We start from the raw sequence: 144,179 nt of genomic DNA on the forward strand, positions 1-144,179 counted from the left end.
GTAAGGTTTCAAGCATGGAAAATCTGGCAGTGGTACCCAACTGACACGAATTCCAGTGCACGCTTATGATACAGAAAACATGTCCAAGTTATGTGCTCTCACTTCTGTAGGCACAAGTGCTCTGTTAGATTTTTTTCATCCCAGGTTTATTCAGAAGATGCAAAAAGAACATGTGTAGTGAAGCACCATTAAAGTTCTGGGGAAAAGAGCCTGTAATTTTAGCAATGATTCTGTGATGTAAAGAATACAACACAGCATTTCTATCTCTGGTAAAAGAACACAGCTCTGGGGTTTGGGATTTCAGTGCACTGTCGTAACTGGAAGATGATGTTACAAAGATCTAATGGAAGAAAAAAAAAATCATACAGGCATTATCATTATGTAGGGGCGAGGCAGGAGTCACTGAGCAGCATCACCGTGGCATTTACTCTGTGCTAGTAGGACACTAAAAATATTGCCTCTGTAAAAGGGGACAGAACGTCCTTTAAGTGAGTGTGTTCGTGGGCGATTTGATGTAGCTTCCCTGACAAGTGAAATTAGAAGATTCAGCTGTTGGAAGAAATTAAAGGATGTTTCTTGATTCAGAAAAGAAAATTTTCTCGAAATCACTTGCCAGCTCATTAACAGGAGCTTGGTGTGACTGTCTGTAAATATGACCTTAACCTCTACATTTGTAGGTGCATCTTTCAGAAAGAATTTATTCCTGTTCACTATTATCAGCTGTGACAAGGAAATTAAAAAAATCAGTTGGCTCCAAATTGGGGAAGAAAACCCAACAGCTTTCTTTAAGGATCCTTTCATCCCCAACTATTTTTTACAAACTGCGTAATGCCCAATAGCTGTGGCCAGTATTCCACAGCATGGATTATGATGCAGGAATCCTTCTGCTTGATTCTTGATATGTGAGTGGATCACTTTTACTTCAGAACAGACCCAGTGTGTGCACCTGACCTCCCACGCCCTGACGGACTGGAGCTCGGTTAACAGACTCCAGCAAGGTACAGCTACCAGGGCTGGCTCAGCAAACAGCCAGTGCTTGCGAACCAGATGAAGCTGCTTTGTGAGTTAGCACCTGGTCCTAGTGGGGCAGCTTGGCGCTGGACCAGAAGGCATCTCAATGTTGAGAGGATACATTTCAATTTAGTTTGTGGATCTTTAACCTCACCTCGAGTTAACTCTTTGTCAGATCAAAGCAGGTACCACACTAGCAAAGGCCGATGCTGACATTTTAGCAAACACTTATTGCTTCATCCATTTATTTCCAAACAATCTCCTGGGGACACGAGAAGTGTTGATACTGACTGGAGCGGCACCTGCATGAGTGGAGGACAACAGCATGGTAGACTGTCAGGCTCTGCTTCCTGCTGTAACACATTCCCTGTTTGTTCTTGAGGAAGCCTGAGCCCAAACAACATCAGCCTTGATGTCACTGCCCTCTTCTCAGCGTGATTCAGCCTGGGGCACTACCTACCCAGATACCTATGGGGTGAGGACTTATTGCCACGGATCTCAGGTACCCATCACAGCCACACTTGAGTGACTTAAAAAGGGGATCATAACATCTGGGGCTCAAGAAAAATAGCCAGTGAGACTTCCTATATGTGGTATTCCCTGAAAGCGCAGGGCAGGAGGGAGGCAAGCCCAAATGAAAACTGGAACCAGCTAAACCAGGCAATGGCTTTCCGGTACTGCAGGCTGCTGGGAGGATTCTCTTTCACAGCATCTGAAATAACCAAACCTAGCAGATTAGGACAACCATCAATGGCTACACTAAGGGGAAAAAATGCAAACAAGACCTGTTTTAAGCCCACTGTATACAAACAAAACAAATATAAGACTTTGGAAATGAAAACCAACGACTACTACAAAGAGCAGAGTACTGCTGAAGGGCTCCTGTGACGGCAGGAAATGCAGAGGCCCAAACAGGGAGATGTTTAGAGGGAACTTTCCCTGCAGACTTTTGGGGGGGAGACCTGACAGCACCATGTTATCTGATTCAGATGGTATCTCAAAGATCAGAATTTAACAAACTCATAATTTAAGGGCTTCTATGATGCCCAAGAGGAAGTGGCAAGTCTGACTTTAAAATCTTTAAAAGAAAAAAAGCTAACAAAAGAGGGGTGGTTTTAATAATTTTGTGACTCATGGTGGTAATTTAACCACCACCAAGGACTGATTTATAATGCAAGAGGCCAATCCAACCTAATGTATGGCTGTATTTTTCCATCTCCCTACCTCAAAATTTAAAATCTGTACGAAAATTACTGTACAAATGGGTTTCTGCCTCATCTTCCACAGCCTTGAGTGAAATAGACAATATTTATGAGAGTAGAGTAGGTGGGTGCAGAATTATATTCAAAGCACTACAGTATTCAGCTGTGAGATGACTGTGAGTCAAAAGTTTCAGGGCATTTAAGAACTGTAGACTATTAAGGACATTTTTCCTACATTTAAAATTTTTTCTTTATTTGATAAAAAATTAGCCTGAAGGGGTTAACAGCAACTGTGCAAAAACCACCAAGGTCAGATATCAGGAAGAGCGCCCATGACTAGAAAAGCATTAATCAGCAGATGCTGCAAAAGAAAAACAGTGCAGGTCTGGAAATGAGAGCAGGTTCTGCAGTGCAGCAGTGCCCAGGAGATACTACAAGCAGCATTTCTGCTGGATGTGTGACTGGTGAAATCAGCGCAGAAGGATGCAGCTGAGATGCAAGCCTGAACGTCAGCAAACTACATCATCAGAGAACAAGAACCTTCTAGTCACAAACCTACTCTGCCATTTTATTCTTTCAGTTCTTCAGAGGTTGGCAGTGCTTTAAATGGGAGGCCAAGCTACTGTAAGCAGTGTATTTACAGCATACTGCAAGGCATAACGTGAGTGATAAATATACTCTGCAAAGAGGATCATTAACACTCAGCCTACTAGGAGCTGCAACTATTCAGGATCTTGAGCTTAAGTAGGAGAGGAAACATTGATTTGATAAGGTTTTGTTAAGGATGAGAACTCTCACTTACTGTCTCAGCTGAACACTCTATAAAGAATATTGTGGCTTTAAAGAGGTGGCTAGCTGATGTATTGAATTCACTTTGTTCTGATTTCATTCGAAGTACCTTTAGACTTTAGGGAATAAATTACTACTATCTGGCAGTACAGCTGTAATATTTGCATGACACATCACAATGAACCCCACAATGGCTCAAACGTGACCCTGTCCAGATGTGAGAGAGGGGGCGTGGAGGGAGAAGAGTGGAACGACTCATTTTCTCCAGAGATGCTTTATCACTATACTAACCCTTGGAACAGTGTTGAACAGCAGTATGTGCACAGACTGTTCTTACTGCAGAAGAGTTTGAAAACAAAATAAAGGAACACTAAAAAATTATCTGCCTGAGGTAGGGAGAGGGAAAGTTGCAGATACCCTTCTGTCATATTTTAGATATTACAACAGTAAAATAGAAAACCACCACAACAAAACTACCCACATGATTTGGAATAAACCAGAAACGAGTGTAAGTTTGTAGCTATGACTACTGCAAACAATTATATTCTGTACAAAAATCAGCTTTTGTTTATATGCAAAATAGCAAAATCGAAATAAAACATGTCCCCACCTCAGTCAGGTACTAGGAAACCCAAAAGATGAGCCTTAGACCAATACCAGATCTCAGAAAAAACTGCAGCAAGGATCAGCAACTTCACGTTTTTACTGGTACTGGTACAAGGCAGATGTAACCTTGTAGCATTGCACAGAAAAGTACAGCCAGATGGTATGGCCAGTTTGGGACTGTAATACCTTTCCTAGGATTTCAAATGCTGGAGCGAGGCAAGGATTCAAAACTTGGAACTGTTCAAGCAGCTCTGCTTAGTATTCCAAACATGCACCACTTAAATAATTCAAATTGGACTGCGCAATGCAGCGCCTTCTAAGCTGGGAAGTCAGCTGAGTGTTGTGCTCACTAGATTAGATAATTTGAGCATGGGAAGGGCATCGTACAGTGCTCTGAAAATTACTTTCTTCCCAGGACACACTGGAAAGCAGCTACAAATTGAGCTGTAACTCCTGCATGTATAGAGTGCTAAAAAGTCTCCTGTTATTTATTTGCTTTTTAAAGAAAGCATGTGTTACACAGGTATCAGAAAGCTGTCTAGAAGATTCTCATCAGTAGTGGAGGTAGCCTAACAGCTGAATCCGTCCTGACTGAGCAAGGTAACACACATCCAGTGACCTTTAAGAACAAGCTTAAATCCTGTGAATTCAAGAAGACCTAGCAATTCACTTAAGGTTAGGCCTGTATTTTAACAAGGAACTGGGCTTTGGCACATCATCAAGTTTTACTAAACTCATGCCCCAGCATGGGCACAGTTCAGCACTCCATGCTCTCATCATTAGAAAAGTCACTTTTATAGATGGAAGCGATCTGGCACAAGTCATTTCAGATCCACACTAGTGTAACATTAATTAGGGGAAAACTTATTTCAGGGTAACACCATGATTTATTCACTGGAGCTTATTTTTCAACAGGGAGAAGATATATAATGAACTGATGAAATCCATCAAATATCTCTGCAGTTCTGACTGTCACAATCCCAGAACCACTACCATAAGCTACAAAAGCCTTTATGTTCCACTCCCACTACAGCCAAGGGCAAACATGTCCTTAGCAACAAACAGTAGAGAGGTAAGGCAGAAGCTGGTAAAGGTATTTAAGTATAACCACCTTTTCTTTAACATTACTGCTGGGGTGCTCTGTTAATAGGTGCAAATCTGTAATGATTGATGTAAAGTGCATCCGATCACCTTTTATACAAACACCTTTCTACTGAATTGCCAAAGAAATTTGCTTTCAGCATTTATTGTTACTGCTGCTTCACACGCCTCAGATCTAGCAAAATGCACTTGACAAAGGTTCAAAGGGTTTTTTTCTAAACTGCCCATGCTAATTGTAGCAGCTAGCACAAGCCTGTAAGAAAAAGTTTGTTCTTTTCCTTTCAAATTCCCCACTGTAAATTGAAAACGTTTTTTGAAGGTGTTTCAGCCTGAGAAATGCCTAGAGACTTTGACATTTGAGAACAGTGATCACACAACGGAAGCAAGCAGGTCTAGCATATGGCTCAAAGGCAGAGATGTGTGCATGCTTCCTGAACAGAGAGAGGTAAGTGCAGTTACCTTCAGCTTTCAACGCTGACTTCGCATGCCCTATGGCTTCCCACGGAGAAGGAATGTCTAGGAACACAGCATCTGCAATATTTGAGACACCAAACCCATTTTTGCAGACATCCTGGTTGGTCACGGTGACCAGATGCTCCACACCATGCTCACGAAACTCCTCCCTGGCCTTCTCAGCTCTCTGTTGGTGGAATTCCACCGTGTACAGATGTCCCGTGGGAGCCACTGTCCTGATGAGAGCGTGGGAGAGGGATCCACTACCTGTACCTGGAAAAGAGAAACAGCTCATGAAATGCCTTTTGACAGGGCTAAACATCAGAATGAAGGTCTTCTCCTTTAGTCCTCCTGCTTGAGCGCTTACTCAAAACCAAAATGAACAGAAACCACTGGTTAAACAGTCCTTCCTTCACAAGGAGAGGGGGACTAAATTACCCAGGAAACAGTCTTCAGGGTCCTCAATCATTAATTAAAAATCTGGCAAACTCAGGACCTGTCCTGGGTCAAAATAATGCCAAAGGTCAGCTGTAGCTCTAACAAGTGCCAGAAGAGAAAGCTAGGAAGTAAACACAACAGGAAATCTTCAAGGAAATTAATCAGAGTTTTTCTCCAAGTACCAGACTCTTCTAGATTGAAAAGAGATGATGTAAAATTTTAACATATTTTCAAATGCTTGTACTTCATTAAAACAAAGAAAAGACGGTGGCAAATGTCCAAGCTTGAAAAATCCTATTGATACCCGTGTAACCAAATGGCCTTTGGGATTATGGAGTCTGTTTGCCTGGGCCTCTCAGGAGAAATCCAATTCCATCCTCAGCTCCCACTGGAATTGTCCAGAACTAAGGCCTCTTGGCTTCCTGCAGTCACACTGACCAAACAACCTGATTTCACAGGTGACTTACATACATACAAGCTTACACAACCCTAACAGTCTCATGAGATCCATCACAGACCTGAAACTGTATGTAAGTAGAATTGCCACGTACAACCACAGACTATTTTTTCCTTTTTTTTTAGTTTGATAATTTAGGAGACTTATTTTTAATGATCCACTGTCGTATTAAACACATGAATGACTAATAACTGATGTTTCCACTGAAGAGAAGATACACATACCAATTCACACTGCAAATTACTCACTCGAGTGGCATTTAACAGAATAACTCCCCAAACTCAAAACCCCACAGCAACCCAAATCTGTGTTTATTGATTTATAATTTGGTACTTGGAACACATTTCTCCTGTAGAAAGAAAATCTATTTCTAGCTATCTTCAACGACTGTTGAGGCTAAATTCCAGCCTGAAGCAAGTTCTTTCAACTAACATAAATCTTTAAAAAAAAGCTTATAAAGGACAGAACCTAAAGTACAGCAGTGGTAGAGAAAGCTCAGAAATGAGCAGAAAGGAAATTAATTAGGGGACACAGAGGCTGCTACAGCTGCTTAATTGGAGCAATACTTTCTGTAACTGTACAGGAAGTCAGAGTTTACTTACGGATCCAAGGTTCTTGCCCTCTAGTCACACAAGGGGAGAAACACTGTCGTGGCGCTGTATTTAATCTGACAGCTCTGAAAGGGGAGCCATTCAGACTACAAACAGAGCTCAGAGCCCAAGTCTGCCACCAGATCAACCAACTGCACTGTGCCATCAGCACTGCTCCTCTGACTCCCTCTGGGAGGGCTCTGACCCCAAGGGGCAGGCTAGCACACCCCCCACCCCCCTCATGGCAGATTAGATGAGGGAGGACCTACAGATTTTAGCATGGGCTCCAAAGAGATCCAAGGGAAGAGAGGTACCGTGACACACACATTTAAAGTGAAAATCCATGCATTCATGTCAGTATTCAAACAAAAGGCAAAAGACATATACATGTGCACAGTATATGGTCACGGGACTTGTAGGTTCTAAATGTCACTATAAACTTCTCCCTGGTCAAGAGGAGTAATGGCAGCACAGCAGCCATGTGGCTGTAAAAACTCAGTGATATATGTGCATAGCAAAGAAATAGCATTTCATTGATTTTTTAAGTGGGTTTTTTTTTTTAATGGTAAAAGCAGGGAAATACTGTTCACAGGATGCTAAAATGACTGAAATTCTGCCTTTACATTTCATGCCAGAAGGCAGGATTGCACAACTGAGAACTTTTGCAAACGGACGGAATTTAATTATTTTCCTCTCAAAGGGGCAATGCTGCACACTTTCTGCAGCTTTCTGTGCTCAGCTAGAGGAGTGAACAGAAGGCCTGTCAGCACAGCTGGGCTATAAGCAGGAGAGAGAGAGGCAGCTTGTGCATGTATCCAGTTTCCTTGTTCATATTCTTTTACATTTTTAATCGCTTTCCTTTTAAATCTGCTCTTAAAACCACCACTAAGATACTGTTTGTCTCCCTCCTAGGAAAACCCAGCAGGATTTTTCTTTTTTGATTATTTTCTGGTGCTCTTTTTTTTATTCACGAACACTCCAAGCCAAACCCTGAACTAAACCCAGGATGTGGAAAGTCACCACTTGCAGGCATATTACAGCCTGAGCCTTTGTTAAACAAGGTTGCCAGGAATTATTTATTGTTGACTGGCTGCCATAAGCATGAGAATAATACACACGTATCACATTTTAACATATCAAATTCTATGACACTAACATCATTAATGAGAGTATTTCTGAAGATGGTGCCTGCCTTCTCCGTGACAACACTCTCAAAACTGGAGGAAACAAAGAACAAGATGGTTATGAATCACCCACCATTGCAAAACCTCTCCCTGAAGAGATGCCAGACCCTGAACCCAGTCCTGTGAAATCATGAAGACCCTCAACTCTTACCTGCCTGACAGTTCAGGATGCTTGATATGATTCATTAAGAATATGATGGTCTGGCAGTTCAGCATGAGTCCGTACGCACCACAACCCCTAAAGCCCAATCAGCACTATCTACAGAAGGCAGAGGTTCAACCCTAGGTTTCTGTGATGTTGTGGAAGGGGAAGTGAGCATTTATGTTCACCTTCTCCCCCAAAAATCTGCAGCATCCAATAGTCGGGTCCTCCTGCCACCTTAATTCCCTTTCAATTTCTCAATTCCCTTCTCAATTTCAAAATCACAACAGAAAAAAAAAAAAAAGTAGCATCCAACAAAATATGACTCAGAGTCCCAGGCATGAGTTTGGAATAAGTTTTAGTCAGATTCAGGTCTCCTTGGGAAATGAAAGATACCCTTAGCATGATACAGAATCATTCAGGGAAGCAGCAAAACGCAAGGAGTACTACTGAAGAGATGAAGCAGAATGCTACCAAACCTGAAATATCATGGCTGAATTAGCTGTACACAAAACCCTGAATGCTCAAAAATAAGTATTTTGTATCAGAAGAGGCAAGTTAAGAACTGGATGGCCTTCAGTAGATGTTCATTCTCATATAAGTGCAGTGAAATCTCATATAAGTGTGATTTGAGATTGGAAGCAGAAGGTAAGACACTTCTAGAACAAGTAACAGCTTATAGTTTTTATACCATGATGCCTGCCCTTCTGACAGCTTGCACTATAAATAGCCTTGGAAACTGATTGCTCTCTGCCACGGGACAATGCCCATTTAACTACAGCGTATTAATCATGAATGGGCTCTACAGAAGAGAGGTAAACCAACTGTAATTCAAACTGTACTGGAGACACTCTTAACACCACAGTGGCTGTTTTAGAGTTCACTTAGGAGAGCGCTTAGGTCATCGTGTGGTCCCCAATATGTCATATTCAAAGCTCAAATTCTGAGGAGGAGGCACCATGTAGGGGATCAGCACATAAAAACCCCTGGAGTTAGGTGGCTACTGACCTTGAAGATGCAGTAGCCTTCCCATCTTGGGCTCAAGCACCCTCTGTTCTGATACATCTAAGCTCAGGGGAGCTTGTTCTGCCCTTTCCCCAGGCAATGAAAATACCGCCATTTTAGAAGGAGTTCAATCTTAACAAGTGGGCACCTAGATGAAACACTCTTAACTACTGATACTTCCCTCTGATTTGCAGCCAAGAAAGTATTGATCAGATTAACTCCCTGATCACTCCCCTGGATCTGCTCCTCTCACTCCCTGCTTATTCAAGTGGCAGGTTTTCCACAGAGAAGCCTCCACACGTGTCAGCCATCTTGAGACAACGTCCACCTTAAGATGGCTTCTCACCTTTTCCAAGCTGCAGTGGACAACATCTGAGCTGTTCAATAATAACACAAGCTATTTCAACACAGTGCAGATACACATCAGAACACTGTTAAAAGAAACATGAGTGTTACCACAGCATCTAGCATAGCACTTGACTGATAACCAAGTAACACCACTGTTTTCTGTTTAGTCTGGTTTTCTTATTGCAAAGGGTATTTGTCTAACTTCCTGGAATCTCACCCATGCTATAAACCTAAGTGACCTGATTCTGTGTTCCACTACATTTCCTCATTGCAGGCTATCGCTTCGCTAGTCTTCCTTAAAAATTTCTCACCATGGCTGCTTAAAAATTTCTCACCATGGCTGCTTCTTTTTAAACAAGGAACTGCAAACTGGGATTAAGGACCTATAGATGCTTATAGCAGCACTCTTAAGTGCATATATAGGTTCATATTGCTTGAAAGAAGGAAAACTGGAAAGTATGCAAAGTATAATTTAGTACTGGGTCTCTACAATATCTAGTAGCATTTTAATAGAACTGAAGCTTCAAAATTTGGCTGAGATTCTAAAATGAGTAAATACAACAAAACAATGACAGTGTTGCTGTATGTGTCTCCTAGCGACACCACTCAGATCTAGCAAATAAGGCAGGTCATGAGTTAGACATGAGAATGGAAGGAGCCCCAAAAGCAAAGGAAAACGCGTCTTTAGATAGTGCTAACAACTCCACAGCTAGTATCTGTCAAGAAACACTGAACAGAGACTGCTCACTCTACATGACAAGTTTATGTAACAGGAGAATTGCTATTAATTTTCAGCAAACATATGAAGATATATTAAGCATCTGATGGAAACTAACCCAAAGACCTTACTGTGAAGATAGGCAAGGGCTCAAATCATGGTGGCAGAGATGTGACACAGCAAGAACAGGAAGAGAGAGGAGAAAGAGTTTCAAGGACATGAGCTGGCAGCTGAATGGGGAAACAGCAGATCAAGAAATTCCCTTTACAGAAGATCAGCATTCTGCCCATCTGTTGTGGGCACCATACTGAAACAGGCGTTTTAGGCAGCAGGGAGGGCCACTGCTCATTGACCAGATCAAGGAGTTGGGGAAAGACGAGTAGGGAAGTTTTCAAGGTTGACACTGCCTACAAAAGGAATGGGAATGGGAAGACTGAAAAGAATTTTTCCTTGTAGATTAAAGAGTTGGAATTCTTTAGAGAGGGATCTTCTGCAAATGGACGTAATACTGTCAAGTTCAGAGCTGCATGAGAAACACACATGGTGGTCAGGTGAAATGATAAGATGAAAGTGAGAACAGAAAGTCTGGAAACAAATGCCTTAGGGTATGAACAGCATTTCTCATCAGCTGCAGGTCAGCCACAAGTCTGAATACATTAAAGTGATGCCTCATGAGGCCACAGTTTTGGTTCAGTTCTTTGGTCTGTCAAGAGAATACTACGCTCTTCAACGTTTGTACTGAGGCCTTTCTAGTGCTTCAGAAGGTGCTATACAATGATCAGGTCTTCACATTCTTCTCTCTAACCTTAACAGCTGCTAACACATAGATAAGGAAGACATTATAAAACATAGATGTAATTAGTATGAGCATGTTCCAAAATCAAATTAATACTTAGGAACTTTAGTCTGTACTTTACATACCCATAGTTTACATATACTTATGCCACAAACATTGTAAAGACATGAGCAGTTATTAATCAAAAAGGCTATAAGCTTCTGAAGAAAAATAAGCATACAGCTGACTTGCTGGGACTCACTCCACAAAAAACTATTAAACATTTATAGAGTAGCCATTAATCATTAAGTCACAATTAATTTTTTACGAGTGTACTCTTAACAAAATCTATACCCAGGCTGTGAGTTTGAAATTTTCATAATTGTTTTTGAGAAGCTCTAGTGTAAGGCTGGTGAACAGCTCTCATTACTCCTCCACAGAGAAACCATGAGAACCCAGAATACTATTCTCAGTCTCCAGAAATCCAGTCCGTGGGCTCAGAAACCCATTGCTGTGCTGTGTGGCAATGAACAGGATTTAGCAATTTTTAATTTAGGTTTTTGCTGAAGGGAAATGAAAAATCCAATTAACATTTTTGCTCATGTGAGGCTGATTTTGTTGAATGCTGAAGGATCACTGGGATGGTGGTTAGAATAATACTAAATTACATTTTGTCTAAGTATAATGCTCTATCAAAGCCAAAATACTTTTGAGATTTATTAGATTAAATGAGGTTTCACAGTGCTGTACTGCATTTCCTGAGTAATTTAGAGGTTAGGACAGACACTTGCACAGGTCTCACCAGGGAGAGAGGACAGTTAAAAAAGCTTGGGTATGTGGGGACTGGAAAGAAACAAAAAAGGATTCCACACACTTTTGTTTGGAAAAAATACCTGTAAGTTTTCATATTGGTTACAATATGGCATAAAAAGAAATGTAAAAACCTCAACGTTCATTGTCAAATGGAGTTTTACACTACAGGCAGCTGTAATCACTGGACTGAACATAGCCTTCCCAGGAAAGATGACATCAGGATTAGTCTTGGAGAGTGTGGCAACACAAAAAAAACCCCAACTTTCAGCTTATTCCTTTAACTAGACAGTGGCTGCACATGCAATGAATGCAAATGGCATCAAGAGTTACCTGATGAAAATTCCTACTACTAGGCCACCCACAGCAGGTATTTTAGAAGCTATCTCAAGGTTCCTTTGATTCTGAAAAGATCAGGCTGTTAAAGTCTGTATCAGAGTGGGGGATCCCCAGACCAGGGACCAATGCTTTCAAGAGGTCTTAGCTCCAGCAACAGTCCTAACAGTTTTTAAATCTCAACAAGGATTTTTAAATTAGAAATTACCAGAAGACAGAAAAAAGGATCCTACTCCTTCACCTCCATCATAAAGCATCAGATTCTGAGTTTCCTTATAGCCTCAACAGAGTATGCATGGATCCTTTTAATTATACATGCACTGCTGACAAGTATGCTTTTTATGTATTTAAGATTATTAAAAAATGGTAAAAAACTATATTAATATGTTTATAACATTTATGACAAATCATGACTAATAAATTTAAACTGCATAATTAACGAGATATAAAATTAAGCCTCCTGGCTACTTGACTGAATTTTTCTCATTGCATGCAAAAGATCCTTTGCACTGATATTGGCAGCATTACACCGTAACACAGAGGGCATTTCATCTTTCTTTACCAATCCTTTCTTCATACAGGTGTGGAGACTAACCCACAATTCTGCTTGCTAACACTGGGTAAATGCAGGGCAGGCACTCTTCCATAGTCTAATTAGTAAGACGAGGGAAAGAGCCTGGCCTATTTACCATGCCTGCTTTGCCAGTCTGTACAGCAGCTATGAATATCAGCTCAGTTCCAAATAATAAAAAAGACAGACCTCCATGCTAATTAATAATCAAAATACAGCTAAAACCAGCACCAGCAGGAAGCAGACTCAAATGTCATTTACTAGACCAGATTTCCTGCCTTGTTGCTATTAATTGCCATTGGGCTGGTTCTGTCTAGGCTGCACAAGGTTAATCTAGAACTAATGATTTTGGATCACTGAATACTGTCTAATTTAGGATGGCACCAAAGTAGGTTACATCATCACACTAGAGGCTCCAGTTGTCAATACCTGTACAATTTTTAATTCAAATCACTACTTCTGGTCAGCTGCCAGGAAATTTGCAATAAGATCCCTGCTTCAAGGTTAACTGGATGAATTTGATGCAATACTCTTTCTTTCATTCTTTCACAGAATCACAGAACTGTAGGGGTTGGAAGGGACCTTCAGAGATCATTGAGTCCAGCCTCCCTGCCAAAGCAGGTTCCCTTTCTTCATGCACACCGAATATTTCAAGCAACACAGGCAAAACTATAGTAGTAAAACTGTTCACTTTTCCTGGAAAGCTGCATGAAAATAAACCAGGTGACAGTTTCCCATTAACAAAAAGGATTGTTTGTGGCTATGACTTTTGACTCATAACATTTTTGGGAATCTGGATAGGTTACCTCATCAACTGTTTCCATTTCTTAGCTGTTTAGATAAATGAGCTTTTAAACATTTTCACCCTCTCTAGGTGGCTTTGATGCTACTGAAAACATTTTATGTGCAGCTCTGCACTTTAACATTCACCTATTCCCAGTGAGGCAGAACACAGAGAAATTCACATTCTCTGCCACCCTGAATAATTTGCTGTGTTTATTTTTCCCATCCTGTCTAAACACAGTGGGGAGGGGAAGAGGGGAAGAGCTGCCCAGTGAACAATACTGCTGCTTCCCATGACAACCCTAGAAGTGCCTGATCGTCCTGAAAACCAAATTATAAACTCATAGGACCCAATCATTTTAGCAGTACCAGAGGCTTCTGCATGTGGCTTTGCTTGTTTCAAGTGCTGCTCTGCAGGAACCAGTTCCATATACCACCTGTTTCTTAGTGGGTGCAACTGGATGCAGAGGTAAATGGCACTCAGATGTGCTGGAGAGCGGTGATTATGCTTGAAAAGCTGCCCAAAATTATGCTTGGGTGGGAAGAGGAAATGTTAAATGCAATTAAATGCAGTGCAGCACAATCCTGTCACACTGATCCTTTGCCATATCTACGCTTGAGAGGGAAGTGTATTAAAGTGCTTTGTAAAAACGCTCAAAGGAAACAGACAGAAAAAAACAAGGATAAACTCCTTCAGTTCCACGTTTTTCCAGACTACAGAGATGCACTCAAATCATGCAAGCCTCATACTGCCTGCAGTAATAATGTATGAGGGATTATAAACTGTATTTAACCAGGAAATTATCTAGTAATATAGAATTTAACTTCTTACTTCCAAACTAAGCAAGATCACGGAAGCTGTAAGAAAATAAACCAAATTTAGAAGCAAAACACAGCCTTGTGGTGAACACAGCATCCATTGTATTATACAGCTACAGTGATTTTGCACGCAGTTGCAGTTATACAAGTGGATCATACTTTGGAAGAGAAAGATGAAACATACATATTTAGATGGTATCACATAATATAAATACTGCTGATTTATTTCTCTTACTAGTTCAACACCCTAACATCAGAGTCTCTTTCACTGGGTTATCTCAACTATGTTCTCTGAAACTGCAAATTCAAAGCCTGTATTTTTATTCAAATAATGTATTTAAAAATATTTTCAACTAAGTTTTAGAACAAGGGAAGAAAAATGTTTAAACGTATATTCTGTGAAGATAAGATGAATTAATCAAACACTTACTCAAAGGTGTACCCATACATGAGACCAGCATACTGAGGTAATGTTACTTGTTGAAGAAACAGAAGCTGGTATTGCATGCACAACGGAATAGAATTACTCAATGTGTAGGCTGGGAAATTATATCACAATGGAGGAAAAAACCCTTTTTGCAAAATGTAAAGATAAGTCTGTTTTTTCATCAAAGTGCTGGTGTTAGTTCTTAATAAAGGATTTCAACATATTATTACCTGATTCGCAGACTACGGAGCCTGGCTTCAGTTCTAGCATCATGGTGATTATAGAGATGTCAGTGGAATACAGAATCTGTGTCCTGTGTGGAAGATTCATGGTCCACAGTTCTGGGGTTGGGTGAAGAATAAACACCCACCCTCCTTTACTACAGGTCACTCTGGAGCCATACTTCTTGCCTATGAGGTCCACGGAATGCCTGATGACCCCGTACTTAGTCTGAGTTACAGTGCCATGCTGGACTTTCACGGGAAACATGGATTCGTGGCCCAGGAACACAATAGCTGTGTCACCATCCTTTATCGTATCTCCATACTCAACAAAACTCATTGTGGCAGTCTTGTAGTTGGCTGATGGCTGTCAACTAGAGAAGAACAAATATGTCAGGAATCTTCTGCAGAGTCACGACGGAGCTGAAACTACTACAGACATAGACCCAAGTCATTTTATTTCCCTGATACAGAACAAAACCACACTGTGCAAATAAGACGTTAGCAAGGGAACTCCATGAAGTTCAGGGACCTCCCCCCTGCTGTACTCTTGATCCAATTAAAAGCAATGGAAAGATCCCACAGAGTTGAATGCAACCAGTATTTTTCCCATTTTATGGTACATTTTAAAGAAAATTTAGGAAATACATTATAATTTACTCAGCCTGCTCCACAATACTACTGAGAAACTTGCAAGGTAGTACCAATTTCAACACTTTGTTCAATTCCAGTTCACAGGTTCTCAGACTATGCTGTTAAGCAGTAGCTTTCATTTCCAAATGCTGGCTTATCCCTTGGTGATTTACAACATAAGACAGCTGTTACTTGCCTGGATAATATTCACTAGTTATTAGGGCCACTAACAAACGTTTTAGAGATAGAATAGAGGTAGTATCTGCTTTAATTCATGCATAAGTTTGACCAACTATATGGGGAAAAAAAAAAAAAGAACATTGTGGCCCTTAATTTGTCATTGGGTTGCAAAGTAATTGTCTGGGAAGTGATCTGTGCTGCAGCTGAATGCAAACAGTCATTTGCAAGCTCATGCAAACAGGTCTATCACTTTAGCCTCGTGGTCTGAGAGCTGTTTAGAGAATTACAATTAAATTTTGCTGTCTTTGAGAAGACAAGCTGAAAAAATGATAAAGCAGCTTACAATAAAACCTGGCATTGCCTTTCAGATTAGGCAGCTAACTAAGCTGCAGGTTGATCAGTCATAGAAAGAATTGTTTAATGAAGTAATGGCGATCCCAAAGTTAAAAATTGAAGCCTGTGACAGAAGGCTTCAGAAGTCAGATTTCTGGTTCCACAAGAGAATTAAAAGCAGCATTACTTTTAGTGTCAGAATGATTTGATTACAGCACTTCTGTATTGAATGTGTAACAGCTTCATCCTACTTCACTGTTCTCATTACAAATGTTTAGTTCTCAAATTCCAGTCCACTTTTGTTGACCAAAACTCACTGTAGTTCAATTTGTTGTTAAGCAGCTAGATTTATATTTTTTCCACTGCAGTCACCAAGAGTGATAAAACAGATGTGCCTGTGGCCAAACCTTCCAAACCTTATGACATGCTTATTATTGCATAAGGTATTCAGATGCCAAAGCAGAACAGGCCTGTCTGGAGATATGGTGAAACAGTAAGGAAGGCATCCCATGACTTTAGAAATGTATACTTATACTGGACAGTGCAAATGTTTAACTGTGTTTTGCAGCTTGCACCTTCTGAATATGTTCATGTGTTAATCTTTCATAAATTACATTTGTAGTTGATATATTAGTCTCCTTTGCTCTCTACATAGTGTGCAGGCGTCTTGGTACAATATTACTTGTGCCACGTGGAGCTGTGGACTGGGAGCAGAAGAGCTGGTGAGGCTGAGGCATGTGGCAAGGGGTTTAGGACTATTCTGTGGGCATGCCTTGGCTGCAGGGACCCGAACTCAATGACCCAGGCGATCTCTTGCAGCCTCACAAACTAACCTGCTGAAATGATTCTGGGTTCCCTTCGACCAAAACCCAGACACACCTCTCCCTCTCCCGACCGGCTTCCACACAGACCTGGCCTCTTCCCCCTCCGAGAACGCCGGCTGCTCCACATGGCAGCTGGGGGGAACCCCAGAGGGGGGGGTGTCAGGAACAGCAGCCTCACCTCCCGTGCAGTGCATCCCCCCCGGGCAACACGGAGGCTGGTGAAACCCTACTTGGGCACCAGACCCAGAAAGGCTGTTCCCGGCCCAGGGTCCCCCGCTGTCCCCGAGGGCCGTTTCTCCCCGCGCCCCCTCGGCCGCAGCCCCGCTGCCGTGCCGTGAGGCGGCAAGGCCATCTCCGCGCCTCGAGAACGCATGAGCCCGTCGCGGCGGACCCGGGAACTTAATGGCTGCTCCGGGGTCGTTGTCCAGGGTTGGCTGATTTAATTCGGTACTCGCTGAGGCGGAGTTAAAGCACAGACCAGGCGGGAAGGGGAGAGAGCCCGCCGGTGGGGCCAGAGGAGGGATGTGCCTGCAAGAGGAGTATTAACCCGTGACGGGCCCCAACAGCAGCTCCGCAGGGAGCCCTCGCCCCAGGGCCCCGCCACTCCTCAGCATCCCGCGTCCCCCCAGCTGCCACCATCTCTCCCCATCCCCAGAGCCGTTACCTTCCGGGGCTGCGCCCCGCCAGCAGGCCCGGCCCGGCTCTCCTCACACGCGGTGCCCGCCCAGCGCCGCCTTCCGCCCCGGTCGCAGGCTGCTGACGCTCCCGCCGCCCCCGCCCCCGCCAGGCCCTGCCTGGAGCCGCGGAGTCGCCGCCGCTGCCACCCGTACTCGGCGCGGCCAGCCGCGGCTCCCTGCGCCCGGCCCCTCAGGCAACGACGCCCGCAGCTCGATCAAGGCACCGGCTCCTCAGCCTTCCGCTGCCCGACCCAGCCTCCCAGCGCTCCTTGCCGGGTCCCTGAGGGCGGGGGGGCGACAACGACGATCACCGATCGCCTCCAGCAGCCCTCCGAGCCGGTCGCGGTGGGCCTGCCTGGGCGAGGGGTAGCAACCCCGGCCGGCTGCGGGGCCGCGAGGGTGCGGAGGGGCTGCCGGCCTTCACCGCGCCGCTTGGTGAAACTTGAGGGGTCCCCGTGGGCGGGGGGGTTGTTGCCAGGTGCCATGAGGGTTATCGGCGAACCTGATGGGAACTCGTGTTTGTCACCCATCAAGCGCACGTTCAGGGAGTCTTGAGGGCTGATGCCAGCAAGGGTGAAGCCCCGTCCCCGGGGCATGGCGCTGCCTTTGCCACCAACAGACCCAGACTCGCCCCCGACGCCTGGGACGGTGGGTGCCAGAAAGCTCTGCCTGCCTTTCGCAGGGGAGCCTGCTTGGGGGAGAGGCATCTCAGGGGCAACCAGCCTCTTCATATGGGTTTCATAAGGCTGTAGGAGAAACCAGGATGTGGGCTCAGAAGCAGTGTAATCATTCTCTAAACCCCAAATAGCATAGTACTGACTCCTACTTCTGTCTTGTGTTTAGGATTGAAGTGATGTGGAGAGCCCAGTGTGCCCTGATGATATGGGGGATGTAGTCAGGAGGCAAGGAGGAGCAAAGGAAAAGAGTATCCCCTCATCCATCTTCTGCTTTCATGAAGCCCAGGCCACCTGGCATGGGAGGATAATAGGCAGAGCAGAGACCATGTGAATCACCCTGGACGTGCAGGTAACAGTCCTGGCTATATCTTAACACTCTTGTGTTCACTGTGTTCACCAGTAACCTGTAATAAATACTGGAGAAAAAGTCGTCTTTCCACAACCAAGAACACAAGAACAGAAGGCTGTTTAGATGAGAACTTGTGATTTCTTTAATGAATGTGATTAATCAAGCATAAAGGAATTTTTGACCATTACCTTCAGTGGGAACATAGTTTTTGTTATGCTATTGACCTGCCCATATCATAATTGCAGTAGTCTTTGTTATTTAGTTATGAAACTCTCCTCCATCTAATCTATACATAATGTATGCAGTTTCAGAGGTTTCTTAAACTGCGAACTCCTACTCATCTGTTTTTCTGACTGGCAATCATGGCTTTACTGTGCTTTTATATTTGCACCTACCCTGGGTTTTTTTTTTCTGTAATTTTTAGTGTCATTGGTTAGATTTGTCATTGTTTATGTTCTTATGTCCTTTCGTTCCCATGATGTATTGCTGTTCACTGTGAGCCTGACTGTATGCAGGATGAACACACTCAGGAACTCCTAGTTTCCACAGGCACTCAGCTCACTGGAAACAATCAGTAATTTTCAACAGACTGCCTAAGCAGTGTATAAAAATACACCAAGGATAATAACTACATAAATACATTTTACGTGATAAATGTAAATGAGAAAAGTTTTACTTGGGAAGTTAAGCAGATGCAGCTATAGACAATTCTTTTCATCTACTGAAACAGGAGTGTTACGTTTAATTTTCAAGTGCTGTTTAGTTGTCAATTAGGGATTGGAAACAATTCAGTTGTATGTAGCAAACCACTTTCTCTTGGGATATTTTTCTAGACTTTCAAGATATTTATCCCCTAATTCTTCAGGTTCATCTTATGTTCACACGAGTAATTTCAGAAGATGCATTCAGTAGCTAACACCCATCTCCTCTTGCAGTTTTACACTGCACAACATGTATAATTAAGCCTCTGAGGAAGTTAGCTGCATGGCCCATGATTAACTTCCCTTAATTCTTCATTGTTAAAGCTCAGTGCAGAGATCTCTGGAGTAGTCACCCCACCTTTCCATCCTGAATTGTGGAATGGCAACCTAGTGTATAAATCAGGATGCACCAGGATATCATCCCAGAATGGAAAGTACGTCTTGGTGCCTTTATCACAGTCTAACAGGCCATACAGGCTTATCCAAAGAAAGTATTCTCTCAGCAGATGAGCGAGATAAAACGGTTGATCAGAGGCTGTTGACACACTGCACAGTATCTATAATTAAGTCACTAGGGAAGCTGGGCTGGGATGCTGTAAGAGAGGTAGGATCCAATTTACACACAGCTTTCAGCAAATCTTAAAATGCTGTCTGAATAAAACCCAGTGAGGTAATAGCTACTTCTGACTTACTGCATGCTAGAAATTTGTCAATTAAAGGTGAGGAAAAGGGTATAGAGAGGGTGTGCTGTTTATTAAACATGCACATTGGGTATATTTTAGTTGTTTTCCATCCACAGCTCTCTTCCCATGTCGCCTTTTCAGACAGAATGGGTCTCTTCTTTTGTGAAGAAGAGGTGTCTGTTTGTGTCGGAAGTGTTATAATGAATGGCACATTGAGACCATTTATAATAACTATAATGACTGGTATTCCCTGTTCTGCGGGACGGGGAGGCAAAGAATGCATCCAGTGAATAGAAATGGATCCTCGGATTTTGGTTCTTGAGGTGACCTTGGCTCCACAAATCTACAGAACAATTATAGCACAGAACAGTTGATTGCTTCTCTGTTTGGGTGGCAATAGCTTATGGAATAAGACAGAAGGAGCCTTCAGTACATAACCTGATATGCTGCTCTGTTTTTTCTTTTTGGTGTAAGGTAAGAAAATGCCCCTAGTTTAACTTCTGTTGTTCTAAACTAAAAATATGAACTGAGTGTTTTATATTAAAAAAAACAACAAGTCACAATCAAAACTGGTTTTGCATCTGTAATATCCAGCGATATTACCTTTATTTTGAGAACTCTGGGTATGATTTTACACCTACATTCATTTAGTACTTGCTTAACGATGGCATTATTTACATCTTACACTGTTCCTAAGCGTGTCACGTGAAACTAGTGAAACATGGGAAGATTTTGTGAGGTTAAAAAGGCAGAGGAGACCTAGAGAGAGGATTTGTTCTTTGATCCGGGAGATAAGAGATCAGACTTGCACAGATGTCGAGCCCTTGACTTCTCCTGGAGAGCTGTGTACTCAGCATCTCTGTCTATCAGACCTGGAAGAACTTGGAAATCTGGATGGCAGCCAAACACAACATGTTTTTATTTGAAGCAATCTATGCTTTTTATTTTGTAATGATTTCCCCTATATCTTTAAAAAAATATATTTAAATCCTAAGCAATTCTGTAAAGCTCATACACTTCTTGTTGTTGGGGTGAGGGTACTGGTTGTGGTGCTGAAAGAATTGTGGTGGGGAAAGAGTTTCTGCCGATGTCTCCTGGCACTCACAGCTCATATCAAACAAAGCAGCTCTGCGACTCAGATCCGTGTTCGCATGGGTAAGTACACTCTGTTTGGACAGGAGGATAAACGTGGGTTCTGCTGTGAGAAATACACGTCAGAGAAAGATAAAGGAACCATTATGTGAAGGTGAAAGTCAGATCAAGATAGCCATTCACGTTGTTAATATATTCATTTTGGCACACACCAGGATTCTCAGCTGCATCTCGGCTTTGGGGCAAACCCCACTCGGTCCTGCCGAGGCCAGTGGAAGCCGCCATTTTATGAATTCCTGGTGAGCTTTAGGTGGGTCAAACCCCAGCCGTCCTGCTTCCACCTTCAGCAGGAAACCAGCCCCTCACCAACAAAACTTTTGACTTTTTTTAATTCTCCTCAGAAATCAGAGCAGGAGGCCAGCTGTGCTTCACACCACCACCCCACCTCCTGTCAGGGTAAACTGCACAGTGAGCCCATGGCCTTGCAGGCACTGGTGGGGGGGCACAGGGCAAGCGGCAGGGCGAGTGGCAGGTCTGTCCTCTGCCGCTCTGGGGTGCTAGGAGCTGAACGCTTCAGCCACAGTTGTGCCAGAGGCTGTGGCCATGCCAGCTCAGGGGCAGTTAATCAGTTGCACAGCTTGAGGCACACTGCTCTTCACGCCCAGCGCTGAGTCCTCCACCAAGGTGCGAAGCCTGAAGGGCAATGGGCTGCACAGGCGTGTGAAGGCACCGCCGCCTGCGGACGACCCTGGGCCAGTGGAACACGGACATGGATTCCCGCTCACGCTGATGTGTTTAACCGAGGCCGCCGTTGCCTCTCCGCTGCGAGGCGCAGCCCCGCCAGACCCCCACCCGCCGCCCCGAGACCAAGCAAAATGGCGGCAAGCCCGCGCCCGGCCGGCAGCTGGCCGCTCGCCCCGCCCCCCAACGATCGGGCCAATGGAATGAATGGGCTATAAATAGTGGCCAATGGAGTGGCGGGTCACGCTGTATATAAAAGGGGCGCGGCGGCAAGCCCGCAGCTTCACTCCGGCTAAGGCAGCGGTGGGTCACTGAGGGGCGCGGAGGTCCTTGCGTTAGCTGCGGAGCCCTCGGTAAGTCCCGGGGCAGCCGAGCCGTCCTGCAGCTTTAGAATGAGATTGTTTAGTGGTGGTTGTTGGTTTTTATAGTGTCTTTTTCTCCCCCGCTGTGCGAGGCGGAGCCGGTCCGGCTGGGGAGCGGGGCTGCGGGTGCGGCGGGGCACAGCGCGGGGCAGGGGCGCCTGGCGCGCAGCTGGAGCGGGGGACGTGGCGCAGCGCAGGTGGCTACCGGGCTTGCCCCCAGCTGGAGCGGGCCCCGCTCTAAAACCAGATTAACCCGGTATTTAGCAGGGTAGTTACATATGCTCGCCCCAGCCAGGTCTCCCGAGGGAGCCGTCTGTTGTATAATGGCTTATTGGATGCCTCCCTCCCCTCCGCTCCCAACTCGGAGAGCGGGGAGGATGCCGGGGTCTGTCCCTCCTTGGGCCGGAGCGCAGCGGATCTTTCCCCCTCACCCCCACACACCGCGCCCGGCAGCGGCGGGAGGAAGCGCGACCGTCCGCCGAGTGCATGGTGGTGCCGCCCCGCTCACCTGCCACCCGGGCCGGGGTCCTGGTAGGGCCGAGCACCCTCTCCTTAAGCACCGCGGTGGGCCTGGGTACCCTCCCCGCCCCACAGCCGCCGGCGGGGGATCTGCCCGGCGCTGCCACGGCCGCTCCGTGCGACCTTGGGTGCGTCGCCTCATCCGGGCGGAGCCCCGGAGGAGCGGGGAGAGCCCCTGTCCTTGCGGCTGGGATGCTTAAGGACGGGGCAAGGCTGCGGGAGGTGAAGAACTTTATTCTCCCCTCTCTCCTGCCCTTGTGGAAGGTGCCATAGCAGCAAAGGTGTGAAAGGCACGGGTGGGACAGCAGCCAAGGTGACCTTGCCTGGCTGCCTGGCTTCCCACCCTGAGTGGTTCGGTGGCCTGGCAAGCCCCCAGTGAAAGGCTTCCCCTCTTTCTCCCCTAGTGACTGCAGTAGGGTCAGACATGCCCTTCTCAAACAGCCACAACCTCCTGAAGATGAAGCACTCTGCTGACGATGAGTTCCCTGACCTGAGCGTTCACAACAATCACATGGCCAAGGTGCTGACCCTGGACCTGTACAAGAAGTTGAGGGATAAACAGACTTCCAGTGGATTTACGCTGGATGATGTCATCCAGACTGGGGTTGACAACCCAGGTAACGGCCGGGGACCGTTAGATCTATAAAACGATCTGTTCTCCCTCCTTACTGGAAGTGCTTCTTGACAGCGGCACCCAAGGCTCTTGAGCTGCCGGGAGGCGAATCTCCAAGCGATGAGAGATGGCTCTAAACGCATGGCTGTGTTAAAAGGGGCCTTGTTCTATCAAGCCACGCTCCTTGCTGTGATCTGACACATCAATTCCCAGACACTTCAATTATGTAACTGCTCTGCTAAATACTTCCAATCCGAATTAAAAAAAAAAAAACAAACCACAACCAAATGCGTTCTAATTATAACACAACCAGGGGGGGAAAAAACAACCCAACCCTGATGTAATGTGGGCTTACCTGGCTGTTTTAGTCTGTTCTTTCTCCAAACTGGTTATGTGATGTTCTCTAGCACTTCTATGAAAAAAGGGGGAGCAGATGTGTTTACATGTTAACATTACAGTATTTATTTTTACTCTAGCAATATCAAAATGGCCCAACTAAATAATCAGAGACTGCCTCCTGATGAGGAGTACCCGGACCTGAGCACCCACAACAACCACATGGCCAAAGTTCTAACCCTGGATTTATACAAGAAACTGAGAGACAGAGTCACGCCCAGTGGCTTCACCCTGGATGATGTCATTCAGACTGGGGTTGATAATCCTGGTAAAATGCGTTGAGAATATTCTGTGTGAGCCAGCTGAAGTAACTGGTGCTTTTGAATATGGTGACTTAAAATTAATCTTGTGGAGGTGGTATTTATGAGCAGGCTACAGAAATGCAGCTCTGTCTGTAGCAGAACAAATGAAAAATGAAGCATGCTTGCTTACAGCAAAGCATGATTGCTTAGACATAAAGCTCTATCCAGTGGTCTGAATTAGCTAGTGAAATTGGATTTGCTGTGCAAATTTGTCCTAAACCAAGCTTGACAAGTGAGCCTGGTTTAATGGCAACAGCTATGGATTTCCATAGCACTGCATTTGACTAACTGGATGAAGTGTAGAATGTAGGATATCTCCAAATGTTTTTATGTAAAAATGCATTTCTGAGTGACTAGACCTACCACTACAGAACTTGCCTGGTTAGTGCTGCGCTGGAGTACAGCCAAACATCACCCAAACTTAGCTCTTCTGACTTTATTACCACTCCAGGCCATCCCTTCATAATGACAGTAGGATGCGTAGCTGGTGATGAAGAATGCTATGATGTGTTTAAGGAACTCTTTGATCCAGTTATTGAAGACAGGCATGGTGGCTACAAACCAACTGATGAGCACAAGACCGACCTGAACCCTGATAACCTGCAGGTACAAACTTTTGATCAGTTACTGATGGCTGCTGGTCTGGGGACTGGGTAAAATTGTTGGCAGCTGTCTAAAGAGATTACTTGGGCTCTGTCCCCTCACTTTCACCCAGCACAGACCCACAGGCTGCATGTCTGGTGTGATCAGACTTAAGAACCTGCTGCTGTAGGATGTTAGTCCTGGCATGCAGCGGGAGCTTGCTTCATGTGCTGCTGCAGCATGGACCATGCCAAACATGTCCAATGTGTGATTCCATGGACTAGGAGCTGTAGTCAAGCTAAACAGTGCTCTCCTAGGAGTCAAGGACTGTCATAACTTCACACTTTCTGCTGTCTCATCTTGGATCTTAAAAATCACCTGGCCTCATACTATAGAACAGACATTATGCCTAGCAGTAAGGATTTCTGCCCATATTAGGGATTTCAAATGTTACTGTAGATTCTAGGCATTCCTAATGCCATGTTGATGGGCTAGCTGTAGTCAGCTTGAAAATAAGATACTTTGGGTGACAGTAGTGAAGAATTCTCATTCACAAGAGTAAACATGTACCTGAAAAACATGATGTGTCTGGATTGCAGATTTGAAGGGGTAACACAAGCCCAGACACACAACTGATGGTATCCCTAACTTCTAGCACTACTTAGTAGCTGGAGTGTTAGCCTCAAAGTAAGGGCTGTGCCAAACAGGTACTTGAGTTTATGTTGAAGAAAAGAATCCTGAAGTAAGACAGCAGCTTACAGGCAAAGTAGTCAATATCTCAGGTATAAGGTGCATGTGAGCTACGTGTATTTGGGGTGGGTAACTTGGAAACAGGTTTGTACTCACTGATTTCCTAATCTTGTAGGGGGGTGATGACCTGGATCCCAATTATGTGCTAAGCTCCCGTGTCAGAACTGGTAGAAGCATCCGTGGGTTCTGCCTTCCCCCACACTGCAGCCGAGGAGAGAGACGGGCCATCGAGAAACTCTCTGTGGAAGGTAAAGCAGGAACTGGGTGCACTGGGGAACCTACTTACCTCCTTTGGGCAAGAGGTGCTCTTTGTGGTTTGAAAATGGAGGCAGTTGGCAAAAGCAGCCTCCCTCAAGACTTGGCTTGAACGTGGAGCCTTCCCTGGAAAAGGCTCATTACATCACAGCTGCATCAGCATTACAGTGTGTAGCTGAGAGCAAGAGCACATGTCAGGGAAGTCACAATCCAGTAGGTTCACCTTTGCTGATCTTCAAAGCTTCTTTCTATCTGTGTGGGGAAAGAGGTTGGTTCATCATGGCTCAAACCTGAAATGTAACAGGTATGTGGAAACTTCAGGGCTTGAGTCATAGTTGCAGTATTTTGTGGCTGCTTTTAATTGACTTTCATTAACGTTCAGCTTGCTTAGAGGTCTAGTCTTGCTCCAAATATGTAGCTGACTACAGTAAGCCCTAGTTTTCAGTGGAAGGCCTCAGTTGCAGGGTTTTTGCTGTTGCCTCCCAGCTCCATTAAGTGAGAGGAAGGGTTACACTCCCATCTCCAGGACTGCACCTTGAGTGTAGCTGTTCCAGACACTCTCAAGGGCAGGGATCTCAGCTCTCAGCTGGGGTAAAACCATGACAGTCTAAATAGTGTTTGTTACATCCATGACCTTGATTCTCCATGGAAGAAAGCACTCCATGCACAGTTAAGGAGCAGCAATGATTCTATACTGCATGTTAGGGAACAAAGGCTACTTGTATGAGCCTGGAAGGTGCAGACAAATCATCTGATGCTGCCTTAGGTTCTCTAATGCTGTAAAGGCATTGCCGTGGCATATGAAAGTAAGGGAGGAACCAAACCCAGCAGATCAGACATTGGTGCACTTTGTGTGTGGTCTCTGAAGTGCTGGGAATGTCTAACACCTTTGGTCCCATCCTAAAAGTGACTCTCTATTTCAGCTCTAGGTAGTCTGGATGGTGATCTCAAGGGCAAGTACTACGCTCTGAGGAACATGACTGATGCAGAGCAGCAGCAGCTGATTGATGATCACTTCTTGTTTGACAAGCCAGTTTCTCCTCTTCTGCTGGCATCTGGGATGGCACGAGACTGGCCTGATGCCAGGGGTATCTGGTGAGTCTGACTAGAAAGGAGGAGTTGTGCAAAGTCCCTGCAAAAAATCTTGCAGCTTTGCTTGTGGCTCAAACTGTTGGGCAAAATGACAGCTTCTGCATTAATATTACTGAATTAGATGAGGAGCTTGTGTGGTGTCTTCTGGGGAAGTTGCATCTAATCCAGTAGAATTTGGACAAGTGCTACCATGCACCACACTGGGCTGGAAGGGAAGGAGTCATCTTGGCTATCCTGTAACCAGAGCCTACCCATCCAGCACAGGCTGCTGAAGCACCAGGCAAAAAGTAGCACAGTTTATGAAAGTAGGGCACTTCTAAAGGAGTAGATGTACTGCTACATTCAGCTCTTTTCCCAGGACATTAGAGTAACATGGCAACAAACCACAGCATTGGCTTGGCTCAGACTTGACACTGGATGGATGGCTGCTCTCTTGTAGTCTCATCACTTTACGTGCAGAAACTCCCTGATGCTGGACTAGTGATAAGATTTCCCCCACTGCCTCCAGAGACTTGGTGACAGGAGTTGACTGATGCAGAGGTGTGCAGTGGAAGGATTCTGCTTGTCAGATGTAGGTCACCTATGTAAACTCTGCATCTCAGGAGCTTCTGCAGCATAATTAACTTGCTGGTTTTTATCAGCTGGAATACTCCAATCTTATTACTGTACCTGCTTCAGTACAGCCCAGAGGAAGCATGCACTGTTTCTGTAGGTCACCTTTAAGATTGCATCATCTACCTGCAGTTTGCCAGTGCTAGATAGCGCTGTCATCTGAGCATGACTAATCTACAAGCTTCAAGTGTAAAGTCTGTTGTCTGCATAAATAACTTTCCTCAGGTACTAGTTAAATTTTGATCCTAATCAAGCTGAGAAATTAGCAGCATGATAAATATTGATGGTAATACTTGCTGCAAGCTAGGACAAGAGGAGCCTGCTGGTGTTCAGAGGTTTTTATAGCATCTCTGAAGAGCCCTGATCTGAAGTTGACAGTGAAAACTCAACTCAGTTGTCTGATGAGGTACAAAGTGCAGTTTAACAGAATCTGACAAAATTCTGATAAAAGGCTTTATTATACATTGTCAACACAGTGTCGTTATGAACATGGCTGCACAGGGCTGTCTCAGTCTGTACTGATCACCCTTACTCATCAGCAAACTGCCTGACAGATGGAATCTCCTAAATTTGTACACTCAGGCCATAGGTGAGCTAGGGAGATGGCTGGATTTTGGGGTTTGATACTGTAAGACTGGCTAATAGCATGTTACAACTTGTTCTCACCTGTGTACATGTAGGGCAATTCAAACTGCCTCTTGAAAAGAGCTGGGTAGAAGCTACTGGTTTAACCCTGTTAGGAAGGAGCAAGAAGCCACTGAGTGAGCACCCCAAAACAAAAACTGCAATGATGAGTAATTTGGTGCTATTGGTTCTCATCTGTCCCACCTGACACTTTCAAGTTCTCTGCCTTGTCTCCTAGGCACAATGACAACAAGACCTTCCTTGTCTGGATCAACGAGGAGGATCACCTTAGGGTTATTTCCATGCAGAAGGGCGGCAACATGAAGGAAGTGTTCACCCGCTTCTGCACTGGGCTGACACAGGTGAGTCAGGCTCAAGTGGTACGTGTTTCTCCAGTTAAGGCTGAGAAGTCAAACTCTTTCAGGTCCCCTCTTGAGTCCTGCATGGTGGTGCTTCCTAGCTTGGGTCTCTGGGAGCACCCTGATGAGTTCCAGAGCTGTGAGGGCTCACTGTAATGGCAAATCCCTGGGGTTATGATATTTTCAAGATCACCTCTGATGGTGGCACCCTTATCAGAGTGTCTAAACAGTACTTAAGACTTCTACATGGTTCTGTAAATCAAGCATTGAGGCACCCCAGGTGGGAGGGGAAGTTGGTTGAATGTGGATGGGCAAAGCTGGGCTGAAGCTTCTAGGCTGAATGCTGTTCTTTGCTTCTGGTCATGGTATGGACTTAAGTCTTACTAGTGCCTCATCAGAACAGATGTGCCAGCTTGACATGTGCTGAATCAAGCTTCCCACCAGATAAGACTTCAGATTTTGTGGTGTAGCTTAAATTTAGTCTGTCTCACTGCTAGAACCAAGATTAATGCCTTAAAAGCCCCTTGTTGGTTGCCCTTTTTTTTCCAAGTGGAAGGGGCTTATGTGACTGACTTAAATAGTTGTTCAAACTGTTGTGGCTGTTGCTATGTAACTGCAGCTGTAAATGAGCACTAATGGATGACCTACATCCTTCAGGCAGAGAACAATCTCTAAACATCCATTCTATTTATAGATAGAGAATCTCTTCAAGTCCAAAAACTACGAGTTCATGTGGAACCCACACTTGGGCTACATCCTGACCTGCCCATCCAACCTTGGAACAGGACTTCGTGCAGGTGTGCACATCAAGCTACCAAACCTGGGGAAACATGAGAAGTTTGGAGAAGTCCTTAAGAGACTCCGGCTGCAGAAACGAGGCACAGGTGAGAAGTGGTGATACAGTGATGCCCTAGTTGGGCTGCACAGCAAAAGCCTGGCTACAGCCAGAGCTGTGTCTTGGTTCACAGTGCCTGTCAGACCATCCAAAAGGGTCCTTTTTAAGCACATGGAGAGAACAAAGCCTTCAGATCTTAGCTTGAGGGGGTGGGGATGCCAGTGCTGTGCTCATACCTTAGCTGTATCTGGTGATCTATGTGTGTGCTATCTGGTGTTCTGAGTGTCAGATGAGGTGCACCTGGTGGCAGCTGTGGCTCTTGTGTGAAGGGATGGGAATCCTGATTTGACTTCTGGCTAAGAAATAGCTGCAGGAGGTACTTCTGACCACAGGCTTGATTGCTCATGGGTTACAAGACTCGAGATCTGGCCTCATGGTACACTCATCAGCTCACATTGGCAGTCACATGCACCTTTATCTTTCTGCATGTAGGAGAAGGCAGCAGTGGCAGCCTGTAGAGAGCTGTCTTGCTATGTTCCCACCTCAGGCTAGTGGGGGAAGAAAGGTAGACTTTCCTGTACTAGCAGTGGTCAGCATACTAATGACATCTCTTGCTCCAGGTGGTGTGGACACAGCTGCTGTCGGAGGGGTGTTCGATGTCTCCAATGCTGATCGTCTTGGCTTCTCTGAGGTGGAGCTGGTGCAGATGGTGGTGGATGGTGTCAAGCTGCTCATTGAGATGGAGAAGCGCCTTGAAAAAGGCCAGTCCATTGATGACCTCATGCCAGCTCAGAAATAAAGCACTTTATTCTCATGCTTCCTAACTTATTGGATGAATAATAAAATGTCACTCCAATTCAAACCCCTGGGGTCAGAGCCCACTTAGTTACACTGTAGAGAAGTCTTCCATCCATCTGTTGTTAGAGTTTATTTTTTTGATGGTTGAGATGTTGCTGAAAATTAAATAAACTATTGTTTTGGCCTGAGCTGTGGCAGATCTGTTAACTGAATGTCTGAGAAGTTGAGTGACTGTTTCTAGCTGCACTGGAGGGGCTGGGTTTGGGTGCTAGCTCATCTTTGTGGCTGGGCTGGTGTGGTCTGCTTGAGTTGAAATGGGACTGAAGTGGTGTCAAAAATGAAACTTTTAAGTTGATTGGAGCTGCTGTAAACTTGAGAGCTAGTGCTAAACATGAGTCACTCTGAACATGCCCAAGCTTTGACTTGTGTGTCTGCTCATGGCAACTGTAAACTGTCATTATGCTGGCTACAGCAAGCCAGGCTGCCTCCAGTAAGGGAGAGGAGACAGATCTGGGTACAAAGGGCTACTGTTCTTGGGTCCTCCTGGGGCTGGAGGGTGATGCTCTGAGGTCAGACTTCAGCCTGTAATAATATCAACACCAAGCTTGTTTGTGGGGAGGTCAAATCTTTCATCTCTGGAGATGGGGGAGGGGGAGTTGTGTGTGTTGGTGTAAACAAATAATTTGTCTTTTTGGGATGAGGAGTGAAAGGAAACTCAAACTAAACCCATGCTGCTCTAAGTGCTTTCAGCTCTGCCAGGGAAGAGAGGGGGCCTGGAAGCTGCCAGTTACAAGAAAATGTCACGTAATGGAGTGGTTTTTGGCTGCCTCATCTTGGCCTGTGTACCATTGTCTCATGAACTTACAACCAAGCAGTACAGTCAATTAAAACATGTGAAATAGTTGGGTTTTTTCCAAATTGGGTCTGGCTTGCCAGCTCAGGCTGTTCTCTGGGTGGGAGCTGATGGTGCTGTATTAAATGGGGCTGTTCCCCTGACTGTAGTCTGTACGTGTGTGCTTGCGGTGTGGAAGCCTCACGCTAACCTACACGAGCAACATTTTCTCCAAGTACTGAGAGCTGGTGTGTCAGATCCTCAGCACTGAGAGCTTTTGCAGCTCATGCAACCAGGGGAGCAGATAGCACCTGCTCAACAGCTCTGCCCACTTCTAAAACCTGGCTTTTCTAGAGGGAGCGTGATGAAAGGTTGCTGCATAGCTTCACAGCGTGCTGCTTTATATAGGCTGGTGGAGATAACTGAAGTTTTCTTTTGTAGAGGCTGTGATATTTCTAAGGCTGTGATTGCAGGCTGTCACTTAGCTGAAGTGATGACTCTGCTTGGGGTAAGCTAATTAAATTTTTGTGAGGGAAAGGCTGCGTGAACATCTCATCTGAGTTGTTTTTTGTGTGGTTCTTTTAATACAGCCTTTTATGTGATTCAAATTTAGCTGGGTGGGGGAGAGGAGATCGTGTGTGAGAGTTTTGTTCTGTGCTGGGAGATGCTCCTGTCAGTGAGTTAATCAGTGCAGGGGTTTTTCTGTACAGGGCTTGTGAGAGCAGGGAAGGGAAAACAGCACAAGAGACAAGGGGCTGGTTCTGTATGTTCCTTAGGTGCCCCTTGCTGTGCTGTGTGCCTCTGTTCACAGACACTTGGTAAATAGCTGGTGCTGTATCATGTAATCAGAGTGTTCATTTAGTGGTGCCTCTCCCCAACTCAGCATTGCTACTGAACTCTCAGCAATTATCTAAGGGAAGGAGGTGCCTGAAAACTTGTCTAGGTATGTTGTTTTTCCTAGCTCTGTCAGCTGGACTAATAAAAACATCTCTGTCCTTAAGCATCTTGTTTCTCCTATGTCTGTAGCCTGTCAGAGCTCTCTATCTCTATGTAGTTTTAGCCCCTGGGTCCCCTCAGTCTGAGGCAGGACCTGTAGCTTGCTGAAAAACTATGGTGCAAACAGTGAGCTAGTCTTCAATGCCTGCATCCAGCTAGAAAATGTTTTCTTTTAATTGGTTTTCTTTCCACCCACCCACCACTTTTGCTGGGTTGCCTCCTGTTGCTGCCATGAGGAATGACATGACCATGCTTTTGTTTCAGCTTGTACAAAGCAACTGAAAAGATGCCAGAGAGTGAACACGTCACAGAAAAGGACTGGACACAGTGGCCCACCCCAGCTGGGACTTGCTAAAATCCTGTGATCAAGAGGGAAATTAAACCTCCCACCCCCCTGCCTTAAAGCTTCGGTTTGGCTCTCAGCATTACTCACTGTTGTGCCCTGGGTACCTACTGTGGGTTGGTCAGATACTGCGGCTGTGTGAGGGTCCCACGGAGCAGCAGCTCACTTGTGCCTCAGGCATCTGGGGCTGTGCTGGGTGAGGGGAAGCTGCTGTAGGTCAGGGCTGCCTCAGCCTGACACTGAGGGGATGGAGGGAGGTCACCAGTCGCTGCTGTGCTTCACAGAGGGGAAAAGCTGGCAGAGCCACCCAAGTCACGTAGCTTTTGGGATGGATGTGGGAGCTGGTGTGGTCAGCAGAGCCCTCTGGATGGGTGAGCTTGTGCTCTGCATCACACCCAGCAGTGATGATGTCATTCTTCACCAAGCCTGGAGCAATGCACAGGCTCCTCTGGAGCTGAAAATCTGCTGACAGCGGGTGGGTGCTGTCTGGGAGAGGAGAGGGGGGCTGGGTAGCCCTTTGGGGTGTGCAGGTGTGTGGTGCATCTTTGGGCTTTCTCATAAAGTTTCAGCTGGACTTGCCTCAGAGACTGGAGAGCAGGGCTGGCTGCTGCTGTTGTGCTGCCATGGAGAGCAGCTGAGCTCAGCTGGCTGTTAGGTGGGCCTTGTGTTGTCCTCTTTCACTGCCTGTGTGCACCATGCTCCCACAGGCCAGCATGTCCCTCGGCTGCTGGCTGGCCTCTGGAAACATGCTCTTTTGTGTAACGTTTTCAAGGGGAATTTCTTTCTGTTCTTCTTCATCATCATCCTTTGAACATTTCTGCTCTCCTCTGGGGACTGGCTGCTGAGCCCTGGCCCATGTGTGATGCCCACGGGGCCGATGCCTGTGCTGGCAGCAGTCAGCCACCCCTGTTCCCTTCCCTCTCAGCACGCATGGCACAGGCAGCACGTTGCAGGGACCCCAGGGTCCTTATTCAAGAAATCAAGCTGCTTGGGAAACTGTTACCTCTCACATTACCCTCACTGGCAGCAGGCTGCCTGTAAATGCTCCTTATTCCATTTCTGTCCTATCTACTGGAAATTGTTCATGGTCTTTCACCCGCTTGTGGACAAAGCCACATGGGGAGTGGTGGTAAGCCCAGCATTACAGCATCCAGCCTGGGCACACTGCCATGCCGTGGGAAGCTCCCAGGCCTGAGTGAAGTGGTCAAGCTCCCCCCACAGTCCCTTGTGCCCCTGGCTGAACAAAGAGACAGGACAGTTGCTTCACAAGGAGGTCTGGGTGCTCCAGGGAGGCTCCTGCCTCCTGATGAGGTGACCAACCCGGGCAACTCCTCTCTCACAAAGCCAAAGCGTGGGACAAGACGGTTGTATCTGCCAGATGCCCAGTGAGAGCCCTGTCTGGAGTGTGGGGATCCTGCCCTTGCTCAGCTTGTCTCAGCTCAGCCCCAACCACAGCCAAGGCCAGGGCAACACTTTCCTCAGGCTTTCCGCTTCGCCCAGAGTAATTAATCCCTCACTAGGCCGAGAAGAAAAAGGAAGGTGCTATTGCCTAACGTCTCTGGCACCCCTCGGGGAGGGAGGAGGTTCAGGCTCCTGTCCTCAGATGCACGTTGCCGTGTTTTTACGCAATGTGGAATAGCTGGAGCAGGAGCATTTGAATGATTTTATTATTATTTCTTTTTTCTCCTCCCACCCACACACAAATTGCAGTAGCATGGTGGGCAGGGCAGTCTTCTGGGAATGGAGACGGCATCACAGCCTTTTCATCTCCTGTTTACTTCTCTTTTCTCCCCTGGGGAAGCAGCAGGCCAGCGAGCTCCTTTCACCGCTCCACGTTCCTGGGGCTAGCCTGCCTGCCCACCTCTCCTAAAGATCCGCAGCGACAGAGCTGGAAATAGCCATGTGCCCACTGGCTCCAGCCCTCCACCAGTGGGACAGGCACTTCTCCACCACCCTAGGGCTTTCCCGGGTTTCATTTGTCCCTACTGAAGGGTACCAAACCTAGCACCGGCAAACACCACCCCGTAACCTAAGAAGTCGAGGTGAGAGGCTAGTCAGAACCAAGTCTCTTGCACCACTTGATCCTCTTCTAACGTGTTAGGATTAATTTTCTTACACAAGCTCCTGGCCAGCCCCATTTTGAGGCACGGCCTGCTTGCCCTGGGTTCCCAGCCCCACAGCACCTCTGCCTCGCCGGCTGCAAGAAGACCCAATGGTGAGGGCTGTCCTTGGGCTGCAGAGGTGTTTGTACATGAAGATCCTGGGTTTCCTCTGCCTTTTGCAAGACCTTTATTTATTTTTTTGGAGGGGCTAAATGCTGCATAGAGCCACGCTGAGTGTGCCAGGTGAGAAGCTGCATCTACTACACCTGCAGTGTGGGGCTGGTAATTAAATTGGCTCCAGCTGGGATCGACAATTAACAGGGAAAATCTGCATTACCAGACAGGGTAAAAATAAACAGCAATTCATCCAAACCTACCAAAGAGCTTTGTTTTCCTCCCCCAGCCAGTGACTAAGCCTATGAGAAGCCATATATGTGTATGTGTATATTTTTATATCTCTCTGAGGGTCCATGAATATAAACTTTCAAAGGGCAAAATGTCTCACGCTCAACACCCAGGAAAACAGGCAGAAAGGTAACAGAAAAAGTGAGTATTGAGGGTTTTAATGAATGTCAAAAGCTTCAGCTAAAAAAGCAGAATGGGTGTTCCTAGGCTTTCTATGATACAGTTTCAGAATATGCCCAGAATTGAGGATTAATTTGCCTGATGCACGTGCAAGCCACAGACCTTGGCTTCTCCCTGTGCTCTGTTCAGTGCGGGCGGGTGTGAGGTTTGGCTGACAGCTGCAGCCCGATTGCTCTCTCTCCACATCCTTTATTGATGACTGGGGAGTAAAACAGAATAATTTGTGCTGAGAACACCTTGAAGTGTCACCTTATATTTTTGCAGTGACTTACTGTGGTGGTGTTTGATGGTAGATCTCAAGCACAGTGAAGCTTTCCTGGATTACTCGGGAATACACAAGACTGGAAGATAAATGAATTGCCTCAACTGAAGCCCCATGTCCTTTAGCCTGGACCGATGGAGTGACTAGCACATCCACCAAGGGCAGTTTTGGTGGGGTGTAGCCAGTGGCTGTTTGCAGTCTGGATGCTGCTGCGTGGCCAAAGTGAAGCTGGAGAGAAAACACACAGAAGGTCCGGCTCCAACCCTGCCCATGGGAGCTGATGGTGGCAGTGCTCCAGCTTCTGCACAGAGAGGACTTCTGCTTTGCTGGCCTGGGCTGAAGCTGGAGGCAACCACAGCAACGTGAGGCAAAGGAGATGGGTTTAGGGCACTGGGTGAAGTCATCTCGGGCAGGACAGTTGGTGTTTCAGTCGGCACGGGTCAGGCTGCGTCCTTGCAGTCTGCCTGCAGGAACTGGCCAGTCTCCTGCCACAGCTGTGGTGAAATGCCCTGAATCATCGGCTGACGACATTGCCAGGCTGCTGGGCAGAGCGCACCTGCGATTGCCGGGAAGCCGGCAGAGCCGCCCTGCGCTGGCAGCGCCGAGCCGGAGGGCTGCGCTGGCAGCGAGAGCTGGAGATGGCCAGGTGGGCATGAGGAGAGGTCTCCAGTGGACATGGATACCAGGAGGGCTGCAGGACCACGCTGCTCCATGAGTGGGTTTTCCTCAGCGAAGGGCATCGGAATACCATCGTGTCAGATCACTGCTGCAACAGCCTCCGAGTTGGGACTTGTCCAGGGAGAGATGGCTCCAGAGATACTCGTGGGAACGTGCGTGAGAAGAAGATTGCTATGGACGGGAGTGCTCGTGGCCCCAGAGCGTCAGCTCCTCACCACAGGAGACTGCTGGCTGGCTTGGTTTTTTTACCAGGCATTTTTTAAAGACAAAATGTCAATCATCTTGAGGAAGCTCTTTCGCCCAGAGCTGGAATAAGCGCCTTCCTTCCTTCCCCTTGCCTCTGGGACACCCTCCTGCCCGGGCCAAGGGACATGCTGGTGCCAGCACCACTTCCTTTCCTCCATCTGGTGGGTGGCACAGGGCATTTGCTGCTCCCATGGAGGGGTGCTTGGTGGAGCCCCAGGCATGCCCCAACCTTACATCTACCTATAGGGCGGAAGGGTCCACAAGGAATCCACAGGTCAGTGATTTCACACTGCTGAAAGCCTTGGGAGAGGCTTGAGGACATCTTACAGCTGTCCTGGAGGCCAGAGACAGGCATGCAAGGCCAGGCATGCATGGATGTATGTGCAATGGCCACAGTACACCCAGCCATCCCAGCTGCTTGGCCTCTGCCTCCAAGTGCTCAGGGCACCTCCCCAGTCTGCCTGTGGGTCTCTGGTGGCTGGTCCCCAGCCTGCACCACCTCTGACAGCATCCAAGAAGATCCATCCTCCCCCTCCACAGAACTCGTGAAGCTCCATCCCAGCAGCAGCAGGAGGTAAGTGCTGGGGAAGGCTGCACCTCCCCACCACAGTGCTGTCTCACAGGGCTGTATCCTGGCCAGTGTCTCAGGTCACCAGTGACCACACAGACCGTTTCTCACTGCAGGACACCTCCTGATTGCATCAGTGTGGAAGAGTCAGGCTGAGAGGCAGTAGGGGTTGCACTAGGCAGCTCGCTGGAGGGTTAAGAAGCCCACTAATGCAGCAGCTGCTGCGTATCGTATCTTGCATCTCAGCATCACTCATCCTTGTGCAATAGCTAAACTGCCCACTGGTTATCTCATCAAACTGCTTTGCTTTGACTCACTCTGCGGGGTGCTGTGAAGTGGGGCAGAGCTGAGGGTTCGTGTAGGCGAAAGGCTGAGCTAAACTCACAGCTAGCAAATAGGGGACATGACAGACCCAGAGCCATAAGCTACGTGTCTTCTGTTACTTGGTGGTTTGGCTTTTTTGGGGACTTTTTTTTTTTGGGTGGTGGTGGTTTTTATTTGCAGTGAACCCTGTGGTTTGCAAAGAGACTTGTCAGCAGGATGGAGACCTTGCAGCGTAGCATGGAGGGAGTTGCCTGCCTTGGACTGCAGGCAGCAGCCTGTGTCAATGCTTGCTGAGTTGGAACAAGGTGATGAGGATAACCTCAGCAGGGGATGGAGAAGGTCCATCCCTGCTGGACCTACTGCTTGCTGCTGTGGGGCAGCACTCCCCAGCACAGGGGCTGGTTTCTAAGTCAGAGAGGAGGAGTCCCACAAGCAGCAGCACCGCATCCTGCCTTGGTTCATGTGCCTCACTTGCTGGCAGCAAGCTTTGGACAAAGCCAGTCCCTAGCCCCAGTGGGGAATCGTCAGTCTGGCCCCAGCAGCTGCCCTTAGAGCATCCACCCAGCTTCTTTCCCTGCCAGCAGTCACGGATGCTCAGCAGTGTATCGTGGCAGTGGTTACTGCTGTCCTCACAGGCAGCAAAATTGCATGTTTTGGGATGCAGCCCTGGGCTGCTACCCACTGTCAGAAAGGTGCCACATCCCTCTCCTCTCCTGGAGGGGTCCAGGACATCTCCAGGAGCTGAGCACCCTTCCCTGCAGCCCTCTCCTGCTCCCCTGAAATGCTTTTGAACTGATTCAGGTGGTCCTGGTGCTGGGGCACAACATGCCTGAGCCTGTGGCTGGGATGACCCTTGCATGTAGTGTGAAACGCAGCTCTAAAAGCAGACAGAAGTTGTGTTTTGTTCTTCCTCACAAGAAATAAAGGATCAGCCCTCGAGCTGTATTTATGAGTAAAGACAGCAAGTGGTGGGTCAGCTGGAGCCCCTGGAGAGGCGCAGGACAGCAGGTGGCCAGTGTACCTTTCCCAATGCTTTTGTGTAACCCGTGTGAAAGGCAGCAATGACACCTCGCTGTGGTTCACCTGTGTGCCCTTTCAGCCTGTGCTTTCCCAGGGTGCCTCTACACCAGCCACCCTCTTCTGAGATCATTTCCATTTCACTTGCTGTTGATACTTTTCATACGCCTTTTAGTTCAAGAGTGAAGCCTCCACCAAGGACAACTCCTTTGGAGAGCCATCACCTTGTGTGGGAGCTGTCTGAATGCTGATGGGCCCTCCAGCTCAGTTTATTCACTCTCAGTTAAAGCCAGTGCTGAGCAGGGAGCACAGAAAGCATGGATTAGATTACCTAAAAGGGATGTGGAGCAAACACAGCCAAAAATACAGAGAAGCAGTGAAATGCATGTCTAAACTCAAGAGCTATTCGAGGCTGAATGGGCATGGGAACAGTTATTAAAAAGACTCATAAAACTGGGAAGTAAGGTGAAACAATTTTTAAGATACAATTTTTAAGAACCATCTTCCAGCATGGGGGGGACAGGCTGTGCTGTCTGCCACGCTCTTAGTCCCATGATGCTTTCAAACACAAACATCCACCACTAACCCTTGATTAATCCCCCCTTCTGATTTTCGTGCGGGTCATTCAGCATTACTTAATACTGAGCTTAGGGGAAAACCTAATAAGCCAACCACTAAGCTTTGAACTTGGCACATAAATCTCTGCCTGCTGTTTCTCAGCGTGTTCTTTCTTGTCCTTCCACCCCACTGAGAAAAACCCAGGAGTGCCAGCAGAGGGAATTGCAGGTGGCAACTGCAGCTCACACCGGCACAAGGGACACAGTGGCCATGGCCAAGTGGCTGCAGTTGCCCAACAAGCTGTTGTGGGGATGTTTTGGGACCTGGAAATGAGCCTCTCAAGAAAGGTAACCTGTGGTGAGGGACTCTTATCAATCAGTGCTGAGGCTGTGGGATCTTTGGAAAATAGGACAAGGAAGTTAAATACACATATATTTCTTTAAAGCAGCAGCACTTACACTCCATATGAAGCCTGCAGCTGAAGCATAGTTTAGAAGCAGCTGGAATCTTGGTGGTATTTTCTTTCCTTTCCAAGGTAGACAAGGACCCTTCTCTCTCAGGGAGGAGGATGCAATGCTAACCAGGAGAAGGAAACCTCCAGGACTGGCCTTTGGGGGCATCAACGGTGAACCCCCAAACTCTGGTTTGGAAAAGAAAACATGATTGCTCCTGCAGCTTACATCAGGTTTAGTGCTAACTGTACTTTGTGTCTGTGTGATGTTTCATTTAGCAAAGCATCATACAGGCTTTTAACCAGCTCTCAGAGAGTATTGTTAGCCCCGCTTCACAGCAGGGAGCACATGGCTTTGCTGAGCCTGGGAACAGGGTGGCAGAGGTGCCTCTTGGACACGGGCGTCTGCCTTCCCCCCACCCATGTCAGAGTCAAGGGTTAAGCTGGTCACTCTTCTTCAGATGGAATACAGAAAAAAAGAGGAAAAATTGGTTTGAGATAGAGAATCCTCTCTGAGCTGAGTGTCTCACACACAAACTCACAGCTCTGAGCAAGGATTTTGACTGGGTATTTTTGTCCCAACCAGTTTGATTTTATTTATGCCCCTTTCAGCCTGTTCCTTCCTCAAGATTTAAAAGAAAAAAGAACCAAACCCAAACAACAACAAAGTAAAAATAAAGTACAAAGGTCTCAAGAGACCTCAACCTTTCCTATCCCCACTGCGTCCCCTGCAGAAATAGAAAGTTCTTGCAGAACTTCTCTTGGGAATGGAAAAGGCTGTAAAAAACATGTTATCAGAGGTGAAGAGCCTCATGATCCACTTGCAAATGGAGACCCTAGTCCTCCCCACAGGTCAGTTCCCTCCAATGTGGGGAGGATACCAAAGGAACATCACCCTCCAGCCCAGCCCCTCACTCCAACCCAAGCACTGGCAGCAATATAACCCTGCACTAAGTGTAGCCAGCTCCTGGTCCGGAATCTCCCAGCTCCTTATTTCAGGTGCTGGACTTTGTCCTCCAAGTTTTGGCCACTGTGGGCTGTGGGGCCCCTCATTCCCTGCGCCCTGGTGCTGGCAGGATGGGGCTTTGGCAGTCCAGGAAGGCTTGGAGGGTTTGGGGGGCAGCAAGCGTAGCTACAGAGAACAGGGACCACAGCATGGGTCTGCCCAAAGGAGTCCCAGTAAGGAAATGGGGTAAAAGCAGGGAAGAGCTGGGAAGAAATCTTGCAGGGTGAAAGCAGGCTCCCGAAGCCAAGGGCAGAGCAGCAGGGCCCTGGCAGGCTGCATTCCCTCGTTCTCATGGAAACAGGAGCGATGCCCTCCAGCTTGGCTGTTTTCTCAGCTTATTTTTAAACTCAGCTTCTGTTTACACTGCCAAGTATTTCAGCAGCCCCCTTCCCAGGGGCTCTCACCGGCAGGACCCCGGGGTGGCCTTCGAGGAGCAAGGCAACGCTGCGAGGCCCGGGAGGGAGAACGGCCCCTGCGCCGGGCGAGGCCTATCTAATCAGGGCGACACTGGAGCCCCATAAATGGCAGCGCCAGTGAGCCCCGGCCCTGAGCGCCGAGGAGGCTCTGACAAGCTGGTGGTAACTCCCAGATCTGCTATAGGTCAAAGTCACATTCAGCAGCGACCAGGAGCGCGAGCTGGCGTCTTTCAACTTCCCCTCTGTGCTGCACAGGCGAGGAATTGTCTAAATAAAAAAATCCCCTTGGCTGGAGCGCAGGAAACAGATGCCTTTTGAGTAGTAGGGTAGGCAAGAGACTTCCAAATGAGGGCATCCCGGTCCCCCCACGGCCCTCCTGCTGCCTGCGTGCGAGCGCTGAATGGGGAATGCTCTCTGCTCCCCATGCTGGAAACGGCTGCCCGCCTGCTCCAGCTAAAGGCGGTTGTTTACTCTGGCTGGGCTGATGTTCGTGCAGGCTGGAAGGGGGCTGCAGCCCAGCAGAAATCCTTGGCAAGTCTTGTTAGGACTTCGAGTCTGTTTGGGGATGCTCATATTCTTGTGAAGGGTGCAGCTCCAAACCACAGCAGGGTGTTGCTGCTACAGCCGGGGGTGCGCACAGTAGAGCTGATGAGTCTCAAGAAGCAAGCCCCCCACCCCACCGTGTGGGTGGTGTTTACGTGGGGCAGCCTCTCACCAGTGCCCCATGAGGTCCTGCAGAACAAGCTCCACAGTAAGGGGTGGACAGGACAGGGCCGACTGGCACCCACCGGCTGTGTGGAGCTGGCAGCAGGCTGGCTCCACAGAAACTGGCTGCAGCTGGCTCTCCACTCACGTTTGGAGCTGTATTTCCAGACTGTCCATCTGCAGGCCACCAACCCAGGGCCACCATATGGCTTGCTGCAGTTTGGGGCTGACCTGTTTTAAACCACAGATAGTTCCTCCTGTCACCCCAAAGTCCACTAAACTGAACAGGGCCAAGCCTGACCCTGTGATGGTTCCTGCAAAGCATTCGGGTTTCTGCTGCCCCACTCACCCTGCTGAGGTTCAGCTTGGCCCATAGGTTCTCAAAAGTTATAGTTGCCGCTGCCCTGGAAGGGAGAACTTTTTCCTAGGAGGTCACCAAGGCATGGAGCCTTGCCCTTAGCTCAGCACAGCCAGGTCTGGAGGCCAGTGTGCTGAGCCACCTTCATCCCTCCTGTTTTCTCCTCCTCCCAGGTCCCTGACGGCAGGGAGGGGCACGGGCTCATCACAGCATCAGATGACTTTTTTCCACGGAAACAGATGCCTGCTTTGGCCGACGTGTTGTCTTTGTGTCGAGCTTGATCCCACCTATTCTGATCGTCACTGCTGTTGTTATTTCCAGAACCTTTTTTCCTCCAGACTTCTGGCGTGTTCCTGCTCTGGGAACACATTACTTCAGCCCTGCCCGCCCCGGGGGTTCAGAGGCTTCAAAAGGCATCTGAGAGACCATTCTTCCTGGTAACAAGTGCTCCTTCCTTAGATTCTCTGGAAACATTGTGGAGCGTCACACAGGGAGGAGCTGCCTAAGGGAGTAGGACCACGGCCACGGCAGAGGCACATCCCACCAGCAGCCAGCCTGGGAACTGCATGGGCTGGGGCAGGAGGGGAGCAGTGATGCTCTTAGCTGGCACCAAACCAGAGGGTGGCTTCGGTCCTTCTCTGCCAAGGCACAAAACCGCCTGAATTCAAGCAGATGACGGTCTAAGCAAGAGCCAACACTCGAGGTTTTTCTGGGTTGCTGCTGGCTAAGGAATTCACAAAACAGCTTGCTGCTTCCTTCAGTGGTGGTGGTGAGATGGTCACAGTTACCCATCCGGGGAGGCTTCAGCACCCATCCCCCAGCCCAGCTCTCTCCCCAGGATGCGCACAGGACACCCCCGGTCCAGCTGCTGCAGGCGCCCGTGCTTCAGTCATAGTCGGGGCTGTCAGGGAAATGAACAGCCTTTTCAGCACTGCTTCTAAGGGATACCAGCTCCTTACAGCGAGCAGCTGAGAGACTCTCTGGTTCCCTAGAGACACGACTGGCTGACCATCTGCCTGAGTTGACTGTGAGTATTTATGACCTCCATAAAGGGCAGCAGTGGCTTGTAGACAGGATCATGAGGTTGAAGTATTGTGCCTCCTCCTAGTGCTCTGCTGAGCTGTATGACTGTAATACAAGCCTGAAGGTCCTCCTGACAGTACCCTTAGATGCTGTGAATCCCTTTCTCTTCCTTTCTCCAGGACAGAAAATTACAACAAAGTTCTCAGAACACTGTGAAGAATTATGGCTTTACTTTGCCAAGAAGAAAATTTGGGACCTTCTCAAACTACTCTGCTTACATCTACCAACAGAGAGCCTTTGTTGTTGTACACGTCAGCCTACCCACACTCACTGCAGTGGCCAGAAAGAGATCTAACTTGAGACTTGGGAAAGTCTGCCTCCTACTTCTCCTGCCTTGTGAAAGACACTTGCACAAGCTGCACCACTCCCCACGTGTGAGGCCAGGACCTTCCCTTCCTCTTTTGCACAGGGGCTAGCCTGGCCCATGTGGAAGGTTCTTCTGAGGAGCAGCCAGCAGAAGAGCATCCAGCCAGCCAAAAGAGAAGTTGGTCCTGCAACTAGATGAGAAACCAGGGCTAGGAAGTGTCCTGGCCCCAACCCAGCCTGGATTTAGGCCAGAAAAGAGAAATGAAACCAGCTGAGATAGGAAGAAGCTTTTTGCTATGATTATGCAGTGGTTTGTCCTTCATCTGCTCCAGCTTGCCTGTGTCCTGGAGCAGCACCCACCCCTGCCAGCCATGGCTGCTGCCACGTAGGGTAAGATGGCAGCAGACTGGGGTGCTCTTTCATGGTCTGAGCAGGATATGTCCATGGGTGATCTTATTTCTCAGGGGCACTCTTCCCCCCCACCAGGTGGGGCATAGTGGTGGTTACTGCTGGTAACCATGCATGGGGTTGTATGGGGGTTGTCCCAGCGGGGTGCAGCATGAGGGGACCCCACTAGGCAGGAAGGGGGAACAAGAAGTTACCATCCTAAAACCCGACCCAGACTTCCAGCCGTGCCTGGGAGGAGGGTGCTGAGGGAGGGAACTCCTGCTGCTCCGTTTTCAAATCCATTGATCCATTCTACTGACTTGAAAAATGGAACAGGAGCTGAGACCAGATCACTCCAGCCTCTGCTCTCCTGGACTCGCTCCACTTCTGCTCAGTCTCCTGCTTCAGGAGATGGCCTAGTTAGGGACCTCATCACCCACAAAGACAGATTTTCCTACCTTTTCCTGAATCTCAGCCCACTCCGGGATTTTCCACACGGCAGCTGGTGCGTGGGATTGCTGGCAGGCCTTTTTGCCTCCGATGGCAGCAAGGCTGAGCAGGGCTGCATTCTAGCTCCTACTGGGTTTAACACCTCATTTGCTCTGCTATCTGCCCCAGAAACACGGGGACAGGAGCTCACACACCCTTCAGGCTCAAGAGCAAACCGCACAGCACCAGGCAAGCACAGAGCTGGCTGAGCTATGAACTGAAGAACTGGTTTGGGAGCTCAGGCCTGCTGGGGACCATGTTCTCTTTACATATATGCTGATGTCTCAGTGGGCACACGCCCTTCATCCAAGCACCAGAGAGCTGTTGAAAGCTGCCTCTTCCTCAGCCCTTCTCCCTTGCTCCAGAAGCCAGGCTGGGGGAGGCTCCGCAGCCCGAGCGGGTGTCAGACACTGCTTGGAAAGAAAGGCTGAGGCCTCCAGAAAATCCTCTCTAGCACGGTCAGTGTGACACAGCCAATTGCCCAAGAGGCCCTTGCCAGCGTGACCTGCCTGTGGAGATGTTCCCAGCCACATACATGTCTACAAGGTAGCTAAAGAAAGGGCAAGGTACAGCAATGAGCGTTGACTTTGCACACACAGTTTGGTGCAGCTTCAGCATTAGTTTCACTTGACAAGGCTGAGCTGACAGCATCGTTTGTGAGGCATTACTGTGGACACAGAGAAGTGGAAGCTCCCTGCTTGGCAGGGTGTTTGGGCTGGGCAGGGGACAGGGCTTCAGGTACCCCAGTCCCAGCAAAGGGGTTCAATGGAGATCTGGATGTCAGCCCAAAAGGACACACCAATTTGAGCAGGTGTTGGCAGAAAGGTTTGAGCTTGGAAAAACAGCACTGAACTCCTAAGAGAGACAGAGCAGCATCCCCACCCTTCCTTACCTCTCTTCCTGCACTCAGTGGAAGCCACTTTCAAAGAGAATCAGGGTCTCCCACCTTGCTGGCCATGAGGCTGCTGCAGGTTAAAGCTGTGTAGAAGCAGATCTCTCCAGAGCTCTGGTTGGAGCAGGACAGAAATTGCCAAGGGCAAGAAATGACCATTTTCCATCTCTTCGATCCAATAACCTGCAAAGGTTGAGCACTGCTGGCAGGAGAAAGGAGAGCCCAGCAGCATCCCACACAGCCCTGGGGGGAGAGTGGTGGGGTACAGATCTTTTGAGAGATCAGAAGTTGGCCTCCAACCTCTGTGATGCCCTACCCCCAGGGTTACTCTGTCACTGGTGAATTTAGCACCACCACCCCCCCATTTCTCTGCAACCAGCCGATATGACAGAAGAGATGACAGCCACCACGCTCCACATGTCCCAGCCAGGACACTTGCATGTGCCCTAAGCAGAGATAAAAGGGCACATGACCGCAGCGAGCGTAACGGGTGCCATCAGCAGAACCACACATTTCATTGCAATACCACAGCCACCCAGAGCTTTACTTCCAGGTTTCTGGTTTTCCATTTAGCAGCATGCCTATCTTTGGTTCAGTCCAAATTTAGGACTTGTTTTCATCCCCTGCCTTCCCTGAACTCAGCTGCTAAATCCCCAGAACGCAGCTTTGCAGAGAAATGCTGAATGCTCCTGCTTCCCAGCCACAGAAAACTGGGAAAAGGCATCATCCGAGTGATGGCACGGATGAGCCACTCTTCATTCTCACATGCTGTCGTAGGACAGAAGGAAAGGGTAAGGTAGAGGTAGCAGTAAGTTGGTGGGAGATGCTGGATGCCGGTTAAATAAACAGCGTGTCTCCCCATAAACCTTGGCTCTCATCCCTCCTTTTTATTTTTATCCCTGAGGAATGCTGCTGTCGCTGCCTTCGCTGCTCCTGCTGGTTCCTCGCTGCTTCAGCAGAATTATCAAAATAGCCAGGAAACAAACTGCCTTCCATCCTGTGACCCTTACCCTGGCAGCCCAGGCTCATGCTGTCAGCAATAGGAAGACAACTGGGGAACAGTCTTTGGCATTTTAAGCTACCCAAATTCTCAGGTACACAAACTAGAGCTTGGTTTCCTTTTATGCAGAGCAGAATTGGTCCCTATTCCATCAGGATTCACCCTGAGTGCAGCTCTGACCTGAAAAGGGACCTTTTAAGGAGATCGGCAGATCTGGTCCCCGCTGTGAACTGTCACAGTTTTCATGCAGCCACGTGCTGTGTGTGAGTGCCTGTGCTTGTGCCTGCTCAATCTGTCCTCCCTGTAGCTCCCAAACCTGCGAGCTAGCTTCAACCAGGGTCAGTAGGATTGGAGATACCCAGGAAGCAGAGCTCAAAGGGACAGGCCTCAGAGGAAGCTGCAGCTTCACCCCAAGAGCTACTTGCACCCAACAGGAGATGGTGTGGGAAATGCTGGTCTGAGCCCCTGCCCCAAATCCAGGTGCTCACCAAACTCCTCCTCTGCCAGTGGTAAGCTCCCACCATCTCTCTGCCCTTGCACCTTGCAATTCTCTTCTGAATGCCTCTTAAGAGAACTGGAAGGTCATCAGGGGGAAAAATGGACATGATTTCCTACAAAAGGACTAGGTTGGGTCCTCCTGCTTATGGGGGCCTCACAGAGTGAGCAGGCTGCTCCCTGAAGAGCTGCAGCAGGACAGGCCTGTCCCGGTTCCTCAGTGCATACGGCCCATGCTGCCTCCCTGCACGCGGGTGCCACGTGCGTTGCCCACCACCCTGCAGCCTGCGGGCATCACCAAACACGCCTAATTAAGCATGTGTTTCTGGTGAGGTGTTTGATGCCATAAGGAGAAGTTTGGAAAGCACCTCGGAGCTGATGTCACCCAGAAGAGATGACTCTCCTTCCTCTTCGTCCTTGGGACTGCCCTAAATTCAACCACTCACTCCAGCCTTGCACATACTTGAGCTACACTGTCCTGCAGGGCTGCAGGATCACTGCAGGGGCTTAACACTGAGGAGATCCCCTTTGCATTCGCCACAGCCCGTACCACAGACCAGCCCTGAGATACTACAGGAGGCTCTGGAGCACTTGCACTCTTTTCCCCAGCTAGAAGAGCACTTGCACACCTGATCTGGAGAGAACCACAGAACTCTGACTCCACAGGAGACCTCAAAAAGGGACAGAGACTTCAAGTGTTCAGCCAGAAGCGTTCTGCCAGGGCTCATCTCTGGTGAAAAGGAGGAAGCAAGCTTTAGGTGCCAGGGGCAAAGAGGTCAGTCAGATAAAACTGGATGTATCTGTGTGCTCTGGTGGCTGCTCCTACATTGGTGATGAGGAACAAACCCTCCCAACAGCGAATTCTGCTTTTCTTGCGTGGTCACGCACAAAGCAACAAGCCCATGGCACGCCGCAACTCCCAGCGCAACCCATGTTTTTAGGGCATCAGCTTGAGAGGCACAGGAAAGGGCTCGGCCACAGATGGGGTCTGTGGCTGCAGGGAGGAGGGGACGAGTCGCCAGGCTCCACAAGAAAGAACACAGAGAGGTCTGAGATGGGCTGAAATGAACGGCTGCTTCTTCTCTCCTCCGTTTCCACTGGCTGAATCCAAACATCCCCGCGATAAATATTAGTACCAGTCACTATTAATCCCCCAACGGCAAAACTTTGATTACAATAGAAGTGAAAGCTGCAGCAAAATATGCGATTCGAAAGAAATCTTGAGCAAATAAGGAAGTTTCACTTCTTGCCCAGTCGGAGCACAAGCAGTGAGATTTGTTTGAAGATTAAAATGGACTGCAGGCATGGAAAATGCCAGGCACAGAGCTTCAGAGTTACTTAATACAGGGAAATATAAATGGCAAGCGATCCCAGATTACTTTAGAAAAGGCTGGCTGTAATTTACAGCCTTGATTAGGCTGATTACTAAAGGATGAACAGCAAAATAGCTTCAGTAATTAGATTTCCGAACAGGAAAACAAAGATTCTTACTCTTTAAAAGCTGGAAATGAATGTAAGTGTTCAGTATTACTTATACCTCCCTCAGCAGACCTGTCTGCTGCCCGGCGCTGTCCTTCTCTAGGAAAGGTGATGGACAAGGCCTGACAAAGAAGGGGGAAGGGGCTTTGCAGCCCTCCAGGCTTTCCACGGTGAAGCTGAAGGGCATTTCACTGCCCAGCAGCCACAGGGCAGAGCTCAGCGTGGCGTCAGGGCACTTTTCATCTGCCGTCCATGTTCTGCGGCGCCTTTTTCCGCCGGTACTTTGAGCCCTAAAGCAAAGCTGAGCAGATGGGAACAGCGGTCACCGGTGTCAAATCGCTGCGCTGCACGGAGACAGCGATCCTGGGAGCGCTCTCCTGAAAACACCGAAGGCGAACACCAACCAGAGCCCTGGTTCTGCACTTGAGAGACATCCTGTGGTCACCGCCGACATTGCAACGTCCCTCTGCAGCTCGCCTGGCCTTACAAAGGGACCGACCATCCATCCATCCATCCATCCACCCCTCCATCCATCCATCCATCCGTCCATCCGTCCGTCCATCCACCCACCCCCCGGCCCTGGCAAGCAGCCCCCAGCTCCTCCGCAGACAGCCACGCTGCCAGCCCCCGCGCCTGCTCCTTCGGGCGCGGCAGACACGGGCTCTCTCCAGAGACGCTCGCAGGGGCTCCCAGCAGGCTGGTGGCTTTTCCATCTATGTGGAAGCATGTGTGGAAGCCTCATGTGCTCTTCAGCTGGGTAACCTGGGAGGCTACAGTTAGGCTGTGCTGCTTGTATTTGACTACAGTCAATGTATGGTAAGATGAGGTCTTCTAAGAGACCCCTCCAAAACAGGACTTCGCCTCTCGATTGAAAACCCTGTGATCATACCAGCAGCAGCAGCTCAGGTTTTGCATCTCCCCAGGTGCTTTAAAACAATTCTTTTCATGGTGAGGTGTTTGAGTATCTGACTTTTATTCACCCCATACTTTGTGTGATCAGCAACCACAAGGAAACACGGACTCTGTGAATCGTTTTGGTTTTTATGCCCCGAATTCCACAGGGGTGTTGCTAAACGGTAACAGAAGGGTATTAATGGGATGACTGAGAACTGCAACACTTCTGTGCCTTGAAATCTGATGCTGTGGTTCCCACAGCAACCATAACCATGGCCACTCAGCGTGAATTTTACATCCGAGGCGCAGCACACGCAGCTCCGAGTGCTCAACACACACAAGCAAAAAACCAACCAAACCCAAACTCCAAGCAAAACCATCCCCCCTCCCCCCCAATAAATATCTTACCTGCCAAGTCACAATCATGAGAAGGTGTTAGTGGCACTCATAGGTGAAGATGAACTCACAACTGGTAATTAATGCCCTGAACACAGCTTCTGCATAGAGGTATTTACAGTGTCGGTATCGAGACAGCTTCTGTTCTCAGTTAGGCTGGAATGAGAGCCTGCTGCTCCTACCAAAGGTTAAAACACTCTCAGAAGGCTAAAAAAACCCAACCCAGCTAAGGGTCTTTCAAACTCTTTGGTCTCGAATACAATACTATTTCAACTTTGAAAGCACTGGGTGAAGAGACTGCTTCTTCATGGTTCTGCTCCTTTCCTTTCCTTTCCAAGCCACTTTGCTTGGAGGCAGCACCTTGTAGTACGTTAGGAAGAGACCAGCAGAAACAGGAACCCAAACCCCACTGAGCTATCCAAGTTTAAAGCCCTTGCTTTTTCCTGCTTCTGAGGAGCACACAGACCCTTCCTACGTTTCTTGGGCTTCCCTTGGCATTTAGAGCTGCTGTGACACAGGACAGCGTGTTGCCTTTGGCACGATGAGCAGTGACTTCTACAGGTATCAGTTGCAGGAGGCTGAGCTTTTATCCAACATCTGCGCATCTTCCTGATGGGTCAGTTTGCTCTCTGGAGCCCTGGAGTAATGGTGAGTAGTGAAATCAGTGGCATCATTTACTGCTACCAGAGGGAAACATTCCGGTCAGAGGTGGGGTTTTTACCACCACATTATAGGAACGTCAGATCAGGGGTTTAATTGGCAACATCAGTGATTTGTATTAACATGAGCTTTGCTTTACAGGAAAGCTCCAGGGATTTTCTGTGAAAACTAAAAAAGTGATAGTATATCAATAGCTGGAAATATGGGAAGCTACAGATCTCTAGGTGTGAAATGAAACCCTCCTCTGCAGTGAGGCCAGCCTTCCAAAACTGCACGTAGTGTCTCCTAAACATCCCTAGTGTGAGTTAGAAAACAAAACTTTACACCAGCACGAAGCCCCCAAGCAGCAGAAATACAACCTGCTGCTGAGACCCTCCCCAGGATTTCACTCCTCAGGTTACAAAGAACAGACATGGTCTGGGGCAGCTCATCACAGGCTGCACAGCAAGAAGTACCCAACCACCCCACCCCTGAAATAGAGACCAACAGCAGCTCGTAGGCAGCCTCTGCCCATTCCCAGCAAGGTCCCAAGCCTTTCAGGAACCAAAACCAGTGGGTTTTAACTCAAAGTGACCGTGTATGTACTGCTGATCCAGACCAGGGCTTAACAGAGAGAATGGTTCTCTGGGTTGGCTGCAGTCCTAATTAAATTGCAATCCACAACACGCTGTATGACACAGCAGCTGCAGGAAAGAGTGATTAAAAATCTCCACACATTATCCCAAGAGGCCCATGTGTATCTGAGCTTTGAACTGTACTGCAGAGATCTCTATTTAAATGCTGGATCTACTAAAAATCTTTCTGTATGACTAGGGCTCCCAAACCTCTGGCTTCACTTCTTTAACATGGGGACACTGATGGTGGTGGGTTGTGCATTCTTTGTGAGTTTTTGTTTTTAGTAATCTCATTTAGTAAACTCTCCCTTCTTCTCAACATGGCTGAGGACCTTAGAGCTTCAAGAAGGTAAAACAGACTGAAGTGTTGTTTCAGAAAGCTTAAGTGCAGGGAAGGTTTCTATGAAAATAGTTAAAACGTTTATCTGAACTTGTTTGTTCCTGCTCAGTGTTCAGATCTGGGTGGGTTTTTCAGTGTATATATCTCAAAAAACCTTCATTTAAAGCAGTCAACCCTTCTGCCCCCAGCCCAAACTGTGATGACATTTTTCTCTGCCAGATCAAGTGACCAAGAGACACTTCAGGACTGGACAACATGGGTTTTAGTGACACAAACCTTCAGCCACAAGCCCACTACAGTTCTGCCCCAAGGCAGCCTTGGACCACACATTCCAGGACACCACTCATGCCACTACATAAAACCACTTCTGGGTTGCTAGGCACGCATCTCAAAACATTCAGGAGGCCTGCTGCTACCTCCCTGCTACACCATGACCTCCAATTATTTTTAAAACTTGTCTCTCAAGGAGAGAAAAAACAGCTGTAGTTCCACAGAGTTGTATCACCAGCAGCTCTGACAAACCTACAGAGATCCCCAAGAAATACGACCAAGCAGAAGGCCTGTGTTTGGGAAGAAGTTCATCTCTGGTTTGGAGATCTGAAGGAAGCAGTTTTCCTTTCCAGGCAGCTCCTAGAAGCTTGAACAGCAAGCCTGCAGCATGCTAAAGAAACAAGGGTATATTCTTGCAACTTGGTAATTTTCCAAGCCATTTGGGAAGGAAGCTGTTAAAAAAAAATCTGTTTCTGATTAAATACCTTGAATACAGAGTTAGGCTGCAAGAACCCTCTGAGAACACTTGAAGAGAAATACTTAAGTGTGAACTTTAAATATCCAAAGACTGATACTGATGCACTTTCTAGAAACAATTACATACTTAACAGGTGAAGTAGGAAGAGTGTATTTCAGAAAACATTTAATATGAAACCTTTTGGAACTTCCATCGAATACAGATTTACATCATTTATCAGAACACTTTTGCAGTTCAGACAACAAAGTGCACTGCCGGGTGAAAAAACCCCCCAAAAAACCCCAAACACATTTGGAGGAGTGCTTAAAACGTAGGAAGTGAAAGGAGAGGTGACCATTCACCTGAGAAGGTACAATGACGGCCCTGCAACGTCTTATTGCTATTACAAAATGGAGTTTTCATGGAAAAAAAACCATACCGAGCAGCACAGGCACGGGCAGAGCACTGAAAGCCAACTGAAATCCAGTGGCACCTGGAGTTCTCAAGCCATGGTGTGATACAGAATATACAGATAGTAAAATGCAAATTCAGGAATATTTACTACATTTAACAGCTATGATTACCCTTTAAACTAGCATAATCAATATCAATGCTCAGGGAAAGAGAGGGGAAGTCTGCTGCCTTCACAGACTACAGATCACAAGAACTAACTTGCAAAATATTAAGGACTTTGCATTTTCACCCTGGGTCAAATCTGAACCGTGTACTATGAATAACTATTAGCTCACTGCAAATTGAAGATGCAAATTTAGGCTCCAGTTTAAAGCACATGTTAAGTTCATGCTTAAGTGCTTCACTGAAATATAACCATAAAACATTAATACAAAAAGTCAAGTAGATAATGCGGGGTATTATCTACAGAAGTGCTCAACGATAGAAACCGGTTATCAGTAGGAAACAACACATGAAGAAATATCTTCATTCTAGTTTGCAAAATCAAATCCAGCTCACCACAGTGATGGTTAAAAAGCAGGGGCCATCTGAGTAGCTTCATGACCTACAGAAAGCTCGTTGGCCATCAGAGGTCATCAAGGGTGGGTTTCCACACTGCACGGTACACGAGCAACGGTGGACTCCCTCTGCCGCAGAAGCCAGAGACACAACAGGCACAAAGCCATCAAAAAGCCATACAGCCAGAGCCAGGTGGAAGCACGCTGGAAGAGAGCTGCAAGGAAAGGTTTGAACTGCTACTGCCTACGGCCGTAGTTACAACAGAGATCAGGAGCCAATTCGAGTCCCACGTTTGGGTTTCGATACTGTGCGTGCCCAGAGGACAGTACTGGGTGCAGCAACACCTCAGAACCGCACCGACCCGGCCGCGGTGACGCATCGGGACACGGTGGATATCTGAGAGTCCTCTTGTGCTTGGCATCAGTCTGACCTAGTCTAACCTGGAGGACTCGGTCTGAAAGAGAAAGTCACTAGGAAGCTTTCAGCACATCCTCTGAGTCGGCCTCGTTCTGTAGGGGAACGGAGGGACAGCAGCAAAGTGTTCTCAGCTGCAACCAGTACTCACAAGCCAAAAGGACAAAGATACAGTTTTGAGGAGTTCAGCAGAAGCAGAAGAATGGAAGCGTTTACCCAAATTTTAATGCACAAATCAACTACATTTTTAAAATTTGATTCAGTCTTAAATAATAAATAGGTGGGCAAAATATAATGCAAGTCTTACTCAGTAAAAGTGAATTTTTAATCATCTCATGAGATCTACTTAGAAAACAGGACTAATAATGTTCACAACCGTAAATCCAAACCCTTCACACACTTTTTTTTCTTAACACAGCAGTGAACTGTAAACCTGCATTTACTGGTTATCGCTTCTGTTATTTTAAATATTAACTCAAGTGTTTCCTCCTTGGCCATTTCAATTTTTAGCACCAAAATTAGCCCAAAAAGAGGTACTGGTACAGCTCGATGTTGTAAATTAATTGTTTACATATAATACTTTATATATTATACACACATACTGTACATTCACACGTCCACACAAACAGGAGGCATATTTAAATGAATATATTCTGTGTTTCAATTTGTTGTCAAAGACTTAGGAGCAATGGAAATAAAGCAGAAGGGGTAATATTTTACATAGTAGGCAACTTTAATGCTGTAGTGCACTTATAAAAAAGTCCAACTCTCCCTCCCAGCTCAGCAGCTTTTTTTTTTTCTTTAATATCACTATTCAGAAGGATGCAGAAGTTATTGCCTAAATGTTATTCTATACATTTCCATTGGAATTCTCAAAAACACTTGAAATTGCTAACTAATTTACAACTTAACTATTTTTCTTGTTACAGCTTTAACTCATTGGCAATTTTGGAAGCAATGTTTTTAAAAGCTATGGATGTTCCCGATATCCGCTTAAAGCGAACTCCGTTCAGGGACAGTCTTGGCAGTTTACACACCTCCATCTCCCACTGTACAAGGTTTTCCGCGTGCCCATCTCCATGGACACAGAAAAGCAAGAAACGCTCTCTCTGTTCATAGTCACAATTATTGGCATCCAGGACCTTTCTAATTTCCCTCATCATGTCATTGGGATCCATGGAGCTGGTGGTTTTCATGCTCCAGGTAAAGCGCAGCGAACGAGGCTTGGCTTCCTTGTTCTCATCTTTCTGATCCACAGCTACATTGCGGCTGAAAGACAGGAATTCATGAGTTAGCAGGGCCAGCTACCTTCCCCACCTTTCCTGTTAGTGAAGCAAACTAACACTCAACACACACTACTGGTACTAAAGCAGCATCTAGAGGCTCCGGCTGCGAGCAACACCCCGCTTTCCTAGCTGCTGTACAAACACACAGTCAAGGTAAAGCATCAGCTGTTGGGGCTGAAACGGAGGTATGGTACGACGGGTGACACGAGTGGAAGTCACTGGAGTCAGGAGCATGAGGGAAGTATGACCTTGCAGAGGCAGAACTATGTGCATCACCTACAACTTGATTTTAAGGCAGGTTCTGCTCAAATCCCTAGTCTTGGGCCACATGGACACCATGCTGAAACACCAGCTCTAGTGCTAGAAGTTTCTGGAACATTCAAGTAGCAGTGGCTTCTGGCAAAAGGGTGCTCAGCCCAGGTCATGGGAGTGTCAGACCATGGGATGCATCCACTCCTATGTGATGGGGATAAGCCCATGCAGGAAGATCCTGGGAGTTTCTCTCTGCACCTCAGACAGTGCAGCAAGTTGGAGGATCAAGCACTGGGACAGCCCATAGCACGCCCAGGAGATGCAAGCAGAAGGAAGAAGGATGGAGCAGAGGGACCCTGATGGGGGTCACCAACCTACTGCCCCAGGGCCAACATGCTGCCCAGTTGCAGGCAGGTTTGATTTCGCTGTGGATTTCCTGCACTGGTGTTTGAGCTGATCAGCGCAGACCCATCGCACTGGAGGCTCTTGGGGACACAGAATCACAGATTCTGTCACCTTTAACAGAGAGGAAATACTTTGTCTCCAAGTTGGTCATTAATTTGTTTAATACCAACAACTGATACAGGGGAAGAGATGAAATCTTTCGCTGGTACAAGCTACACAACTGAACACCTCTGAGGCTGGAAGGCAGGAAAGAGTTGGCAGTCTCTGTAAGACACCTTGTAACACCGTTAGTAAAGATGGCAAATAAAAGGGTTCCTGTTACTGTCAGTTTTAAGAAGTAAAGCACAAAATATTGATGTTTCAACTTTTTTTTTTTCCCCCCTAAAGTAAAAATAGCTTTTCCTTTGGTAAGGATAAATATGGTTATACAGGACAAAGAAAAGAAGCGTTCCAGAAATTTCTAGTTTGCAGTGGTTCTTCTACTGCAGCTGAAAATCAGTAGCCAGGCAACTGAAGAATAATGAATTACATCTGGACAGCTAAGGTAAAAAAAAACACCAACCCAGACAGATTGGCTTTGTGAATATGTGCACGCTGTCAGGTGCCTCTTCAAATTTATTTGTTTTCAGGACAAGAGACTTAAATATATCTGTCATGCTTAACTACTTTCTGAAAATACCTAACCTAACTGACCCCAAAGCAGGCAGTTCAGCTCTCATGTTGAACTTCAAAGTTCAATTTACAATATTAATTCAAGATGCTCTTTAAAATAGTTGACAATGAATTCCTGGTTACACAATGCCTTCCTTCTACCACCATTAAGCAGGCAATTATGAAAAAGTTAAATAAAAAGTGATAGTAAGGTCAAAACTAAATAAACATCTCTTTGAAAGATAACCCATTTCATCATTTTACATTTTATTAGAAGGACTTCCAGTAACTGCAAGTCCTAGGATTATGCTGTTAAATCCAGCTCTGTGATTTGCCAGATGTTCAAAAATTCAGCAAGTAAATTAAAGAGTACTTTGTTTTAACTTTAAGGTTTTAATTTAATAAGGCTGTAAGGGTGCAGGGGGAGCGCCAGCTTTTATTCAATGCTCGTTTTATTTTTTAAAGCATTTTCTACTTCAAAACAGTTGGCAGAACCAGCACAAGTTTAATTATTTCTAGTATTTTTTGATATGCAGATTTTGGAAGAAAAGTATAACATCAAGAATACCATTTAACTATCAGTGATTTTGGAGATGAGAAATATCACCCTTCAGTGGTTATCCCCATGTTTGCAGCCTTGCTAGAGACCACTCACCTACACATCTACAAGACAACAGCAAATTATAACAACCAAAATGCAAAAAAACACACATGGGAAAAGGCAACAGGAAAGATGAAGGTTTAGAACCAAGTCAGTCGGTGCTTTGATAGCTGTTTTGCAGACACAGAAATGCTTCTTTGTTTAGTTTCAAAGCCTTACACAAAACAAAAGCTGGTGCCTGAAGCCACTACATCACATAATCAGGGGGAGAAAGGTTCAAACTCACCTAAGTAACATTTTAAACAAAAATTTTACCCTCACCTTGAGCCCTCAAATCTCCCGTTCCTCTCATATTCAGTCGGGAGCCTCATTGAAAAGAATGCAGAAGCAAAAGGAAGTGGGAAAGAGAAGACAAATCTTACACTGCAATATACAATATCTGTGTAGCTGCTTAAAGATATTGCAATCATACCAAAGGTGTGTTAAAATACAAAGCAACAAAGATGTAAAGAACTTTGTAGGTTATACCAAACTCAGTGTATAAAACTGTCATACCAAATGGAGTTCTACAAGCTGCAGTTTTTAAAGACTGTAACTGATGTTTATTGTGTCTATATTTATATATACAAAAATACTGTAGAACCCATTGAATAAACTTCTAAAAGCAGAAAATGTTAAGACTAAGAAGTTGCATGCCATGCTGAAGCTATTGTATTATTTAGCAAGTACCTCCCTAAAAGAGAGCTAACTCACCATTATCTTTAGGCTAGTTGTATTTCAAAGTTTTACCTGGTAATAGCAAGTACAATTGAAAAACTACCCTTTTTAGACAAGTCTGGTCACCTCATGTGTCTGCACGCAGATCAAGGCTGAGGTCTTAGGGGTTTAAACAATACCAAATACCTCAAAGCAAAAGAACAAAATGCCTACACATCTTAGCAAAGGCTTAGAGGCAAATCCAAGATTTCTCAAGCTGTGGTAAATCCATCCTATTAATTCCCAAACTGACGCATCTTCAACATCTGAGAAAACTTAAGCTTGCTGTCTGCCTGCATCGATTAACGCTGTGTTGTTGATCACTACCATTTTTTAAGCCCAGTATCAAGTAGAATTAAGGGGGGGGAAAAAAATCACCTTCCTTTATCTTCACATTACTGTAGTACCACGGTTCTACATCGCAGAGATAAATCTGCTTGCAGGGAAGCTATTTTTACAAGGCTCTTACCAAGCCTAGTCCGTGGCTTCACTGAATAATGTGTATCATTAAAGCAGTTTGGCTGACAGGTGTCTAGGGATAGGAATGTGAGACAGTAAGCTTATTTTTTGATGCACAGCATATTTATGTCAAGCTGGGGGGGGTGCTTAATTTCCTCATTTCCTTTCTTTGAGGGTTGCAGTGAGGGAACTGGCTTGTATGGTGACTCTGTGCAGTCCCTGTCAGTAGGGAACAGATGCTGTGCTAGCACCACAAGAAGCACAGGAGCAGCAGCACTCACTGTATAGGCTACTTGCTGTATAGGCTACAGAGCCCGCTCCTCCCTTAAAATTCATGCTGCTATTGCAATACATCTCCAAATAGGAAAGCAGTAAGTCACTTGGCTATGAGCTGCTTGTCACAACAGCATCTGATCAGCAGCCTGCTCTCTGCGGCACTGCACAGGACACGGTACGACAGCGTCGCTGCTAGGAATCATTTCCACTGAGTAATGAAAAGCTGTCACAAGCAAAAAGGATAAGGAAGATAATGAGGGGAAACAACTGTCAGGCCCTCTAATTCTGGCACTTCAAAGTGCATTTTTAATGGCAGTCACCTTTGTGAGCTCTCATGCTACTTATCTATGGTGGATATAGGAGAAGGGGGAAGATGATTTACAAGGTCTGCAGGTATGGTCCACGAACTCATCCTTTACAGCTCTGTAGGACTGAGATGGGGGTGGGTGGGAAGGGAGCAAACCATGACACGTACCAGCTGAACAAATCCACAGCTTTCAGATGACTTGGGAAAGACTTGTTTTACTGGGCAAAGCAAGAAACAAGTCTGAAGATACTGCTCAATGGAAAAATTAAGAGCACTTGTATATTAAAGAGCCTACTGCATTCCTCTAAAGTGGAAGATGACAGCTTTGTTAAGAGCTGCAAGTATTTATGGATCATCTTACTTTTTTTTTATATAAAAAAATTTAAGCTTGCCAAAGGCTATAGAAAACTGGAGCATAACCAGTCTCTCCAACAATGAATAGTCTTACTGCTACTGGAATTTGTCCAGCAGACTCTGTGAGGAAACATCTCTAATGATGTTCTCAGACCCTTTTTAGGTTGAAATTAAGCCAAACTCTTCAGTTTCTAAACCACTCTAGTCTAACTCTAAGGAAGGTCATTAAATACCTTTTTAATGCTAAGAAAAGTAATTATTTACAAAGTTCACTGTTTAGCACCGGGGACTGCACTCAGCAACAGGCGCCCTTGAACACAAGCCCTTGTGCCAGGCTTTGGAGAGCTGTGCCAGTCTCTCTAGATGCTTCTTCCTTCAGGAAGGACGTGGTTATGGTCCAGTTCAACAGCCCAGCACTGGTGCTTTGGGAACAGTCAGGGGACTGCCAGCATTGTTTCCATGGGTCTGCGAGTCACATGCCGCCCCGAGGCTGCCTGGGCGCTAGCGCAACCTCCGCTTCTGCAGGAACCGCAAATTGCTGGGTTTTGGTCTGAATTTTCTGCTTTTGCTGGTATTTTTACATGAACTAATTTTATGGTATAAGGCACTCCTTGGTCTTAGAGAATGGAACACATATATATATAGAAAAGTTCTGTTCTCATTTGTCATGCAATGCCTATACACTACATCCTTTATGGCTGGTGCTACACAGTTTGTGAAGGGCTCTCAAAACCAAGACTGTTTCCATACATCTGTCCTGAGTTACAGCGTGCTTTTCTGTTCTTTACATCTTTGTATACTCTGTGTTAAAAATCCAAATAAACACAAAGAAAACTGTCTAAAGAGATATGAAAAACCAGCAAGAAGTGCAAGATCCTAAAATAAGACTGATTTATGGAAATGGAGAAAAGATGCTGCAATAAAATTCAGAGCATAGGAAGTGATTTTTGCTGTCAGAGAAAATAAAAAAAAAGACTTCCACAATATGCAGACTGGCAAGGACAGTGCATGATAAAACAGAGCTATATATATTTTATACCTCTGTGTACCAAGTACGTGTTAAAACTCAGTTGTTTAAAAAGGAATGACTGTCTACTTTTGTTCAGCTCCCTACAGCAATGCTGCACTTCTATATATACCTGCTATTTGTTACAGTAGGTGTTTCAGTATCAAAGATAGCGAGCTTAGGTTATAATCAGAGCATATAAAGCCAAAAGGAATTGCCAAAATCCCCAAGGTTTTCAATGTAATTTTGTACCTACATACAGATCAGGTATGGAGGGACACCACGCACGCTTAAAACAGATTTAAAAAGCACAGTCTGGTCCCTGTGTAGGTGGTGTAAGACTGCAAATCTCTTATTCAAAAGACATTCATAGAAACTGCAGCAGCTATTTTCACAATAGTCTAAGATTCCTGGCCTCAAGCCAAAATAAAAATTTAAAAATTACCTTTTTTAAGTCTCAATTTGGAACAGTAACTTTCTAGTTTAAAACTGTACTCATGTTGGCATTTTTCATCTTTCTTCAGAGCAGCAGAGCAGCAAACTTATGTGCGTCCAGTTGTGGAGGTTGCACAGATCACAAGCCTTTGTTTTAAAAGCACTGTGACTTCAGAGAGAAAAGCTCCCCCTTAAAAAGTGGTAGGCACCCCACAGCTCACGATGCAGGAACAGTTAAAACTACTCCTGCTGCCCAGTTTCATCTGTATCCTGTGCTGGATGGTTTCTTTCCTAACTAAGGGTTGGGGCATGTTCCTTTTCTCCAGTCAGCTGTGACAATGCCAGCCAACCTAACCAACACAAGTTCTAAACACAGTCCTGTTTGGAAGAGCTCTGGTTATTATTGCTGCAGCACGGAATTGACACATTTAATCAGGCAGGGTACCTTTGGATTCACACTGTATATAATAACCCCAAATTTAGGCATCAATATGCCTATCTCAGGCATCCCTAACCTGACTGTTTCCTTGAAATGGTCTGACAAACTTCAAATTGCAGTCACATGCACAGCCTCACATTTTGGGAGTTAAAACAGATGTGTCTTTTTCATCAGTATTTGGAAATTGAAAATACCACCTTTTAAGAAGCTCCAAGGTATGATACAACTAAACAGAGTATGACAGAATTCTAATGAAAAATCTACCTGCAGGTCAAAATTGTGTAACCACCTTTCATGAGTCATAACAGATTAGCAGGATGTATAGCAGCTTGATTCATTCCCAAACTGTAAAACTAAATTCAGTCCTTTGGGCTTGAAATGTGAATCAGACTTTAGAGCTTTTTGCCTTTTGTTAATAAATCTGCATAGGTGCCATACTTATTGCTTCTGAGGTGCTCTATTTGCACTTCAGCTGCAATTCACTTCGAACACATCCCATTTTTAAATGAACATGCAGCCACTGCATCTTCATTCAATCTTCCATACAAAACTGTCAGACTCACAACAGCCTTCAGTTTGCTATTATATCAACTGCAGACAACATTTCAAACGGATTTTTTAAATAAAATACCATAAAACAAAGAGATAGAGAATGTAAATTCAGCATCACTTACCTTTGTTTGCTTGTAACCTTATGTTTTGTTTATACTTTCATCATTGTTATCAAACACCTCATTCTTCAAACATAAGCATGCTAAGTGTATTAGTACAGAGAACAGAATTACTTTGGTACTACCAACTCTATCAAGGAAAGAAGAATTCACAAGGCATGCTTAGCATCTTGTTATACAGGTGCCGCAGATTCTCGAGTATGGTCACGAGTTAATGGATTTATTCTATGCTTTCCTCTCAAGAAAGTATTTAGTTCTCAGCAGAAAGTTTAGTTTTCAGAAAACCAAGGCTAGAAAGCCAAATCTGTTGTTAATTGCAGGAGCCACTTTTTTTTAAATATAAATAAATCCTACCTTTTGATAAACCTGAATGACATGTTTCTAAAAGAAATTAAGCCAAAATAATAATTAACAAAGGGTGTTGTACAAAATAAATTGAAAAAGCCATTTAGAGTGAAACATGCAAAAAGATCTCATTTAAAATGTACAATGAAATTACACTTTAATACATTCTGAGATTAGGCAGATGACTTAGGGTCTGAAGAGTCAAACTCTTAGCATTACTACTTCCAAACTCAGTGTTTCTGGGAAATACGCCACCAGTAGTTATTATGAATTAAAATACACACTGGTGTCAAAACACTTTAAAACTCATAATCTGCAAGGTCACATAAAAATGTGTTTGGATTTTCTTTATTTATTTCAGATAGAAAGCAAAAATCAGTAACTCTACTATAATTAGATTTCGAGTAGCTTCAGAGTTAGGTTCCTTTCTTCCTTCATAACATTAGGTCAGACATGTTGTGCCAAAACCTGCCTTAAATATTTAGTTACTTTAGTGGCAGAAGGTGTAAGAATACCAGAAGTTAACTAGTGTGTATAATCAAAAGAATTCTGATCCCCCTAGAGAATGCTAAAATAAATTAACAGCTTTTAAGTTTATTTTATATTTATTTAAAGAGAAGAAACATAACCGTGTCCTTTGATGGGACTATCCACCTCCTTCATAGTTTGCACAGCAACGAGTATAACAAACCCTCAACTGTAAGAGCTCCTCCAAGTGCAAACTTAACTATCAGCGACTGCGCTGTTGTGCTACAACTGCACGTTATTTAATCAAGTCCAGATGGAATTTAAACTATTGTCAAAAGTGGTGGGGAAAAGCTTCCAAAAAAGCCACACTGTGCTGCAGAAGCTGAAACTTGGAGGTAAGGCTAGAAGCTTGAACGCTGCCTGAATTAAGTGACACCCTGAATAGTATGTTTCAGCAGCACCAGTGAAAAGCTTGCATGTTCACAGTCTGAGAGTCCACAGTTGGAACGTCAGATGGAAAATTAAGTAAGCGCATTGCAAACAAAAGTACAGAGAGAAAGATGTGCCAAAAGGATGTGTTTGATTAAGACATAGCTCGACAAAAAGCAGATGACTTAATTCTTTACAAAAAAAAAAATCAAATTAATCTTTTCTCTCTCTCTCAACACAAAGAGAGGAGAGAAATAAAAAAGAAGAAAAAAAGAGAGAAAGAAAAAAGAAAAAAATAAGAATCTCATACAGCATAGTATTTCCCAGGGAAGTGTTAGCTGGCACAAAGCTGAGCAGGGCCAAACCTTTACCAATGGCTAGGCTGTCATTTTTTTGTTTTTCACAGGAGTATCTATTTTTAAAAGAAATTCACTCGCTAAATTGAAATCAGACAGTTGTGTAAAAAATGGAGTTTGGCTTTGTGTTATTTTGTAGGAATGGGAAACTATAAAGAGGGTGCTGAGAGGTAGTCCCAGGACAGACAGGGAGGATATGGCTTGCTGATGATGTGATATAAGCCTTAAACAAAAGCAAGCAGGTCAAGAATAGGATGATATATTCCAAAATATTTTACGTGATGTGGAAGGTACAAATGCATGGAGATTATCTTAAGGCAAAGATAAACAAAGCCTCACTTCTGCAAACATGAGCTGCAGATATCAGAGTGGTCTGAAGTATGCGGTATGTGAACCGACAGGTTTTAAACATAGAAGAAAAATAGGTGATTTTCAATTTTAAGGTTTGTAGGAACTAATTTAAGTCATACATGGACTTGAAACTAGAAGTACAATTAGAACCAAGACTGTTAGTGCAGGAAGAACAACTGCTTAAGCTAGGCTTTGCCTAGACCAACACACCTTCCACCGCACCCAGACTCTCATGTAAACTTAAGGTTGAAATAGGACCAAGTTTCAAGGTGTGACTGAAGCCATAGTACTCCTGTTATTTTAAGAGGACCTGTGTTAGCACTACTGCCAAAGGAATTTTTTGTTTCCTGATCCCACCCTTTCACCTATGATATTTCTCTCTGTGTGTTTTGTGATTATTCTGGAAATATGAATGGCCTAAGTGACTGGGAAACACAACCTGAGCTTCTTGATCAAGTATCAAGACTGGGATCCTAGTTTATGCCACCAACTGACAGAGTGTGCAGTCCGAGCAAGCAGCTTTTGATCCAAGCTGGTATCTTCCAGCTTGTGTACCTCAGACATGAGGATGAAGAGCATAGAAGAAACCAGAGACCAAGCTGTCTCACTTTTTATCCCATTTGATTCTGCTGCTAAAAACAAATGGCTTCTGTAACCAAAGAGAACTACAAAAAAAAAATAATCACAAGCCAGTGCAATTTAAGTTGCAGAAATTGTTAAGCCATTAATCAGAGACTGTGGACAAAACAACTTAAGCAATAAACTGCTGGATATAGCTACTACCCGTTAAAAAGGAGCGCTGAGATAGCATTTTGAGAGGCTTACCTTCTTGTTAGCTTTGAAGTTAGTTTGCTAAATAGATTAGTGGAACCCCTGGTTCGAGTCTGTGAGAGCGGCGTTGCTTCGTGGGACAGGCTGGGTGAGGCTGGCGGTCCGTTGTAGGTAGCGGTACGTCGCTCTCGGAGCTGGCCGTGGAACGTGCTCCGACTAGCCGTTCCTCTGGGGAAACGAATACGATCAGGTGTGGTTGCACTGCTAATGCTGTGAGTTGAAGCAACAGGAGTTCTTTGATCGGGAATAGTGCTAGAGCAGAAAACAAAAAACAACGCTAGAACTTCACAGGAGCACTAGGGTTCTGCAGGAAACACAAAACACTATGTTCTACAGTAAAAGCATAAGCAGACACTTTTATATAGGCCAGGGTTGGAAGTATCAACATTATTACAGCACTGTACAGAATCAAAACTCGTCAAGAAGTTAGGATTAAAAGGCTGCCGAAACAGAAACCTACATAGGCAGAAAAATGCAACAGCAGTATCCTGGAAAAGACCAGATAAACTAGGCATACAGTGTTTCACTGAGAAGACTGATAAAAAGAATAGATGAGTAAAGTTCCCCCCAGGAAAGAGAAGCAATCAGTAACTTTAGTGTCTCTTCCTCCACATTCTATATATCCATCTTTGAAAGTCTTGCTAATTTGAAAGTATCCTACAAAATTCTCTACAAGCAAACCACTCCAAGTAGTGAAGTCCTTCAGGATACACAGTTAAAGTCTCCCACAAACTCTGACAATAGGGAATGCCCAATACTCCTACACTAGGAAAAAAATTACGGTTCATTACTGCAGGATTATGTCACAGACAGCCTGACACACCACAAGACAAATGTAAACAAGACTAAAAAAAATGAGGAAACACACATCTTGTGGGCAATATATACTAGAACAATCTAGGACTAAAATTCCACAGCACAAAGTTAAGAAGCAGTGGGTTTAAGTTAGTTTCACAACGATTTCAGGTTCTTACATAGGCCTGAAGTTATCTGCGCCATTGTCTATTGGAGGCAACATCATCTTCGTGTGCACAGAGGCTGACATGGACATCGACTTCTGATGTCGCAGCCGAACACTGGAGAAGGATGTGGTACAAACTGAAGCAGGGCTAGCTGCGTAAGCGAACATTTCTGTCAGGCTGTGAGGGGGTTTGGGTTCAGGCAGAGGCAGAAAGAAGAGCATGATGGACCAACAACAAACTACTGCAGAGAAAAAAAGCAAACTTTTCCTTCTATTAACTGATTTATCAAAGAACACGAACTCAAACAGCCCTCCTCTACGTAAACAGCAGTAACTGCCCTACGCTCCCCTTAAAAAGCATCCTTACCATAGCACTTGACATCTACAAAGTGATTGATCTCTTACCATTAGCATTAGTTTGTGGTGATACCTTCCTTGACATTCAGAACCCGCGTAACTCAGTGTTCGGTACCAAAGCACTACTCTAAAGCACCAGTGTTAACTCGTATTGGTCTTAACATTAAAAAAATACATTAAAAACCCCACAATCAGCACTTTCCAAAGGACTGATGATAGCTCCATTACTGCAGTGAAATACTTTGTTTTCAGAATGTATCTGTGTTAAATCAATGTAAGTTGGGCAAGCTGTCAAATCTCGATCTCCATGTGGTAACTGAGGGACTTCACAGGCACAATCGAAACCAGCAGTATCATGATGTTTAACAAGCCCAGAGAGGCCCCAACAAAAAGGCTACTGTTAAACAAGGTGTAAGTGCAGGAGGTAATGAATAACGCTTCATGTGCTCTGAAGGAAAGGGTTTGACTCTTGAAAAGCATCTCATATCACTTGGCCACAAACTTCTCCAAATTACCATTCAGACTTTGAAGGAACATCTATGGTGCTGCCTTAGTAGAGTGGTCAGTAAACTGCCAGCTGTATCATCTGTTAACTCAGGACCATGCAATTTTTTCCCCCCTCTTTCTTTGGCCCAAAATACTCTTTGCAGTCTTCAAATTATCTATCAATGATAAGGATGGGAGAAAACTGAGAGGCTGCAAGAGGTATTGGGTGTTCCAGACTACCACACCATGTATCATTCAACTTCAGTTTGCTTTAAAAGTAAGAAAATTGTAATTCAGAAATACTGTTTGAGGTTAAGAAATTAGTAATTGTCAGTGACAGTTTCATGACACTGCATGTTCGCTTCAAAGTTACTTCATGGTTGCATACACTGAAATGCAAATCCAGTATGTCAGGGTTTAGAGAGGAGAATGCTAGTTCAGCTACAAGTACCAGGTGACCCACTTCCTGGGCTTAGTACTCAAAGCACTAGCAGAAAACTCCTCACAGTTCAGGCATCAGAACTGCTGGCTAAAACGGTGAGCAAAGTCGACCTTTTTTTTTTTTAACTTTTCAGAACCCAGAAAACTTAATCTGAGTCATGCATGCATCCCTTCACAATGCAGAATCCAGCAGGGTGCCAGCTACAATGAAGCCTGCAACACAGCCCAGCTTTCACATTACCCCAAGGTATTACAAAATTCTAAGGAAATGAATATTCATCTCGAAACCCCTGAAATCAAGTAATCCCCAGATAATTAGTCACTAGCCTCGCAAGCACTTCCAACTCCCTTCCTCTCAATCTGCTATAAAACATTAAGGGGAAAGAATCTAGTTTTACAACACGTTAGACCCAAGTTTGTTTAGTCACCTGCCTTCAAAGATGTGACAGCTATAGGTATTGAGAAGGTACCAGAGCACATGTTAAAGCATTTACATCTCTTCCTCTGAAGCTTTGCTAGAAATCAGCTTCCTTAGATTACTAGCCTGGGAACACAGAAACAGAGAGCTAACATTCACCAATTAGTGCCATGGCTTATTAAAAATCCAAGGCTGTTGTAAATCATTTGTGTTACAAATGATTTAAAAGCAATTGCCTATCATTATGAAGAGTGTTTCATGAGTCCCCAAGTGCATTAATGAATGCTCAGGCTTTGGAGGAAAGCCAACAGCCATCTCCAGCAGAATGCCTGTGTCAGCCACACAATGTGTTAAAGTAGGGATGAGAGACTTAAACCCCCTTTGCTTCTAACCAGTCTGTCACAAGGTCTTCAAGATTCCTTTCTCCAATGTCAACTACCTATCAAAGCTTCCAAGTTTCCTACCTTCAGAAACAATGCCTTCTCAGAATTCAACATGCAAGATAAAAACAGAACAGGCAACGTTTTAACACTTTCTCTGCAGAAAGAATAGAGACTTCACAAGTGCAAGTCTTGCCTTTTAAGGCAATTCTTCCAAGTTTTCACCAGTTACAGCCAGTATCTGACTATGGAAAATCTCAGATCCAAACTGAGACAAATCATTTGTACTATTTACTCCTGCCTTTAACCTTTGCCACCAATAGACATTTGAAAAGCACAGAAAGCACTTTTACAAAACCTTGGATTCCTACAAAGCTTCTCCTTCAGTTCTCACCTCACAGAAGAGCCACCGTTACAAGTTCCTAAAGTTACTTTCTGCCAAGTTCAGAGTACAGCAATGTCAGAAATACTACAAAAACACCTGAAGGCTGGCAGAATTCCTTCTGAGGAGCCAGTTCCATCAATAGCCACCTTTCTTTAGCCTGCATTTCACCTGCCTTTGCCCAATTACAACAACAAAATATATCCAGACAGAAATTGTGTCAAAACTTTTCTTGGTTTAACTCTCTATTCAGAGTAACAAAAGCAGGAATCAAAAACATGCAATAAAAGCCATAAACATCATTTCTTTTTCCTGACAGCGAAAATATAAACACTTAGACATTTCCAATGACCCAGGAGGAGCTAAACTTTGCAGGATAAGCAAATGATGTTTGGATACTATATTGACAATAAAAAGTAAGTTACAGAAGGATAATCAATTACAGGTATAAAATAGAATATACTTGCCAAGTTCTATTCAGCATTAACTTTGAGCTTAGTGCCCATGTGTGACAAACCAGAAAGACAGCAGTTTACTGGGAAACTCAAAGCTGGGAAAACAGTAAGCAACAACTTCAATAAAACCAGCTCATTAGGAGTATGAAATTACTCCTAAATTAAGGGGACATCTGAATCTCAAGCATTCCTAGTAAATAATATCTAGTAAGTTTTCAAAATGTAATAAATTGTAGGCAAGATACTGTAAAGCTATTAAGAGTAAAGACAAGCAAAAATGTTATTAAACCAAGAAAGCAGCTAATTGAATCTGATCAAAACTTTTCTGGACAGAAAGATTCATTTTTCAAGGGACGTTTGGAAAGGAAAAAAGCTATTAACATACCAAATCAAAGAAAGGGTGGTGAGCTTCAATCTAAACAATCTTGGTAACATTAACAAGGACTAACCAATGAAGGCTGAGACAGACACAGTAAGAGACAATGCCAAATAGCTGTGCTGTACTTGACAAGACAATTGACTTCAGGCCCAGCTGGCCAGAAAGACTGTGGGCACTCTTCAAACTTATACTTGAGTTCTCCCTTATTTCAGTTTGCAGAAAGCTATGAGGAAGAGACAGGATCAAAACCACGTTCTTTATCCCTAGCTTCTGGGAGTCAAACAAGCCACAGACTTTCTGCTCAACATCACAACTTCACCACTCTTCCTTATAAACTGCTGAAAGGCATGGGAAAAACACTGTCCAAAAACTGACAGATGCTTTACCAACTTCAACATGAGCTAGAAGTATTTCCTTCCCACCCTTTACAATACATCATAAAATTAGAAAGGGATGGAGAAAATTGGGAAGGGTAGGAGCGAGGTACACATTCCACCAAGCTTCAGTATTTCTATTAGGTACTAGCTATCTGGGTGCTCTCATGGCAATGGCCAACTACTTAACTGTTACCAGCTTTTGTTCCGTGAAGAACAGTTGGCTGGAACTTAAAACATCTCAGCCAGCCAGGAAATTTGGTGGCATTCTTTAGAAGTGTTATTCCATACCTAATGATGATGTTGTTCTTTATTATTTATTTTCTACTGCTCTCCTCAATCTTTGGCACACAGGGAAGAGAAGAATGGCACTAGATGTGGCTATGGCACTTACACATCAACTGTTTAACTCCAATTCCTCTGCATGCTTTAGTCAGCTTTTCATTCGGCAAAGTAAGAAGAAACCTGTTATTTCCCTGTTTTCACTCAGAATATGGAGGTATCAGTGTTTCCCTTCTCAGGATGAGTTACATAAATGCTGGGAAGCAGTTAGACTACAAACATCAGTGAGGAACATTACTACTCCAAGACAAATGTCCTATCACTGTTTCATCTTTCCTCAGCAAAATATTACCTTCTCCCTGACACTTTGTAGAAAAAAAAAAAAGGTATTCCAAATGACCCCAAAGCAGAGTTTAGAGTGAAATGTAAAGAGAATGGCCCAAGAGAGATGAACATTGTAGGCTGACACTAAACAAACCACTTCTGCAAGCGTACGTTGCTGGCCAAAGGAGTTAACAAGTGATTTAAGATGAAGGCTGTACAAGTATGACGTGTTTAACCAGAAATCAGTAATTTCCTTTTACATTCTAAGTATAAAGATTATATGAATTACACATAGAAAAAACCCAACATACTTACAGGTGTTCCATAACCAAAGATCTGTACTCACCTTGCATTAAGAATTACACTAGGTTATTATTGATTCTTACATTACAGTTTTTTGGAAATGTGAAGACAGGGGACATACACCATAGGAAGACATTTCATATACCTGTTCTCCTTGCCATTTTGTATCACTGAATGCCTATCAGCAGTGGTTCTTTCACTACAAACATATGTGTTGCGCCGCGTCATTGCTCCGGGGGCAGTATTATTCTACAATTAAAAAACACAGGCTTGTTATTCCCCACAAAAGGCTCTTCTGGGTTTAAGTCTACATATAATCAAAGGCTGGTTTACTTCATGCTAGTTCTACAGAGTTATAAAACTTACAATAATTAAATAAGTTAATGAGCAAACACCTTCCAGTATTTTTAAGGAATAATACAATCAGGAAAAAAAATACTAACAAGTTGCTCTTCTATTTCATGTTGATGGCTCAAAATTAATATTGCTTAAAGTTTTCTATTAACAACGTTCTGAAACACGAATTCTCAGCATGTATAGCATTCATCTACATCTGGATAGTCTCTATAGCCTGTTTTGGAAATACTTTACCGACTGTAGAATTTTCCTTTAAGTTAAAATCATACCTTAAACAAGATAGGAAAAGCAAAGACTTAAGAAACAAATGTGGTAAAATTCAGTGGGAAGGTAAACACGGACTTTTAAATATTAAAATACTATAAAACACTAGACAAGTTTTAAAAACAGGGAAGAGTAAGTCAAATTAAAGAGACAAATTGCAGAGAATTTTAATAAGACATTTTAAAAAAATATACATTTAAATATAAGCATAATACATTGAGGACAAGAGAACCAGGGGAACTTAAACTACAGACCTTACTTTAGAGGGGAGAAAAGAAATAGAATTACTTTGCCTCTGTCTTTACAGAGAAAGAGGGTGGAGATATGCCCAAGTTGGCGGTCAATTTTCCAGGAACGACTGAGAAGCTAGGTAATTCACAGATAACAGAATTATAAAGAGTTAGATGCAATTACTGTAGGAAAAGCACGGTGGTCCAGATAAACATGCAACCCCCAGGTTGTAGAGGAAATAAAAGCTGGCAAGCCTTAAAATTTTTCTCCCCACCCCAAGAACGTAACACAGGAAACTGCATATGATTGGAAAGTGGAAAAAACCTTTAGAAATTTTTCTTTAAAGAAAAGGATCACAGGGCAAAGCAGGAAGCAAAATAGGCTATTAACTTCAAACATCACTGCTGGGGAAAGACTTGGAGGAGGCTAGCTTAAGGGAATGACTGGTCAGCATCTGGATAAGCACATTTTGAGTAACGATGGCCACTAAGAATCAGGCAGGGGACTTCATGCTCAACTAACCTTTTGGAGTTCTTTGAAGAATTACTGCTATGATAAGACACGGGAAATTCAGTGGATTTTAAAAATAGCATTAACAAAAGGTTTCACAGAAATGGTCACAGTAGAGAATCATGGGAAGGAGGATTTAAAAAAAAAAAAAAAAGAAAAAGAGGAAAGACTAGTTCAAGCACAGAAGGAGAGTAGCCAAACCTTTTTTGTTTCCAAACCTGAAATAAAACTGTTAAAGTGGAGTATTCTCAATAACCAGCAAAAGCTTTTCCTGTGCCATAAGGCAAAATATTTGCTATACAGGGAGCCTCAAGCAAAGCCAGCCCTGGGCTGTAGGTTTAACAATGAAGCCACCTCATCTGGTTAAGAGACTTCTGACCTGTAATGTGTCTTTACATGAATGTACAAACAAAAAAGTGAACTGCACAACCCTCCTAGTGTTAGAAAGTACAAAGAGTATAGTAGAACTATTAATTAATTTGTAAGATGCATGTGGTTGTCTCAAGGGTTCTCAAGTATTCTTCACTGCATATTCCTTAGGGATAGGCATGTGCCAAGCATCAACAGAAGCTCACATAGCCCTCTCCTTGCACTTCATTCCTTACACATCCCACATCTTCAAATCTATTTATTTTTAAAAAAATTGATTATTCTACTTTCCTCTGACATTTGCCACTGTGCAAACTCCCCTCTCTTTACCAAACTTGCTAGCAGTGAAAGCTGTGCACCCAAAGTCAAGTTTTGGTTCTATGTACTTGAGAGGTCATGCTGTGCAAGACACTTAGGAGCCCTCACAAAGCACTGGTACACTGAAACACTGCATATTGATATTTGCAGGGTTGTTTTTTTTTTTAATGTGCTCCTGAACATACTAAGAGAATGAAGCACCCAGAATATCCAAAGGTATTCTGGTGGAAAATGTAACAATAACAGGTGGCTTACTTCTCTTCACCTTAAAACATTAAGTGTATGTTTCCCTTGAGAAGACACCACAGAACATTAAAATGTACTGAGATGTTGCTCATCTAGAAAGACAAGACAGCAATCTCTGTGCTGGATCTAAGGACTATGCATTTTCAGGTTTGGGAGTGGACAAGTTTTGGTATTCACATCTGAAATCAGAGGGATCTAAAGATGCACCTGCCCAGCAATTTCTGGAATGCAAAGACAGAAAGATCAGCATATTTTTTTTTCTGTTTGCCTCAGATTTGAGAGGTTCCAAGAGAAGATTTAAGTATTTCAAGCTTTCAAATTTCAGTTTTAGCACGAATACAGTCTTGATACTGGGGCCTTTTCAATTTTTAGTTTATAACCTTTCACGATTCACCAAGAATGTTCTTCAGCTATGACTTCTGCTCAGCCCATCTACAGACTATTCACCTCTGGATGTGACTACACTGCACAGGTGCACAGCACAGAAAACCTGAAACTGGTGTTACCAGCACCACACTCCCTAATGGAATGACAACCCCAAGGGTCGGGGTTAGCTGTGAGAGTGCATCTTTGTGGCATCATCTGCCTTGTTTGCAAGAGGCTTTGACACTGCAGAAGTACACGTTGAGACTTCTCAGAATACATGCAAGGTGCAATCACAGCACAAAAGATAGATTTGTGGTAGAGTCATCCTCTTTTCCTAGAGTCTTGTGTGCACTGCTTAGGCAGGCTATCTTCACATTAACAGACAGCAAGGCAAGGACTGATGAGAAAGTTTTCTAAAAATTAGCTTCTGACATGGAATAGTAAAAAAATCTATTTACTTAAGAGCACAAGTATGTTTTTTTGGGTGCTACAGGATCTTCCAAACATTCCATATGCTCTCTTCTTCCAGTTTGCTTAAAGCTGTATGAAGGGTTCTGGTGCACCCTTATTGAAGGAATTGAGGAAAAATCCAAAGCTGAGTCATAAACAAGGAGTTATTAAAAAAGCCAAGGAGTTATTAGTTGCTGCTAAGTATGCAACCCCTGTAGCAGGTTTTAGTTATTAATTTGGTATTTGCCCATGAACTTGAAGATTTTTGATGTGCAATTGCTCAGCTTGCAGAACTATTTAGTTTGCAAGACTTTAAACGCTGTCAACTTTAGAAGTACAGCTTGGAGCCACTTACTCTGAGCCCAGACTTGGCTACCTGCTCTACAAGTACAACTCTTCACCTTAAGTGCAGGCTTGTGAGCCTCTTGTACCACTGCTTGCCAAAGACCAATTGGTCAGGAATCAGAAGGGAGAGGTTTCCCCTATGGTTATGAGCAACAGTAGTATGAGATTTGAAATAAGGCTACTGGAATCAAACCCCAGGATTTGAGAGCAGTGTAGAACAGCAGATACAAATGAAGATATTAAGTGTAAAACATGTTGTAACTGTAATGCAAAGGTTTTGAATAAAACACTACACAGTACTGAGTGAAGTCCAAAGCAGGACAAAGCTGCTATGATTACCCTACTGTTTTGAGACTTGGGAGCTAAGAGCTGTCATATGAGAAGAAAACACCTGAATGTTTCCTGAACTGATCAAAACCCAAGGGAATGGGCAGGAGACCATGAAAATCAGAAGAGAATCATGAAAAATCATGAGCTCTTGTTCACATTTATGGTTAACAGCTGTTAAGGAGAAAGATTTGTCTTTCCAAGGAATCTCTTTGGCTGACATCCTCCAGCCAAGTCACTATTGGCCAGTGGGACAACTGACAATGCAGAGCCTATAGACTAAAACAAATCATATTTTACTTCTTTTGCTTCAGCCTGTCAAAAAGCTGTGAGCTCAGGAAGTTCTATTCTCATCTGCTGTACAGTAAAGGTACTGAGAATCTAACCAAGTATGACAGTTCTGTGTCTAAGTTTAAAAAGCAAACAAATCACTCCACTGCTAGTTGAATAAAGGACTGGGAAGTTATTTTTTTCTGAAAAGAAGGTAAGTTTTCAATACAAAATACCAAAGTTTTAGAAATTATATGTTAGAAGACTCAAGTTATTTGAAAACACATTTCCAACTGTGCCTCAGAGGGAGGCACCACAGACTACACAAGTTGAAGCCAGACCGAACAAAGGATTCTCTCTTTTGGCAACCTGCCTACTGCTTGACCCTGTAACTTCACTAGTTATGCACCTTAGGGTGGGGTTCTTGTTGTTGTTAATGAGGTGTAGGGGCAGGCAGGGCAACCCCACAAGGGCAAAAGCCCAGCACACTACTTCTAAATACAGGTTGAAATACATCTTTGAACAGTTTTAAGAGCTACAATTCTTTGATAATCTTAATACATGAGTTGGAATAGCCTGTTTGAGAGCAAAGATTAGGTGGCTCCTCATAGATATGAAACAGGAGAATAAAAAGAGATTTTGTTCTTCTGTACAGAGACCACAGAAGAGCAGTTGGTGATATCAGAAATAATATAACTCTCATGAAGTTTCAGGGGTTGAATTTCTTGTTATAATTACTTTTTTAATACCCAGATTATGCCTGTTTGCTAACAGCTACTAGTTCTAATTATTAATACCAACTAATTACTTCAAGAATACTAAGAAGTAACTTGAGTAGCTGTCTGATGCAAAGGGGGAAAAGGCAAAAGTATGAGATACCTACATTTATTCTTGTCAAATGAAAAAAATAAAGCACACTGATAAATTACAGGTTTAACAGGTTTTACAGCCCTCAGAAACATTTCATGGTTTTGATAAGTAAGTGTTTCTACTTACACTAGGGACAGCTGAACTTTTCTTACGTTCAGGAATATCAGCCTTGTTGGGATTGCTGGCGTTTCCAAGCATGGGACTAGCTGGTGCAATTCCTCTTCCTGCAACAGCACTACTGCTGGATTTTCTTGATTGAATTCCTTCCTCTTTGAGGTCACTGTCTGTAGTACTAGTCTGGCTTCTTTTGGGATATGCCACTACTGAGGGGATGGATGGCCCAGCTTAAAAAACAATACACAAAAGAAACAGGAAAATTATTTGTCTTTTCAGAAGTCTAGTAGCTATTTTTTATTAAAATGGAAATATAGTCACAGAATAATTAATACTGGGAGAATCAAAGTCACAAAATGGTAATTAAATTATCAAGATACATGGATTTTGGACAGTAAAATACTGTGAAAAACACAACCTTTACAGGTTAAAATGCAACTTCATTTCCATGAAGACATTATGAATCTCATGAAGGCTTCTGGTGTTTGAGTACTGACACTGCTTTGGTTTGCAGCGACCTTGCAGTCATCTTTAGGACACGTAAGTGACTGTCCCATTCAAACCAGATGAACCTTCACTAGCACAAAGCTGGCACACACTGTTCAAGCCAATTTCTAGAAAAACAGAGCTCTGTGGACAGGTACCTGGTGACACAACCTGGTGACCACTAGCAGCACTAATGGCCAGCAGACCACACCTCTGGAACAGGCAGCAACAGTGGCAGTTTCCCACCAGCTCCTCTTGCTTTAATATGTTCCTGGACACTGGGAAAGTCTGTGGGGATGTGTGCTGGTTTTGGGTGGGAGAGACTCAATTTTCTTCACAGTGGCTGGTACAGGGCTGAGGGTTGGCTTTGTGCTGCAAACAGTGCTGGTGACACAGGGATGTTCCAGTCACTGCTGAGCAGGGCTTACACAGAACCAAGGTCTTTGCTGCTCCTCACCCCACCCCACCAGTGAGTAGGCTGGGGGTGCACAGGGAGTTGGGAGGGGACACAGCCAGGACAGCTGACCCCAGCTGCCCCAATGGCATATCCCATACCACAAGGCACCATGCACCTTCTCAGAAGAGGATACATCAACACAGATTAACTTTGTCATTAGCGTTTTAATAATGAGTCAAAAAGCGCATGTATCTATGCACACACAGGTAAAAACATGTATACAAATAAGCATCACAGGATGGTTAACATAGGTTAACCATCACCCCAGGATACTCCCCAAGGAAAACAACCTCTGAATGCACGTGAAGTATTCAAAAGTAGACCCAAACAGAGACTCCTTTTATGAGTTAGTGTCTGAGCAGGAAGATTAATGTTTAAGATATTTAGAAAACCTTAAGCTACTATCCTGCACACTCATTAAGCAGAAGAGTTCTAAGTTTGTCTGAGTCACTGTTCTTTAGAAATTTAATTCCTGCAGGACAATCAAGTGACACTACTGTCAGGAAACAGGAAACAAGAAATATTGGCAAACTGACATTTCTTCAAGTTTCAGACACAAGCTGACCTACTAGTGTCAAAAGAAAACAAAAGCTGAACACATACTAGAGCTTGGGGGAGGAGCACTGTGCTTTTCATGAAAGAGGGTTGCAACATTCTCTTCAATTTGTGTAACAAGACCTTCCCAGCACAGTCAGGAATGCAAGGACAACACAAGGCAGAGTAAGAGAGTTAAGTTGGGGCATTCAGCATTCCCCTAGAAATTGTTTCTGAAGGCTTTATAACAAAATTAATTTTAAAAAAATATTATTTATTAAGTTATTTAACCACCTTGCTGTGAACTACACTGTTGTCACCCTCCTTACCTTTGGGGGATGGAGACAAATTCAGAAACGGAAGGGAACTGGAAGTCACTACATTTTGCAACACTGAAAATGAGAACTGCTCACCGTGATCACTGTATCGCCGCTGCTTCTGGCTAGAAGATATGCTTCTCTGAACTTTGTGATGAGGAGATTGTCCAGTGCTATTATTAAGGTCACTACTTGGCCTAACTTTGGCAAGTGAAAGATTGCTGCTGGAGCTCGAATCACTTGCATCCAACTACAATACAAATGAAAAAATTAAAACGAGGAGTTCAGACAAAACATATTAAACATCTACCACATTATGGGCACAGCAACAGGAAGGCAGAAGATGGCTCTGGTACACAGGAAATCTTGTGATAGCAGGGAAGTTGCTTAGAGGCCCCAACTTCTCAGATTCCTGTGCAACTGTCTTTGGTTAAACTCAGTGGAATCTGCAGCTCCTCAAAGGGCATTTGGATAAAGAAAAATCTATTCCTACTGTCTCCTCAAAGTTCTCTAAGATTTTAACATGAAGAGGAGATACATTTAGTAGAAGCCACCACACCAACTCCTCCAGCAGAGGAAGCAAGAGCAGTTTACTGATGCCAAGCCCTCTCAGCATCATATGCGGATAGTAATTTACAAGGCAAGCACTTTTTTAGGTTGATCGGTCCTGGTTCTTGGTCCTCTTAAAATATTTACAGCTGGCACATTCACACTCAACCTCATAGACTAGAGAGGACAGCAACTGCCATACAAAGCCTTTGAGAGGAGTAACTGCTGATCAAACAGGGTAGTTTTGGGGAGCCTAAGGGCAGGACTTTACTGACTCACATCAGGGGAAGAACAGACCGCATCATTTGGAGAGCTGACCCTGATGATTAGAATAATATAATGTTTAAGTGTAATGGACTTTTGTGCAGGGATGTAATGCCTATAGTTAACTGACTTAATTTTTGCTTCAAACTTTGTTAAGGACACTGTCTGATTCCTTTGTTTCGGGGCATTTGGAAGAATGCTACCTACCTCTGACGATTTCCTTCCTAGGAGTAAGTATGTTGCTGTGATTTCATCATACTTCATTTTACTAAGGGATTCTTGAATTTCTTCTTGAGAATATCCCATTCCTACCATAATATCTAAAACCAAACATATACTCTGTAAGTAACAAACACTCTAATGTTTAGGTTGGCCAAGTGTTTAAATTCAAGAAAAATAATGGAACATTTAAAGAATTAAACAAAACAATTAAGTATGAGAACATAAGCTTGATGAGGTATTGGAATGAGAAGATTAGTTTTTCTAAATGGTGAACAAATACAGGATGATAGAAGAAAAAATAACACCACCCACATCAAGCAAACAGTATCATATTCTGAAAAAGAACTGAATACCTATTCTTTTCTGGTCCGAGATGTCTAGTTCTGGTTCAACAAAAGGTTTAAGTTCATCCTCCTCATGCCCTGCATTGATCCACCTGTCCTTCATGATTTGCTACAGAAGAAAGGCTTTTGTTAGTACAACACACCTAGCAGCAAAGAGAACGAGCTGTTGAACGAATGATTTCCTATCCACCAATCTACCTCTCTAATTTTTCTTTTGCAGAACAGGCCCCAGCACCTATTCAATTTTGTTTTGCTCCAGTGAGGAGAATCAACTATGCACATCAAGCCAAGCTGCTTCCTGATCGTATTCTAGCACATAGCTGGAAGCTAAAAGCCCGTAACACACACCAGGAGCAGCGTGACAACTCTCACAAGTCTAATAGGTTCTGGCTTGACTACAGATTCCCAGGATTTTTTTTTTTTGGCCTTTCTCCCCCATGATGGTAGAAAATGCAGGCAAAGAGCAACCACATCATAAGCTAGCAGACAGTCCTTCCAGTTCACATTTAAAAATGTGGACAACATCCTGGTGGATCATCCTTTAATGCAGGAACCCACAAGGTAACCATCAGAAAAAGTTATATGACATATGCAGGGCAGTCTCACATTCATTTTGAAAGTCACTGTGGAGACAGGTGTCTTGTAACACCAGTAAACAAAATCTTAAAAAAAAAAGAAGTGTCACTTGCTTTACTCAACACCCACACCCTGTGACCCCACTCCAAAGAAACAAGTCAGGAAGGGTATGAAAGTAAGAAGTTACAGCTCAAAAATACAGTTTGCAACATAAAATGTCTAGTTTTCTAATGCACCATTACCTCTAGAGTGCCTCTTTTTGTTGGGTTTAGCACCAGAAAACGTTTGAGGAGGTTTTCACAGTCTGTGGACATGTAGAAAGGAATCCTGTATTTTCCCCTTAGGACTCTTTCTCTAAGTTCCTTGGTAACAGAAGAGAAACAGTAAGTAGTGAGCAGCATCTCACTTCAAACATTAGATTGACATGCCCAACATCTTGTACAAAAACACACCTTTAAGTTCTGTCCATCGAAAGGAAGAGATCCACTCACGAGAGTATAAAGAATAACACCTAAACTCCAAACATCTACTTCAGGTCCATCATATTTCTTCCCTTGAAAGAGCTCTGGAGCAGCATATGGTGGGCTGCCACAAAAGGTGTCCAGTTTATTTCCAACGGTAAACTCATTACTAAAACCAAAGTCAGCTATTTTAATGTTCATATCTGCATCTAGCAATAGATTTTCAGCCTGGAAGAGAAAGAATGGTTTGTAAGATTAACTTAAAATATTTGATTTAGAATGACATTGTCTGTTTTTCCTCATTCCTAAAAGCCAAAAAGCTGAAATACCAGTTAACAAATCCTTCCTTGCAAGGTCTTTAGGCATGCTTTGGTTTATCATTCACAAATCTCCTACTTTAAAAGTCTCTCTACAATGGCTTCAGAGTATGGGAGCTGTTATGCTACCTGAAAAAGGTGTTATTACCACCTATCTGTTTTCTCTGCAGAAATGCAACCTGAGCTACTGTAACTTACTCATCTATTAAGATGAAAAAAAGGTGCAGTCACACTACCCATGTTTTATGTGGTGTTCTTGCAGAAGTTTGGTAATACACATAACCTTTAAACTTTTTTCAAGTGGGTCTGTTGTTGTCAGTGGTAGTGTTTTGTTTGAGTTACAAAGCTATGGTATATTGAACGAGTTATATGCCAACACTATTAATATAAAAAGTGTGGTTTAAAGGAGGGATATACCATTTCAAGCCAAGCTACAAAGCAGCCAGACTTCTGTTTCACCATCACTGGTAATTTGTGCTGTTTGAGACCAAAACTTGTTATATCTTTATCCAACTACCCTTTTTGGTTTTTTTCAAAGATCTCTCAGTTAATGCTGATTTGCATCCACTTTGATGAGTGACAGCCATTAAATTCCTGTATTTAAATGCCTTACAAATCCTCTCTTCATTTGAAATGGTTCTATACCATCAACATTCCTCAAGACTTGTTATAAACACACACAAAAACCCCAAGTCAGAAAGCTTAATACACACTGCATTTTATCAGCACAATAAAGCTCACTGACAGGTACACAAGCTGACACACATTCACACTTTTTTCCACTCACCTTGAGATCTCTATGAACAATATGCTTTTGATGGCAATACTGCACTGCAGATACTATCTGGATAGAAAACAAACCCAATTATGTAAGTGACATCTCAAAGAAACAAGAGTTTTAATCAAGAGTTCAACATTTATTACTGAAGTTGACATGTACTTACCCACTCTGAGCTACGTAACCAAGTACTAGTGGCCAGCATATTTGGGGAAAAGCTGCTAATAACTTAGGTGTTTGTTATTTGATCTATTTGGTTTCTACTATACTTGAAAGAGGATTTTGTTTTTCCTGTGTGGCTAATTATAGACCAGTAGAAGCAATGACTTTCAGAAAGGTTACTGAAGTATTTCCATTCCAGTACTGTATATAGCTATAAAAGCTCTCCCTCCAGACTGAAGTTTTCCAGTCCCTCTCCAAAGGTGATTTTTCATGCAGCAGCATAGAGAGCAAAGGGTAAGAAATGGGCTCAGCTACTGGAGAAACAACTGGGAAACAGCTTGTTTGTCAAAGCTTATGCAGTGAGAAGCAACTATGCATCTGACAGAGGTCTGCTGTCTAAGTGCACACAGTTTACTGCATTTTGTATACTGTACAAGAGTAGCAAGTTCAATGGAAAAAACTTTGTCTCAAGTGTAACAGAGGAATTTCTTCCATCATAATTTCCAAATATATTTTTTCCTGCTTTATATAGCAAACTATATGAGCTACTTACATAGAACAGTGTCCTAGTATATTGGTTTAGAGTCACAAGCAATGCACAACTCTACAGGTATGGAAAAGCTAGATAAACTCTCGTTGTTACCTGATCAAATAGATTTTGTTGTCATGCCTACACAGTCAGAATTGAGGCAGATGTTATGACTTCTTAAAATATTTAACAACTACACCTAAATAAATGTATTTCCATTCTTCCTTCAAGATTAAGAAGGCTTTCAACACAGGAAGATGAAGTATTATTACTGGGATAAAAAAGTAACTCATGATCAGACCACCCAGATTAGTGTAAGGTACTGGTAAGAAGCAACAGTTCTCTCAGTATTCAGAGTAGGTGAAAGGAACCTTCTTAGCAGGTCAAAGAACTGACCTACCAGTCAATTTTGCATTTGAAACTTAAGCACCAATGATGTTTTGATCTTTGCACCCCTATATTATTCAATCATGTATATGTGCAAAATGCCACCTTAGAAACCAAATAATCTATGAAAAGTTGAAGTATTTACATTCCTTAGACTTTGACCAAGCTTTTGCTTTTTCCTTTTTGTATTGGGTCCCTCTTTCAGACTGAATTCATCTTTTTACAGTTACTGAAACCCCCAAGTTCTCCCACCTCATCACCTGTACCATCCTTTTGGTTTGCCTTCCTTTTCTGTCTGCTACTATTATTTTAGCATCAGTGGCAAGCTCACTCTGGAGGTGCTTCCAAGGCTGTCAGCATGACAAGCTTTACTGAGGACTGCAAAGACAGCCCTATCCCACTGGCTCCTAAACTGCTTTCACTCTGACTAAGAGCGGAAGGTCTAGCAGATGATCAATGAGTAGTTTCCTTTGGAGATGCTTCTGAACTACTCTGCATTGCAAGAGGATAGCACAGAGACTGCAGAAGTGAGTCCAATCTAAATGGAAGACAAATAAAGCAATGTGTATGACATTAATAATTGAAGAACAGCAGTCATAACTGAATGAAAAATAGCACAAAGCATGGCTGCTCTGGACTGACTTCTTTTGTCTTCCACCCTCCGTCACTGTTTCTATTGACAGTCCCCTCAACCCCAACCTATTTGGGTGTGAGAAATCTGCTGATGCTTGGCAGGTGGGGAGAGGAGAGGATGAAACAGCAGGTCTCTTTGCTAGAGGTAACAATCAGAGCATTGAAATACATTTCTTGTGAGGGATTTCAAAAATCTGTATCATCACAGGTTTTAAAGAACAAGTTAGAACAAGTTATCTCTAGGCAGAGAAGCCATTCCTCATGTAGATTAAATGACAAAAGTACAGATAAGTGACCTCTCAAGGTCACTTGCACATGGCCATGAGTATTTTATTCCTGAATTGGAACATGCAAGTAAGATATATTTTGTGAACTTATTTTTCTTATTTGCCAAGATCTGTCCTAACATTCACCAGCATTAAAAACTCTAAACTGCTTCTGCAGGGAAACAGTGGGAAGAGTGAAGGAGGCCAGATCTAATTTGCTGCAGAAAAGGAAGCCAAGGAATTAATACACATGAATTTTGGGAGACCCTCTGCCCTGAGTCTTGACTTTCCATTTTTGTATTAATTTTTATCCAGATGGGCAGGTTTTTCTATGGAAAAAGGATGGTAAGAGTGAACCAGAGGTGCTTGGAAGCCTGTAACAGGGGAAGAAAAATGAGGTGACATTAAGAATGCAAAGTGTTCTGGATTTGAATTTCTCACACATGGCTGCACAAAAGGAGCTTGAAATGGAGAACTGCAGAGCATGGCTGTGTTTTTAGTGTTTGCACCCTCTCCTCTGTTCCTTGTCGAGCGTGACTGGAATAACACGATCACTGTCTTTTACATTCTTTATTCCTGCTAAAAAACTTAAGTATGTGTAACAAAATGGCCACTAAGTATTTTTTTTAATGAGCAAAGAGGGGAGGATTATCAAAATCTGATCTCTGCCTGTCACAGGGGAAGTGCCTCCTCAGATAAAACACAAGTGCTTGATCCAGAAATCACATCTACTGAAAGAAGAAACATGATCTGAAAACAAGATATAATACAACCTAAGAGAACTAAGCTCAGCACCAAGGCACAAGTGTTTCTTCAGTTTAAAGTGAGCCACCGTCTGTTAAGCCAGTTAACAAACTAAAAAAACCCCCCACATAATAAAGTCCCTATTATGTCATAAGTGTCTAACATCAAGAACAGCTGCACTGAATCAGATAAAAGGTCCAGAGAGCGCATTCTCCCTCCAACAGAGGTTAAAAGCTATACAAAGCTATTCTGGGACCACAGTAAGGTGAAACGAAGAGTTTTGAGACCTATAAACCCAGCAAGCTCTAGTTTCCTTTGACACTATCCCACAGTCAGAGTCCTAGTGTCTAACAAATGCCAAGCTCTGATCAAACTTGCCAGACTTCTGTCCCGTGCACATGCTCCTCTCTCTAGCAAAGTGTAACGAGCTCGTGCTGTAGTTTCTCTCCTCAGGTCAGTCCTCTTATTAATTGGGTTCTCTCCTTTTTTCCAGGTGGTCATGCTTTTGAAGCTCTTAAGAGCCTATCTGCAAGATCAAGGTCCTCTAAAATTGGTTGAGCTTGGTAGCAGGGAAGTCAGTTGCGGAGGGAGGACAGAGCACAGCTGTTTGTGCCAGGAGACAAGACTTTTGGGGAGAGACTGAAAACATCTGCCTGTGTATTTCAGTGGATTTAAGTGAGGTATTTAGTCTACTAAAGTACAAACAACAATGACAAAATCAAGCTGAAAATATGAAAAACTCTTGGTCTTTCATCTTCACATTTATTATTGAAAAAATGAGCTTACAAATACCTTGTAGTGCTCACATTATCCTGTAACATTAAGCACTGAGGGTACCTGTAAAACACGTCTGACCTGTTTCCACAAGTTTTACCTTAGAGGAGTCGAATGGATAGAGAAAAAATAGGTAATTGTTGAACAAACATGCAATTTCAATGGAATTACTGCAAGATCTTTTTCCACCCAGCTCCTGATAAAAGAAACTGAGGACAAAGAATGGAGAACCATACCAGCAGTTTTCAACATTCACATCTGAGAGAGAACAGCAAACCCTCTCAAGTTACTCTGAAGCTCTTCAAGCGACATTACAAAGAGCAAGGCTGGGATTTAGAAGAGATGACTGAAGTGGGAACGACAGCTCCACAACCCCTCACATCTACTCCAACACAGCACAGAACACATGCCAGAAACCCTTGGTCACAAAGTAAAGTTCTCTACCTGATGGAATATGAAAGGGAGGGAAGCAGCTTTAAAGAGACATGAAAGATTCTGTAAAAGAGGAAGGAAAGTTTTCCTTCCTATCAAGCTGTAGAACTCTAGGAATCACTACTCACTTCTGGGGATCTGAAGTCTGCAGCTGCTTTTTTGAGGGTTGTTTTGTTCAGTTGTTAATAGGTTTGTTTCTTGGTTTTGTGGGGGTTTTCCCCCCAAAAAAAAAAGATTAAAGAGGGTAAACACAATAAAGAGAGGAAAACAAAGGAACAAAGATTTCACAGAAATGCTTTTGCCTCCTGATGCTAGATTAAATACACTTCTATTTTTCTCTACCTTCACTGCTACTCTTGAGCTTATTGCTTACGCTGCTTTCACACCATTCTTACTATAGGAGACAGAGGGATGAAAACAGTTGTGGCACAGTTTCCCAGTTCCAAAATTGTTTGTGCTGGTCACACTACCCACACTAGAGGAGTGTAACAAGTTTTCTTTACAAGACATATTGTCAAAGTCATTAATTTCCTGAAGTCTCATATATCAAATTTCTTGTACTTTTTTATAGCTATGTGTAAGAAGTGAAGCTATCAGAGCCTCCCCTTCCAACAGTGAGGCTGTCATACCACTGACACAATTTACCAGTTTAAAAATCCCCACTTTTCATTCAGTAAACCACTCTTGTCCCTATTATTTTAAAATGTCATTAAGCAGGAGCATACTTTTGATATTTACTACTTTTCACAACATTATCTAGGTTACCCAAGTGACCACAAGGAATGGAAATTATGTAGGTATTCACAACTTTCTGCACAAGAGCAGAAAACAAAATAAGTCAGACCTGCAAATCAAACTCTTGAGGCTACAAGAGCAGACTTGGAATGAAATTAGTCATGCAAAAATATCTGGTTATGTTTCATACTGCTTTATTCTAGAATGGAAATTAATTTTACAGGTGAATGAAATTCCAACATCTTTGCAGGGCTAGTTTATCAAAGCAAGCTAAACTAACAAGCGTTCTGTAACTTTTTAGAGCAACTATTAAACTTTTCACCATCTTTTCAGGTAAGCAGATGGATGTGAACAGATCCCTGGTACATGCACTGCCTGCAGTTTGCAACTGGCCCGTTCGCAGTCTGTTAGATCTGAGTAACTTCCAAAATGTTCCAGACCAGCTGAACTAAGGGTATATGAAATCAACCCAGAGGAAACGCATTTTGGAACGGAATGCACTTCCAAACCAAGCAGTCACTGTGTTCTGGCACTCCTGGACATGCTGGCAGACAGCACTAAAGAAACTAGCACCACCGAATAGACTACTAATCCCTCTGAAGTGCTACTGCCACCCAAGTTTTTTCCTCACTCAGGGCTAAAAGTCCACAACATGCTCAATGCTGCCAGAAGTCAAAGGCAAAGGACAGCCGTTTTACTCACTTCAGCACTAAAAAGGATGGGAGGAGGGTAGGAGGGAAGCTGATGTATAGGAATGTTATACATACCTGTCTAAATTTAGCTCTAGCCTCCTTTTCCTTCATTCTTCCATGTGCAACCAGATAGTCAAACACTTCCCCTACAATTCAACAATAAGAGATGTTAATGCCAAGGTAAGAATCTAGAGATTCCTCTCTAGTAGCTGCCCACAGCAGCTTCACTACAATGACTGTACTTCAAGTTTATGAAGCTCAAGAGAATGAAGTAGAACTGCTGTGCAATTTACTACACAGTCATCTCTTACACAAGAAAATGCTGAGACTTAATGAATGACTAGAAATAGACAAAAAGAACTATGTCCTTCCAATTATGTATGATAGAACCTGAGCAGCATACTTGTTTTGTAAATAAACATGACATGTATCTTCAGATTCTCTCACAAGGGTTTCTTTTGCTCCACAAAAAGGTTCATGTATGAGAACATCTGATGATACTTGTAAATATTCTCATGCTAGCACTAGAATTTGTCTTTGCACATGTGTGCAAGTGTATCCCAGACAAAATCAGAAATCTGAGCTGTAACCTAGGTCTGGAGGAGGCACCCACATGGAAGGTCACAGTAAGGAGCACTGCAGGACACACTGACATAATCCATCATACAACCATCAGTTCCTTAAGATACATGGAGAAAGCTTACTCCAGAACAAGCCCAATGTGTGAGTGTGGACAACAAAGGAGATTACTAAAGCAGTACTAAAGCTTTGTTGTGTTTTGGGTTTTTTCCCCTTTAATCAATAGTCATTTTCTGGCACATCAATACAGACTACAACATCTGAGCTTTAAGTGCAGCCAACTGTACCCCAAAACTCTTGACTTGTTTGTGAGAGCACAGGAGATTGTCTTTAATAAAACCCAACAGTTATAAGAACTCCTACAAACAGACTAGTATGCAGTTTTAAAAAGTCTTCACTAATATGCAAAATTCATAAAAACTTCAGAAGTTGATCAAATATATAAATATTTTCCCTGAGCAAGAGAACATCATTTTGTTGATGGACACCTCAAAAGGAAAGAGCTCAGGAGCTTCATTTATTTTTGAGAAGAAGCAACTCCACCAAATTTGAATTAAAACCCCAGAGTCATGCAGCAGGAAAAGCAACAACTGACCAGTGTTAGGATTTTCTACAAAAGAGCTTTACTTCCCCCTCTGTAGCCTATTATCCACTACTCAACAGGTAACTCTCAGTTGTACTTCACAGCTGTTTCTTCAAAAACCTTGAATGAACAAACCTGAACACTTCTCCACAGTTCAGGGTAAATGACACCAGAGAAAGAATTACCCCCAATTTATGCAAAGTGGTGCAGATGTAGCAATAGTTTCTTTCATCGTGCAGTCATGGAATTCATATATATCATGTGTGACCAGCATCTTGATAAAGAGGAAATAGAGGGAATTGATCCTGCCATGGAGATTAGCAGCCATTCCTGTCTTGCACAACACAGCACTTACAAAGAGTACGTGCTCACAGCCTTTTAGTCCAGTACAGGATATCTCTCTCCATTACCCTAAGACAGATCCTCACTGCTTTAGAGAGCCACTGGCCCCTCTACCTCCCAGAAGCTAATCACTAGATGGCAATAGGACTTCACTTTTAAGTCTAGTACCATCAAACAGCAGAGATGCCTCCACAAACACCTGTACTAACCAGTATTTTAACAGTATTTTACCAACTTAGTTTCTGTTTGGACAAATCTTGGCTGAGTATTTAAGCAGCTGCTAGAAGAAAAGATAGGCAGGTAGAGAATCCTCACTGATCTATAAGCAGCCATGAAATTTCACATCATCTTATGTCAGAATTCAACATGGATCTTTCTCTGAAGTGTCTCTCCCTCCCTCCCAAAACTTAAGAAAAGCCTCAACAATTTGAGATTCCCAGCTGTTGATGCTAAAGGGTCACATTGACAAATGGAGTCCTATTAGGTTTTAGCCAGCAAGGAGTAACTTAAGCCCATACCTTAATTCTATCTCTCATGAAAATATCTGACATTGCATAATGCATGCTTCCCCCTGCTTAATGGGGAATAAACGTTTAAGCTCCTCCTAGAATGGCATAAGGCTAAGCCTCACAACTCTTGACAGTTGAAGGTCTGTGATTAAGACATGTCAAATGTCACCGGCCTCTAAAAAAACAGAAGTTGCAGTGCCTCATGCATTTGAAAACAACAGTTCAAGTATTTAATCTGAAGATGTTTTTGTCAGTATCTTCTATAAAATAGGACACCAAAGGTAAGGAGCTTAAATACTGCAAATTGAAAAGGTTGGCATTTGTTACAGACGAGCAATTGATGGCTGAATCAATATTCCCATTAAATTTGAGATGTGAAAACAAACCAAATGTTGCTAAGTTGCAGGAAGTCCAGAAGTTGGTTTTAAAAGTTATTGTTATGTTGTCCAAAAAAGTCTCAGAGATTATTAAAGGTAATTTGCTTAAGATTTTGCATTAACATGGCATTAATCCTCACTGAAAAAGAGACTAAAGCTTTAAAGAAAACAAGTGGTTTCTCCCACTTGGCCATTGGTTTACATGCACCATCGCAGCAGAGGTACTTACCCCCACTTGCATATTCCATTATTAAATAGAGAGTTTTTTCAGTCTCAATGACTTCAAATAGCTTCACTAGAAAAGAAAGCCATTTATTAATCAGTTAACTAGTTGCAGAAGCGTTATGTTAACCCCACAGAGAATTCTTGTCAGAAAACAAACCAAACCAAACCCATCTGCTTGACAATATCTGCCTATTACTTGAAAGAAGCTTTTTCCATCTAATGTTCCAAAGCAAAACACATTTGGTCATCTCATACAGAACGTAATTTTCTGGAGAAACAATACTTTGCCTCTGTCACAAGGGAAAAGGAATTCAATCAAGCAGAACTTCCACAGATTTGAGCATCAGCAATAGCCATTTTTATGCACTGAACTGGCATACATGGTGACAAATGAGTCAGCTTGCCAGCGGTCCTGGAACAATATTACATCACTGATATGTACAATCCTGAACAATTTCCTGGCTGCTGCTTGGGTTTGGTATATATTAATTTTTAATGAGAGCCTGAATTCCATCAAAATCGATGTTATACTCAAACTAAGCAAAATTATCAATTAGCTATGCAAATAACAGTTTGTGCAAAGGCATTGAAATGTTGAGGGCTTTGTGTATGCTTTGGGTTTTTTTTTTCTCTCCAATATACAGCTCTGAAAAAGCATTTGTTACTGCTACTTTATAGTAAATCAACACCCTAGTGAAGAATCATCTTTTAAACTCATAACACAAGAAAACAGTGAAAAAGCTAACATTTCTCCAGAGTTTGGAATGATAGAAAAGAAACAAGGTACCTATATTTGGATGATTTAGTATCTTCATTATTCTTACTTCTCTAAAGAGCTGAAATAAACAGAAAACATTAAATAAGTTAGTGAAATGGGTATCAGCCACTCTTCCTAATGCCTGATCATTCTGATATACCTTTTTAAACACAAAGGACAAACATTACTAATAGCATTTCAATGAAATTCATGAACTAAGTACTTACTGGAGGGAAGAGTTCAATGCCTGCTTCTTTTACCACTATCCCCAAACAAACCAACCCTCAAAACCCTGAAAACACCCACAGAGCACTCCAGATAGCCCAGGCGTTAAGTGACCTTAGCTCTGTGGTTCACAGACTTTTGGGGACAGAGGATCATTATGACCCCATGCAGCTGCTTGCTGGCCAGTACATCTCACACAATGTTTCACTCCATCACAGAGAGAGAACACTGCCTCCAAAGTTACATGAACTCCTTTCAAAGCACCTTTTGAAGAGCACGACACTACATTACTGGTATGAAACCATCACACTTCAGTACTTTGTTAAACCCATGGACTTACTGTGCTACAACAGGGACTCACAAGTGAAAAACAGCTGCTTCTGTTGCACAAAAACGTGTGTTATCCAACTACACCAGCAAGGAGGAATGATTAAGCAGAGACAGGCAGGCCAGGTTCCCCCTTGACCCTTCAGAAGCATTCCTGCACAGCAATTGAGGCACAGCAGCATTTAGTCTTGGGTTTGTCATCACAGCTCTACTGATTCTTGCTGCCAGACATCCAGCCTCCAAGCCTGTTCAGCCAGTACAACACACAATGTACTTGCCAAAATTAGTAGGGCAGAACACAAACCGTGTTGTCCTGACTAAACAATCCCCAGCAGAGAGAAGAAACACCATTACTTCAGGGGTACAGTCTCAAAGGGATCAGCCTGCTCCCACCCTCTTCACCATCCACCTTCCTATGCAACAGGATCATTACCTCTCCCCTTTACATTGGTGTTACTGCAGACTGCCATTCCTCATCCAGGAATGATTCAACAGCAAATCTCACAGAACACAACTCCCCCAAATAAAAACACTCCATCTCCAAGCTTTCTCTTACAGCTCCCTTGCTCACTCCAGCACAACTATTTTGGCAGGATGGATGGTGAGGGAGTACAGCTGCCCATTTCAAGCTGCAGGATAATGTCAGATCAATGGTGCTGTATCCAGAGACCACATACTGATTTATAAGGATCTTACTCCCCCCCAACACCAATCACTGCATGAAAAGGGTCTTGCTTTAGTAGTTTCTTCCAAATAGTTCCATCTTTGCCTGTGACAGAGAGTAAACACTGTCCTCCTGCAACTGGACGGTAATAACAAGTGACATTTAACAAATGAAAGAAAAACCTATTACTCATCTGCTGTTAATATTATTTTCACCTCTGAAAACACTATTCTGAGAAAGACAATTAAGATGTGCATAATTTCCTGAAGGTGTTTAAAAGATGTGTAGTTGTGATGCTTACAGACATGGTGAGTGGACTTGGCAGCATTAGGTTAACAGCTGGCCTCAATCTTAAAGGTCTTTTCTAACCTAAATGAGTCTATGATAAACCCATAAGGGCCACAGACATTACTGCAATATAAAGCATTGCTTTTAACAGTTAGTTAATAGCAAATGAAGTAAAAATATTCCTTCTTCTCCCAGAAAATACCCAAGATAAATTATTACAGAAAACCCTGAAGTGCAAATACTTTTTTTTTTGAGAACCCCAAGAATTGTCTTTTTAGGCAGCACGCTAGAAGGCAATAAAGTACAGAGCTGTTCTCCCTGTGCAGCTCCCCCATGCTTCCCAAGACTCCAGTGGGCTCACATTCTTAAGCCTTGATTATTTTCTAACAGCATGCTTCAAAAAGTGGGAGTAATTAAGTGGTTTTACTATGAACCTAACACCAGCTTCTACAGGAAGACCAGTAATGTAACAGATCATACTTAATGCAAAGAGACTGAAGCTGAACGAAAAGCCCACAGCTCTGCAGGAACACAGCCATGGGAGAAAAAACCTTCTGTAATAAGAGATAACAACACTGTTATTAACCATAAGGAAGCAAGAAATGCTGCTGCAAGATTGGCCTCAGGTCAGATTTCAGATAAGTGAAGACATTTAATACTTCTCTGTGTATTACTAATGACTCAAAAATCCGTAGGTGTACTTGCTCAATAAAAGCAAAAGAAGAGTGAAACTCATGAAACACAAAACAAGGTCAGCAAAACAAAATCCTTGTGCCTTTCTGTCTTTTAATAAAAAATCCCACAGGGGGGTGGGATTAAAATAAAAAAATATAATAAAGGGGGTGTTTGTCAACTTGAGACCAGTTGTTCCAACCATTCTCTGTTTTCTGTAAAGGCTAAGATTTGGGGAGCAATCCTCATTGCTCTGCCCAACAGGGCTTCTCTCCCTTTTAATGCTTTTAATTATCTTCTTATCATTATCCAGATCTGTGTCTGACACTTTGCCAGATGACAAGCCACTTAAATGCAATTAGGATTGACTGATCAAGTAAATTTCAGGCCCTGCAAAACAATTTCAAAACCCAGGCATGTCTGTTTTCTTTTTCTCTCCCAGAGTTCAGTAAATTGCACACCCCTCTCACCATTTTTTTTTTTAAAAAAAGTTATTTCTGGAGCTTTTCATACATAATTTGACACTGTAGGCTACTTCACTAACTCCCATCATCAGAAACTTAAAAGCAGCTGAATCTATAGCTACTTTTTAACTTATTTTTCATTCAGTTCAGCTGAACTGGTGTCTGATATATCCTGAATACTCCATTAACGCTTTTAATAACAGCTTATATAACTGAAAGGCCTCTGGTCAGCTTTTAAAGTTTTGAAGGCAGTTTGCTCAATTCACTCAATTGATTGCTGACACCCCCCATCCCTGACGCTCAGATAAAGCCTACTGGGTCAGGCTCTTACCAGGGGCAACTCCACAGATGAAGACCTTGGCTGTTATTCAGCTGTTAGCTTGTTTATCATCACCTCACCCACCTATAAAAAGCACCTTCACAGAATTAAGCATGGGAATACAGGCAAAGTCATAACTGGTGCTACCAAACAAGTCAACCAAGGGCTATATAGAGTAAGACAGTAAGAAAGAGGCTACAATTCACAGTATGATCATATAAATTAATATATCCATTTTTCAATTATTTTTTTTTTAAATAAAGTGTGCTGACTTGGCTGGAGCTAGCTACTTCCTCCATTGCACACTTTGATGGTCTAATGTGATAAAGACAGGCTTATACCACATTTTGGGCTGGTCTAAATATATCATTGGCCCACAAGGCAACTACTCTGCATTAATAACCTGAAGCTCATAAAAAAAGAGTCGTTTTGTCTCAGAGGAAGTTCAAAATAAAAATACTTGAGAACAGCACACAAACACCACCAAATTCTTTATTAGAATTTTAGTTCAATGCCCTTCAGATTGTGCTCCTCTCCTAGTCAGTTTAAATATTATGTTTGGCATTCTGACACAGACAGCAACTTCCACAGAGATATCTGCAAAAGCTTGACACTGTATTCCTCTATCAGAAATAGAACACAATACAACATGAAACATTGTGCAATCTTCACACAATATGCTGGAAAAAACCTCCTTGATTTCATTCCCCAAAAACAGAATTCAGGGCAATCCTAAACACAACTACAAGCTGGGTAGAAAATGGACTGAGAGCAGCCCTGTGAAAAGGACTTGGGGGTGAGAATCTTACAATGTGCCTGCAATATACACTTGCAACCCAAGAAGTCAGCTGTATCCTGGTGTGCATCAAAAGCAATGGGACCAACAGGTCGAAGGACAGGTTTCTCCTACTCCTCCCTCAAGAGACCCTACTGAAGTACTGTGGCCAGCTCTGGGGTCCCAAACATAACAACATAGAGGTGCTGGAGTGATTCCAAAGAAGGCCACAAAGCACCTCTCCTCTGAAGACAGGCTGAGAGAGTTGGGCTTGTTGAGTCCAGAAAAGAAAAGGCTCTGGAGAGACCTTATTGTGGCCTTTCAGTACTTGAAAGGGCTACAGGAAAGCTGAGAGGGGCTGCAGTGATCGGACAAGGGGCAACGGCCTTAGGCTGAAGGAGGGGAGATTTAGATTAGGTATCAGGAAAAAATCCTTCCCTGTGAGGGTGGTGAGGCCCTGGCACAGGCTGCCCAGAGAAGCTGTGGCAGCCCCCTCCCTGGCAGTGTTCAAGGCCAGGCTGAGTAGGGCTTTGGGTAACATAGTGGAGGGTGTCCCTGCCCAGGGCAGGGGGGGGTGAAACTAGGTGAGCTTTTAGATTAGTTCCAAACCTTTCAATGAAAATATGTGCATCAAGTTCTAGCAAATGAAGTAAGAATCATGATTACACAGTAGAATTAATTGCAAAGAGCCAGATGTAAAAACCCACACATCTGAGGTTCTCTGGCCCAGGAATGCAGATGGTGTGCATCAGAAGACATAATATGAAGGTTCTCAATGAAGAAAAAGTTGGTGGTTTTTTCTTTTTTAGTTTTAAAACTTGTCATAATGAGACTATAAAGGCAGAAAATCAACTGAAAATAGTGCATACGAGTTTAATTTCTAATACAGAGATTAAAAGTTACTCCCAGCTTGTTGAATAGCTCATTTTCCGTCAACAGGAGCTCCCTAAATGTTTCTAGGCAGAGACAAACATCCTTAAGTCTGCCAAACAAATGGCTTTCAGCTTTGTTGTGGTCTGGTCCTTTGACTGTGAGCCATGTTAAGATATGGAAAAAGAATTACATTTAATTAATGCTGCTAGCTGACAAACTGAGGGGAAAAAACCTCCTAACAAACCAGCAATGGAAGCAGATATACAAGCTGAGTAATAATCTTGAATTTTGTTATGCTGACACATCTGAAACAACAAGGGAGTGGAGGAAAAGGAGGACTCATCTTTTGAGACAACTCTCTTTAAGCACACTGAAGGACAGATAGGAAGTCTTCCTGCATTACCTATTGCAAGATTTTAAGTTAAAAAGTATTTTTAAAAATACTAAAAACATTTGCTAAAAATCAAGTCAGATACAGGGCATCAACACATCCTGGTCCCCTTTCTCCCCAAGCAGGGGTCTTTTCACCATATATTGTCCCAAGCCAGCTCAAGCTTTACCTGTGTAATAGGCTACCCCGGATAACTGCTCACTGAAATTTGCCCTGTATATAATAAGGAGCCTCAAGCAGGAAGCCTGTACACAATACAGTTTGCCTCAAACAAAGGACAACTTGAAAACAGAAAAAAAATTACTTGCTATAAACAGAAAAGCCTGGGCATTTTAAATTCTCATCCTTTTCTTGCTGTTTTTAAAATAGTGACTGACCCATGGTCAGAAAGGACACGATCCATATTAAAAGTGATGTTTAAGGACTCTAAAAAGCTTTAACAACAAAATGGCCCAAACAAGTGGCAAAACATCTGCACATAATGAACAAAAATATTTGGCTGAGGAGCCAAGTTCCAAAAAAGGAAAATGAGAAGTGACTTAGTGCTATTACATGGGCTTGGTAAAAAAACAACAAAGTGCATTTAATGGCAGTGCTAATTCAAGAGACCAGAAAACCCAATTAGTTTCTTCTTGGTATAGGAGGAAGTGAACTACAGCAGCATCAGCTCTTGCTTCCAGTGAGATCAATATTCACTGGAACCGGGTACACAAGTACATTTGTGGAGAACAGTAATTATGACTAACACCACCAGCATGGGAAAAATCTCTAAGAATTCCCTTTTCTTTCAAACCAGGGAAGTACCAGTTACAGTTTCCTCTTCACTAAGCACGAGCAGCAGAGTAGTCATTAGGTCTTAAAACAGTTATGAGTGGCTGCATGCAGCTACCACAGACTTCCTCAGCAGCAGACAAGAAACCTGACTCTTTGGAGAGCTGTGCTGCTCAATACAGAGCTGTGAGGACTGCAGCTGCCTCCAGCTCACTGCAAGGGCATACTCAGAATGACAGCTCCAGAAAGCAAATCCAGTCCTTAACAACATTTAACATCTTGCTGGCAGCTGAAGTATTGGTGTGGAAGATGTAATACAAAGAAATCAGAACCAGCAGCCTTCATCACCATTTGTTTCCCCACCTAAGGATGACTAGGGTATGCAGCTACACCACAGCTGAGGCACGATATACCACACCCTTTTCTCTGTGCAGCCCTTCCCTCCCCACCATACCTCAAATATTTTATCGCTCTCTCCAGAAGTGCAAGATCAGAAGCACTTCCATCTTAGCTTCCCCTGCATCTACAAGGCATGTGCACAGCTGGCTTCAAATGCACTTGAGGGGTGCTGAGGTAAAAGGGGCAAAAAAAGCCCCCATCAAGCAAAGCTGGTAAGTGTTGTGCGTTCACTCTGCTTACTATGACAAGCAGAAAATTACTTTCAATTTCTGAATTGAGAACACTGACATATCTTGGTAAATCTCACATAACAAATGGACTTTGAGAGGAGAGCACATCAGCAATCTCACCCCCCGAATTCAATCCAATTTCTACCCTGTTATTTTGTGCTCATCTTCCAGACTCACATTTAAGAATCCCAGTGGTAGACAAGATCAATTTACAAACCACACTTTATATTCTAATTTATTAAATTGTAAATAAAAATGAAGTTACAAAGGAGACACAAGCAAACACTGAGCAGGCTGAAACCCAAGAACTAAAGGGCCACCAAGCACACTTCCAGCTTGTGGCTTTGCCATGCGTGAAAGGTTTGCTTTGTACCTTAATATGAGCTCAAGCTAGCATTACGGCCCTATCTCAAGATAACACCACTTGAGGGATAAAGACTTTATATTTTTGTCTAAAAGCATGGCCTCTCTACTTTTCTCTGACCATTTTTCCCATGCCCTGTCCCCTCCCCTTTCATATCACAGAGTTTTTGTTTTTCTTCCAAGTGTAACAATATTTTTCAACTATTCCAAGTTGCACAGATCTACCACACAATCAATTTTATCTGATCTACCACATTACCTAATTTGCATTGCATTTCATCTCATCCCTGCATGCCCAGAAACTACCAATGATCTCAGGCATTAAGATAAAAAATATTCTGAGAAAATCAAGACCACATTATCTACTTGTAGCCAGTCTACAGACTAAGCAGGTAGTTGCTACCTGCTCACATGATGAAGCTTTTCTTCTATAGGTTATTCTTTACCTCTCAAGTAAGCCATACAATGTAAGAACTTGTGTGTTTTTCCAATTTACTTTTGCACCATTAATTTTGATAAAAACATCTTGTCACGTGATCTTTTGAGTATTTGCATAAAAACCAATGTGTATATTCCCCAGTTTACTCTGGTTATGCTATTTCATTTTGTTTGCAAGTAAGTTCTGGGTATCCTCTCGTTCAAACAGAAATATTGCAAGGAGCTTTTTTATCAAAGTATTCAAAAGTAAATAAAAGCCTTTGACTGCAGCACTTAAAAGGACAGAGAAAAGTCCGAGGTAAAAGTGACATTTAAATGTACTTCCTGCAGGCACTCCAAAGCAGACTGGTTTGCTTGATGAAAGAGTAGGGTTTATCACTACTTACTGAAATAGATAAGGCGATACAACTGTAACAGCACATTAAACATTTGAGGCTGGAGGGAAGAAACCAGAATAGCCATGCCCCAATTTGTTCCATAAAACTGCATCACCTTTCCTGCTGCAAACTACATGAAAAGCATAGATACTGCTCAGCCTTCAGTCTGGAGGCAGTTATTTCCAAGGCCAGTTTAAGAGGACAGAACATAAGCTCTGGATTTGTAAGTTCAGCAAAATGACCAGCACGGAGACATGAGGGCATGACACCAAACCACGAACGTCCTCTCTACACAGTTAGCTACGCTTGGGAGACAAAGGAAGTGGCTGATACCACTGTTTTCTCAGTTTACAGCTCTGTACAAGTTCATCCTGAACAACTGTGCAGGGATGTCAAAAATATCTCTTAAAACACCAGTTATTAAATACAGTAGTCAGATGTGTGCAAGGTATGTGACGGTTCAGAGTCTCTAGCACGGGTGTTCCGGGTTAACGGAAGGAAGTGGTGAAATGAAACAAGACAGAACAAAAATCGAAAGATGAAACATAAAAACCTACCTTTTGTAGGCTAGTTGGGTTCAGCTGTGTTTTGTCAATTATTTTTATGGCAACCTAAAGGAAGAGTTCATAATCAGTATTTTCTGTATGAACAGGGCAGCGTTATTATATTACACATTAGTCAAACGCAGTAACAGACATGGAAAACATTAAAAATCACACAGAAACCACTCCAGTTTCTTCATCAGATTATGTACTTGTATTTAACTAAAACCACATGAAATTAACAACTAAAGTGTAATTTACTTCTGCAACAAACTAAACAGTAGAATGGAAAAACCCTAGTATGTTAAGCATATTAAGACTAGAAGCTCGCTTGGTCTTCTGCTTGATATTAAAACCATCACGCTTATTACAGTGGAAACTCCAATACCAGACAGTGCCCTGACAGAGAGCAGTGTGCCTACAGATAATATTTACACAGTGTAATTACACAACAAATTACACAGTACTGACTGGACACAGGCAGTTTGTGAAGATGCTTCTAAAACCAGAGATTTCAGAGCAAAGCAAAAGTAATTCCACATAGATTTTAGAAGAACTAAGTTCACCTTTGGAAATTCACTAGACAATTGTATCAATTTACTCCCTGATGGGTATGAAAATACAGATCACTTGTGCATCAACAAAAACATATTGGCTGCAGTACAACAATCTGGACGAGTTCATTCCTTCACTGGTTCTCACCTTTTCAGTAAATACTGCACAAAAATATTAAAGAACAAACCAGAAGTGTGACAAAATCATCAAAAGAGAAATTCAGTATCATGGTAACTAGTCAGGACCTGAAGATCTGAGGCAATTAAGAGTAATTCCAAGCTTCAGCACAATGCCATTTGGATACAGGGTAAGTTAGAACAGGAAATGGGAATCTTTCTAGAATTACATGCCAATTGGTATTTTTCCTTTCTAAATTAAAGACTAAACATACCAGAAGAAATTCTACTGAAGCCAAGGAGATGGTGCCTCTCAAAAAGGCAAGATGCTGCAACTCAGCTGATTATAATACCTCACTGGTGCAAAGCAAGGGCTTTCAGTTCCCCTTGAATTTTTGGCTCAAACAAACAGTAAATACCACTCCTTCCCATACCACAGCTCCCGTTTCCCTGCACAGCTTTGTGCTATCTTTGTCATCACATCAGCTTGGTGACATAAAGAATAACTTAACATCAAAGCAAGTTTATATCCCTACATTCAAGTGCACAAACACATGGATGGATCCTCATGATGGAGAAGGTAAGAGAGGAACAACACACTGTTCAACACTTGGGTCTATGACAGAATTATATGATGGATATGGTGCTTTCTGACACTGAGACTCAAGATTTATTTTGAGCCCTTCTAGGTGCAAGATAAGATGAGATGTCACCAAGAAGCCATCTAAGAATACTTTTTGCTTTGGGGACTATTTTCTTCTAAGGTATGGTACTGAAATTAAAGATCACTTTTGCCTGAGGCAAAATTCCACTGCAAAACCTTGAGAAATCACTTCAAAAATACAAACAAGAGATAAACACATTAGGCAACAGGTACTTTTATACTGGCAGCTATGTACAAAACCAAGAAAGATTTTTATCTCTACCTTTATGTCTGTTGAACTATTGTCACGAAGGTAACAAAGTTATTCACTTCCTGCAACCTCTTAGAAACCCATTCTGACTGTAGAGTGACCACTTCCTCAGACCACAGCAGATAATGTTATCTGAAAGTCACCTACTGTCCCAAGGATACCCGTGCCACAGAAGACTGCTGTTTGGTTGGTAAATGCATTCCACTCAGGAAAAAGTTGCATTTGTGTTCTGAGCTGTATCATTCTGGTCAATCTTTGAAAGGTAAAGTTGTTTCAACCCACAAAGTCTTAGGGTATTGGGTTTCTGCAAAACACAGCTCACCTCTCACACTGCACACTGGTGCCAGATGATCTGAGAGGTCTCTGACATTGGCAAACAAATTCAGCCCTGGAAACAGAGGGAAGGTACACACCTCAGTTCTCTGAAAGACAGACTCACAGGCCTGCTCAGTGCACTAATTATAGCCTTAAAGGAGGGATGAATTTAGAGAATTCCTATCCAAATGAACACTCAGAGTACAATGTGTTAACACTGACTTTGAGAGCTTGAACCCACCATCCGAACAGGGACCAATTTCAGGTGCCTTGATAAGGTCTCCAAATCAAAGGCAAAGGGAGCCTGTCCTCAAGAATAACTCTGACGAGCCTGAGAAAGAAAATCCTCTGTTTTACTAAGCATAGTTTAAAAAGCATCAAATTGCCTTCCAAAGCAGAAACTCTGTGTAAAGAGAACAAAGTGAATCTGGAATGGCTTCAACTACTGTGTGCTATGGCCAATGTTGGAGGAATGCAAGTCCACCTACACTATTGCACCATTCCATCAGCCGTGATATTCTCTGTGTAGAATTAAAATTAACTTTGCTTTCATCATTCACAATAACATGACTTAAAACATTCCTCCTACGTGACCTGAATGAGGGAGTTAAAGCAATGTGAAGTTGAGACACTGAGCAAGTTGGCCAAACTGCTACTACTCAGAATGTTTTCTCTCTCTTACATTTCGCTTTTTTCCAAGGGAAGAACAGAAAGAAGATGACAATAGATTCCTTGGAGTCAGACTTGGATCCTGAAAGAATCCTGTCTCACTAGGAAACTTCAACTTCCTGGCTATTAACTGAAAACAAGCCTTTAACGAACAGATGGATCCATATATTTTTGGCTGGGATTCCAACCACCTCAGTAACAGCAAAAGGTAGTTTTATCTTGTAGATTAGCTGGCAAGTATGGAAAACTTGTCAAAGGAAACAACCTTTGATAAATTCCAACTGAAAACACATGGCCTAAAGTCAAAGAATTAACAAAAGCCAATCTACAATGAAGATTCTTGGTTTCAAAAGGGCAGACAGACTACAAATAATACTCTCCTAGACAGATGTGACAGAGTGTGTTTCCAAACAGCAGCTCTCCATGCAGTGAAGCTAACCTTCCATCCACACCACTGCAGTGAGCAGAAGGCCACACACTCCCTTGCAGGACAATTCAACCCCCTCGGGTTACCCTGATCACCCAAAGGCTAAACATTTCTCCCTTTCTGTAATTTTGGGCTGGGCTCTCATCATCCATCCTGCAGACAAACTAAAGATGGAAATGAAAGAGTCCTGGAACTTATTCCAGTTGCAAATATGAAAGCCATATCTCAAGCAACCGGAAAATTCATAGCAGAGGACTCCAGATGTAAGGAGATGAGCAATGACTCTAGAAAAATGCTTGAACAAACATACCCTCCTCCCAAGAAGTGACAGAAAAGGGCTGATCTGCTGCATGATTTAGAAGTTAAATCAGCAGAGATATGAAGAAGGAGTTGCCATAAAGTGAAACTGAACTGGACACTTAAAAGAACATTACAAATAGCCACATCGATAACAAGGCGAAGATAAGGAGGCTTTAAATGCACCAAGGATAGAGCAGAGATGAAAACTCATGTGACTACCACAACTAAGTTTTTTCTTTTAGATTTTGGTACATAAGATAGAAAAAAGAATAGGAACAAAGGACAGAGAGCAGAAATGAGCATGTAAAACAGGAAATCACAAACTCAGGACGATGAATGCTGTCTGGCTGAGGCCAGACTGAGAACATTATCCTGGAATTCTTAAGAGTGGCAGGTTTAAAGAAGAAAAACAAACAACAGAAACATTCTTGGAGCACAGATTTCTAACATCAAGAACAAAATTTCAGTACAGGTTTAGAAATTATCAGACTTAACTTTTTTTCCCCCTAGTGAAGCCATTTACCACAAAATTCTTGAACTCAAAACTTGCAGGGAAAAAACAGGGAAACACATGGGTTAAATGCAACATATTTTCCTACAGTTAATTGTGGCCTATGGAAACACACAAGATATGACTATCTGGGCTATTGTAAAGCCTCATGTAGGAGGATGCATGGAAATTATTGAACTAGATAAGCTGAAACGCGCACAGAGCTTCTTTAATTAAAAATGGCTAAAGAGATACCAGGTTGGAAATAAACGAGTAAGTTTTTCAAGGACAAGACTAGGGACAAATCTTGTTCAATATCTGTATCAGTGGCCTTGGCACAAGGAGTCAAACCATAATGATTTAAGCCTGTGGAAGGAGTTAAGAGGCACCATCAAATACAATGGAAAACGGATATAAACAACCTTGGAGACAAGTCAGCAAAGAAAGCAAGATTCAACAAAGTACGAGGTGCTGTTGCTGATCACAACCAAAAAACATCAATGTGACCACCATGACAAAGGTTAGCACCATCTAAAGATTCATCAGACAAATACTTCTGTAAGGGCATGAGTAAATCAAAGGCACTGAAGATGCTGTCACCTAGCATATTGTGAACAACTCTGGTCACACACATCTAAAATGTGTAATTATTATCAATGCTGTACAGTTTACCTAGCAATAACAGAAACTTTTAATCATCTCTCTTATAAAGAAAAAAAGCTTAATAACCTCTTCCTATAAATCTAGCTTGATTGTTCCTGTCAAAGGAATGCCACTCATTCCAGGTAACCAGGACCAATGGCCACACCCTGGAAAGTATTTATGTTCTGAATTGACATCAATTCCTTGAGAGTTAAAGAAACTTAGTACTTAAACCTTTCCAAATTTGGCCAAAGATTTTATACTGTCACTTTGCTTTTCTTTGAAATTTTAACAAATAACGAACCAGGGATCAACACACAGTTACAGTCAAGTAAAAGGAAGTGTAGTTCCATTTTTTGCAAACCAGCGTGTGACATGATACCTATCTCCAACTCCTGTACCTGTAACAGCTGCAAAGAAATACTAACCAAGTACGTGCATTTCCTGTGTTAAGTATCAGTAAGTGGGAACATAAATCGAAAACAATTAACCAAAAACTTTGTCTACAAAGGAGCACTAACTTCAACACCAGCAGACAACTGCTGATCACTGGCATTACCAGCTTAAAAAAGAAAATCCCTCTCAGTAGCTCTTGCAAAACGATGCCCCCTGTTCCCCTAGTGCTACTTGAACTCTGCCATATCTCAGGTAAAAGAAATTCCCTAAAAGCACTGCAGTAAGTCACACAGCTTTCTGCAAAAGTCCCTGCCAGTATCAGCAAACATTTACTTCATTAAACAGGTTTGGCAAGAAAAGGTCAACAAGGTATTGCTCTTTCAGTACACAGAGTTGCTATTAATAAAACAGCGTCAAGAAACACCTGCTTGTAACAAACAAACAGGACTATAGCTCACCAAATCAGAACAATCACTAAGTGCAAGTTATTAATTACACTGCAGTGGCATGCAGAAAACCTAATTACAGAGCTAAGACACTCTGAAGAGATACAAGAGAAAGCTTGTCTACACCAGACTGCTGAGCAAGACACACAAACCAGCTCTGAACAAACTGGAGTGACTTCCCAAGGCTGCCCAGCACTGCAGACAGTAACAGAGCTCCTGGGAGTTATGTAGCTTTGGCAAAAAAAACCGTTTGGGCTACTCAGACCATCAAGATGTATTAGTTCTCATTCCTGACCTCCCCTCCAACACAGCCCTGCACTGTGGAAGTACAGATGCACCAAGAGGCAGTCTTTCCAGCGAGCTTATTTAATCACTATGTATTGACCCTGTTTTAGGGAATGGAGGGTTCAGCAGAGAATTGAAACTTGTCAAAAACACAAATGTAAGAGACTGTTTCAAGAGAAATTGTTCTGTAATCATTACTAAAAAGATACAAATTTCTATTTCCTAAGTCAGTGGCAGTATCTCTAGTAAAACGTGCTAAAAGTTCACAGGCTTAGATCATGCTGTTCTAAGAGAACTTTCATACCTACTGCAATTCACTACCCACAGGACTTTACCTCTCTGCCAGTTAGGATGTGCCTTGCCAGTTTCACTTTTGCGAAATTCCCCTTTCCAATGGTTTTAAGGAGTCTGTAATTTCCAATGTGCGGCTGCTCATCTGCGCAGGAAGCTATAGAGTTCCTGCAGCGAGCTCCAGAGCGCCCAGTGCGAGAGGAAACTTCCTGCCGTCCGTCTGCATGGGACGTGTGCTGCAATAAAAACATACACAGGTAAGGCTGAGAAATCAAGGCAGAACACATCAATGATGAAAAGCATGCAGCATTCAAAAACGTTAGCAACCCCTCTGAAGGAGCCTTCAAAGGCCCCAACTCAAACTTCAGATTCACAATGAACCCTGATAGGGACAATAAAGAGGCTCCCAGTTCATAACACAGTATCCATTTCATCACCCAGTAAAGGCCAAGTGGAAAGTCACCTGAACTGCAACAACAGTTGAGCATTTTTAAGCTACATGGACTGCTGAATCAGTTAGAGAACATCTAGGTATTTGGTGTTATTTCCTGTTTGCATTACCATTCCTAAGCAGAGCAGGAAAACCTTTGGAAAGAAGTCATGAACAAACCTTTCCCAAAAGCACACAGAGTAAAATGTTCAGCCTTACTGGAGAGTTTAATACTACTGATAAAATAACCAAGGCTTTTTTTTTCCTCTCCTACAAAACCTCATGACTGAAAATGGCCAGGATGGTCTGGATAACAAGGGAAGAAATCTTACTCAATGTACAGAAACCTTGGATATTAATAGGCTGAGCACCAGTTACAGAGATCTGAGATAGTGTCTGCAATCTGCTTGGAGCCTTTCACTCAGTTTACCTGAACAGCTATTAACTGTGAAAACCAATGGGTATATCTCATAACAGTCTTTACTCATTAGGTCACATGGATACAATAACAATAAAGTATTTTTTCATTTCCTGACAGCCTCTCTATGAGCAGGTCCCCTCATATCCCTTAGTTCTCAACTCACAGTTGAGGTCTATACACCAACTTTACTAATTAAAGTATTACTTAGAAACGCTCAGTACTCTGCAAATGTGGAGCAAATGTCTAGCTACATAGAAGATGACACACTAAATTCACAGTCATCTCAGATATCTCAGATCTTGCTCTTCTACTACTACTAATCTCGCCGAAACCCAGCAGGAACAAACACTCAGTCTGAAAAATCATCGTAGCATAAGGATGTGAGATCATGACTCAAAAGCTAACAACCATTGTGCAGGCACAAATGAACAAATCCATGCTTGCATGACACTTGGCAAAGTTTCATGCTCTGTTTAATAACCCGATGTAACCTTGTGACCATATACTCTGGCATCTTAAGTTCCTTGGTTTGTTAATTTGAGTGCAACAGCTGTGATCAAATTATTTTTAAAAACACATTCATTTCATTTAAGAAATACTACTGATAGTAGTCTATGGCAACTCTTGGAAAATTGTTTCAATAGTTACTATTTAAAAAAACCCACCACACACACAGTGGTGCCTATTTTTTACTATGAATCTGGCTTTAGCCTCCCCTTACTGCCTGGCTACAGCATTGTCATTAGATTTGTACTTCCCATATAGGTACTTCATTACTATTATCAGATTACCCTTTCCTTTTAGTAAGTCATATATATGTATATTGAACCCCTTCAACAGGCTGCTGTAAGAATGATGAAAGACAAGAAAACAATTCTGGTAGTTCTTTTCAGAAACCTCTCCTATTTTCCAACATCTAGAACCAGACCTGCTACACCACCCAGCAGGTGCAGTAGGACCGAACAGAGAGATGGTATCTTCTGTTCCACACTCCACTGATGGCTAAAACTAGACCTTGACCAAAGCTGACCACCCAATGCTGACCCTAACTCTTTTTAAACAATTCCTGCTTCCCGTTCCTTTACCACACACAATGACTTACAGTCCTGGTTCCTTACACACATGATCTCACCTCTGGCTGGAGTGAAACGCAGAGTTTCCTTACATGCAGGTTATTACATGTTCCTGATGTCTGGCCCATCCTGCCCTATTTAACATTCACACAATCTTTATCCTAGTTTTCAGGAGCAGTAGCATACACTTTCTCCACATCACTAATAAACGGACAGGAACAAGAAGCACACCCAATAACAAGATCCAGTATAAATACAATGGTTGATAACAATTCATTGCTCTCACTTTTATCACAAGACCTATGACAACTAAGTGTTTATCAATCGGTAACACTCCAGAAGAGTAAGGATGGAAGCCATGACAGAACAGTCACCCAGCTGAAGACCTACAGTGAAATCCTATACACACAATTTCACCACCTTGCACAGCCTTAACGCCAGTGCTGGTTGTTCAGGCCACCTTCTTTACCCCTGCATTATACTGGGAGAGCAACACCAATCCTCCACACTTCCCTCACCTTGGACTTCTAACAAGCCTTGTGGCTCACAATGCAAAGAACTTTTGCCAGCTCCTCTGGTACCTTCAAGTGTCAAGTTATTCAGACTGGCTACAAAAAAGCAGCGACTGCTGATGTTAACATCCTTCTACAGTGCTACCCCCAGCAACTGGGAAGTTCTGTACGAGGCCACTAGGGTACTTATTTAATTTGTTAGAGGAAGGCTCACCTTTCATTTGAGTACACAGAGCACCCCAAGAATACATCTGTACTACTTACACTTCTTTTTCTGAGGTAGGTTATCAGCTCAGTGTAGTACAGTGTATCAGAACTATTTAGACTTTCACACCTGAGCACACAGCACAGGCACACAGGCTGGCTTCAGCAAGAGCCACCTGCCTCCCAACATGGGTTCTTAGTGTAAGTTCCCCAGCAGACAGATTCAACATGTGGTTTGCTTCTGAACCACACAGCTGGCTGAAAACTGAGTATCTGCATCCATGCTGTCTTGTGCTGGAACTGAAGACCTGTGTTAGACCTGAGCTTGTTGATGAGGCAGTTGAGACATGGGCATTAGGTACCATGTATTCCAAAACCAGAGAACCTGTGTACAGTTACTCAGAACTGATCTTACTCATATCCTACTTTATATAAATAATACTAGGTACAAGAAAGATTATGTTACACTAATATATTCTCTTCCACATAGCAAACTACCCTGGTTAATATATATCTTGAGATCTTCACTATTTCTGATGAGAAATGACTTGTTGTGTCCTACACATTTTTCTCTCACACACTTTCCAGCTTTGCACTTAAAGGGAGGAATTAACAGCTGAGAACTTATTTGGACTAGCATTGATAAATATAACACAATCTCCCTGTACAGAGGTCTGCCTTTCCACCCTAGCCTAGATTATTTCTTTTCAAAAATATGACCTTTTCAGCTGAGGTTTTTGAATATCAAGCTGTGTGTTCCTAAGCAATTCAGTTCTTTCCAACTGACTTGCTCATAGCTGTGTTTCACTCTGTCAAAATTTGTCCATTTGCAAGTACATCTAATTTGGACTTTATTTCACTTCACATAACTAAATCTATCAGCAAGTCCTTCCTCTGTCAAATACAAGATTATTACATTGTACAGAACACAACCTTTCTAAAAACTGCAGAAAATAGCTTCCCAGTTTCAACATGGATTTTCTTTTGCTTATGGAAATGAAGAAAAACAAAGGCTTGGTAGCATACAGTACTGAAAGGTAAACTCAAAACGGAGTGCTTCTCCCACTCAACTACTTTTCAAGAAGCTATAATAGGTAGATGGGAAGCTAAATGGTGTAGGCAAAAAGGAAAAATATAGATGGTCCAGGAAAAGTTCAAATAAAGCATTAGCTTGTAGAGCATTTGGCTGCACTCAGCTACTTCCCAGGGCACTTTCCTCAGCAGCTACTTCAATACAAAACCATCACCACAGATTAATAGTTCTAATCTCAGCCTGAGGAGCAACAGCATCCTTCACTCTATATTGAGATGTAGGTCATTTGTCTTTTTCCCAAGCAGACCCTCAACTCCACAGACTTTACCTCCCTCATTCCTTGACCCTTGAAGATTCTGTTAAATTTCAGGTTTGCCCAGGTCCACATTTATATGGGTTCAATAAGAAAGAGGGCTTATCTTAAAAACAAGCCTGTGTTTATTTGTAGGAAGCTTCCAGACATTGTGGTAGATGAGCTGTATCTGCTGGACACATGTTCTGTGTAAGATCGACGTTTGTTCATGACACTCACCATAGCAGAGAGAGTCCCAAAATGCCTGTCTTCACACAAAGAAAGCCCATTACACTGCAGATAGGAAGCTTCAGCAAGGAGACTGGATACTTTGTGTGGCTTCACGCTAGCCAGAGTCACCATCTCTTTTAAAAGAACAGTCCCCTGAAATCCACTTATGACAAGACAGCACTTTCTTCCCTCTCTTGGCATGCATCAGATTCCATTTCAAATTCTTTTAAATATTTTAAATGGGCTTTTTTTTTTTGGCACGTAGTGGGAGGGTTCTCTAAAAATGATCCATTTTCAAGCTAACAAGACAATCCTTCTCTCAAAAAAAAAAAAAAAACAAACCCAAAGAGAAAAGCAAAAAGGCATTTTCCTCCTTGCCCCAGCCCCACCCTGGTATTAGTCAACCCAGAGGAAATGGAGTACAACACCTCCGCTTGTGACACACCTCACTGAGGGAGGCACTGAGCTGAAGACCAACTATATTTGGAACACAAAGCAAAAACCCACCTTTTCGCAAAAGCCTTCCCCCAATGATGAGCCGACATCCTTTCATAGCCAGATAATGATTAGCATGAAGAGAAAGAAAAAGAAAAGGAAAGAAAGTAAAAAGCAAATGAAGTATGAAGGTGCCAATAACTGAAATCTTTTTGGTAGATGTTAGCTTTATCCAGTAACTGTATGATTAGAGGTATCTTAACATTCAGAGCATTAGAAACACACAGGGCTGAGGATGACCAGTATCAAAGTTCTTATACTGCTTTAAAAAGGTGCCAACAGCTGAGAAAAACCTGGGAGAGGCAGAATCTGATATCCATTTGAAGAGCTGAAAAACATTAAGAAATTAGAATACCCAAGACCTGCAAAAATCCATGTCTATTTACAGTGGAAGCTGTATTTCTGAAACAGGGAGGACAAACAGTATCAATAATTTTTAAAGCATTTATTTCATTCAATAGTGACAACTGCTTTCTCATCAGCCAACTGAACTAATAAAATGCTATCTTATAAAAATCTCTAGGAATGTTCATTACCTTAGCTGTTATTTTATCTCTGTATGAAACACTAAAGAGTGATGCCATAGCATTTCTTGGGAAGCTCTTGGACCAGTAACAATCACAACAGCCTCATTCGATTCGGCATTTTTTTTATTATAATATGAAAAAAATTGTACTTATAAAGTGTCCTTTGCAATGTTAATAGTCTAAGCATTCCAGGACAACAGGAACATCTGAGACACTAAATTGCTTTATTATCCAAACTTGGGCACACAACATACAAATACATGGGAAGTTCTGGCTGCACACCCCTACCAGCACTTTTATTTATAGAAAAAAAATCTTATTAGGAAACATATTTTTTAAAACAAAAATATTATAAACTAAACACATGAAGTCAAACTTCACTCCAGCCCTTCTGAACAATGGGTTGCATTTTATTTCCCATTTATCATTAACATCTCTAAGAACACAGAGACTGCTGAGTACCACTTGGTGTAAGAGAAAAAAGGTTAGCCCTAAGGATATTCACAGAGGTAGCGTCTTATTGCGCAGATACATCCGTGGAAGAGCACAGCAGGGCATCCTGTGACTGCTGACGAAAGAATTCTACTGGAAAGTCAAAACACAGACTTACATTTCTGGCAGCCACGAAGAGGTGTCACAGCAAACACTCAACCACAATTGTCTATATACCAGTTACTGCTCTGGGAATCCCTAAGGCATCGGATATTGTATCATGTTACATTCTTTTCCTATATTATAAAATAATAATAGCAAGACACCAAATGAAGATGTTCTGTACTTGACTTGATTTGACTTCCTTGCTACTATTGACCAGGGCACAAATAGGAACATGCAGCAAGGTGGATTTTGTCAGACCCAGTATGCCTGTGCCAATGGTTGCACAAGCAACTCTCTGGTTCTGGTACATACAATTAAAAGGCAGGGGTTTAGACCAGTTTGCTACATCATCTTAATGGTCAACTGCCATGGCTTCCATCTCATGAAATTTTAAATGATGTCCTACAAAGGAAAATGCTATCTGACATGGCACTAAAATTATCAATCCATACAGGCAGAATTACTCACTGAAGTGTGGCACAGCCCTACCACTGCTGTGATCGAATGGAACAACTGAGAGGGTCACAACTCAGCAAGGGAGACAAACAGACCTTCTAGAAATAGATTATTGATGGTAAAGAAGAGAAAACACTAGTTTGGATGCTTCTGTTGTCAGAAGGTGAAGAATTCACTGTGCAATTCTCATCCTACCATAGCACTCATTTATTTAACTGGTATGACACTTCATGAGTAGCTGGTTTAATTAGGTCATATTTGTCAAACAAGCAGTTTAAAGGGAAAACCTGAAGAGTAAATACAGTCTTTAACCCATGCAATCTATACCTCTTCACTCACATTCAAATGCTCCCTAACCTCAGTGGGGAGGGGAAAATAAAGGAAAAACCAGGAGCAGCAGTCAAAGCAGCTGCAGCTCAAACCAAGCAGAGCAATGGACCTCCCCACACCAGGCAGCCTGATGGAGGTGGGCACTATGTACTGACATACAGGAGGCTTGGCAGAGGGAGCACTGCTACCCAAAACAACGCCTGCATGCTCACAATTCTGGCCACGCACCGGTGGTGGCAAGAGCTAAGTGACAATCGCACCACTGCCTTGAAGATCGGGGTGGGAGAGAGGTGACAGCAGAGCACCAACAGCCTTCAGCAAAGGAAGGATGGTTTGCTTCAAAGACACATGAGCTCTGTCTGGCTCAGGAGTCCTTTCCACATACAATACTACCATCTCTGCCGATATATCTGACATCATTCAGTTCATACTCTGCGCTGAATATAAGAGAGGGAATCCGTAATTCCATGATTAGCACTGAACAACACAACAGTGAAGAAATCCTGCTTATATAATCAGAAAGATAAGTCTGGTGCTGGTTAGAAAAGCTTTTTAAAAGCTCTTTTGTTGCTTCACATTATCAAGATCTGACATTCATCGTATCTTTCAAGCCAAAGTTTCTTTACTGCTGATTAAAATGGATATTTATTGACATCAGCCTGGGGAATAATAGCTGAAGAGCCAACCATATTCCATTCTTCATCAACAATCCTGCCAACTAAGTTGTTTCCAGAATCATCACTGTCAGTAATTACATGCTAAACAAAAAACCCCTCACAGTTGGTTTTCAAAGACCACATTGAGCTTGCAGATACAAAACTCTGCTCAGGATTTAACCCTGCAGGAACGAATTTTATTTCAAAGTTAATTTTTGTGTATATGCATATACACACACAGAGGAAGCTCTGTAAGTTGCTGCTTTACGGGCCAAGAAATCTTCTTAACCCAATGGCTTCATCTAGAAGACTGACTGGAGCATTATCATAGGTGTACTCAAGATATTTCAGGTTTATGTTTTAAGAGCAGTAAGCATCTGATCATCATACGTTCTAAAGATTTCTAGTTGCAGATGATCTCCACACTAAGCAGAGCCAACCGGGATATGCCATGAGCCTAAAAAAAAGTGACCTCCATTTTTGATCTGGCTGACATCCACCAGGCAGCACTACTTGACTGAAGAGAATAAGAGGAAGTTGCAAACACATGCTACTTATGTATCATATGAAATGGAGATCTGCAGAGACAAATGCCTCCACTCTTAGAATTCCTTTGACTTGAGCCAGCTGAGACGCATAGTCAACAGGAATTGTCTGCTTACATCAATGCAAATATGTCTTTCAAGTAGAACTAAAGTGGAGAATCAAGCAGGTAAGGGTATTAGGTGAGCGGGTAAGAAAACATTGAAAGAAGCCTACCAAGTTTAGCATGCTAAACCCTGTTCCTCTCCTCTTGTTTACTTTATTTCAGTGATTTCTGTGTTTTTCAGGCTGCTACTTCTAAGGCCACAGTTTAAATCACATTCAGTAGTGCTTAAAAAAACACATGAGCCAAGTCTGACTTTTTAGCACCCTGCAGAGTTATGTCCTGCAGCTCAGGTTTTTTCTGAGTTACTGAAAAAATGTTAAAAAAGAAAAAATACTTTGTTTCCAGGCGTAGAACACCAGTTTGTGAAAGGTGCATCAGCAGTTAGAGATCTTGGTATGGAGCTGTGGCACGACTTGAGTTATCTCAGCCCTAGAGTGCTGTCCTACCACTGCCTTCAATCAAACCGAAACACAAATAGTAAGAAGCATTTCTAGCCTTCCCCCACCTGAACCAGACATTCCCATCCTCGCCTCTGTACCTGCAGCCACACAGAACGGGGGTAAATCCACTTTTCTCAAGGATTAATTTCAGTCAGATCAGAGAGCTGACCAGACCCGTCGTACAGCCCGGCAGTAATTAGTGCCGGCACAAACGGCGGGTGGGAAGAGGCAGCCAAGGCTGACGCCCCCAGCAGCCTCCCATCAGTTTGTGCTGACAGCCAAACCCAGCGATTAAACCACACGGCACAGGCTGTTTAGCAGAGCTGAGGAACGAAACCTCTCACATCCAAACACGAAATACTAACAGTCAGTGGCTGACTCCATGTCACGTAACCTAACTGGGTCTTTCTTGAAGACACAGGCATTACCAGGCAAATCAGGCATCCCAGGCAGTGAGAAACGCACCAAACATTGCCCTGCTCTGTGACAATTTGGAATTAAAGAATACATTCCAGAGGAACTGCTATTTTAATTCTAGCTATTTTGCCACCTTCACCTAAATTAATTCAAACCAGAACATTTACGACAACTGGTGAAAAATGCAGAAGAATGTAGATGGTCCCTGGAGAAGAAAATCTACCAGAACTCTTGGCCACAGGCACACTTCCCTCCCTACCCATCTTAATAAAAAAAAAAAATCACCCTATGGAAGAAAGCATTCTGATTACAGATCTATTTGTAACAGGAGAAGACTGATAAATAATATATAGAATAATGAGAACTCGCTTATTATCTGCAAGCCCTCTAATGCATTCCATACCTAACTTAATAAATCAAGAGATGCGGCACTAACCTTTACAGTATCTTAAAAGTAAATTTTTGAACCTAACCTGGCCTTTAGTAAGCCTTTTTAAATAAAAATAAAATTAAATTTAAAAAAAAAGAGATACTTTCGTGGCACAGAATCCTTTTGTATAGGCTTGTACAAGCATATTTGCCATCACACTGGCTTTTCTCAATAGCCAATTTTTCACGTTAGGCACAGTCATGGAGATAAGACTGTATTTTAGTTTCGCTTTTCCTCAAATTACTTGAAATTTGAATTCAGATTGGCTTGCAGTACCAATGCATTCAAAACAGTTCTCTTCCCACCCCCCCCCCCACCAAACCCACAGCTGTGCAATGAACTGAGCTTCAAATTAAACTGTGTAGTCTAAGATTTTTATTTCTTTTTTTAAAAAAAAAAAAACCAAACTCTATCAACCTCCAGACCACCTGTATTTCCTCATTTCTATCTAGTTCTCTATCTTCCCACTCTGGGAATGTTTTTTTAATGAGTATTTGTCCTACTCTCCCTAATTTTGTTCCTTCTGCTCATATTTCTTTGTCACTGGTCGTCCTCCATCCTGCCATATGTGCATTTCTCCGTGCCTCCTCTTTTGTTTTTCACCATTTCCTTTCCCATTGTGTTTCCATACTCACTCCTCTCTCATCTTCTCTTCCTCCCTCCTCATCACTAGTAAAACAGGTTTACTCATTCTTTTGTCACCTAAAGGCCCTTCTATGTCTACCTCGTCTCCCAGTTTTGGACGAAGGAGGTATCTGCTGCCCCTGTTGCTTTTCCTCCCACGTTCAGGACATAACTCTGAAGAAGACAGAAGAGATCAATCCTCTCGCTCACTTCTCTCCCCTAAGCAGCTGGCAGCCATTGCTGCACAAGACGTGGCCAGAGAGGAGCTGCTCTACCTTTGTGGTGAGAAGCCAGCTCATCGCAGGCCAACAGCCAGCTTCCAACTGTCCAAGTGTGAAGTTCCTATGATCACAGATCATCTGGGATGCCTTTCCTCTCAAAACCGGGTGACTTGAAGCCAAATCCTCTAATCTCCAAGGCACTGAATGCTCGGTGGCTGTGAGTGGCTTTGGGGGGAGACACTGTGACAGCATTTCCACTTCAGCAGTGCACCTCTCGGCAAGAAGTGGCACACGCTGCCTCAAAGAAATTTACAAATCAAGTTCTGACAATTAGACCCTGTCTATTCAACAGGAGTTGCCAACCGCTGAGTGTGGTTAACTGCAAGCACAGACAATGATAATTTACGCTCACCGGCATTCTGGAGGGTAACTTCATCTTCAAAACTGCAAGTATAGGCATGGATAAGCTACGATCAGCATGCTGCAACCAGATGCAACGCCAGCCAAGCCTTTGTCAGCAGTGGTAACCTTCCAAGCAGAGAGAAGGCATAAAGGGGTCCACAACCATGGCCCAAAGGCTATCCAAATACCTTGGCACCTCTTAAGCTTCTTCCCAGTGAGCTTCAAAGAATCCTATGAATATTAACTAATTAGCCTTCTCTTATGTGAAAGAGAATCAAGGGCTCAATTTACCTGTCAACACAATACACCCCGCTTTGGGGTGGAAGAACAGTTAGCTTAAGTACCAACCTCACCACATTTGGTATCAAAAGAGAAGCCTGGCATTCACTGTTGTCGGGGTAATTCAGACAAACTAAATGTCAGCCTTAATTTTAGTTTTAAGCAAGGCTGAACGGAATGAATTTTGGTGTATTTCTAGATAGCTGATGGCCAGAACATCAGAAACAGCTGCTTGAGGGATACAGTATTGTACTGGGGCGGGTGGATCAATGGATTTGGGGAGTACTCTTGATTGATCCCGCCCTGTCAATATCAGCACCTACAGGTATTTCTGAGGTCACCAGCCCTGATTACAGCAGCTGGAAAATATACCTTAATCTAAACCTAAGGCAATTAATCTGCAAGCAAGACAATCCATGTATGTTAAGTTAGGAAGATTACTAAAGAGAAGTTAGACCAACATTTTGAAGTGAGAACAAGGTGCCTTAAGTGGAAGACATGTAAAAATCTAACTTCAAGTGCTAGAACACACAGCTTGTGAATAATGTATTTCCTCGAGCACATACTAAGTCTTTCCACCGTTAAGTTATCCACTGTAGAGTCTGAATTAATTAGAGAACTTGATCCAAACACTTTCTAAAATGATTTACTAGGTGGCCTCCACACATATACATGGACCTCAAAAAGTCAGGTTTGTGTATAGACTAAAGCAATTACCCAAATAAAGTTTGGATAGTATTTTGTAGACTATGTTACAACTTCAACTCTCCCCATGGCATAGGAAGGGCAGCATATTATTTTAATTATTTTCTTCCACAAGGCAGGAAGCTCATTGAGATTTTACAACCAAATATGCTTAGTCGGCTTTTTGCTCAATACAGCCCTTAGCCTGCAGGTTGCATCTAGTGCTAAAACAAATAAAGATCACAGAAGTCAGAAGTGCCTATTATGTCAATAAAATCTAAATCCCTAGTAATGCAGTAATTGTTCCATGCAGCATGTTTTCTAATGCTTTGTCTGGTCTTGTTTTAAACAATGGGGCTACCATCACTTTTCTTGGACTATTTATGGTCAGGAACAACCCAACAGCTTTTCCTATCTTTAACTAGTTTCCACTTTTTATGCCAGTCCAAAACATAAACAGTCCTTACGAAAAAAAAAGCCTCCTCTGTCAAGCTTAGCATCTGCCTTCTAAAGAATATCAGATAGCCCTTACAGAAAGCTGAATACAAAGTTCACTGATCGACTTATTTTAGACTACAGTGAGTGACAACTCCCTTCTGTTTATCATTTGGGGACATGTCAGAGCCTATGCAGAAAAACTGTTAAACAGGATACACCGGGATCAAGTAAGTCTTAACTTAAAAGAAATACAGCTCCTATCTGCAGAAAGGGAGTCTCCTACCCAGCTTCGTTTGTGGCTATCTGCTCATGTGGTAGACTACTTTTTATTTTTTCTTTCTTTCTTCCTTCCTCCAGCACACAACCTGTGCCATTGTTAATACAGTGTTTGACTCAATCTCGTAAATAAAAATGTCAGTTCCTAAACCCTGGCTTTGTTAAGGAAGAAAGAAAAAAAAAAGGGGGGGGGGGGGGGGAAGGGAGGAACAGGCTCCCTTATCTGAAAGATAATTCCAATAAAGAAACCCTTTTAATGTCATCCGAACAGGTGACTAGTCTAACAGCGTCATTACCAGCGAGAACCCTGCAAATTAAGCAGGGAAGCGGCCTATTATCTAGGTCACCTAGCCCACCCCTACCCAAGCTGAATTGTTTCTATCTGTTTCCAGGGGTTTATTTGGTTGCTTTTTTGCGCTAAGCTTGCATATATCGAGAGAAATCGGCAACCCATCAGAACCCCCCTCCCCACCGCGGATCTTCCCTTCCCCGTTACCAATAACAAACCCCATCCCTGCCACCCAGAGAGGCTCGAATAAGGCGTTAAGAGACGAGACACCACGTTTGGGGGGGATGGACGCCCGCAAACGCTATTAAACGGGCGAACCGTGCGGTGTGGAGGGGTTAACAAAGAATTAATTTAAAATAAATCGGTAATTTGGGGGCGGTGAGAGGTTAATGACAGCCCTCGGCAGGGCGATGTCCCCCAGCCCCCCGCCCCTAGCCGACCGGGGCCCTGTGCCCCCGGGCCGCGCCCTGGGCCGGCGCGCCCGGAGCCGGCGGTGCCTGAGGACGATGCGCGGCCGGGTCCCGTCCCCCCCCACCCGCGGCCGGCGGTACTCACGTTCTCGGTGTCGCGCTCGTTCACCGTGGGCAATGGAGTCCGAGTGGACATTTTACTTCACTCGGGCGGCCGCGCTGCCCGCGACGGCGGCGCACACACACACACACACGGGACCCCGGGCCGGGCTGCGCGTCTGCTCGGAGATGGTGGTCGCAGGGAGCCACCATGAAGGACGAGGTGGCTGGCGGGGGGCGGCGTCGCGTCGGTGCCCCCCCACCCTCCGGCGGCGCCCCACGCCCGAGCTAGATCCCTCTCAGCGAGCGGAGCGGCCTCGCCCCCTCCGAGTCCTGCGGGCTCATCCTACAGCCAGGCCGGGGTCCGCGGGGGTCAGCAGCGGGGAAGGGGGCGCCTCATCAAGCGGGGAGGGATGGAGCCAGGGGAAGGGAGGCGGCGAGGGAGCGGCTACAGGGAGTGGGGGGGGAGAAGCGCGGGGCGGGCGGGGAGGAGGAGGAGGAGGAGGCAGCGGGGCGCCGCGCAGCCCGGCTCCTCTCGCCGGCTCCTCTCCGCTGCAGCCGGGGCACGGTGGCTAGCGCAGGCCCGCTGTCGAGGGGGGCTCCCCTCTCCTTCCCCCGCCGCGGCCCCACTTCACCGGGCCGCCGCTCGCATCCCGGGCCGCTTCTATCCGCCCGCCTCAGCCTCCGAGAAGACCGGCACCCCGCGGGCCGCCGCTGGGCTGGGGAAGCCGCCGTGTGCCCTCCCGACGCTCGCCTGCCTGCCCCCCGCCCCTCCGCCGCTCCCGGACGAGCCAAGATGGCCGCCCGGCTTCCTCCGCGCCGAGCCCAGCTCCGACATGAACCGGAAGGGCCCGCCCCCCGCCCGGCCGCGATGGGGAGGCCGCCACCGGCGGCTTGTTGCTAGGGGCCGTGGCGGGGCGGGGGGGGGGCGCCGCGGGGGACCGTGAGCCGGGGGACGGGCCTTCCTCCGTGTCACCACCCTCCTCCTTGCCCTCCGGGGATCGGACAGCGGGATCCCTGCCCGTCCCCGGGGCCTGGCTTGGAGCAGGCAGGGCTTGGCCGCCCATCGTCCCCGCGGAGCAGCCCCAGCACCGGGGGCGGTGTGTGTGTGTCACTGAGCAGGCCTTCGGGGGCTGCGGGACCCCCTGTGAGGCCGGGCTGGGCGTGAGAGGAGAAGCGTTGTGAGCCGGGGCGGGGAGCTGAAGCGTCGGGGAGCGCGGAGGGAATGAAGCCGCGGAGGGTGGCTGGAGAAATGGCAGCATCTCCTCCTCGGGGAGCTGGTCTGAGGCGGGCTGAGCGGGTCAGGCGCCCAGGCGGCGTTACAGCACGGCGGTTTCATACCGCCTGGATACCGGGTTCCTTTGGCGGAGGAGGGTGGAAGGCTGGGCTATCAGAACGTGCTTCGTGTTATCCAGGTGTGTCCCCTGCACGCTCGTTGTTAAGTGCAGGGAGGATGTTGGTATGGGCACAAGTAGATCCAATTCTGAATTGAAAAGGAGAAAGAGAAATAGCTTGTGTATATTTGGTACGTAGGTGGTTTAGAAACAAATCAAATTGTGGGTTTTTTACAGAGAAAAGATGAACCTTGTTAGAAAAAAAATGCTAGGTCTGGTGGGATTTGCTGAAACTTGGCATCTCTGGGGATCTGGCAGCCCAGTGATAACATTTTGTCTTTCTAACGCATAGTTTATCTGACAAACTTCATGTCTCATAAATATTTACCAGCTTAGCCTTGAATTACCTACAATGTAGGTAATATTTTCCTCGCTTTCAGAGACACAAGCAAGGAAAGATAGCCTTTGGACACTACCCAGTAAATAAGTTGCTGGTCTGTTACTTCATCATCAGGACGATGAAATGCTCCACAATGCCTGACCTACAGAAGAAGAAACCCAGTAGACTTGAGTGGTGTTTTACGTTCCTCTCTCCCAAGTTAAGCCTCGCTGTGTCAGCGATAGGCATTTTGGATTTGGACACTGGCTTGTTGTGCAAATGATGTGTGTTTCTGTGCATACATACACATCTGTGTGAGCATGCAGCACATACCCATAGTGGAGCTGCTCCCACTGGGTAGCAGGCAGGACCCTTTGTACAGAGAAGGGAGGGGGATTTGCCGTTATCTGGCTTGCCAAGGTCACTCATGAAGTCTGAAGCAAAGCCAGGAAAAGTATCCAGATCTCCTGACTCTGCTTTTGCAACAGGGCTGCTGCTTCATCTTTTTCTTTTCAGTTGCCAGTAGGATGTGTTCTTTACAGCGTGTTTGTAAAAAATTGTGTTTGACTGAAGATGGTCAAGGGAAAGGGCAAAAAATAGACAGAGGTTTACTTGGGTGGTTAACCAGACTAATGCCCTCCCACTGCACTCACAGGCACTCCAGCCAGTGTGAGCAGGCTGAACTGCCCACTGAGCTCAGTATCGCTCTTTGCACCTCTGGGTTTGCTTGTCCTGAGCCTTGGGAAAACCAAAATCTGTGGAATCTCTGTGCACAAGCATAAGGAGGTATTAAAGTAATCTAAATGTTATGTACTTTGATTGCTGCTCCATGGAAGCAGGAGTAACTCAGACAAATCTGAACTATACAGTGGTGGATACTTTGGGGAAAATCCTGGGCCTATTGATGCGACAGAGAAGTTCTGCTATCACCCTCAATAGAGCCTACACTTGATACTTGCAGTCCACATTAAAAGGGACTGGGGAAAGAGTGCAGGGGGAATCACAGTATCACTAGGTTGGAAAAGACCTTTGAGATCATCAAGTTCAACCATACTTGTCCTCTACTAAGTAAAGTATATCCCTGAGCACCTCATCTACCCATCTTTTAAATACATCCAGGGATGGTGACTCAACCACTTCCCTGGGCAGCCTGTTACAATGCCCAATAAAGGAATTAGGGAAGAGGAGTTGTGGGGAAGTTTGTGTCTTTCAGAGTCATTTCTTTGACCAGCAAAGTGATTTTGAAATCAGAACTTTTGAAGAAATGCTTGAGACCACAGAAATAACAGCAGCTGATATTGCTGTTTTCAGCAACATTGATTAGTGCTGTTTCCTTCATGTAGCAAACCTTGCATAGAGAATGACAAGCCACACAGCAGCTATTTTCTTTCATATTTCATTGTTGCTATATTCCGTTTCTCTCATTCCAGCAGATGAGTTCATTTCCAAGTGTATTCATTTTCTTCTTAGAAATTGGGCCATAGTAAAAAAAAAGAATCAAACCCAACCAAAAGCCTGATTGCATGGGTTTCCTATTTCTTTGTTACCCATAAATATTCTGAATATTATCAGGTACTACTTAAGCTACATTCACAAATCAGGAGGTGATTTTTTTTCCTCTCCAAAGGCTCTGAATACTCAGAAAGCAGTCTGACAACCAAATCACGCTTTCTGGTCCTGGTGCTATCGCCAGCGATAGCGACAGTGGTTTCCTAAGTGGGACTCGGATGACAATGCTTGTATGTTATCCAGATTAGGCTGCAAGATGTGCTTTGAGCTGTGCTGGCTACAGCACTAACAGTTGTTTTTGCCAGGAGAGTTGGAGAATATGACTCAAAGACACACAGGAAGCAGATCTGCTAGCTAAGGTGCCTTTTTTATGTCACACTTTTGGCTGTCACCACACAGAGAAAACAAAAGAAAGCAATATGATAGAAAACAACATCATTGTGGGGAAAGAATTTAGATTTCTTTTTTTTTTTCTTTTGGAAATGAAAAGGCACACTAAAGCTCTCCTAACGTTGCACAGAGCAGACCCCCAACTTTAATAGCGTTTGTGATCAGAGCAGAAAATGTTGGAATTGATTGCAATTGCTGGACAAAACAGAAGGATTGATTTAAAGTATTCAGATGCACGGGTTTGGAGTCTTAATTCTGGAAGAAGGATTGCAAATGCAGACCTGACTAAGGAATTTCTATTCCACTCACCTCACTTTAAAGGCCAGGGTCTGAAAGGCATCGGTAGAGGCAAGTAGAGAATTGGCTAATGTAATTGTTACAGCTGCCTCGTTGTGCACTGCAGCTATGACAGTATACACCACCTGGGACTCTGCCCAAATATTAAATCATTTTAGTTTATACAAAAATATCGATTTTGACTGATAATTGTTTGCCCTGATGTGATTTTTTTGGTGTTTCTCTAAGCTTTTAAGATATGTTACATCCACAGGGATGTAACCAGTATTATTCCTTCTTATTCTCAAGCCTTATTGGCTTTTTTTCTTGTAGAAATTCTAAGATAATATGATGCAGTGGAAGATTTCCAGGACTTTTTCATCATCAGTGTTGCCTTTAAAACTAATTACTTGTGTTTAAAATAATTATTTGTATTTTTAAAAAAAAAATTTGACTTCCACAGGATACATAATCTTAAGAGGTTTTTATAGTAGGAAGAAGTGTGTGATTTTTTGAAAATGGCTGTGACAGAACTATTGATAGAAAAGGACTGGTTACTGTCTGCAACCTGAGTCAAAGTCTGTGCTCGATACGACAAAGCCCAAGTGCAACCCACTGCAAGGCCAGGGCAAAGGGTGTCTTTGACAGCAGAAAAAACAATGGAAAGATCTTCCTCCACTTCATGTCCAGCAGAGAGATTAAAGGTGGGAGAAGATTTTGTGTGTGTTGACTTCTTCCTGTGATCCATGCCTATTAAACTTCCAAATTAGCCTTTCCATACAGGAGAAGAGCAAGTCCCTGGGCACAGCAGAGTGGCTGTGGCAGTGCAGTTGCTCTGAATTCACAGAATCACAAGGTTGGAAAAGACCTTTGAAGATCATCAAGTCCAACCATTCCCATCCTATGCTAAACCATATCCCTAAGTACCTCATCTACCCTTTTTTTAAACACATCCAGGGGTGGTGACTCAGCCCCCTCCCTGGGCAGCCTGTTCCAGGACCTGACAACTCTCAGTGAAGAATTTTTTTCTAATATCTAACCTCACCCTGCCCTGGCACAGCTTTGTGCCATTTCCCCTTGTCTCCTGTCACCTGGCTGAAGAGGCCATTGCCCACCTCTCTGCAACCTCCCTTCAGGTAGTTGTAGGTGGTGAGAAGGTCGCCCCTCAGCCTCCTCTTCTCCAGGCTGAACATCCCCAGCTCCCTCTGCCGCTCCTCATAGGATTTGCCCTCCAGCCCCTTCCCCAGCCTGGTTGCCCTTCTCTGGACTCACTTGAGGACCTCAATGTCCTTCTTATGCTGAGTACAGGGGCACAATCACTTCCCTAGACCTACTGGCCACACTGTTTTTGATACAAGCCAGGAATTTTTTGATACAATTCCTCAGGAATCGGAGAGGTTTGGGCACTGGGCTGTGACTGTGAGAAAACAGAAGCAAACAGTGGTGTTTTCCCTTACATGGAAAGCTGAGTATGCAGTGCTTTGCCTGCAGAGCCATGTGGCATGGTGTGTGAGGACGTGAACCTGCAGGATGGGATCGCTCTCAAGTGCCCGAACTGCACTAATTCCACTGCTGTTTGACACGAGTGCCTGTATGGATCATGGGCTCTGGGACAGAATCATCCTGCTCCTGGGAGCCTGGTGAGAGCACTGCTCTCATGGGTTGGCACACAGTCAATGTTTAGAGAAGTGAGAGAACTGAAAATGTCTCCTTAGCTTCCCAGAACCCTCATGCCTTGTGGGTGACAAAGGAAATGTAAAAGCTGAGTAGCCAGTTAGTTGGTGGTGATGCCAGCTCTGAATTTGACTCTCTGTGTTTGAAGCTAAAATAGGTGGTTTATAACAAGCTTCTTCCATTCCTCCTAGTGTGTGACCCCAGCAGAGCTGAGCCTTAAACAGAAATCCTTTCGGATGCTTTGCCATCTGAGTCAGGCGTGTTACTGTTCCTCCTACGCCATTTCCTGTGTGGCTGATACTGAATCAAAGACTCCATTCACAGTGATGGGCAAAGAATAGGTGACTCCAGTACACGTAATGTTTTCAGGCGCAAATTAGTAATTGGTGTGCTCGAGCAGTAGTGGGAAGCAATTGTTTTGTAACGGTGAAATAAATTCCAGGGTTTCTGGGTACAGGTTATCTAAAAATGGTATAGCCCACGCTTGTTCAAAAAGGAACATCTAAAATTGTCGACAGGCTAATGGAAGGTACAGAGCTTGGCTGAAATCCCCAGGGCCCAAGAGCTGAGTTTTGCTTGGAGAGACTTGCCAAGGAGTTTCTTCGCTGTCTGTAACCCCAGAGCGCCTAGGATCCAACCTGCATCTCCCCCTTAACAACCATCTGCACCCTCAGTGGTCAGCAGAGACTCTCTGCCACCAGCCCTGTTGGTTATACCCTTCCCTGCTCTCCTCGGAGAAGAATCCCTTATTCTCCAGAGAGCTCCAGGTGTGTCTGTACAGACAGCTCAGTGTACATCTAAGTCCACCTGGTATATACAAGAGTGAGTGCTCAGGTCCAAGCTTGGGCTGAGCCTCAGCAGTCTCTGAAGGCACCTCAGGTGAAGGCCCCTGTTCTTGGGCATACAGTCTCCAAAGGTTTGGCAGATCCAAGTGCTGATGTCCCTTGGTGTGGATTTCATAGAATCATAGAATCACCTGGGTTGGAAGAGACCCTTTAGATCATCGAGTCCAACCACAGCCAAACCCTGACTAGTCCACCTTTAGATCATGTCCTTAAGCACTTGAAATAACTTCCCTGAAATAACTTGTGTTTGATCTAGAGTATATCTTTCCTTTAAATATTGTCAGAGGCAGGAAAACTGTCCATGTGATTAAAAATCCCCCCTCACCATTAGAAACCTTTGCTTCTACTCTGAATATGCCCATTAATGATTGCTTCCAGCCACGGAATCTCTCCTGCTTTTGTCTTGTGGCTGATCAAACTTTTGCTCCCAACCTGTACTTAGCTCAGCCCACAGCTACCTCTTTTCAGAGTGAAGAGATTGAAATCTTGGGGTCTATCACCAAAGGGCTTCCTATTCCAATTTGTAAGCACTAGTGGGCATGTTTTCTCTGATCCGTTTCCACCTTATCTATCAGTTTGTGATACCAGATGTGGACACGGTATTCCAGCTGTAACAACACGAAACCCAAATACAGACATAAGATAGCTGGTTTGGCTGATCCCACAGCCACAGAACCCGGTTAGACCTCTCGGGTACTCAACTCTGGACACTCATGTTCAGCTCTGACTCACGCCCTTTTCAGTATCTCTGACCCTTCCCCTCCACATGCCTATCTCCTATCCTGAAGCTGTGCTTTAATATTCATAGAGTTTTTAACATTGCTCATACTCAAATGTGTTTTGTTCACCTAAACACAGTTTTGCAAACTGGTTTGCTCTGCGCACCCTTTAATTTCCACCTCTTCTCTCCATCTCAGTGTCATCTGCAGAGCTTATCAGTGATGCTTTCTGTGTTTTTTACAGTCCTTGATGAAGTAGCAGTTGGTACAGATGAAGAGCCAATAGTGCAGGGTTACAGGGCCATATTGTGACTTTCTGCTTGTTAAAACCTCATTGATAAGCAGTTGCCACCTTGAAAACTCACACAGTGTGCTGGCTGTCCCAAGGTGGCAAAGGGCTAGAGGGAAAATTACTGACTTGGAGAAAAACCAGCTGGTTACTGGGGCAAAGAGAAGGGACACAGAGACTGAGGGCTCGGTAAATGGTTGGAGTGGGATGCTGAGTGAGGCATGGCAGGGGCACACCCAGGGATCAGGGCCTGCTGCCCGCGGTGCCCCGAGCACCCTTCCAGGAATACCGTGGTGATGGTGGTTGAAGGGCTGATTAGTAAGACAGCCCGTTTGTGTGTGTCACGCTGGGTTTGTACTGTTCGGTTTCTCAATCGACATGTCCTGCTGGAACAAGTTGAAGGCCTCGTGTTTTACATCAGCTTCGTTACATTTATCTCTCAATCTTGCAGTCTCCTTGGTGAAAGATAACTAGTCAGTTTGAAAGGGTCTCTTCCCATAAACTCCTGTTGATTGGCATTAATTATATTTCCCTCCCTTAATTCTTTGTTAATCAAGATCCCTATGAGTCATCCCGTTATACTGCTGGGACTCATGTCAGGAGACAGGCCTATAAATACTTTACATCTTTTTTCTCTACCTTTTCCAAAAGCTTTCCCAACATCTGCTTGCTTTTGGAGCTTCACCACTGCCCAGGAAGTTACTGGAGATCAGTGCAGCTTTAGGGCTGGGCTTATGCGTTGAAGACATCCTTAATGATCACTCTGACAAAGCCAGATGTGTTATATAGTCTCCTGAAACAAGGGGGATTTGAACAAGGAGTTAATTATAATCCGAAACAACCTTTGCAAGAGCATGGGAAGAAACTTTTCATTTGCAAGTTTGTCTGGAGTTCCTACATCACAACCTGGTCCTGTGGCTATAAAGGGTCTTTTTTACATGCATGGATGATTAAAAAGATTTCTAGAAGGCCCGGAGAAGGATGTGTGGCACAGACAGGGTTTGTGTGTGGTCCCCAGCATGGTGCTTCACAGCACCTTTGCTCTTCTAGTGCTAAATCACGTTTTGCCTTCTGTTCTCAATGGCAGCCTCCCAGGAGATGGGGAAACCGCTGTACCATACTTACTACTCTTACTTTAGATGTGTAGTGACATCATCCCTTTTTTTGGGAGTGTTGTTTCAAAACAACAAGTAGGTGACAAGTACATAATGTATTTGGGCTTGTTTCCTAGGAAAAGATGAGCTGCTGGTTTGAAGTACCTACTAGAAGGTCAACAGCTTCAAATTTAATTGGAAAAATATCACATTAATGCTGTTGCCCCAATTCTGATTAGAATTCACATCACACAAGAACATAAAAAAACTTTGGAGGGAGAGAGAGGATGTTTTTATCATGTAAGCACAGGGCACTGTTCAAGATGCATAGAAGAAAAAATACTTGGAATGTTTTAAGAAATCACTGAAATAAAAACAAGGGATTAGAACTAACATCATTTCAAACACACACCAATAATAACCTCGAGCCCTGTTGTCATCAGCATCTGTTTTCACCTGAAGAGGTCTCTGAAGTTGCTGGTGAGGACCAGGTTGCCCTCGGCTGCCCCTGCAGCAAGTCTGGCCACTGCTCGCTGGTGGGGAAGGTGTGGTCCCAGCTCAGGCTTTGGAGGAACTGGACATCTTCATCCCAAAGTGATTTAGGGCACCGGCTCTGCTTCTTCCTGCCCTTGCTGGTCACAGCTTGGTCGTTTTTGCACTGATGACAGTGAACACTGGGGCCTGTATGAATCACGTCGCTCTCTGACGCGCTCGAAGTGCCCTGCGCTGTGCAGAGCTCTTAAACAAATAGTCCCCTTTGGTCTCAAAGTCCTGCCGTGCTGCAGGTATTCTCTGTGGAGAAAATTCAGCCTTCAGCATGCTGAACTCTTCAGACAACTGAAGAGTATTCTCTGTGCATAATGGAGTTCCCTTTTGAATAGCTTGCAGTGATTTTCACACATTATACAGCATCACAGGGCTGACAGGCAAACATCTAACTACAACTGCATTACCATATCACCATTCATTGTTTCTATTCCCTTTTGCCTTTCCCTTTTTTTTAGCCTGGTACTTCTCCTGGGACTTGCTGGACCCAAATCTCCTTTCAACATTTAAAAACCACGGTTGGAGCAGCTGCTGCCACAAGCTACCGAGAGCGGGTCAGGCAGGGACCCTCTTGCCTGGGGAGCACTGCTTCTGGGGGGCTCTGTGCCCACCTCACCCCCCTCACTGAATGCCCACTTTGCCACCCACCTTCTCCCTGGCCTCTTCACCAGCCTGGCAATGGAACAGAAAGTCTTGCTGGCTGGGTTTACCCTTGGGAATATAGAATCCCATTGAGCTAATAAATACTTCCCCTCAGTGCCTAAGGTTGCCAACAGTAACATTCCCTCCCCGTTTATGGGAGATGCTGAATCTGGCATTGCCACTATTAACACCTTTAACCTTTTGGGGTTTGTGTTTTCTCTTGGTTCTGGTTTTACTTTTGTGGCTACTGAAGCTTGAGCCACTGGAACTTTGGGATTCAGCCTTTTAAATTTGTTTTAAAACTGGCACAATAATTCTAGATTTTTTTTTTCAACCTGATTTTAAAAAGCAAGAGAATATTGGAGAGAAATGTGGGGTTGTGACTCTGAATGCTTTAGAAACCTTTAATGCTTGCCCTTTCTTTCAGTAGCAAGATGGGGAAAAGAAAGAGAGAACAAAAATACCCATGAAAAAGAGCCACCAATACTCTTTAATATAAACCTTTTCTGGGACTTGTTGAGCAAAGGAAAGGTACCTCCCTCTGGAAGCCAGCAGAATGGGGAGGACTTTGCACATTTTTCAAGATTGGCTAAATGCTCCTGTTTTTCAGGCAGCTCTTGCTGAAAGCATTTTTGTGTGTCTTCATTAGCAGATGAAATGGTTTCAACCCCACTTAGCAGGGAGGTGGGAGCGGTGCTGTTTGCTGCTGCCTTGCCCAGGGAAGGGAAGGGAAGGGAAGGGAAGGGAAGGGAAGGGAAGGGAAGGGAAGGGAAGGGAAGGGAAGGGAAGGGAAGGGAAGGGAAGGGAAGGGAAGGGAAGGGAAGGGAAGGGAAGGGAAGGGAAGGGAAGGGAAGGGAAGGGAAGGGAAGGGAAGGGAAGGGAAGGGAAGGGAAGGGAAGGGAAGGGAAGGGAAGGGAAGGGAAGGGAAGGGAAGGGAAGGGAAGGGAAGGGGGACAGTGTCAGAGGGGCTGAGTGGCTGTGGGAGGCTGGAGGTGGAAAGAGAAGGGAACACACATGCAGGACATGAAGGAAGATCTGACAGACAGGGAAAGCACATGGATCTGGGGGATGGGGAAGGAGCTAGCAGCTGGAGAAACATGCAGGCACTAACCCTGGGAGAACTTTCCTTTTGAGTAAATATGCTCCTCTTACAAGGAAGAGCAAACTGAAAGCCCCCATTAAGTCCCATGCTGAGTATGATCCTGATGGTTCGAGTTCTTGTTCTTAATACCAACCAGCTTCAGAGAATGCTGCAGTTGGATTCTGTGAAAATAAGCCTCTAGGACACCCTCTGAGAGGAAGGAAATCATTCTTCCCCTGATATGACCCACTAGGACACTTGCCAGAGGACATTGCTGAAGGTCTGAGGCATCACCTGCAGCCACCTGAGACCAAGCCTGGGCTCAGCTGGGACTGGAGTCCTACTGCAGTGAGGTTCTCTGGGAAAACCCAGCACAGACCGGGAGAGGAGGGGAGGAGAGGAGTGGGAAACACCGCTCTGTCCCTGGCAGTGCTGATAAACACTCTGTCAGCACCCATGCACACACACACACACAAACATGTATATTTATATCCCTGTGTGTGTGCATACATGCAAGAGGAAGCCAACTTCTGCTCCCTTCAAAACAGACCCTCCCCGTATCGGTAAGTGTGACACACGCTGCCCTTGGGAATCCATGGAGGCTGTAACAGAGTGGGATTTATCACGTTCTCTAACACCTGGGGAAAAGACTAATACTGTTTTCTAAAGCACTGCACTGTTTCTGGGCTCAGCTATATTGCTTTTAATATTTTATGTATGTGGAAATGATGCACTGCAATGAGAACACCCTTACCTCTTTCTCTAGTAAGTGCGTCTTTCAAAACAAGGGGAGATGTCAAGCGATAGAGCCGAGCTCTGGGGCTGGGAGGCACACACAAATGCATAAAAGATGAAGTCCTATTTATGTTTCTTGCATGCATGAACCCCCCCCCCCAAAAAAAACAATGACCAAAAAACCAACCCACCTACATTACAGAAACTCTGAGCTGCAAAGTCAATCAGCTGGCGTGTGGCCTCTGTACTCACACGTTTGGATCCAGGCTTTAATTACAGGACCCCACGCTGCCTTTCCAGAGGTCCCTGTGATGCAGGACCTGCTCCGAGGAGCTGCACGTGGGGAGGAGTCCCCTTTGCCTTGCTGCTGGAGGCAGGGAGGCTGCTGGGTTGGGGGGAAGGTGTCTCCCCAGGGGACTGCAGCCAGCAGAGCCGAGTTCAGCAGGGACTGCGAAGCTCCAGGATGCTGAAGTCCAAGGGAAGTTTGTGTGATGGGCTGTAAAGGCAGCGTGGGGCTGACACACCAGCCAGCACAGAGAGAGGAAAATATACATATGCCAGTGATGCCTGGGTGTGCTGTGTGGTTTGCTTGTGTGCGTGGCTTAATTAATGTGACCCCCAGCCTACTCGCTGGTGGGGTGGGGTGAGGAGCAGCAAGGGCCTTGGCTGTGTGTAAGCCCTGCTCAGCAGTGACTGGAACATCCCTGCAGCACAAAGCCAAACCACAGCCCCGTACCAGCCACTGTGAAGAAAATTAACTCTACCCCAGCTGAAACCAGCTTAAGTTCACTGTGGCTATGGTGGTGTAGCCATTAGAATACAACTTGTGGATCCTTCTGCCTTATTACTCTGGGAAAATAATTAGCTTGCTTCTCATGAGCATCTTGCAATGTTACCAGTGCTGGGATTCCTGGTGAGCCCTGGGAACCAGATCTGCAGTTGGGAACAGACATTTCTGCTGAGGCCAGTGTCCTCTGCTTTCCACCAGGCAAGGTTCTGGCTCTCAAATTCGGCTCAGTTGCCCCCTTTCCTAAGGAAGCTGAGTGCTTGCATGGTGTTGTCAGCTTGTAAGCATTTCATAACTTAATAATAGGTCACATTAATTCATCTTTTTGCTTTGCCTTTACTCTTTAGAAAGCTGGGAGTTATTTTTTAAAAATAAAGTGTTGCATATGCCGCATGTGGGAAGTGGTGATTTCTGGCTATGGACTGAGGGGGCAAAATTGTATAATTTATAACTGTGTCATAAATAATGAGTCTGATGCCTGCACTGCTGTGATTTTACACTAGTCTAAAAGTGGAGTCATGAAGCTGAGAGTTAGCCCCAATATGTTATCACTCCATTGCAGAGCTACAGAACGATGGGAACCAGATCTTTGGCTGAGCAAGACGAGTTTCATTAACTTTATTTTTCAGTTCAGATAATGAGCCAGGCTGTGAATCCTTCGTGTGATTCAAACCCAGCACTTCTGCACCAGTAGGTAGGCTGGGGTAGGTGTGGAGTCCTGGACAGAAATCAAGAACTGGCAAGACATCTGGAAAATATCTGCTCATCTGGACTGCCTTCAGTGCAGCTACCCTGACTTGCCCCAACTAATGGGCTGGCCCTGTAGTCCAAGGGAGCACCCAAACCTGCAGCGTGCTGCTCAGTGCTTCTGATTTCTTTGGGAGACACTAGTGCAAGGTAGGATGAGCTCCAAACCTCCTCAGCAATGTGAGTTCAGAGGAGCAGGCATTTGCTGTTGACTTGCCAAGGTTCAGCTGTCCCCCAACGCACCCGCATCTGCAGCATCTCCTCCACCTTGGGGAGCTGAGGTGTTTGTGCCCCATTCCTGGCACAGGCATTGAAACACAGAATACAGGCAGGGTGAAAAAGCAACCCCCCAGCAACACAAAAAGCCGAGGTACCACTGCCCAGGCTCGACCTGTGTCTTTCCTGGGACTGCAGACTGTGAATAAGGAGGAAGGGTGAGGCCGGCGTGAGGTCCCCTCTGCTCTGCCAGCCCCTGCCATGCTCTGTGCTGTGAGCAATACTGCCCCAGGAGATGGTGAAATGGGGCAGACTCTCCCCAGTGCACAGGCAGACACACTCCCCTTCACAGCCTCTCGCACCGAGATGGAGCCAGGTGCCATTTGTCCCTGTGGGCTTCTCCAGCCTTGGGCTGCTCCATCCCCACCCCACTGCTGGGAATATCACCCCTGTTCCCAGTGCCGCTGCCCGTGGGTGCCTGCACCCCTTGCTGCTGCAATGCAGGCTGCCACTCACCCCACCTGCCCCTCCACTGCTCCTCCAGGAGCTCCACAAAGGTCTGATCCTCCTTTTGTGCTGGAGACCCAGTTGGTATGTCCACTGTCAGCAGCAAAGTCCATCCTGATGTTTCCCTGCTTAAACAAGACAAAACGCAGGGTCCTTCGCTGCGGGATGGTTTCCTGACTGAGGGAAGAAGATGCCTCTCTCCTGCTCTCCTACCAGCAAGCCCTCTCATTATAAGCATGAGTAGACCTTTCACTCTGAGCACACAACAGGGAAAGCCACAGGTTTGGATGCCAACCACAAATGTTTAGTCTGATTATCATTTCCCTGGCAGTCTCTGGTTGCAGGTCCAACCCCATGTCAGGACTCCTTCCTCCTCCTGTGACAGAGGGATGGGCTGGTCCTTTGGTGGGTTTGCCTTTCCCCTTGAGGGGAGACCTCACAGGTCCCCAGGGCCATGGCTCCCCATGGCTGTGGCAGCTCCCCATCCCCAGGGCCAGCCATGGCGTGTCTTCCCGATGAGGTTACACAACGGCTGTGGGGAACAGCATGTTAGGACAAGGTGTGTGAGTCACCAAAGGTACTGGAGTCTTACATAACCCTGGCAGACATTTTTGGAGTGCACTTCAGCTGAAAGGGCTGTCAGGAGCCCTGACAAAAGTGACAGCCTGGGAGTAGCAGGGCAGAAGAAAGTAAATACTGCCGTTCCTTCTCCCCACCCCCCACTTACAGTTGATGCTTCTAACAAGACCTTTTCCACAACTAGGAAGCCCTAGGCAGTTGGAGGACCATGGCAGTCCTCATGCACCTGTGGTCTGTGACAGCTCCTCCAGGATGGGCTTCGGGGACATGTTTTGGGTCTGAATCTGAAATCTCCATAAACAGACCAAATTTACCACCAAGCCCATTGTCCTCTGCTTTTGACCCAGGGCTTTGTCTTCTCCTCCATCACCTGAGCCTGCATAATCCCATTTTTCCCTCTGTGTTCTTCTCTGTGCTGGGTATCATGAGACTCCCCTAGGATTTCTGTCATCCCGTCTGCACAAGCTGCCAGGGCTACTGGGGTACGGTAACAGCCAGGCTGCACACCCGACCCACGGCTGACAACATGTGTCTGAAACCCCTTGCACAGGACCCACGTCAGGGTCTCAGCAGGGTCTGCCCAGGGGGAAGGGCTTCCCTTGACTTGTGGCCAGTCCTGCACACCAGCAAAGAGGGATGTGACATGAACTGAGCTGCCAGCCTGGGAGTGTGACACGCTCGGCAGTGTAGTTTAAGAGGGCGTAGGTGAGGATCAGAAGAGCTTCCAAGTGAAGGGGTAAATTTCCAATTGCTTTAACTCTGAATGGAATGCATGATCCAGTTCCTGCATCAGCCTCAGGTCTCACGATGCAGCCGGTGGGTGAACTTTCACCAGCAAATGCTCTTTTGTGAAAGCCAAGATGTTTCGAGTTTCAGGTGCAGCTAAACTTTCATCACGTGGCTCTCCCAGGGCAAACCATGGGCCAGAGGAGCATGAAGGATTGAAACACTCACCTGGATCACTGGGACCCCAAGACAAGCTCCGTCCCGCGCCTTCCAGTTCCCACCATCAGCCTGATCAGACCCAGTGAGCTAAGGAGACACGAGGTGTATTGGCAGCTTTTGCTGGTCTGGTGACACTTCTCTGCCAGCAGCAGCTTAACCATTTGCATCACGATTCCGTCTCTCCCAGGGAGTGAGTGGGAAGCCTGAGTTCAAGTCTTGCCTGGGAGGCAAGACTCCCTTGGGTGGGAGAGGGACAAGAGAGCAGGACAGGGTGCTGCTTGTGGTAGGGAACAAAGTGGCAAGGGAGGGAATGGCTCTTTATGAATTGGATAATTTCTGCATAAACAAACCTTTAGGAGAGTCTTGGCTCTGTCCCAGCACACGAGGGGAAACACCGTCTGCAACTGCTAAGTTACAGCTCCCGCAGGTGGCTGGGGCTTTCTGCAGAGCTGCAGAGCGCGGCTGCTGGGGAGGCACCCGGCGTGCCCAAGGCTTGTCTCACCAGCAGCCAGGAATGACGACACGTGGAGGGGGAAAGCCAGGGGCACAGCTCAGAGCAGCGTCCGCCGCAGATGCCAGCACAGGGCTGGTGACTTCGCGTGGAAGCAGGGACTGGCACCGGGCGCCGGGCACAGCAGCTCCTTCTCACCTCGCTGGGAGTTTTCTCTCCACGGAAGAGGGTTTGGGGATTGAGCTCGAAGGCTGCATGAATCACGTCAGGGATGGGACAGGTTCCTAGCGGGGCCTCCACCCCGTGCAGCACCTCCTCCCCAGGATGCTCAGAGGCAGTGAGCAGCCCAAGAGCCATCTCTCGTGGGTGAGAAGACCCTCTTCTTCTAGCCAAAAGAACCCAAACATCTCACCGATGCTTAGATGCCATGAACCCAAGCTGCACTGGGTCATATCTCTGTATATTTCACAGGCCAACCCTGCAGGGATTGCTCATTCAGGAGAGTCCAGAGGGGTCCTGTAAAACAGCCAGTTGCTTCCACAGCTGGAGGGAAATGATGCACTTGGCAGTGCAGCCATGGCTGCAAAACAAAACCCGCAGGCACATGCAAGCCCTGAGCACCCCTGCTTTCTGGGCTGGCCTGAGCTTAGGGAGGAAGCAGGGCTGAGAACTGACAACCTCAATGCAGCGGTGGTACTACCTGGGGCTCAGATGGGCATGGTGCCACCACATCACATGGGGCCAGGTCCTGGGTCTCTTCTTTCCGCAGGGAGCTGCTTGCTGGGCCAAGCAAGCCCAGCAGCTGGGCCAGCCCTTTGGGGCCCTGTGAATTTTGACAGCCCCATTGGCCTCCTGAAACAGGCCAGCCAGGTGCTGCTGCGACAGGGCAGGGCGGGATGGCTCCGGAGCCAGGGCTTCCCTTCCCTGCACAGCAGCTAATCTTAACTGGGTACATGAGTGTCAACAGGTGCCGCGGAGAGAAGAGGGACGAGGGGATATTGGTGCAGCTGGAGGAAGTATTTATAGCTGCTTTTTTAAAAAAAACCCATATAGATCACATCTCCGTTAACGTATGTAACACAATCGGGAACCTGAGCTTTCCACGAGCCCATGGCTGCAGGATTTCCTGTGGAATCCTCTACCAGCCACAAAAACAAGCTAAAAATAAGCACACTAAAAACGAGACACATACTGAAACACGTGCGTGCCTGTTTCTGGCCAGGGAATTGGGTAAGGAAGGGGACAGTCCCCAGAAAGCCCTCTGTAATAACTGGTCTGGTGGGTCTCGGTCCCTAGAGAGCTCCAGGTGTGCACAGGTGAGAGCATCTGCTGTCAGCAGGGGGTTCAGGAGTCCCAAACATTAAAAAGACCAGTAAAAGCTGTGAAATGGGAGCAACTCATTTCCCATCAGGAGATCCAAGTGCCTTGGTTCATCCTCCTCTGCAAATCTTACCCGGAGTTAATTTCCCCAAATGCAAGAGAGAAGCTCCGGTTCAGATCTCCCTGGCTCTGTGCTCCCCAGTGAGTCAGCTAACTCTCAAGCTTTATTTTCCATTTTATCCAGGAGGGAGAGAGCAGAAGCAGACCTGGTCCCCTCAGCTGGAACATAACCCTGGTGAGCCTGCCTCTCCCCTCTGCAGGCTGGTCCCCAGCTCCTCCCAGCATCTCCTTCCAGTTGCTGTGCACCAGAGCATCATCGCCAGAGAGCAGGCGTGCACCTTCAGCACTCCCCTGTGTTTCAGCAAAAGATGCCAAAATAATGCACTGGGAGGTGGACACAGCCACCAGTTCATCTTTGGCAGCTACTGGGCTGCCTGGCAGGCTGGCCAGCAAAAGGCAGGGACAGGGTTTGGGCCCATGGGTATCCCATGACAGGGCATCCATCGCTGCTCTGCAGGGTCTCCCAAGCCCCCATGGCACAATCTCCTGCCACTGCCACCTCCCTACAGCCAGGTCCTGGACACCAGCTCCATTTGAGATCAGGGCTGTGATAGGATGCACTCTGGCTCCTGGAGATCCCAGAGAGGAGGACAGCATCCCCTGGCAGCTCAGCCTCTCCCCATCCCTTGGGTTCTTCCCGTCCTCTGGAAGAGGGCCAGGATGCCAGGACACCTTCTCCCCTCCAATGGGTAAATCCATCACCTTGGTGCTACTGTCTGCTACCTGCATTCAGTGTGTAGGATCAGCCATTAACAGGATGCATCGTTAATTAGGACAGCACCGTTGCTCCTTGGAGCTACAGTGTCCTTTGGAAGGAGGGGAGCGAGATTCCCAGCAGCCAGAGGAACTGAGCCGGAGCTCCGTGCCCTCCGGTTACTCCAGGCTGCCGTGGTTCAGCCGCTGCTTGCAGAGGAGGGAAGGAAGGAAGGTGGCTCCTTCTGCAGACTAATTCAGCCGCTGCCTTTGTTCCAGCGCCGCACAGCAGCTGCTGCTCACCCACCCCCTGTGCTCCTGCAACCGGACTTTGGCAGAAGCTGGTGCTCCTGGCTGCCACCAGCCCCGGCTTTTTGTGGTGTCGCTCCAAACAGAGCGGCTCTGTCCTCTGTCCCATCACACAGGCAAAAGCATCCCCTGCAGCATGGTGGGAGGGGAGATATTCTGGTCACTGCTGTGACCGCATATCCAGCCCTTTCTCTTGGCAGGAGGGTACGTAATGCTGTTAGTAAGGAGGTGCCTCAGACTGGTGGCTTTGGCATACGGTCCCTTCCCCCAGTGCTCTGCTGTTAGCTGCCAGAGATAAAAAGCTGCGTTGTGCAGAGAGAGCTGGAGGTGTCAGAGATGTCACCTGCAAGCTGCTCTCTGCAGGGAGGGGCACAGGATGGGGATGGGGATGGGGATGGGGATGGGGATGGGGATGGGGATGGGGATGGGGATGGGGATGGGGATGGGATGGGTGAGAGCAGCCAGCTGGAGGGAGCAGAGCTGCTTCATACTGCAGGGGATGGCAGTCAGGGTTGGGGCTGCTCAGCTTTCTCCCACCCCCTGCTCTCTCTGCACCCCTTCCTCCTGCCCCACTTCTGCCTGCATCCCCCACGCTGCAGGGGGGATGAGCCTCCAGCATTTTGGGGATGTCTCCGTGCTTGGGAAGGAGAGGCCCTGCCGCAGCACGAGTGCTGGGGAGCACAAAACAGGTTTCCTGCAGTTCACCAGAAACTCCCTTCCCAGTGGGGGCATTCTGGGCAGAACAAGCTGCAGATGTAAGGGCTGATCCCTAGTTTTAATTTTTTTGAGTGATTTTTAAGCAGCACCAAGGGAAGGGAGGCAACCCATGGAGAGAGAAATAGCTTTACCCTTTCTGTGCTGGTGAGACAGATGATCTACAGGGCTGCTGCTGCCTAACTGCTCAGTGTTTGGAGGTCAGACCCTGCCTGCTTGGATAGTTCTGAAGAGCCAAGCTAGAGAAAAGTAGGATAAAGTCCTTCACATCTAGGACAGCATCATTTCTCATATTATATGCTTTAACCTCTCTGGCTCTGTAGACCCCCTGTCCCAGCACACACCCCCATTCAAAGCACTTCAGTTTCTTTTCCTGGCTCATTGTTTTGGTGGGTTTTCCTTGTGTGGCTTCCCTAGCTTGTCTCTCTTCACTGCATCCAGGCAAAAATCATCTGTTTTCCTGGAAGGTCCTTTACAGCCTTTTCACATCAAACCTGTGGTGCCAACCAGAGCCTGGTCACTCCTTTGCTGGACACTTGCCACGTTTCCCAGTGAATTATCTCCCTCCTTCCTCACACAGAGGTGTCTAGCTTGCAGAGAGGTTCTGCAAATGTCTCCTCGTCTTCCTTTCAAGCCTGCTTCAAAAACCTCCCATTAAGCTTTAAGCTGGAGACAAAGCAAATCATGATACCCCCCCCCCCCGCCAAAGTTTCCCCCACTGCTGCAGCCGTGACCCTCCAGCGGGTCTGAACCATCTCCCACCCCCAGGGTTGCTGGATACCCAGGGATACACAGCACAGGCACAGCCCGTTTTGGTGTTTCCCCTCCTGCAGGAGAAGTGAGAGGAGTCTGAGCCACCCCGCAGCTGTCTCCAGGCCGACACTGAGACATCACAATTCCAAGGAAACAGCAATTCCCAGAAATGGGAACCCACCTCTGTATTTTCTTCTCCCTGCTGTGGTCCCAGTGAGGGCTGGCAGGTCCCAGCTGCTGTGGTGGTGACTAGCCAGGCAGGATGGACCTGGCATTCCACCTGTCCTAGACTGGGAGTACAAAGCTGCCCAAGCTTATCCCCTGCTTTCCCAGTAGCAAAAATGAGAAGAATTTGCCCCAAAACACCCTCCCACACTGGGTCAGTATACCCAGAATAGCTTCAGGATCACCCAACCCCCCCCCCCCAATGCTCTTAATGCACACAGGAGGGGGGAATATTATTTTTCAGAGCTGGATTTTAGGGTGTTTGAATAAGAAAGACCTGCTGGGAATCACTGTATGGCTGTGGAGGCAGCCACATCGGCTAGTCCTCTGCCCATTCCAGCTGGACAGACAAGTCCTCACAGGACTCCAAGGCTGGGGGGTTGTTTCTCTCTAGAATTAACCATACCAGTCCCCAGCCCTCTCTCCAGCCTCCAGTAAATCATTTTTCCTATGAAACTAGAAACCTTGATTAACAACCTGCTAGGGGAGACGAATCCCTGGAGTCTTTCTGCATGCCCAGGAGACTGTCCCTGCTCCAGGGTAAACCCATGCTGCATTTTTGCTCTGCAAAAGAGAGAGAGAGAGAGGACTGAGCTGTCTTCAAGCGAGACAGCAGATTCACAGGAAAACCTGAAAGAAAGAAGCTGTTCCTTTGGAAGTCATTTTCTCTTAAGAAGTTCTGCCTGCATTTTTTTTATTAATAATACAACACCCTGGATGTGTCAAAAATATATGAGAATACATTTCCTGGTGGGGAGCTCCAGCCTGGTGGAGCCAAGCAGCGCAGCTGAGTTGTCATTTGCTTCTTGGAATTTCATTTCCTAATCAACACGTCTGTGAAATGACTGTAGTTTCAAAGCTTAGTTCCCAGAGCTGCTGGGATCAAAGCCTTGGGGGGGAGGGTTGGGGAGAGAGTGGGGAGAGGGAAACCTGCCACCTCCATCAGCAGCACAGCATGGAGAAAAGACCTGCCTGGGAAAGACTAGACAATGGGTGGGGTAATGCCCCAACTTGGGTTTAGTGTTTTAGGGCTGGACAGGAAAACAGGGATGTGGGGACTCAGCTGTCATCACACTCCCACTTTTTTGGGGAAAAAAAATCCACTTCTTAGAAATGCGGGGACCCCCCCTGGGATTTGCAGGGTCTGGGGGGTCCCTCCTGGAATGGGAGCACTATGGAATGCCATGGGTGCCAGGAAGGGGGGCTGCAGGGACCCTCCAAGAGCCGCCCCATCCTGCTGTGGGTGCTGTGAGTGGCACTGACAACACACTGTCCCCACAAATGGCACCGGTCACCCAGGCCCAGGATGACGAATCACCCGCCTTTTTCACTTCCGTGTCCAGCTGGGTCTACCTCCCTGAGACTGGGGCCAAACAGCCTTTTCCTGGGCATCTGGTCTTGGGTATCAAGTGAGAGGAGCTCATATACATTACAGTTGCCCAAATCTGACTCAGACAGTCAGGTTTTTGCTTCCCTGACACCTGCAAGGCCATAAATTCACTTGTCTGACCTAAAAGCCCTCCCAGAAGATGCAGGCTATGCTTGTGTTCAAAGGAGTTAGGAACACATGGGGAAGAAATATCTTTCCCCACCACCACCTTCATTTATCATTTTCAAGAAGAGACATCACACAGAATTTATGGTGGCTCTTACCCTGCTCACTGTGTGTAGAGATGCTGGTCAGAGCTTGCCTGATGCTCAGCAGCTACTGTGAAACCACACAGTAGCATCCATTCGGTTCCCAGGCAAGAAGGAGATGCCCACCCATGTGTCCCAGTGATGCCATTGTCCTTGGGCAAGCAGAATCCAGAAGGGATGCTGGTGGGAAAGGTTGGGTGAATCAACTGGAGGTGCTAAGGTGATGCACGGAGCTGTCAGCCACATAGATCTGCAGCCACTGGTGGTTTGCAGCTGTTTTTTGGTGGGCAGCTTGGTCAACCCCTCTGCTGGGCACAGGCGGGATCAGCGTCCCACGGGGAGAGGCAGATCCTCTGATGTGAATTCACCTCTTCCCACAGGATGCTGCACCTGCCCATGCCTGGCAGAGCTACCTGGATGCAGCCAGATGTTGGTAGAGAGTTTTTGGATGAGTCTCTGCCAGAGCCAGGGGGATGGCAGAGCAGCTGCTGTGCCCAACACTGCATGGGCAGACAACTCACCCTCCCCCAACTCATCCCACCACCCCTGTGCCACCTCCCTCACTGCTCGAGCAAAGCCAAGATGCTCGACCCTGCTGTCCAGGAGCAGCTTCAGGTGAGATGATGTAGGGAGCTCTCTCCACCCACATGGCTGATGCTCTTGCCACCATGTTTTTCATTTATGTCTTGCTGCGTGCAACGTGATCACAGAAAAATAACATCACAGCAGAGTGAGGAAAAAACCAGATGCTCAGATTCATCCCCATGGACCAGCAGGAGCCGGATGACGTTGCCAGGCCGTTGGTTGTGTTTTCCCTGCAGCTCCCTGTGGCTGTGGGTACCCCTTATACCAACACTGCTCTTTGGAGGTGTTTAATTACAGCATCCTGGGTACCAGGAATGCAGCTGGGGGAGGGGAACATGGCACAGCAGAGTGCTGTGTGGTGAGTCACTGCTGCACGAGATGGGACCATCTCCCTCCCAGTGCCACCTCCACATCCCGCTCCAGAGGAGGAAGGCTAAACCCCCCCAAGCAGCAGGAGGACAGAGCAGGCAGAGCAGCACGGCATCTCCGTGGGCAGGATGCCCTTGCACGTGGCATTTGGGTAAGCACAGCTGATGAAATGGCTCCTTCACAGGTGTGTTACCTGGAAACAGACTCAGGAGCTGCATCCTCTGTGTTTGCTCTGCTGCATGTGGAGACAGTGTAGCTGTTCCTGCAGGCAGAAGCGCTGCCAATGGTAAGCAGGCTGTGTACAGCCTGAATATACCCTCCAACATAAAGGGCATCATTCTGCCCTCCCAGCACCTGACCTGAGGTTACATGGACCAGGGTCTTAAAAGCATCCTGTGTAACATGGGCTGGGTGGCATTAGCAAGCAAGTCCTCCATGGCTGTAACACCGACACACTATACACCTTCTGAAAGAAAATACCTCCTGACTGGCAGGCTGTGTGTGGTGGTCAGGCAGCTGTGGCTGTCCCCTTCTCCCCACCGCCTGCCCCATCACACAGCTCCCCACGGTTTCCTTCCAGAGAGGCATCTCCCCCCGCTGCAAGCCCCAGCCATCCTGGGCAGAGGGTGACAGGGCAGCTGCTTGTGCCACCTTCCCATCCCAAGGCTCCGGTCTTCTGGGGCCCTGTGGCAGCTGTGACCTTGTCTCCCACGGGAGCTGCTGCCAGAGGGGTGTGAGGCTGGGGCTGGGAACCCCCTTGCCATCCAACACAGTTTTGTGCCTATCCACCAGAAACATGCAGGAGGAGATGCAAGCTTGGTGGGGACAGAGAGAGGAGACCACTTTCTTTCTTCCTGTGCATTTATTTTTGGACCTCTTCCCCTTCCCTTTCCCCTTCCCTTTCCCCTTCCCTTTCCCCTTCCCTTCCCTTCCCTTCCCTTCCCTTCCCTTCCCTTCCCTTCCCTTCCCTTCCCTTCCCTTCCCTTCCCTTCCCTTCCCTTCCCTTCCCTTCCCTTCCCTTCCCTTCCCTTCCCTTCCCTTCCCTTCCCTTCCCTTCCCTTCCCTTCCCTTCCCTTCCCTTCCCTTCCCTTCCCTTCCCTTCCCTTCCCTTCCCTTCCCTTCCCTTCCCTTCCCTTCCCCCAGGGAAGCTCCGGGCCGGGTCCGAGGCCGGGCGGTGCCGTCGGCACACGGGCTCCCCCTGGCGGCGGCGCGGGGGCAGCGCGGCGGGCGGGGCCTGGGGCGGGGCGGCCGCGCTGCCCCCCCGCGCCGGGGTAAGGGCAGGTGCCCGGCCCCGGCTCCCCTTGCCCGCCCCCTGCACTCACCGCAGGGCCAAACACCCCGCCACGGCTCCGTGGGCCGTTCCCCCGTCCCGCGCCCCCCTGCCCGGGCCAACGAGCGCAGCCCTGAGTAACGGAACCCGCGTGGAGCGGCGGGCGCTCAGGGCACGGGTGGCAGCCGGGCTGGGTGCGGGTCCCCTTCCCATCCCCCGTCCGTCAGGCTGGGCTGTGTCCTGCGGCGCCGGGCGGAGGCCGTGCGGTGCCGGGCGGAGGCCGGGCGGTGCCGGGCCGTTGCGCTGGTGCGTTTGAGGGGTCCGGCGTCAGGTTGTCCCGGGCCTGGGGACATTTCTGGGGAGGCTTAGGGAGGGAAAGCGGGTGTGAGAAAATTCTCAGCGCTGGTGGCACCGCCAGGTACCTCCGCACGGCTCGGGCCCCTCCGTGATGTCAATGCCAGCGGCTGCGGGCATCCTCATTACAGACACCAAAGTCCCCACCACCGGCCAGCTCTGGAGCCAGGCAGAGGCTGCTGAACCCCGGCGCAGAGCACGTCTCAGGGAGCAGGAAAGGCAGAGCATTCCACGGGCAGACGTGCCCTCCAGTTGCTCCTCACGGGTTACGAAGCCAGGCCCCAAACAGCAGCGGGTTACTTTGACCCAGGGCTGAAAATGGGTTCACGGGAACAGGGAGGATGGAGGAAGATGTCTGTCATCCTGCATCACCCTCCTGGCCTGCTATGTGCAGGGCAGGTTGGGTCATGAGCGCAGCCGCTCCTTCCCGTCCCCTGTGCATCCGCAGGTTTTCCTGCAGAACAGGTTTTCTGGAATTGGTACCACTGCCTCTTTCTGCCTCCCAGTCCCACCTCCCAGCACTAGGAAATGAAGCAGAACAAAGGCGGTGACACTGCCGTAAAAGACTATGTGGAAAACAAGCAGCAGTTAGCGCCTTGTGCTTGTGAAGCTCCACAGCTCCGTGGGGCACATCACCTGAAGCCCCAGGAGAGGCTCTCGTGACAGACAGGTACCTGTGCTCCCGCTTCTCCTCCCACCCGGAACACTGAGTTTCCCCTGGATGATTCAGATAAAACCACCCCCTTGCCCCGGGAGAAGCCTGCTGGTGTTACCAAACAGGAAGGCCTCACCTCTCCACCACCCACGTACCACAGCCACCTTCACCTCCTCACTTCCCACTTGCGGACCTGGACCAAGATGCAGCCATCCGTGCCCGTGGGGCTGAACCCAGCTTCCCTCACATCTCCCTCCCATCCCACATGCTCCTGTCCTCCCCAAGGGATAGCTCCCAAACAGGAGTTTCACCCGGACATCCAAACCTGGCCATGCAAAACTGCAAGCACCTCCAGATTTGGACAAGTGAGGAGGTTCACCAAGGCTGGTTAGTGAGGAGAGGCTGGCTGCGTGGCTCTGGGGGCCTCACGAGCACCTCTTTCTTCCTATAGCATTTTATTTGCCAAAGTCAAATGCCTTGCTCTTCTCTTCTGGCATTAGGATTGACCAGGAACCGGCTAGGTGGACTCACCACCCTCCCCCCCCCTTTATTTTTAACCAGCATGAGGAGCACACAGGAAATTAGTTCTGCCTACACCCAAGTATTGTTCATGGTGCTTTTTCCATCTCAGGACTCCTGACTTCAGCAAGTCATGCTGCTTGCTATAAGCTTGGGCTCCTCCCTTTGACTGCACAGTGAAGGTGATGTTCTTTGGTGACCTCCACTGGGAAGCATCCAGCCTGACTTGCTTACAGAAAGTTTTCCCTTCCCTTTTCCTGTACTGCTCCACCTAATGTTCCTCAGGAGGTTGGTGTGCTCCTGACTGTAGCTTGAGTGGATTCGGTTACTGCCTTGATCTGAACTCATGGGACCTGGCTGACGCTCAACTTGTTTAAAATGGTTCTTCTCATTTTGTGAAAAGTCCAAGACTTTTCTTAAACTTGCCCCTTCTGCATTCTGGATCTTACGTAGGAGTCTTTCAGCAGAATAAAGGGAAACTAAAGTGTAGCCATCCTGTTCGTGGAGAAGGCGGGGAGAATGCAAACTCCTGGATTAAATGCCAGGTGATAAATAAGAATCTATAAGAGATTGTCTAAAATCCCATGACTTTCCCATGCAGAGTGTATTCTCCTGTCATTGCAGCTGTGCTCCTGCTCCCCGTTTCCCCCCAGGTGTGCTTGCCCACCAACCACAACCACAACCACCCACAGCTCCTCTGGCTCATGACAGAGAATATGAGCCCAGGCTGAGGGGACAATGGAGGCAGGAGGTGGAAGCTTCAAATGCAGATTGCCCAGCGTCAGAGGCCACATGGAAAACTCTTATTTAGCCTTTTCCTATGCAAACTGCCAGGTTCACAAATTGCATCCCTGTCCTTGAGAGTGATCGTTAATTAATTAATAATTTATTAACAGTCCCCTGACAACACAGGGCTGGGATTCTCCTGGGGAAATACACTCCCCTCGCGTTTCTTTTAAAGATGCCAGATGTCTGCCTTAATTGCACAGCTCCAGAGCCAAACTCTGTTGACGTCAGTGCTGTCAGCTGGGGTTTATTAATATCAGGTAGATAAAAAAATCAGTATCAAGCAAAAAATTCAGAGAGAATGGTACAGCACCCCCACAAACCTCCCCTTGAGGAGTTCCTGGTGCTGATGCTTCCCTTATCTGTGCTGTATGGCCGGAGTGCCTGTGACCCTAGGCTCAGACCAGAGCTCTCCTTTGTCATCGTCTCCTCCCCCTTGAGAAAACCCCCCACGCTGCACAGAAAATGCATCTACCACAGCAGGAATGAGATAAGATTAGCAGTGGGAAAGCCAGCACTCCCCAGCTCTGGCCTCAGAAGGTGTCAGGGACTCTGGAGTAGGACCAGGCTCTGCCACCTCTTCCCCCACCTCACAGGTGCGTGTCTGCCTGTGCTCAAGGTCAGCTCCAATATGGTGTGGCCAAAACCTTGGAGCTGAGCGGTGCAGCAGCAGCAGTGTGAGAAAGAGTTGGGAGAATTCCAGTCTGGGGCCTCCCCACCTTGGCATTTCGGCTGGGGCCCTCGTAATGCTTGCACACCCACGTGGGGCATGCCTGTGCCCAGCCATGGGCCTTGCTCACCTTGGCCTTGTCTGAGCTGGCTTCACCCTGGACATGCCCCATCACAATGGCTCTGCACAGCCATCTCTGGAGCCTAATGCCATCCCATTCACAGAAAGCTGGGATGCAGCTTTATGCTGAAGCTAAATCACTGAAGAGCCTTTGCTGTTCAGTAAGCACTGACTTAGAAGCACATGCAAGTAGAGAAAACAATGTCTGGGAAAGGTGGTTGAACATTTATTGGATTTCCCTGACACTCATGGCAAAGGGAGGGACTGTTCCCTCTGATTTACTGACACTGATTGGGTGAACCTGTTTCTTGGGTTCCTAACCCAAGATAGCCAGGGTTTTTTTCCTCTTTCCTTTGAAGAACAGCAGGGAGTCGCAGAATTTTACTGAGTTCAAAGCAGCATCGCCTGAGTGCTGAGGTCATGTCCTGGATGGGTGTCAACTGGAACAGGTCTAAGGAAGCTGTGTTAGTCTGCACTGGGTGAGGAAGCGGTGTCCAGGGAAAGCAGGTCCACAGCACCAGAACAGCTCCTCACCAAGTCCAGTTCTGGAGACAGACTCTTGACATTCCCATGGTAGCACGATGATTGTCTTCGAAATGAAAAACACAGACAATGTCAGCAGCCTGTCAAGCATGTCGGCAATCCCAGCAGCTCCAAAACCTTTGTAAGACTTCAGCTGAAAGTTAAACATGCAAAGAGTATTTCACAGATAAGCCTTTGAAGAGCATTGCTTTCAAGCTGCTTTTTATTGTCTTCTGGAGTTTCTGTTCCACATTTTCATGGTTCAGTGGTGTTACTGAATGCCAAGGAGTCAATCCTCAGCAACAGTCCTCTGAAGCTCTTTTGGACTAGGCAGTTTGAGAAGAAAATGGCTGCCACAGTTTGGAAGACTAATTGGTGTGTCAGCTGCTACTTTTCCATCTCTCCTTTCCGTTGCTATTCACTGGTTTCACTGGAAGCCCAGAATCACAGTGATCTTTTTTAACTACCCTGTAGTAACCCTCAGAGGAAAGGACAGCTTCATTACAGACTGCTACATTAACTCCTCTTCAGCCATACCTCTTCCTTTCAAACATCAAGGTTCAGAACTCGTGCAACTGGGACACACCCACATACCAAAGGCGATTTAAGTTATTAATTGACTCTTTTAACTGTGTGGTCCATCTGGCCAGCAACAAATCTACAAGCTGTTTGACTTGGGTGGAGATCAGCATCTTTCAGCAAGCATCTCAACCCAAAGAACAAGGAAGGTCATAGTGGTGCTCCACACAAGTGATGCCTCATGCACGTGACCCCACGGAGCGAGTGTTTTAAACCCCATTTAAAAAGGCGACCTCTGGGAGAGCTGCATTGTGGCTGCACTGGCTGGGGCAGCCACTACCACAGCAAGGGGAAATGAAAAGCATTTGGCACGTTACTATGCCTACTGTGATCCCTTCAAATCACTTTTCCCTCCTCTTTAGCTACTGCCATGCTACCAGCCCATGCTGTACGCTCAGCAGCACAGAGCACCCTTTTCTATAATACATCTACCACACCCAGCGGAGAGAGGCCCTGGCCTCCAACGCCAATTTTTAGGCTCTCACAAAAGTAAAACAAAGAGGATTTCAGACTCCAGTTGAAGCTGCTGAGCTCCTTTCATCTGCTGGTGGTGCTGCCCCAAGCAGAGCCATCAGCTGAGAAGCTCCCGGGTGTGTGGGATGCAGAGAAGCTGCAGCAAAGCTCCCCTCACAAGCTCCTGGAGGGAGAGGGAGGTGTGTAAAGCCAAGGCACAGAGCTGTCATTAGACCACCTGTGTGCCGAATCACAGCACTCACGTGTGGGTCTTTAAATTGAGAGTCTGTAGTATAAAGTGAGAGAAGTTACTCAACACTTACACTCTTTCCTTTCCAGGTGACAGGAGGCTCTTTGAAGGTCAGAGTGGATTGTATCTTACACCAGGTTGCCTTCTGAAGGTGTACTTTTTACTTCATCAGACAGCAACAAATTCAGGCTCAGAAAACCAAGTCGGACTTCCTCCTCCTCTAAAGAAATGCTAACGAACCAAACACTTTTATTAACTGGTGGAATCCTCAATTAACAGGCAGGGATGGAAAAAGCAACACGTACCTGAGAATAGGGTGAGAAGTGTAACGCAGTGCCAGGACTTTCAAAGCCAGTGGTTGGCCTCAGTGCTTCTAGAAGCACCCCCACAGCTGAATATTACACTTTATACCCTGTGGGCTGCCACAGACAAGGACACTTTCACTCCCCACACAAACAGAAAACTGGTTTTTTTCTGTGATTTCCTAGCTGCCTGACTGGAGGGAACTGGTCTGCCTTGCTAGTCACTAAGCCTTGGGGTGGAAAAAAAGAGAATATCCCCTTTGGTGGCAGCCTGCAATCGCCATCAAGTCTGCTGTAGAATGAAATCAGCTACATGTTCAGTGAAACTCCTCTGTGTTGCAGCTGGAAGCAGCCAACATCACACAATACATACTGCAGATGGGGCACATTCCAGAGAGGGTATCAACTGGGGTCTGCCCAGCTGCCTCTGCAGACCCAACACGGCCCAACCAATCAGTTTGGTGAATATGCAGACCTGTATTAGCTCAGAACTGGGCCCAGGGAATTGTGAGAGGGTGCTGTGTCCACCCTAGAGACCTCTCATGCAGTGAGTTGGGGCCACAGCATCTCTCACCATTGCCACAGTGACATGCTCCTGGCAAAGCACAGGGCTTCTCCTTGCTCCCTCTGCATGCAGGAATTCCGCTCAGGAAGGCAAAGCCCACTCAAACCCTTGCCCCAAGAACCTGAC

The 144,179-nt window shown here is 45.2% G+C and overlaps 3 protein-coding genes across 8 annotated transcripts in view; 1 reads left to right on the forward strand and 2 right to left on the reverse strand.

Moving 5' to 3' along the window:
• The window catches only part of TRMT61A (tRNA methyltransferase 61A), a gene marked incomplete at both ends in the record, with an annotated part of 19,281 nt that extends 4,155 nt beyond the window's left edge, over window positions 1-15,126 (reverse strand). Inside the window, 2 exons of the mRNA XM_084270685.1 lie at window positions 5,169-5,435; window positions 14,796-15,126. Coding sequence (XP_084126811.1) covers window positions 5,169-5,435; window positions 14,796-15,126 — 598 coding nt within the window. The remainder of the gene's footprint in view (window positions 1-5,168; window positions 5,436-14,795) is intronic.
• A 6,850-nt stretch (window positions 15,127-21,976) lies between these two features.
• On the forward strand, window positions 21,977-29,963 carry CKB (creatine kinase B). Of its 2 annotated transcripts, XM_084270498.1 has the most exons (8): window positions 21,977-22,029; window positions 22,962-23,174; window positions 24,320-24,474; window positions 25,316-25,448; window positions 26,379-26,550; window positions 28,022-28,145; window positions 28,837-29,026; window positions 29,598-29,963. In XM_084270498.1, the coding sequence occupies exons 2-8, from the start codon at window positions 22,982-22,984 to the stop codon at window positions 29,774-29,776; spliced, it is 1,146 nt and encodes a 381-aa protein (XP_084126624.1). In that variant the 5' UTR covers window positions 21,977-22,029; window positions 22,962-22,981; the 3' UTR covers window positions 29,777-29,963. The 2 variants fall into 2 exon arrangements, with proteins under 2 accessions (XP_084126624.1, XP_084126625.1); XM_084270499.1 differs by lacking the exons at window positions 21,977-22,029; window positions 22,962-23,174 and adding an exon at window positions 23,622-23,834.
• A 22,708-nt stretch (window positions 29,964-52,671) lies between these two features.
• On the reverse strand, window positions 52,672-115,244 carry MARK3 (microtubule affinity regulating kinase 3; the record flags this gene model as incomplete). 5 transcript variants are annotated; one of them, XM_084270576.1, is made up of 19 exons in its annotated part: window positions 52,672-53,639; window positions 55,887-55,931; window positions 60,623-60,649; window positions 63,043-63,300; window positions 68,736-68,839; window positions 73,640-73,857; window positions 75,518-75,671; window positions 76,442-76,554; window positions 76,810-76,909; window positions 77,619-77,738; window positions 77,829-78,065; window positions 78,942-78,998; window positions 84,362-84,432; window positions 86,906-86,971; window positions 87,689-87,737; window positions 95,792-95,845; window positions 101,667-101,858; window positions 106,326-106,364; window positions 114,584-114,634. In XM_084270576.1, the coding sequence occupies 19 exons, from the start codon at window positions 114,632-114,634 to the stop codon at window positions 53,294-53,296; spliced, it is 2,301 nt and encodes a 766-aa protein (XP_084126702.1). In that variant the 3' UTR covers window positions 52,672-53,293. The 5 variants fall into 5 exon arrangements, with proteins under 5 accessions (XP_084126702.1, XP_084126701.1, XP_084126698.1 ...); XM_084270575.1 differs by lacking the exon at window positions 106,326-106,364 and having other exon boundaries at window positions 63,043-63,216; window positions 114,584-115,244; XM_084270572.1 differs by lacking the exon at window positions 106,326-106,364 and having other exon boundaries at window positions 114,584-115,244.
• Between the last annotated feature and the right edge of the window lie 28,935 nt (window positions 115,245-144,179).

This window comes from Gallinula chloropus, assembly GCF_964237585.1.
Source record: "Gallinula chloropus genome assembly, chromosome: 14".
Classification (NCBI taxonomy): Eukaryota; Metazoa; Chordata; class Aves; order Gruiformes; family Rallidae; genus Gallinula; species Gallinula chloropus.

What these genes read in the sequence shown, in the direction of transcription:
- CKB (XM_084270498.1), top strand. Translation starts at nt 22,982, where the DNA reads ATGCCCTTCTCAAACAGCCACAACCTCCTGAAGATGAAGCACTCTGCT. An exon ending in GACTGGGGTTGACAACCCAG is followed by an intron (nt 23,175 to 24,319) that starts GTAACGGCCGGG and finishes TTACCACTCCAG; the next exon opens with GCCATCCCTTCATAATGACA. An exon ending in GCTGCAGAAACGAGGCACAG is followed by an intron (nt 29,027 to 29,597) that starts GTGAGAAGTGGT and finishes CTCTTGCTCCAG; the next exon opens with GTGGTGTGGACACAGCTGCT.